Source organism: Eleutherodactylus coqui, chromosome 4 (genome assembly GCF_035609145.1).
Source record: "Eleutherodactylus coqui strain aEleCoq1 chromosome 4, aEleCoq1.hap1, whole genome shotgun sequence".
NCBI classification, from domain to species: domain Eukaryota; kingdom Metazoa; phylum Chordata; class Amphibia; order Anura; family Eleutherodactylidae; genus Eleutherodactylus; species Eleutherodactylus coqui.
Window position 1 is genome coordinate 223,615,418 of NC_089840.1, and position 144,179 is coordinate 223,759,596.

Sequence of the window (144,179 nt, forward strand, 5' to 3'; positions counted from 1 at the left end):
TTTACTGCATACTGCATATTACGCACATAAAAAATATGCCTATAATGCGCAGCAAAAATACGCCTCTGTGAGTGAGTCCTAAGATTAACAAAACTGTCTACTTGTGCGCTTGTTAAAAAAATATATGAAAAATAGCAACGCTCGGACAAGTATGCAGTTACTCGAGAAGAGCGATGCTCGCTCAAGTATCTGCCTTTACCGAGCGTGCTCACTTATCTCTAATAACAACCCCTTGTTTAATCTTTTTAAAAATAAAGCATAAACGATAACTGGTTTCATTTAATGGCTGCTATGCTAGCACAGAAAAAGACATTAATATTGCTAAAAAAATCTAAGTATAAACATCATATTTCATAAATTAAATGGGCTATAAATAGAGATGAGCGAACACCAAAATGTTCGGGTGTTCGTTATTCGGAACGAACTTCCCGTGATGCTCGAGGGTTCGTTTCGAACAACGAACCCCATTGAAGTCAATGGGCGACCAGAACATTTTTGTATTTCGCCGATGCTCGCTAAGGTTTTCATGTGTGAAAATCTGGGCAATTCAAGAAAGTGATGGGAATGACACAGTGACGGATAGGGCAGGCGAGGGGCTACATGTTGGGCTGCATCTCAAGTTCACAGGTCCCACTATTAAGCCACAATACCGGCAAGAGTGGGCCCCCCCCCCTCCCAACAACTTTTACTTCTGAAAAGCCCTCATTAGCATGGCATACCTTTGCTAAGCACCACACTACCTCCAACAAAGCACAATCACTGCCTGCATGACACTCCACTGACACTTCTCCTGGGTTACATGCTGACCAACCGCCCCCCCTCCCCCCCACAGCGCACACCAAAGTGTCCCTGGGCAGCCTTCAGCTGCCCTCATGCCACACCACGCTCATGTCTATTTAGAATTGCGTCTGCCATGACGAGGGACCGCAGGCACACACTGCAGAGGTTGGCACGGCTAGGCAGCGACCCTCTTTAAAAGTGGCGGAGCGATAGCCCACAATGCTGTACAGAAGCAATGAGAAATAGAATCCTGTGCCACCGCCATCAGGAGCTGCACACGTGGGCATAGCAATGGGGAACCTATGTGCCACACACTATTCATTCTGTCAAGGTGTCTGCATGCCCCAGTCAGACCGGGCTTTTTAATTCATAGACACAGGCAGGTACAACTCCCTATTGTGAAGTCCCTGTCGACCCACAGCATGGGTGGCTCCCTGGAACCCACCGGTGGTACACAGAAATATCCCATTGCATTGCCCAACACAGCTGAGGTAGTAATGTCGTGCTTAATGCAGGTGGGCTTCGGCCCACACTGCATGCCCCAGTCTGACTGGGGTTCTTTATAAGTGTACAGATGTAGTAAAAACTCCGTGTGCACCTACAGCATGGGTGGGTGCCAGGAAGCCACCGGCGGTACATAGAAATATCCCATTGCATTGCCCAACACAGCTGAGGTAGTAATGTTGTGCTTAACCCTTTCCAATCCAATTTGTATATGGTTTTCCTAGGGGGCTTACTCTTTTTCTGCCGTTATACAACGGCGCTATATGCTGGCTAAAGCCAGTACTGCATGAGCTGACACGTAGGATAGGCTCCGACAGCAGAGAGGCTGGCAATATACAGTAAGAGAACCCCGACGGACGTCTACCAACAACGGAGCTGTACAGCCGTAAAACCCTAATGTCTTCACAGGTCACACAGTGGACTGGAAAGGGTTAATGCAGGTGGGTTTCGGCCCACACTGCATGCCCCAGTCAGACTGGGTTTCTTTATAAGTGGAAACAGATGCATTTATAATTCCCTGTGGACCCACTGCCTGGGTGGGTGCCAGGAAGCCACCGGCGGTACATAGAAATATCCCATTGCATTGCCCAACACAGCTGAGGTAGTAATGTTGTGCGTAATACAGGTGGGCTTCGGCCCACACTGCATGCCCCAGTCAGACTGGGGTTCTTTAGAAGTGTACAGATGTATTAAAAACTCCGTGTGCACCTACAGCATGGGTGGCTCCCTGGAACCCACCGGCGGTACACAAAAATATCCCATTGCATTGCCCAACACAGCTGAGGTAGTAATGTCGTGCTTAATGCAGGTGGGCTTCGGCCCACACTGCATGCCCCAGTCAGACTGGGGTTCTTTACAAGTGGACACATGTAGGTTAAACTCCCTGTGGACCCACTGCCTGGGTGGGTGCCAGGAAGCCACCGGCGGTACATAGAAATATCCCATTGCATTGCCCAACACAGCTGAGGTAGTAATGTTGTGCGTAATACAGGTGGGCTTCGGCCCACACTGCATGCCCCAGTCAGACTGGGGTTCTTTAGAAGTGTACAGATGTATTAAAAACTCCGTGTGCACCTACAGCATGGGTGGCTCCCTGGAACCCACCGGCGGTACACAAAAATATCCCATTGCATTGCCCAACACAGCTGAGGTAGTAATGTCGTGCTTAATGCAGGTGGGCTTCGGCCCACACTGCATGCCCCAGTCAGACTGGGGTTCTTTACAAGTGGACACATGTAGGTTAAACTCCCTGTGGACCCACTGCCTGGGTGGGTGCCAGGAAGCCACCGGCGGTACATAGAAATATCCCATTGCATTGCCCAACACAGCTGAGGTAGTAATGTTGTGCGTAATACAGGTGGGCTTCGGCCCACACTGCATGCCCCAGTCAGACTGGGGTTCTTTAGAAGTGTACAGATGTATTAAAAACTCCGTGTGCACCTACAGCATGGGTGGCTCCCTGGAACCCACCGGCGGTACATAAAAATATCCCATTGCATTGCCCAACACAGCTGAGGTTACGTCAGCTGTAATGCAGGTGGGCTAAAAATTAATTTGATTACACTGTAGGCGAGGGCCCACAAAAATTGCTGTATCAACAGTACTAATGTACATCCCAAAAATTGGCCATGGCCAGCCAAGAGGGCAGGTGAAACACATTAATCGCTTTGGTTAATGTGGCTTAAGTGGTAACTAGGCCTGGAGGCAGCCCAGTGTAACGAAAAATTGGTTCAAGTTAAAGTTCCAATGCTTTTAAGCGCATTGAAACTTTTAAAAATTGTTCTGAAAAATTATTTGACTGAGCCTTGTGGCCCTAAGAAAAATTGCCCGTTCAGCGTGATTACGTGAGGTTTCAGGAGGAGGAGCAGGAGGAGGAGGAGGAGGAATATTAGACACAGATTGATGAAGCAGAAATGTCCCCGTTTTGGATGGTGAGAGAGAACGTAGCTTCCATCCGCGGGTGCAGCCTACGTATTGCTTACGTATCGCTGCTGTCCGCTGGTGGAGAACAGAAGTCTGGGGAAATCCAGCCTTTGTTCATCTTGATGAGTGTTAGCCTGTCGGCACTGTCGGTTGACAAGCAGCTACGCTTATCTGTGATGATTCCCCCAGCCGCACTAAACACCCTTTCCGACAAGACGCTAGCCGCAGGACAAGCAAGCACCTCCAGGGCATACAGCGCGAGTTCAGGCCACGTGTCCAGCTTCGACACCCAGTAGTTGTAGGGGGCAGAGGCGTCACCAAGGATGGTCGTGCGATCCGCTACGTACTCCCTCACCATCCTTTTACAGTGCTCCCGCCGACTCAGCCGTGACTGGGGAGCGGTGACACAGTCTTGGTGGGGAGCCATAAAGCTGGCCAGGCCCTTAAAGACTGTTGCACTGCCTGCGATGTACATGCTGCTCGATCTACGCACATCCCCTGCTACCTTGCCCTCGGTACTGCGCCTTCTGCCACTAGCGCTGTCGGCTGGGAATTTTACCATCAGCTTGTCCGCAAGGGTCCTGTGGTATAGCAACACTCTCGAACCCCTTTCCTCTTCGGGAATCAGAGTGGGCAGGTTCTCCTTATACCGTGGATCGAGCAGTGTGTACACCCAGTAATCCGTCGTGGCCAGAATGCGTGCAACGCGAGGGTCACGAGAAAGGCATCCTAACATGAAGTCAGCCATGTGTGCCAGGGTACCAGTACGCAACACATGGCTGTCCTCACTAGGAAGATCACTTTCAGGATCCTCCTCCTCCTCCTCCTCCTCCTCCTCCTCAGGCCATACACGCTGAAAGGATGACAGGCAATCAGCCGGTGTACCGTCAGCAGCGGCCCAAGCTGTCTCTTCCCCCTCCTCCTCATCCTCCTCATGCTCCTCCTCCTCCTCCTGTACGCGCTGAGAAATAGACAGGAGGGTGCCCTGACTATCCAGCGGCATACTGTCTTCCCCCGCCCCCGTTTCCGAGCGCAAAGCAGCTGCCTTTATGGTTTGCAGGGAATTTCTCAAGATGCATAGCAGAGGAATGGTGACGCTAATGATTGTAGCATCGCCGCTCACCACCTGGGTAGACTCCTCAAAATTACCAAGGACATGGCAGATGTCTGCCAACCAGGCTCACTCTTCTGAAAGGAATTGAGGAGGCTGACTCCCACTGCGCCGCCCATGTTGGAGTTGGTATTCGACGATAGCTCTACGTTGTTCATAGAGCCTGGCCAACATGTGGAGCGTAGAGTTCCACCGTGTGGGCACGTCGCACAGCAGTCGGTGCACTGGCAGCTTAAAGTGATGTTGCAGGGTGCGCAGGGTGGCAGCGTCCGTGTGGGACTTGCGGAAATGTGCGCAGAGCCGGCGCGCCTTTACGAGCAGGTCTGACAAGAGTGGGTAGCTTTTCAGAAAGCGCTGAACCACCAAATTAAAGACGTGGGCCAGGCATGGCACGTGCGTGAGGCTGCCGAGCTGCAGAGCCGCCACCAGGTTACGGCCGTTGTCACACACGACCATGCCCGGTTGGAGGCTCAGCGGCGCAAGCCAGCGGTCGGTCTGCTGTGTCAGACCCTGCAGCAGTTCGTGGGCCGTGTGCCTCTTATCGCCTAAGCTGAGTAGTTTCAGCACGGCCTGCTGACGCTTGCCCACCGCTGTGCTGCCACACCGCGCGACACCGACTGCTGGCGACATGCTGCTGCTAACACATCTTGATTGCGAGACAGAGGAGGAGGAGGAGGAGGGTGCTTTAGTGGAGGAAGCATACACCTCCGCAGATACCAGCACCGAGCTGGGGCCCGCAATTCTGGGGGTGGGTAGGACGTGAGCGGTCCCAGGCTCTGACTCGGTCCCAGCCTCCACTAAATTCACCCAATGTGCCGTCAGGGAGATGTAGTGGCCCTGCCCGCCTGTGCTTGTCCACGTGTCCGTAGTTAAGTGGACCGTGGCAGTAACCGCGTTGGTGAGGGCGCGTACAATGTTGCGGGAGACGTGGTCGTGCAGGGCTGGGACGGCACATCGGGAAAAGTAGTGGCGACTGGGAACTGAGTAGCGCGGGGCCGCCGCCTCCATGATACTTTTGAAGGACTCCGTTTCCACAACCCTATACGGCAGCATCTCAAGGCTGATGAATTTTGCGATGCGGACGGTTAACGTTTGAGCGTGCGGGTGCGTGGCGGCGTACTTGCGCTTGCGCTCGAACACTTGCGCAAGCGACGGCTGGACGGTGCGCTGAACTACACTGCTGGATGGGGCCGAGGACAGCGGAGATGAGGGTGTGGGTGCAGGCCATGAGGCGGTAGTGCCTGTGTCCTGAGAGGGGGGTTGCATCTCAGTGGCAGGTTGGGGCACAGGGGGAGAGGCAGGGGTGCAAACCGGAGGCGCTGAACGGCCTTCGTCCCACCTTGTGGGGTGCTTGGCCATCATATGCCTGCGCATGGTGGTGGTGGTGAGGCTGTTGGTGTTGGCTCCCCGGCTGAGCTTTGCGCAACAAAGGTTGCACACCACTGTTCGTCGGTCGTCAGGCGTCTCGTTGAAAAACTGCCAGACCTTAGAGCACCTCGGCCTCTGCAGGGTGGCATGGCGCGAGGGGGCGCTTTGGGAAACACTTGGTGGATTATTCGGTCTGGCCCTGCCTCTACCCCTGGCCCTGGCCACCGCACTGCCTCTTGCAACCTGCCCTGCTGATGCCCTTGACTCCCCCTCTGAAGACCTGTCCTCCTGAGTAAGCGTTGCACACCAGGTGGGGTCAGTCACCTCATCGTCCTGCTGCTCTTCCTCCGAATCCTCTGTGCGCTGCTCCCTCGGACTTACTGCCCTTACTACTACCTCACTGCAAGACAACTGTGTCTGATCGTCATCGTCCTCCTCACCCACAGAAAGTTGTTGAGACAGTTGGCGGAAGTCCCCAGCCTCATCCCCCGGACCCCGGGAACTTTCGAATGGTTGGGCATCAGTGACTATAAACTCCTCTGGTGGGAGAGGAACCGCTGCTGCCCAATCTGAGCAGGGGCCCGAGAACAGTTCCTGGGAGTGTTCCCGCTCCTGAGCAGGTGTCATTGTAGTGGAGTGAGGAGGCTGGGAGGAAGGAGGAGCAGCAGACAGAGGATTCGGATTTGCAGCAGTGGACGGCGCAGAACTGCGTGTTGACGATAGGTTGCTCGAAGCACTTTCTGCCATCCAGGACAGGACCTGCTCACACTGCTCATTTTCTAATAACCGTCTCCCGCGTGGACCCATTAATTGGGCGATGAATGTGGGGACGCCAGAAACGTGCCTCTCTCCTAATCGCGCAGCAGTCGGCTGCGACACACCGGGATCAGGAGCTCGGCCTGTGCCCACACCCTGACTTGTCCCTCCGCGTCCTCGGCCGCGTCCACGTCCTCTAGGCCTACCCCTACCCCTCAGCATGCTGTATTACCAGTGATTTGATTTCACAGGCAGGAAATAAATTGGCGCAAGACTGCAGGCCAAATATAATTTTTGCCCTTTTTGGAAAACGAAAGGCCCCACTGCCTCTAGTGAATGAATAATCTCAGTTTAATAACTGTGCTGTGTCCCTGCTAATGTGTCACAGAACGTGAGGGTAGCAGAGTTATTATAACTCTGGCAGAGCAGGTATTTTTTTTCCCAATTAAGGAAAGCAAATGGCGAAGCCAGCAGTAAAGCGTAGCTGGGTGCGTATGATTTAGCAATGTATTTCACGCAGCTCACACGTGTCCACAGGCGTTAGGACGGACAGAGGCTGGACAAATAGATTTGTTTTCAGTTTTTTCCCACCAAAAGGCAGCACTGCGTATATTCAATGAACATGAGAAGTTTAATAACTGTGCTGTGTCCCTGCTTATGTGTCACAGAACGTGAGGGTAGCAGAGTTATTATAACTCTGGCAGAGCAGGTATTTTTTTTCCCAATTAAGGAAAGCAAATGGCGAAGCCAGCAGTAAAGCGTAGCTGGGTGCGTATGATTTAGCAATGTATTTCACGCAGCTCACACGTGTCCACAGGCGTTAGGACGGACAGAGGCTGGACAAATAGATTTGTTTTCAGTTTTTTCCCACCAAAAGGCAGCACTGCGTATATTCAATGAACATGAGAAGTTTAATAACTGTGCTGTGTCCCTGCTTATGTGTCACAGAACGTGAGGGTAGCAGAGTTATTATAACTCTGGCAGAGCAGGTATTTTTTTTCCCAATTAAGGAAAGCAAATGGCGAAGCCAGCAGTAAAGCGTAGCTGGGTGCGTATGATTTAGCAATGTATTTCACGCAGCTCACACGTGTCCACAGGCGTTAGGACGGACAGAGGCTGGACAAATAGATTTGTTTTCAGTTTTTTCCCACCAAAAGGCAGCACTGCGTATATTCAATGAACATGAGAAGTTTAATAACTGTGCTGTGTCCCTGCTTATGTGTCACAGAACGTGAGGGTAGCAGAGTTATTATAACTCTGGCAGAGCAGGTATTTTTTTTCCCAATTAAGGAAAGCAAATGGCGAAGCCAGCAGTAAAGCGTAGCTGGGTGCGTATGATTTAGCAATGTTGTTCACGCAGCTCACACGTGTCCACAGGCGTTAGGACGGACAGAGGCTGGACAAATAGATTTGTTTTCAGTTTTTTCCCACCAAAAGGCAGCACTGCGTATATTCAATGAACATGAGAAGTTTAATAACTGTGCTGTGTCCCTGCTTATGTGTCACAGAACGTGAGGGTAGCAGAGTTATTATAACTCTGGCAGAGCAGGTATTTTTTTTCCCAATTAAGGAAAGCAAATGGCGAAGCCAGCAGTAAAGCGTAGCTGGGTGCGTATGATTTAGCAATGTTGTTCACGCAGCTCACACGTGTCCACAGGCGTTAGGACGGACAGAGGCTGGACAAATAGATTTGTTTTCAGTTTTTTCCCACCAAAAGGCAGCACTGCGTATATTCAATGAACATGAGAAGTTTAATAACTGTGCTGTGTCCCTGCTTATGTGTCACAGAACGTGAGGGTAGCAGAGTTATTATAACTCTGGCAGAGCAGGTATTTTTTTTCCCAATTAAGGAAAGCAAATGGCGAAGCCAGCAGTAAAGCGTAGCTGGGTGCGTATGATTTAGCAATGTATTTCACGCAGCTCACACGTGTCCACAGGCGTTAGGACGGACAGAGGCTGGACAAATAGATTTGTTTTCAGTTTTTTCCCACCAAAAGGCAGCACTGCGTATATTCAATGAACATGAGAAGTTTAATAACTGTGCTGTGTCCCTGCTTATGTGTCACAGAACGTGAGGGTAGCAGAGTTATTATAACTCTGGCAGAGCAGGTATTTTTTTTCCCAATTAAGGAAAGCAAATGGCGAAGCCAGCAGTAAAGCGTAGCTGGGTGCGTATGATTTAGCAATGTTTTTCACGCAGCTCACACGTGTCCACAGGCGTTAGGACGGACAGAGGCTGGACAAATAGAATTATTTTCACTTGTTTTACAAGCAAAAGGCCGCACTGCGTATATTCTATGAATAATAACTGTGTTGTGGCCCTGCCTATACAATTCTTTCCCTGCAGTATCAATGGAGGGTGGAATGCTCTGCAGAGGCGATTTTGAGAAGCCCAAAAAAAATGCAGCACAGCTAACAGCAGCCTGAACAGAACTGCACACGGATAAATATGGCCCTAGAAAGGACCGTTGAGGTTCTTGAAGGCTACACTCACTCCTAACACTCTCCCTGCCTATGCAGCACTTCTGTCCCTAATGCCAGGTGCAACGCTCTGCAGAGCCGATTTTGAGGGAAAAAAAAATGCCACTGCTAACAGCAGCCAACACACAGCTATCAGTGGCCCTAATAAGGACCTTTGGGGGGTCTTGAAGCCTACACTAACTACCAATTCTTTCCCTACAGCAGCTCCGGTACAAACAGCACTGTCCCTCATCTAACTCACCAGGCATCTGAAGCGAGCCGCGGGAGGGGCCGACTTTTATATTAGGCGAACACCTGATCTTCCCAGCCACTCACAGCAGGGGGGTGGTATAGGGCTTGAACGTCACAGGGGGAAGTTGTAATGCCTTCCCTGTCTTTCAATTGGCCAGAAAAGCGCGCAAACGTCTCAGGGAAGTAAGTGAAAGTAACCAGAACACCGCATGGTGTTCGTTACGAATAACGAACATCCCGAACACCCTAATATTCGCACGAATATCAAGCTTGGACGAACGCGTTCGCTCATCTCTAGCTATAAACCATTGATGACTTATCCTAGGCCAGCAATAGTTGATCAGTGGGGATCCCCACTTATCAGCTGTTCATTGGAACTGCACAACGCTGCTGTCTGCTGTAAAGACACAACTCCCGGAATTATACTGCTGGCACAATTCCCGCACAATGTCATTTTGGGCTGCTGTACAGTTTCCAGCACACAGCAGCTTCCTACAGATCCAGCAAACAGCTGAACATTGGGGGTAGCAGATTTCCGCTGATCCATTGTTGATAACATATCCTGAGGACAGATAATTAGAGATGAGCGAGCATATTCGCTGAGGGCAATTGCTCGATTGAGCATTGCCCATAGCTAGTACCTGCCCGCTCGGGAGCAAAGATTCGGCTGCCGGTGGCGGGGAGAGGGGGGAATGGAGGGGAGATCTCTCTCTCCCCCCTGCTCCCTCCTGCTCATGGCCGCAACTCACCTGTCACCCGCGCCGGCAGCCGAACCTTTTCTTCCAAGCGGGGAGATACTCGCTAAGGACAATGCTCGATTGAGCATTTGTCCTTAGCGAGTATGCTCGCTCATCTCTACAGATAATCTATACTCGAGAGCTAGACAGTCACATACTCATCATATAAGTTTAGTACAGCTCCTTTGGGGTTACTCCAGTGGTCTACCACTAGTCTTTGTCTGTTATAGATAGGCATACATATAACATGATGTAGCAAACATGGATGTGATGACATTATTAGTGATTAGCGATTATTGGAACAATTGGGTCAGGAGTGATGGTTCTGATTTTCCAAAAATAATCGGGATGACCTTATCATGATTGCCATTCAAAGGGGGCGAAAATCATTATCACTACTTTGGCCTACAGAAGGTCCCTAATGCAGCCAAATTGCGTGGTGTTGGTGTTTGTTCCATGAATACGGCTCATTTGTTAGCACTGTTGCCTTGCAGTGCTGGGGTCTTAGGTTCAAATCTCATCAAGGATAACATCTGCATGCACTTTGAAAAACTCTATACAGATCTTGCCCTTGATCAGATTTGAACCTAGGATGGCAGAACAAAAATAGCCACAATGGTAACACCACTCTACCCGAGGTCATTGGGATTACAGATCAGCCAAGCTGGGCTGCACTGTTTTAGTCACTCCCATAGAGGTCAGCAAGAGTTGTGCAAACTGTGTAGCACAGTGAGCTACATTACTTTTGTAAATTGGGAGTCACGGAAACTGCATGGCTTGCTGTTATGCTATTTGTGTAACTGCCATTGATTTCTATGGAGTTACTGAAACAGTAAGCAAAGCTCGCTCGGCTCTTTCTATAATCTCAGACATCCCTAGCCACTTGTTACAGCTGGGTCAGGGATGGCGAGGGCTTGATCAGAAAATAGGTATGGTGGGACCTACATCTACCTGACTTTTTAAAGACAATATTTTTCTTAAAGGTTTTTCCAAACAGTAACAGCCAATTTTCACATTTCAAATTTCCAGACCTGGTTATACAGAAATATAAGAAAGCTATTATAACATTACTGGTACACATTGCGCCAGGCTAGACCTATAATAAATTACATAAACCAAAAAGGTTAAAAACATAAACCAAAAAACATTAAACCTATCTGACTTTTATGACAAATACACTGGATATGCCATAAAAAGTCTTAGATGGGAATACTCCTTTAATCCTTTCATGACCAAAGGTCATTGATGGTCCTGTGTCAGGTCACATTCTGCAGTTCTGGTATTCCCACTTTCCAAAAAGTCATAACTTTTTTCTTTTTTTCTGGTGACATAACTACACAAGGCCTTGTATTTTGCTGAATGAGTTGTATTTTTTAATAGTACATTTAATACATCATATAATGTATTAAAATTTTTAAGAATGCCTAAGCGGGGTAAAAGGGGAAAAAAATGAAATTACCCCATTTTTTGTGGAGTGGTTTGATTTTACAGTGACCATGGTGCAATAAAAATGATGTTACCTTTATTTTATGGGTTAGTAAGGTTACAGCAATATCAAATTCATTTAGCCTTTTTTTTTTTTTTTTGTCACTATTTTTTCAACCCACATAACTCTTTTATTTTTCTGTTGATGGGCTGTGTGAAAGCTCGCATTTTTTATTGGTACCATTTGGGGTACATATGACTTTTTTGTATTGCTTTTTATTCAAAAGCAAAATTCTGGCATTACACTTTTTCCTGATGATGTTCACCATGTGAGATTAATAATGTGACATTTTAATTAAATGGACCTTTATGGATGCTTTAACCCCTTAGTGACCAAGCCTGTTTGCGCCTTAATGACCAGGCCAAATTTTACAAATCTGACACGTGTCACTTTAGCATGGAAAAACACCACAAAGGTTTTGCATATCCAAGCGATTCTAAAATTGTTTTTTCGCCACATGTTGTACTTCATCTAGGCGGAAAAAAAAGACCGATAGAATTTGTGTTTATTTATTAAAAGCGCCAAAATTGGGAGAATTTTGAAAAAATCGTCATTTTTTCACATTTCCAATTGCAATATCTAAAATATGTGCAAACATAATATAAAAATTTTTGTTGAGATATATATTTCCATCCGTTTACTTTATTTTTGGCGCACATTGGAAAAACTTTCATTTTTTAACCATTTAGGAGACGTACAAATTTAACATTACTTTTCAGCATTTTGAGGAACACTTTGTTTTCCTACACCAAACCAAGATTGGAAAGGCTCATAGGAGTCAAAATGATAGATACCCCCACAAGTGACCCCATTTTAAAAACTACACCCTTTAAGGTATTCACTGAGGGGTGTCATGAGTATTTTAACCCCACAGTTTTTTTTAGGAGTCAATGCAATTTAGAAGAGAAAAACTAAAATTTCATATTTTTGCGAATATGTCATTTTAAAGACAGGACTTTTTTCTACAGTACACATGAAAATTAGGATTTGCACCCGAGAATGGATACCCCTGTTTGTCCCGTGCTCAGAAACATACCCATTGTGGCCCTAATCTTACGTCTGGATGCACAATGGGGCCCAAAATGAAAGTAGCAACCGGTGGCTTTCGGAACAGAAATTTTGCTTGAAGGAGATTTAGGCCCTATTGCACACTTGTAGAGCCATTGAGTAAGCAAAACGACAGAGAATGCCCACAAGTGACCCCATTTTGAAAAGTAGAACCCTTAACGAATTTATCTAGGGGTACGATGACTTTTTTGACTTCATTGTTTTTGAATGAATCTAAGCCAAGCCGAAGGAAAAAAATTAGGATTTTCATTTTTTGGGTAATTCTGTCATTTCAAAAGCAGTTTTTTTTGTACCGCACACATATTAATGAAGACGTTCACCCCAAAATGGATACCCCCGTTTGTCCCGTGCTCAGAAACATACCCATTGTGGCCCTAGTATTACGTCTGTATGCACAATGGGGCCCGAAATGAAAGGAGCAACCGGTGGCTTTCGGAACAGAAATTTTGCTTGAAGGAGATTTAGTCCCCATTGCACACTTGTAGAGCCATTGAGTGACCAAAACGATGGAGAACCCCCACAAGTGACCCCATTTTGAAAAGTAGACCCCTTAACGAATTTATCCAAGGGTACGATGACTTTTTTGACTTCACAGTTTTTGAATGAATCTAAGCCAAGCAGAAGGAAAAAAATTATGCTTTTCATTTTTTTGGCAATTGTGTGAATTTAAAAACAGTGTTTTTTTTGTACAGCGTACATAGGAATGAAGACGTTCACCCCAAAATGGATACCCCCGTTTGTCCCGTGTTCAGAAACATACCCATTGTGGCCCTAATCTACTTAAAGGAAACATAGCTAGGCCTATAATGGAAGGAGCACCCGTTGGATTTCAGGGTACAACGGAATAAATTCCAGTCCCCATTCCCCACTTGTAGAGCCATTGAGCGGCCAAAATGATAGAGAACCCCCACAAATGACCCCATTTTGAAAACTAGACCCCTTAACAAATTCATCTAGGGGTGTACTGTGTATTTTGACCCCACAATATTTGAATGAATCTAAGCAAAGCAAAAGGAAAAAATTACGATTTTCATTTGTTTGTCAATTTTGTCAACTTAAAAACTGTTTTTTTTGTACAGTGTACATAGGAATGAAGACTTTCACCCCAAAATGGATCCCCCCGTTTGTCCCGTGTTCAGAAACATACCCCTTGTGGCCCTAATCTACTTACAGGAAACATGGCTAGGCCCATAATGGAGGGAATGCCCGCTGGATTTCAGGGCAGAACTGAATAAATCCCAGGCCCCATTGCCCACTTATACGGAAAAAAAATTTGACTTCCTAAAAATAATCCCCAACCCACCCCCCCACCATCCCCATTTTTTGGCATTCCCTAAATATTAGATAAAGGTAATATTATAAACTGCGTTTTCTGTCCGAAGACAGGGGTAATTACGGAGGCTGGTTGGGTTGGGCACATGGGGCAAGAAAACCGGGTATCCCCCCTCCTCTCATGTATTTTGGGGGCTATTTCGTGACCTCAGCGGTGGGGATGGGGTGTAAAAAGTGGCGCTCTGCGAGGCTTTGTAATCTTGCTGCGGTGCGGCGGTCTCACAGAGAAGGCGCTCATCAAGCTGCTCCTGGAACTGCATGAAGGCGAGCGTTCCCGGGGCTTCTTGTAAAATACGTATTACAGGTAGCGGTCTGAATAACGCCGGGCTCACATGGCCGTAGGTGGAATCCGCTTGTGGAGGCACGCTGCGGATTCCAGCTGTGAGCCCGGCAGTGACCCTGCGTATGGCCGCGTAATGTACTGCGCATAACTGCATACTCACACAGGCGGTCATGCGCAGTACTTTTTTTTTTGTTTGCATTTCCCGTGCCGTCGCTTAGCGATGACCCGGGTACCCGCAGCTCATGCACAATGTATTTGCACATGGGCTGCAAGTATATCCACCGTCTTAGAGCACAATGGGCTCTAGGTCGCGGATATCCGCGGTAAAATATAACATGCCATGTTTTGTTTCTGCGAGTGGATTCCGTAATTCCGACCCGCTAATTGGGGGGAATTGTGTGATCAATGCTGATCAAGCGCATGCAGAACCCATAATTCCTCTCCGGTCATGCGTGACCGGCCTAATGTTAGATCGCTACTTTATCACGTGACCGGGGACCGCTCAGCGAGGCCTCCGGTCACTGCTCCAAGCACTCAGCGACCGTTGGTTGCTGGGAGCAAGGAGATTTAAAATTTCCTGGGCTCCCCGTCTCCTGCGAATGTGTCCGCATGCGCAGCAGCCGGAAGGGTCCATGGAGGATAATCGCATCTGGATTCAAATGCGGAAGCCTCCGAGAAGATGTTTCATCTCCCCCCACCGATCGCATCGGTGAGGGGAGATGAAACTGCCACTTTTTAAAGAACTTTTACGTGATCACCATTATGCATTGGATAACGGCAATCACGTGACCAGTAACCGCATACCGCGGCTCCCCGTGACATCTGCAGGCTCTTAGCTACCTTTGGTAGCCAGCAGCAGGGAGATTTTACATTTCTTGGGCAATCTTTCACTTTTGCGCATGCGTCCGCCATCATGCTGACGGGCGCATGCGCAGAAGCTGGGGTAAGGGCCGTGAATGAACATCCCATCAGGGAACAAATCCGGGACCTTGGGTACGTAATTTCATCTCCCCTTACGGATATGATCCGTAAGAGGAGATGAAACTTTAACTTTTTAAACTTTTTTTTAACTTTTAACTTTTTTTTTTTTTGACTTTTTAACTTTATATGATCACCGTTATCTGATGGATAACGGTGATCATATGACTGGAAACCGCATACAGCGGTCCCCAGTCATATCTCCCTGCACTCGGCTAACTGTGACAGCCGGGTGCAGGGAGATTTTGAATTTGCCGGGCTCGCCGGCCTTCTGCGCATGCGCGCCACATCAGCACATCGCAGAAGCCAGCGGGGGGGTCCTGACACCGGCCGGAGGACATCGGCGGACCTGAGGTGAGTATTTGCACCTCCCCTCATGGATCCGATCCGCGGTCCCCGCTGACATCTCCTGCCTCCCGGCTACCTACAGGAGCCGGGAGCCAGGAGATTTTAAGTCTCCCGCGCCGCCGGGCCTTCTGCGCATGCGGCTGACGTAATGCCGCCTGGCGCGCATGCGCAGAAGGACGGCTACGGCGCCCGGAGCATCGGGACAGCGGGGAGTCGTGCGGCGGACCTCGGTGAGTAATTTCAGCTGCTCCGATGGATCCGATCCATCAGAGCAGCTGAATATGTCACTTTTTTTGCAGTTTTATTTACTTTTTTGCGATCAGCGCTATCCATTGCATAGCGCCGATCGCAATGCCGGGGGGGGGGAGGGGGGGGTCCGAACAGCCCGGGATGACAGCTCCATGCTGTCGGCTACCTGCGGATACCGACAGCATGGAGCTGTCATGTCCACAGCCCGAGGGGCTTTATTCTCTGCAGGAGACATGTTTTTACGTCCTCAGAGAATAAAGCCCACTTCGGGAGGACGTAAAAACACTATGGGCTGGTCGTTAAGGGGTTAATAGGCTTCCAAGTAAAGGCATGTCGCAGGCATATTTTAATATGCAAACAATTATGGCAGCCCTGGGGGCCTTCAGATGGCCCCAGTTTGCCATAACACCTGGATGGCACCCCCATCATCTTATCGGGGTGTTCTGGACATTTTAGTGCTGCTCTCAAATTTAAAAGTGGCATTTAAAGATTTAACAACTGCAATCTGAATTCTCTCTGATTGTGGCTGTTGCTGCCAAGCCCGCTGCATACATAGTATATACTGTGCGTCACGTCCACCCAGGACGTGCTGGATCCGTAACCTGCAGATCTCACATAAATGTGAGCAAGCTGTATAACAACAAAAACAAACTCTTTCCCTATCTAAATAACCTCAGCGACGGGGACCTGCCTAAATGCAGGCAATTCACCCTGACAAGGGTGTACCTGACCTCGTACCTCGGCCCTTAGTTAACCCTATGTGGGAAACAAACAACACAAATAGAAAATAAACACAAACTTAGGTTAGATTCAGCAGGCAAATAAACGATCCAGAAGAGAGCTCTGACTGAGACCACAGTCAGAGCTAGACTGAAGATTCAAAGGCAAATCTGTACAGCTTCAGCCAGACTAAATAGCCTGACAATTAGCCTCAGGTGTGGCTAAGCATGCCTTAGCTAATACCACACCCACCAGGGCCAGAAGATGGAGCACCGCCTGCAAAGTCTGCACCAGACTATCAGCATGGCAGCAACCCCAGAACCGCCACAACACTGTGTAGGTATATATAGATCCTAACTGCACGGGGCTTATGCAGTTAGTACGTATATGCATAACGTCTTTCAAGAAGAGTTTAAGGTGCCAGATTGTTAGCTCTAAATCCAACCAAGAGCAACATCGGTATGGATTGTGTACTGTATGTTCTTACAATGTTAGCATGGGTTTCCTCCCACACTCCAAAAAACTTATTGATAGGTTAAAAAGTTTTCAAAGAAATTCTCCCTGGTGTTTGCATATGTATAAGGAAAATTAGATTGTGAACCACAATAGATTCATATAAATGAATACAATTTCTGTACCGTACTGCAGAATGTGTTGGCGTTCTAAGCAAACGGGAATTAAAAAACAATTTCTTTGAAGTGATGCTATTAATATCACTAATAAGATGCATGGTTAAATCTGAAACAAGAGAACCTTTTAGTAGATATTTCAGGCAAACGGTGAACGTATCTATTTCTTTGAACAACACTTATCTTCAGAGCATCAGGATGCAATCTTTTACTGAATATGATTTTTATGACTGTACATTTCTGCTCTGAGCAAGCAGAATCCCACAATGGAATGTTAGAGAAATGCCCTTGCAGATAAGAAGTCTGTGATTTATTGATGTGTGGTAACTGAACAGTTTTCACAAACAAAGGAAATGAGGGAAATATCATAGAACAGCAGATTCAACCTCAGCAATTCCTCAAGGAACAATAGTAGCAAATTGTCAAAAGCAGATTAAGACGCGGTATATCACAAAAGCCTTGCTCCTTCAAGATGCACTTTAGAAGCATGAAAATGCTGTGTAACAAAGTACCATAATGAGCTCTTTCAGTAAGTTTAACTTTTTAATATACAATGTCTGTGCAGATGTCACAAACAATCAGAACATCAGCCTTCTGGACATTGTTATTGTAACACCATTCTGGCACTACTTACTAATAAACATTTGGAATGAATTAGAGATGATTGGTAATCTTTTAGAACAAAAAGTCAGCACACTTCGTAAACCAGGCTCCATGTGATCACATAAGCTCACCAAGTCAAACTCTATTATATGGCAATTTGAATGTCGCCATCTACAGTCAGGGACTTTGTTGCAAGAAAATTACACAAATGACTATACACTAATTAGAGCAACGTAAGGAAGATTTAAGAAATTAAAAAAATAAAGACTGCAATATAATACCATAATCTGAAGAGAGGTAGACCTCTCTACCTATATAGAGTACTTTCAGTAAAATATTTGCTAGTTGGTATGTATTCAGGTAGCCAAATTTAAAGAGTTAATACTCAAGCTCGAGGAGGCTTACAAATCACACACAGCATTGAATGTGGTTTGAAGTAGTCTGAGTTTATTACCCATAAGCACTCATATTTATAACATACCCACAAAGACATTCCATCCAAAGTGAAAGTAAATAGTTATTGGTCTTAAGAGTTGATAATGCATGATGACCTGTCTCTGGGCAGAATTAATCTGTATGACGACCTTGAGAAGATGGCTCTTCCTGGTCCAATTAATTGGATTTTCGCTGTTATACCTAAAACTCAATTAGTTTAGACACTGACTAATTAAAATAGAGGTTAATTATTAATTTATGAGTATACATGTGCTCTATTAATAAAAGGTATATATATATATATATATATACACTACCGTTCAAAAGTTTGGGGTCACCCAAACAATTTTGGTGTTTTCCATGAAAAGTAACACTTATTCACCACCATGTGTTGTGAAATGAATAGAAAATAGAGTCAAGACATTGACAAGGTTAGAAATAATGATTTGTATTTGAAATAACATTGTTTTTACATCAAACTTTGCTTTCGTCAAAGAATCCTCCTTTTGCAGCAATTACAGCATTGCACACCTTTGACATTCTAGCTGTTAATTTGTTGAGGTAAGCTTGAGAAATTGCACCCCACGCTTCTAGAAGCATCTCCCACAAGTTGGATTGGTTGGATGGGCACTTCTGGCGTACCATACGGTCAAGCTGCTCCCACAACAGCTCAATGGGGTTCAGATCTGGTGACTGCGCTGGCCACTCCATTACCGATAGAATACCAGCTGCCTGCTTCTGCTGTAAATAGTTCTTGCACAATTTGGAGGTGTGTTTAGGGTCATTGTCCTGTTGTAGGATGAAATTGGTTCCAATCAAGCGCTGTCCACTGGGTATGGCATGGCGTTGCAAAATGGAGTGATAGCCTTTAGAGATGAGCGAACACCAAAATGTTCGGGTGTTCGTTATTCGGAACGAACTTCCCGCGATGTTCGAGGGTTCGTTTCAAACAACGAACCCCATTGAAGTCAATGGGCGACCAGAACATTTTTGTATTTCGCCGATGCTCGCTAAGGTTTTCATGTGTGAAAATCTGGGCAATTCAAGAAAGTGATGGGAACGACACAGCAACGGATAGGGCTACATGTTGGGCTGCATCTCAAGTTCACCGGTCCCACTATTAAGCCACAATAGCGGCAAAAGTGGCCCCCCCCCCCTCCTAACAACTTTTACTTCTGAAAAGCCCTCATTAGCAATGCATACCTTAGCTAAGTACCACACTACCTCCAACAAAGCACAATCACTGCCTGCATGACACTCCACTGCCACTTCTCCTGGGTTACATGCTGCCCAACCACCCCACCACCACCACAGCGCACACCAAAGTGTCCCTGCGCAGCCTTCAGCTGCCCTCATGCCACACCACCCTCATGTCTATTTATAAGTGCGTCTGCCATGAGGAGGAACCGCAGGCACACACTGCAGAGGGTTGGCACGGCTAGGCAGTGACCCTCTTTAAAAGGGGCGGGGCGATAGCCCACAATGCTGTACAGAAGCAATGAAAAATAGAATCCTGTGCCACCGCCATCAGGAGCTGCACACGTGGGCATAGCAATGGGGAACCTATGTGCCACACACTATTCATTCTGTCAAGGTGTCTGCATGCCCCAGTTACACCGGGCTTTTTAATTCATAGACACAGGCAGGTACAACTCCCTATTGTGAAGTCCCTGTCGACCCACAGCATGGGTGGCTCCCTGGAACCCACCGGTGGTACACAAAAATATCCCATTGCATTGCCCAACACAGCTGAGGTAGTAATGTCGTGCGTAATAGAGGTGGGCTTCGGCCCACACTGCATGCCCCAGTCTGACTGGGGTTCTTTACAAGTGGACACATGTAGGTTACACTCCCTGTGGACCCACTGCCTGGGTGGGTGCCAGGAAGCCACCGGCGGTACATAGAAATATCCCATTGCATTGCCCAACACAGCTGAGGTAGTAATGTCGTGCGTAATACAGGTGGGCTTCGGCCCACACTGCATGCCCCAGTCTGACTGGGGTTCTTTAGAAGTGGACACATGTAGGTTACACTCCCTGTGGACCCACTGCCTGGGTGGGTGCCAGGAAGCCACCGGCGGTACATAGAAATATCCCATTGCATTGCCCAACACAGCTGAGGTAGTAATGTCGTGCGTAATACAGGTGGGCTTCGGCCCACACTGCATGCCCCAGTCAGACTGGGGTTCTTTAGAAGTGGACACATGTAGGTTACACTCCGTGTGCACCTACAGCATGGGTAGCTCCCTGGAACCCACCGGCGGTACACAAAAATATCCCATTGCATTGCCCAACACAGCTGAGGTAGTAATGTCGTGCGTAATACAGGTGGGCTTCGGCCCACACTGCATGCCCCAGTCTGACTGGGGTTCTTTAGAAGTGGACACATGTAGGTTACACTCCCTGTGGACCCACTGCCTGGGTGGGTGCCAGGAAGCCACCGGCGGTACATAGAAATATCCCATTGCATTGCCCAACACAGCTGAGGTAGTAATGTCGTGCGTAATACAGGTGGGCTTCGGCCCACACTGCATGCCCCAGTCAGACTGGGGTTCTTTAGAAGTGGACACATGTAGGTTACACTCCGTGTGCACCTACAGCATGGGTGGCTCCCTGGAACCCACTGGTGGTACATAGAAATATCCCATTGCATTGCCCAACACAGCTGAGGTAGTAATGTCGTGCTTAATGCAGGTGGGCTAAAAATTTATTTGATTACACTGTAGGCGAGGGCCCACAAAAATTGCTGTATCAACAGTACTAATGTACATCCCAAAAATTGGCCATGGCCAGCCAAGAGGGCAGGTGAAACCCATTAATTGCTTTGGTTAATGTGGCTTAAGTGGTAACTAGGCCTGGAGGCAGCCCAGTGTAAGGAAAAATTGGTTCAAGTTATAGTTCCAACGCTTTTAAGAGCATTGAAACTTTTAAAAATTGTTTAGAAAAATTATTTGAGTGACCCTTGTGGCCCTAAGAAAAATTGCCCGTTCAGCGTGATTACGTGAGGTTTCAGGAGGAGTAGCAGGAGGAGGAGGAGGAGGAGGAATATTAGACACAGATTGATGAAGCAGAAATGTCCCCGTTTTGGATGGTGAGAGAGAACGTAGCTTCCATCCGCGGGTGCAGCCTACGTATTGCTTACGTATAGCTGCTGTCCGCTGGTGGAGAACAGAAGTCTGGGGAAATCCAGCCTTTGTTCATCTTGATGAGTGTTAGCCTGTCGGCACTGTCGGTTGACAAGCGGCTACGCTTATCTGTGATGATTCCCCCAGCCGCACTAAACACCCTCTCCGACAAGACGCTAGCCGCAGGACAAGCAAGCACCTCCAGGGCATACAGCGCTAGTTCAGGTCACGTGTCCAGCTTCGACACCCAGTAGTTGTAGGGGGCAGAGGCGTCACCGAGGATGGTCGTGCGATCGGCTACGTACTCCCTCACCATCCTTTTACAGTGCTCCCGCCGACTCAGCCTTGACTGGGGAGCGGTGACACAGTCTTGCTGGGGAGCTATAAAGCTGGCCAGGCCCTTAAAGACTGTTGCACTGCCTGGGATGTACATGCTGCTCGATCTCCGCACCTCCCCTGCTACCTTGCCCTCGGTACTGCGCCCTCTGCCACTAGCGCTGTCGGCTGGGAATTTTACCATCAGCTTGTCCGCAAGGGTCCTGTGGTATAGCAACACTCTCGAACCCCTTTCCTCTTCGGGAATGAGAGTGGGCAGGTTCTCCTTATAGCGTGGGTCGAGCAGTGTGTACACCCAGTAATCCGTTGTGGCCAGAATGCGTGCAACACGAGGGTCACGAGAAAGGCATCCTAACATGAAGTCAGCCATGTGTGCCAGGGTACCAGTACGCAACACATGGCTGTCTTCACTAGGAAGATCACTTTCCGGATCCTCCTCCTCCTCCTCCTCCTCAGGCCATACACGCTGAAAGGATGACAGGCAATCAGCCGGTGTACCGTCAGCAGCGGGCCAAGCTGTCTCTTCCCCCTCCTCCTCATCCTCCTCATGCTCCTCCTCCTCCTCCTGTACGCGCTGAGAAATAGACAGGAGGGTGCCCTGACTATCCAGCGGCATACTGTCTTCCCCCACCCCCGTTTCCGAGCGCAAAGCAGCTGCCTTTATGGTTTGCAGGGAATTTCTCAAGATGCATAGCAGAGGAATGGTGACGCTAATGATTGTAGCATCGCCGCTCACCACCTGGGTAGACTCCTCAAAATTACCAAGGACATGGCAGATGTCTGCCAACCAGGCCCACTCTTCTGAAAGGAATTGAGGAGGCTGACTCCCACTGCGCCGCCCATGTTGGAGTTGGTATTCGACTATAGCTCTACGTTGTTCATAGAGCCTGGCCAACATGTGGAGCGTAGAGTTCCACCGTGTGGGCACGTCGCACAGCAGTCGGTGCACTGGCAGCTTAAAGTGATGTTGCAGGGTGCGCAGGGTGGCAGCGTCCGTGTGGGACTTGCGGAAATGTGCGCAGAGCCGGCGCGCTTTTCCGAGCAGGTCTGACAAGCGTGGGTAGCTTTTCAGAAAGCGCTGAACCACCAAATTAAAGACGTGGGCCAGGCATGGCACGTGCGTGAGGCTGCAGAGCCGCCACCAGGTTACGGCCGTTGTCACACACGACCATGCCCGGTTGGAGGCTCAGCGGCGCAAGCCAGCGGTCGGTCTGCTGTGTCAGACCCTGCAGCAGTTCGTGGGCCGTGTGCCTCTTATCGCTTAAGCTGAGTAGTTTCAGCACGGCCTGCTGACGCTTGCCCACCGCTGTGCTGCCACACCGCGCGACACCGACTGCTGGCGACATGCTGCTGCTAACACATCTTGATTGCGAGACGGAGGAGGAGGAGGAGGGTGCTTTAGTGGAGGAAGCATACACCTCCGCAGATACCAGCACCGAGCTGGGGCCCGCAATTCTGGGGGTGGGTAGGACGTGAGCGGTCCCAGGCTCTGACTCTGTCCCAGCCTCCACTAAATTCACCCAATGTGCCGTCAGGGAGATGTAGTGGCCCTGCCCGCCTGTGCTTGTCCACGTGTCCGTAGTTAAGTGGACCGTGGCAGTAACCGCGTTGGTGAGGGCGCGTACAATGTTGCGGGAGACGTGGTCGTGCAGGGCTGGGACGGCACATCGGGAAAAGTAGTGGCGACTGGGAACTGAGTAGCGCGGGGCCGCCGCCTCCATGATGCTTTTGAAGGACTCAGTTTCCACAACCCTATACGGCAGCATCTCAAGGCTGATGAATTTTGCTATGCGGACGGTTAACGTTTGAGCGTGCGGGTGCGTGGCGGCGTACTTGCGCTTGCGCTCGAACACTTGCGCAAGCGACGGCTGGACGGTGCGCTGAACTACACTGCTGGATGGGGCCGAGGACAGCGGAGATGAGGGTGTGGGTGCAGGCCATGAGGCGGTAGTGCCTGTGTCCTGAGAGGGGGGTTGCATCTCAGTGGCAGGTTGGGGCACAGGGGGAGAGGCAGGGGTGCAAACCGGAGGCGCTGAACGGCCTTCGTCCCACCTTGTGGGGTGCTTGGCCATCATATGTCTGCGCATGGTGGTGGTGGTGAGGCTGTTGGTGGTGGCTCCCCGGCTGAGCTTTGCGCAACAAAGGTTGCACACCACTGTTCGTCGGTCGTCAGGCGTCTCTGTGAAAAACTGCCAGACCTTAGAGCACCTCGGCCTCTGCAGGGTGGCATGGCGCGAGGGGGCGCTTTGGGAAACACTTGGTGGATTATTCGGTCTGGCCCTGCCTCTACCCCTGGCCACCGCACTGCCTCTTGCAACCTGCCCTGCTGATGCCCTTGACTCCCCCTCTGAAGACCTGTCCTCCTGAGTAAGCGTTGCACACCAGGTGGGGTCAGTCACCTCATCGTCCTGCTGCTCTTCCTCCGAATCCTCTGTGCGCTGCTCCCTCGGACTTACTGCCCTTACTACTACCTCACTGCAAGACAACTGTGTCTGATCGTCATCGTCCTCCTCACCCACAGAAAGTTGTTGAGACAGTTGGCGGAAGTCCCCAGCCTCTTCCCCCGGACCCCGGGAACTTTCGAATGGTTGGGCATCAGTGACGATAAACTCCTCTGGTGGGAGAGGAACCACTGCTGCCCAATCTAAGCAGGGGCCCGAGAACAGTTCCTGGGAGTGTTCCTGCTCCTGAGCAGGTGTCATTGTAGTGGAGTGAGGAGGCTGGGAGGAAGGAGGAGCAGCAGACAGAGGATTCGGATTTGAAGCAGTGGACGGCGCAGAACTGCGTGTTGACGATAGGTTGCTCGAAGCACTTTCTGCCATCCAGGACAGGACCTGCTCACACTGCTCATTTTCTAATAACCGTCTCCCGCGTGGACCCATTAATTGGGCGATGAATGTGGGGACGCCAGAAACGTGCCTCTCTCCTAATCGCGCAGCAGTCGGCTGCGACACACCGGGATCAGGAGCTCGGCCTGTGCCCACACCCTGACTTGGCCCTCCGCGTCCTCGGCCGCGTCCACGTCCTCTAGGCCTACCCCTACCCCTCAGCATGCTGTATTACCAGTGATTTGATTTCACAGGCAGGAAATAAATTGGCGCAAGACTGCAGGCCAAATATAATTTTTTCCCTTTTTGGAAAACGAAAGGCCCCACTGCCTCTAGTGAATGAATAATCTAAGTTTAATAACTGTGCTGTGTCCCTGCTAATGTGTCACAGAACGTGAGGGTAGCAGAGTTATTATAACTCTGGCAGAGCAGGTATTTTTTTCCCAATTAAGGAAAGCAAATGGCGAAGCCAGCAGTAAAGCGTAGCTGGGTGCGTCTGATTTTTTAACGTTGTACACGCAGCTCACACGTGTCCACAGCCCTTAGGACGGACAGAGGCTGGACAAATAGATTTGTTTTCAGTTTTTTTCCACCAAAAGGCAGCACTGCGTATATTCAATGAACATGAGAAGTTTAATAACTGTGCTGTGTCCCTGCTAATGTGTCACAGAACGTGAGGGTAGCAGAGTTATTATAACTCTGGCAGAGCAGGTATTTTTTTCCCAATTAAGGAAAGCAAATGGCGAAGCCAGCAGTAAAGCGTAGCTGGGTGCGTCTGATTTTTCAACGTTGTTCACGCAGCTCACACGTGTCCACAGCCCTTAGGACGGACAGAGGCTGGACAAATACAATTTTTTTCACTTGTTTTACAAGCAAAAGGCAGCACTGCGTATATTCAATGAATAATAACTGTGTTGTGGCCCTGCCTATACAATTCTTTCCCTGCAGTATCAATGGAGGGTGCAATGCTCTGCAGAGGCGATTTTGAGAAGAAAAAAAATATGCAGCACAGCTAACAGCAGCCAGCACAGTACTGCACACGGTTAAATATGGCCCTAGAAAGGACCGTTGAGGTTCTTGAAGGCTACACTCACTCCTAACACTCTCCCTGCCTATGCAACACTTCTGTCCCTAATGCCGGGTGCAACGCTCTGCAGAGGCGATTTTGAGAAAAAAAAATAATTGCCACTGCTAACAGCAGCCAACACACAGCTATCAGTGGCCCTAATAAGGACCTTTGGGGGTCTTGAAGCCTACACTAACTACCTATTCTTTCCCTACAGCAGCTCCGGTACAAACAGCACTGTCCCTCATCTAACTCACCAGGCATCTGAGGCGAGCCGCGGGAGGGGCCGACTTTTATATTAGGCGGACACCTGATCTCCCCAGCCACTCACAGCAGGGGGGTGGTATAGGGCTTGAACGACGCAGGGGGAAGTTGTAATGCCTTCGCTGTCTTTCAATTGGCCAGAAAAGCGCGCAAACGTCTCAGGGAAGGAAGTGAAAGTAACCAGAACACCGCATGGTGTTCGTTACGAATAACGAACATCCCGAACACCCTAATATTCGCACGAATATCAAGCTCGGACGAACACGTTCGCTCATCTCTAATAGCCTTCCTTATTCAGAGTCCCTTTTACCCTGTACAAATCTCCCACCTTACCAGCACCAAAGCAACCCCAGACCATCACATTACCTCCACCATGCTTAACAGATGGCATCAGGCATTCTTCCAGCATCTTTTCATTTGTTTTGCGTCTCACAAACGTTCTTCTTTGTGATCCAAACACCTCAAACTTGGATTCATCCGTCCACAACACTTTTTTCCAGTCTTCCTCTGTCCAATGTCTGTGTTCTTTTGCCCATCTTAATCTTTTTCTTTTATTGGCCAGTCTCAGATATGGCTTTTTCTTTGCCACTCTGCCCTGAAGCCCAAAATCCCGCAGCCGCCTCTTCACTGTAGATGTTGACACTGGTGTTTTGCGGGTACTATTTAATGAAGATGCCAGTTGGGTACCTGTGAGGCGTCTGTTTCTCAAACTAGAGATTCTAATGTGCTTATCTTCTTGCTTAGTTGTGCAACGCGGCCTCCCACTTCTTTTTCTACTCTGGTTAGAGCCTGTTTGTGCTGTCCTCTGAAGGGAGTAGTACACACCGTTGTAGGAAATCTTCAATTTCTTAGCAATTTCTCGCATGGAATAGCCTTCATTTCTAAGAACAAGAATAGACTGTCGAGTTTCAGATGAAAGTTCTCTTTTTCTGGCCATTTTGAGCGTTTAATTGACCCCACAAATGTGATGCTCCAGAAACTCAATCTGCTCACAGGAAGGTCAGTTTTGTAGCTTCTGTAACGAGCTAGACTGTTTTCAGATGTGTGAACATGATTGCACAAGGGTTTTCTAATCATCAATTAGCCTTCTGAGCCAATGAGCAAACACATTGTACCATTAGAACACTGGAGTGATAGTTGCTGGAAATGGGCCTCTATTCACCTTTGTAGATTTTGCACAAAAAAACAGGCATTTGCAGCTAGAATAGTCATTTACCACATTAGCAATGTATAGAGTGCATTTGTTTAAAGTTAGGACTAGTTTAAAGTTATCTTCATTGAAAAGTACAGTGCTTTTCCTTCAAAAATAAGGACATTTCAATGTGACCCCAAACTTTTGAACGGTAGTGTATATATATATATGTATATATATATATATATATATATATATATATATATACACACACACGCACAAGCATACATGAAAATTACACGTATACAGCTGAAATTGTGTTAGGTATAGCAGACATGCCTGCTGCTCTGCCCTGTCTGTTATCTGAGTCTGTGTTTATTTTACTCCAGCATCTCTGGAGTTAAGAACTCCTGACTCCACCACCCAACTGGAGGCTGTTTGCCAATCACTCCTCTATATAGCTCACTCAGATAACGTCTCCAGTGCTGCAGTATTGTTGTACTCCTATGACAGCTTGTGGCTGCTGCTCCTGCAGTAATCTCTGTGGCAATAGTTCTCCAGTCTGCTGTAGCTGTGAGCTACTTGTGCTTCACACAGATCCTCTGTTCCCTTCTCACATCCCTGATTCTTGTTCCTGCTTAGTACAACCTGATTCGATTGTAGGGTCTTGACAGGGTTATTCAGCGACCAGGATCCAGCTTGGGACGTCCATGTCTGGACAATTTCTCCACTTTCTGTTAGGAGGGGCTTTTTTATTCCTCACCAGCCCAGGGCTACACGCTGATAAGTGAGCATCTGGTTCTCCTGGTCAGCTGTCAGTCCTGCTTGGTGGATTCCTCTACTCAGAGGGATGACATAGTGGTTCCACACCCGAATATGTAACAAATTGTATAAAATACACATAAGAAAATGGAGAAAATCTTATTTACTCTCACAGCACTGATCCTGAAGAGGACGACCTTGATCACCAAGATGCGCCTAGTACACCTACGCTCACCCTAGTAATCACCAGGGAAAACAATACAAGTGGAGAATAAACCAACATGCTAGAGGGAGGGATATATAAGGAGGTGAATAGAAAAAATACAAAAACTTATTTCACTGATAAAATACCCTAACTGGGTGCAATACCTAAGTGGCAGATCAGCAATGAATACTGTCAATAAATAATTGGCCTATTGAACAAGAAGCAAAAAACATAACAGATATATCAAACACTGCCAAATGTTCCTTAAAGATCCTTTTACGTGAGATGGCTGTCTCACTAAAGTTGTCCCAGCAATTATCACGCCTGTGCTTTCACACACGAGCAATGATCACTCAATGAATGAAGGTGAAATGGGCTAGGGATCGCTCCGACTGCCTGCCTTCATTCACAGTAAACATGCCAACCGGTTTACATAGGCCTATTAGTGTTTGATTTTTATGCTTGCTGAAACTGAATGATGCATGATAAGCAAACAAATTATCATTCATTGTTCAGTCACTGGCAGCTTTTACACTTAATGATTATTGTCGGTGTAAAAGGGTGCTTAAGGCTGACTGTCCACGGGACATACTGTCCACGGGACATACTTTCGATAGGAGAACTATGGAAAGTGCAGCCTGACGTCCATGAGTGGAGAATCATAGCGATTCTCTGCTCGCGTGATTCAAATTGTGGCATACTGCGATTCTCCACAGTGAGCCTATCATTTACATATGCTCATCGTGGAGACCTTGTAGTGCTTCCCCCGCGGCAGACTATCGCTAGCAATATTTTGTCCCGGCCATGGACAGGTAGCCTTAGAGGACCTCTCATGCCCCACTAAATCAATTACAGCCTTCCTTTTGTTTATACTTTTGTTTATACTCAACACCATTCTCCCATACCAGCTCTCCTTAGAATCAGCTCCTGGCATCGGAATTTGTCAAGTGGATGCTCCCCAGGGGCGTAACTATAGGGGGTGCAGGGGATGCGGTTGCACCCGGGTCCAGGAGCCTTAGGGGGCCCATAAGGCCTCTCGTCTCCATATTGGGAGCCCAGTACTATGAAAAAAGCATTACAGTAGGGGGCCCTGTTACAGATTTTACACCGGAGCCCAGAAGCTTTAAGTTACACCTCTGATGGTCCCCAATGCTCACTGTCAAAGGAGGCCTTCACTAAGACCAAATCTTGTCAACAGGGAAGAAGAGTTGTATGAAGGGGCAGTACAGCATGCAAGTAAATCTTTAGTATAAAATCCAGCACACAATTTAAAAGTATTTTAATTATAAAAACAGTTTTGATGGCAAACAACTAAAGGCACCAACACATTTCTAGAGTTACCCCTCTTAGCTATGCCATCATTATACTATGAATCAACTGGGGAAACTATAGGAGATGCAGTTGCACCCGGGCTCAGGAGCCTTAGGGGGCTATAAGGCCTCTCTTCTCCATATAGGGAGTCCTGTACTATGATTAATCAGTCAGAGGCAGCTGTTTCTGGAGGCGGGGATTTTTCAATCCCCAACCACCAGAAGATAGATGAAGACTGCCGGAGATGGGGAGAAGAGCCACACAGCGCTTCTAGGTGAGTTAATTTTTTTTACTACACCTAGGAAGGGCTTATATTATGCTTGAAAGTGCTGCGGAATAAGTTGGCGCTATACAAATAAAGATTATTATTTAAAGCCCTTCCTTGAAAATTACTGCAGGGGTTGCCTACATCCCATTGCTTTCAATGGGACCGGAGGCAGCAGCACTGGCCCCATTGAAAGCAATAGAAGATCGCATTCCTGTGACAGAGGAACGCGGTTTTCTCTGTATGTTTTCAATGGGGCCGGCGGGGCTGCCGCTAGCCCAGTTGCAAGCAATGGGATGTAGGCAACCCCTGCAGGGATTTTTGGGTAAGGGACGCAAGTCCCATTGACAACAAGGTGAAACCCCTGGATGTGACAACATCCAGGGGTTTCACATCCAAGGAATCTCCTGCTGCAGCTGTCACAGCCGCAGCAGGAGATAGCGATCCACTCCCATTGCTTTCAATCAAGCGGCAGTAGCACCGGCCCCATTGAAAGCAATGGACACAGAACTCTTGACACACGCATTTTAAACATGCATGGAGTGGGGGGGGGGGTGCGCACATAGGTGCACAAAAAAATGTTTGTCTGACTGAGCCCTTATGGAGTTTTGTCATTGAAACAAAACCCTGTCTCCCCAGCTGAGCCCTGCCTAAAATAACAAATGAGAGTATACCCACCTCTCCTGCAGCCTCTGGACGCAGCTGACAGCCAGCACTTGCATTAGCCGTGATTTCCAGGTAGATGGGCCAGGCAGAAGCATGTTACTGCTGCGGCCAATGAAAGGCCACATTGTCATCATCGGTGGTCCTGGTATCAATGCTCATATTCTGGCCTCCACAATCTCAGAAGTTAGGAGACTTGATGCTGTGGCCTCTGATTGAAAATAGATGCTAGCGCCAGCTTTCAGCTGCACCCAGGACCCCAGAAGAGATGATAATGCCCTTGTTTGTTATATTAGACAGGGCCCAGCTGGGCAATGGGGTTTTGTTTTAATGATGAAACCCTTTTAAAAAGTAAGGTGTCAATTAAGTTTTCCTGTTGTGGACTGGATATTTTCTTTGACCTGTTATGTTTTCACCCCCCACGTCTTTGTCGTTTTTTTTATTATTATCTGACTGATTGTCTTTTTTATAATTTTCATGATTTCCAGAAACCAGGAGTTCCTCCAACCACTGAACAGTCTGACACACCTGCTTGCTCAGATATATCCGATATGTCATATTCAGAGGAACAAAAACTTACACGATGTTGCATTTTCTCACGATTACTTGTTTTCAATATTGGTTTATATTTATTAATACTCCTTTTCCCCAGATATTACCAGAGACATAATCATCACAATCTTTTTGGAATTTAGATTATACAATCCTTCAATCCTTCAATTTTTAAAAATGTATTTGCAGTTTTTCTTCCATCTTATGAAACCCCTGTGTGTCCTTATAGGAACACAATTTTTCTTTTATCTCTTTGATCCCGTCTTTAATGGGTTTCAATTTTTCAGTCTCATATTGAATTATTAGCCCCATAAGATGTAAAGAGCAATTTCATAAAATATTCTCCCATTCTTCTTGGAATTGCTCTGAAAAAAATACAATTGGTATTTTTTTTTAATTCTGAGGCCCCTTGGGATGATGGATTTACATATTGTTAAAGTTTATCAATCCCAGAAAGTACATAACTCTTGGATAGAAAGTTTAATTTGTGAAATAAATCTTGACACATTATCCACTTCACAACATGAAGTCTCCATACAAAGTATTTCACAAAGTCTTCGCAATCTAAAATTTGCTTTTTTTGTTTCAATAATCTTTATTTATATTTTTCATTTTCAAAACAAAACATGGGCAAGTAGGTGAATAAGTAAATAGTTACCAGGTAAAAGAAAGATGCTCCATTCATAGCTCCTACTATTCACTGACTAAATAATAATATCGTAAGAGCCTGCAGAGAACATTTTTTTTACAATCATCCTGTTATACAGTGGCTACAAAACATCCAGGCTTTCCAGATATAGTGAGATTTCGAGAGTGTAAAGGTATTATCTGTGAGCATTTTTTCATACACATATGTCTGATTGATAATAAAGATGAGTGAGCACACTCGTACAAGCTTGATGCTCATTCGAGTATTAGGGTACTCGAGATGTTCCTTACTCGAGGCGAGCACCACGCGGTACTCGAGTCAATACCATTTCCTTCCCTGCATGTTTAGCGCCATTTTCTGGCCATTAAACATGCGGGGAAGGCATTACCACTTCCTGCCAGCCCCCCCACAGTAGTAAGTGACTGGCGAGATCAGGTAACCGCCGAGTACCTAAACTGGTCCCGCCCGCGGCTCGCCACAGACGCATGCTTGCAGTGGTTAGGGAAAGTGCTGAGGCTTATACAGGGAAAGTGTTAGAGTAGGATCCTGTCTTCAAGAACCCCAACGATCATTCTTAGGGATACTCTTTATCGTGTGCATTACTGTTTTGGCTAGCTGGGAGCAGTAGTGCAGCAATTTTTTATTTAAGCATCTAGGCATTTACAGGCCATTACAAGTATAGTGTTCCCCTTGTGCAGTGCCGTAGGCAGAGTTGAGGGAAAGAGCTGCTTATATAGGGGAAGTGTTAGAGTAGGATCCTGTCTTCAAGAACCCCAACGGTCCTTCTTAGGGTTACTCCTCATCCTGTGCATTACAGTGTGGCTGGCTGGGAGCAGTAGTGCACCAATTGTGTTTTTTTAAAAAAAAACATCTATCCCTCTGCAGAGCATTACAGCTATAGCAGCTCACTCTCATCGCTAAATAGTACGCAAATATTTCCTGGCCCACTCCAGAACAGCATTTCACAGATACCATTCTATGTGTTGGGTAAAGTTATCAGCACAATGCACTGGCTGTATAGCTTTGTGCCCCTGTGCAGACCATCGCGCAATACCCTTTCCTTGGGTGCGGTGAAGTTGCCGCAGTTATTAGCACTGTTCACTGGCTGTATTGCTTTCTGCCCCTGGGCAGACAGTCGCACAATTGCCTTCCCTTGGGTGCGGTGAAGTTGTTTTTTTTTTTTCTTTTTAAAAATATATATATATCTCTGCAGAGCATTACAGCACAGCTCTCAGTCTGCAGTGCATTAGGCAGAGTTGAGGGAAAGTGTTTGAGCAGGTTCCTGTCTTCAAGAACCCCAACAGTCCTTCTTAGGGTTACTCCTCATCCTGTGCATTACTGTTGTGGCTGGCTGGGAGCAGTAGTGCACCAGTTTTTTTTTTAACATCTATCCCTCTGCAGAGCATTACAGCTGTAGCAGCTCACTCTCATTGCTAAATAGTACGCAAATATTTCCTGGGTCACTCCAGATCATTGCAGCTATACCGTTCTATGTGTGCAGTGCCTTAGGCAGAGGGCTCACTGTCATCGCTAAATAGTACGCAAATATTTTCTGGGCCACTGCAGAACAACATCATTTCACAGATACCATTCTATGTGTTGGGTGAAGTAGACGCAGTTATCAGCACTATCCACTGCCTGTATAGCTTTCAGCCCCTGGGCAGAAAGACTCGCACAATAGCCTTTCCTTGGGTGTTGTGAAGTTGTCCCTGTTATTGGCACTGTTCACTAGCTATATATCTTTCTGCCCCTGGGCAGAGCGTCGTACAATAGCCTTTCCTTGGGTGCGGTGGCATTGCCGCAGTTATAAGCACTGTCCACTGGCTGTATATTTTACTGCCCCTGTTCAAACTGTTGCACAATAGCATTTCCTTGGGTGCGGTGAAGTTGCCACAGTTATTAGCACTGTTCACTGGCTGTATAGCTTTCTGCCCCTGGGCAGATCGTCATACAATGCCCTTTCCTTGGGTACGGTGAAGTTGCGGCAGTTACCAGAACTATTCACTGCTTTTCTATTTTTCTTCCACTGCATACAGCCTCTCTATTATATACAAGTTTCTGTGAGCAGTAAATGACCCCTCCGTATCAGCGCTAGACAGCGGTTTAATTTTTTCCAGGCACAGCATAGAGCCTCCGGTATCTACACGTCTCTGTGTGCGGTAAATTAGCCACAGTTCTCAGTGCTATACGGTGGGGTAATTTATTTTGGCCCTGCTCTATCCGTAGACTTGGACGCGGGCGTCCAAGTGGGGTTTTGGGCGCAGGCCGAGGTCCTGGGCGGGGTGCATCACAGCCGGCTGCTGAGGGATTAGGAGAGTGCCAAGTCCCTATGCTCCCCAGCTTCCTATCACAATTTGCTGGTCTGCGTGGTAGACCTTTATTACAAGAAGAGCAGTGCAAGCAGGTCCTGCTGTGGATGGCAGATAATGCGTCCAGCAATGTATCAAACCCCCAGTCTTCTACACCATCCACTACTCCCAGCCTAGGGACTGCATCACTGAATCATTTGGCTGCTCCTCCTTCCTCCCAGCCTTGTCACTCCATTAAAAAGATAGATTCTGAGCAGGCAGACCCCCAGGAACTGTTCTCGGGTCCTTGCCCAGAGTGGGAAGAAACAGTTCCTCTCTCACCTGAGGAGTTTGTCATGACCAATGCCCAACCTTCGGAAAGTTCCCGGAGTCCAGGTGATGAGGCTGGGGACTTCCGGCAACTGTCTCAAGAGCTTTTTGTGGATGAGGATGATGAGACACAGTTGTCTGTCAGTGAGGTAGTAGTAAGGGCAGTAAGTCCGAGGGAGGAGCGCACAGAGGATTCGGAGGAAGAGCTGCTGGACGATGAGATGACTGACCCTACCTGGTGTGATAAGCCTACTGAAGACAGGGCTTCAGAGAGGGAGGCAAGTGCAGCAGCATGACAGGTTGGAAGAGGCAGTGGGGTGGCCAGGGGGAGAGGTAAAGACCAGAGCAAAGAATCCCCCAACTGTTTCCCACAGCACCCCCTCACGGCAAGCCTCCATGCAGAACGCTAGATGTTCAAAGGTGTGGATGTTTTTCAGTGAGAGCGCGGACGCCGACGAACAGTGGTGGCAACCTGTGCCACACCAAGATCAGCCGGGGAGCCACCACTACCAGCCCCACCACCACCAGCATGCGCAGGCATATGATGGCCAAGCACCCCACAAGGTGGGATGAAGGACATTCACTGCTTCTTCCCCTCTGCCACAACCTGTGCCACAGATCCAATACCCCTCCCAGGACGCAGGCACGAGCGTCTCCCGACCTGCACCCACACCCTCACCTACACGGTCTTCCATGACCTCTAGCAATGTCTCCCAGTGCAGTGTTTTGGCTGTCGCTAACACAAGTGTTGGAGCAAAAGCGCAAATACGCCGCCACTCACCGCATGCACAAGCATTAAACGTGCACATTGCCAAATTAATCAGCCTGGAGATGCTGCCGTACAGGCTTGTGGAAACGGAGGCTTTCAAAAACATGATGGCGGTGGCGGTCCCACGCTGCTCGGTCCCCAGTCACCACTATTTTTCCTGGTGTGCCGTCCCCGCCCTACACCAGCACGTCTCCTGCAATATTACCCGTGCCCTCAACAACGCAGTTACTGGGAAGGTCTACTTAACGATGGACACATGGACAAGTACTGGCGGGCAGGGCCACTATATCTCCCTGACGGCACACTGGGTGAACTTGGTGGAGGCGGGGACCAAGTCAGAGCCTGGGACCGCTCACGTGCTACCTACACCAAGAATAGTGGGTCCTACCTCGGTGCTGGTATCTGCGGCGTATAATGCAACCTCCTCCCAAACCCCCCCTCCTTCTCCTCCGCCACCTCCACCTCCTAATTAAGAAGTGTAAGCACGTCGGCAGCAGTTGGTAGCACGCGGAGCAGCAGCACAGTGGTGGGCAAGTGTCAGCAATCTGTGTTGAAACTAATCAGCTTAGGTGACAAGAGGCACACGGCCCCCAAGCTGTTATAGGGTCTGACGGAGCAGACCAGCCTCTGGTTTCGCTGCTGAGCCTCCAACCGGGCATGGTCGTGTGTGACAACAGCCGTAACCTGGTGGCGGCTCTGCAGCTTGGCAGCCTCACACACGTGCCATGCCTGGTGCACGTCTTTAATCTGGTGGTTCAGCGGTTTCTGAAAAACTACCCCCCTTGTCTCACCTGCTCGGCAAGGTGCACCGCAAATCCACCACAGATGCTGCCACCCTCAGGACACTGCAACATTGATTTCAGCTTCCCGAGCACCGACTGCTGTGCGATGTGCCCACGCACTGGAATTCTACGCTGCACCTGCTGGCCAGGCTATATGAGCAGCGTAGAGCAATAGTGGAATACTATCTGCAACATGGGCAGCGGAGTGGTAGTCAGCCTCTGCAGTTCTTTACAGAGGAGTGGGAATGGATGGCTGACATCTGCCAGGTCCTCGGGCACTTTGAGGAGTCTACCCAAATGGTGAGCGGCGATGCGGCCATCATTAGCGTTACCATCCTGCTGCTTTGACTGCTGAGAAGTTCGCTGCTTAGCATAAAGGCCAATGCTGTGCAGTTAGAAGAGGAGATGGGGGATGACAGTATGTCGCTTGATAGCCAGACCACCCTCACACCTATATCTCAGCGAGTTTTGGGCGAGGACAAGGAGGAGCAGGGGGAGGGCGAGAAGGAGGAGGAGGGGGAAGAAACTGCTGGCCACACTGCAGAGCGTACCCATGCTGCTTGCCTCTCATCTGTTCAGCGTGTATCGGCTGAAGAGGAGGAGGAGGACAGCGATGTGTTGCGTACTGGGACTCTGGCACACATGGCTGACTTCATGTTAGGCTGCCTTTCCTGTGACCCACGCGTTAGACACATTCTTGCCAACACAGATTACTGGGTGTACACCCTTCTCGACCCACGGTATAAGGAGAACCTTTCCCCTCTCATTCCTGAAGAAGAAAGGGGTACGAGAGTGATGCAATACCACAGGGCCCTGGTGAAAAAAGTGATGCTAAAGTTCCCATCTAACACTAACGGTAGAAGAAGCAGTTCAGGGAGCCAACTAGTAGGGGAGGCGCAGGGATCAGGCAGCATGTCCAGCGCAGGCAGGGGGAACACTCTCCAAGGCCTTTGCCAGTTTTATGGCTCCCCAGCAAGACTGTGTCACCACTTCTCAGTCAAGACTGAGTCGGAGGGAGCCCTGTAAAAAGATGGGGAGGGAGTACATAGCCGACCGTACCACAGTCCTCCATGATGCCTCTGCTCCATACAACTATTGGGTGTTAAAGCTGGACACGTGGCAGAACATGCGCTGTACGCCCTGGAGGTGTTGGCCTGCCCTGCCGCTAGCGTCTTGTCAGAGAGGGTGTTTAGTGCTGCTGGGATCATCACGGATAAGCGTACCTGCCTGTCAACTGACAGCGCCAACATGCTTACCCTCATAAAGATGAACAAAGGCTGGATTTCCCCAGACTTCTCTTCTCCACCTGTGAAAAGCAGCGTATCCTAATGAATCTTTTCGTTGCAACAGGAGAAAAATGCATCCTCTATCACCCCAAAAAAGGGGAGAATTAGCTTTGTGTATCCCTCTAGGATATTATTACTTATCCTCCTCCTCCTTCTACAACAGCATGTCATCACGCTGAACTGCCAATTTCTATGCAGCCCAAAATGCTCTGTTTAAAAGTTTTATCAGTTTTTAAAGTTTTAAAAGTTAAACTTAAGCCAATTTTTGCGGAGGGCTGCCTGCAGGCTTTGTTACAAACTAACCAATAATGATCTGTATCTTCAAAAAATGTTAGTGGGTTTCACCTGCCCTAGGCATTCAGCCATTTTTCACGGGTACTCTTGGTACACAAAATTTTCAGGCCATTGCCAATACTGTTAGCAAACTAATTTTTCCAGGCTTCGCCTATACTCTTGGTAAACAGATTTTTACAGGTGTTCGCCTTACTACTGGTACACCAATGTTTCAGGGGTTCACCTATACTCTTGTTACTGAGATGTTACAGGGGTCCGCCTATACTCTTGCTACAGAAATGTTACTGGGGTTCGCCTATACAATTGCTACTGAAAGGTTTCAGGGGTTCACCTATACTTTTGCTTCAGGAATGTTACTGGGGTCCGCCTATACTCTTGCTACAGAAATGTTACACGGGTTCACCTATACTTTTGCTACAGAAATGTTACTGGGGTCCGCCTATACTCTTGCTACAGAAATGTTACTGGGGTCGGCCTATACTCTTGCTACAGAAATGTTATAGGGGTTTGCCTATACTCTTGCTACAGAAATGTCGCCTATGCTGTGGGTGCACAAAAACTTCCCATTGCGGTGTTTTACCTGTCTGGCACAAATACACTGACTGACTAGGGCAGAAACGTGGGCTGAGGCCGAGGTCCTTGGCGGGGTGAATCTCTGCCATGCTTGGGCACTCTGATTTCTTCCTGTGTAATACCATCTTTGTGCACCTACAGCATAGGCGAGCCAAAGGAACCCAAAGACTTCCCATTGCAGTGTTGAGCTATCTGACAACTACACAGAATGAATTGTGTTGGGACACATGGATTTCCCATTGCTATGTAACTCACGGCACCTTGGGTCACACAAGGTGGAGGCTGGGACCGAGCCTGACCCTGGGCCCTTTATGCCCACATTTGCGGCTCCTGATAATTTTGTGGCGGAGGCGGCATGGGATTGGAATGATGATCGTACATTAATTTATCATCAATTCTCAACAGCATTGTGGGCTATCACCCACACTTTCAAAGAGGGTCTCTGCCTGGCCCTGCCAACCCTCTGCAGTGTGTGTCTCCGCTTCCTCCTCATCGCAGACGCACTTATTAATCGACATGAGGGTGGTGCGGCTATGAAGCAAGTGATTGGCATGAGGGCAGCTGAACGCTGCGCAGTGAAAATTTTGTGTGCTCTGTGGACGCAGGGTCGTGCGGAGGCTTGGACAGCAATGCCAGCATGTAACGCAGGAAAAGAGGCCGCAGTGTCACCCGCAGGCAGTGATTGTCCTTGGTTGCAGGTAGTGTGGTGCTTAGCTAAGATGTGCCAGTGCGTTTGCCTTGCTAATGAGGGTTTTTATTCACAGAGACGGAAAAGTCTATAATAATTTAGAAAAGCCCTTTCACAGTTACAGACTAAAAACTTGAGGATTCTTTTTAAAGATGCTCTAAAAAACATATATGGGCTGACTTACATACAAAACGTAAAAGACAAAGGATAAACAGATACCCTTCCTTGACAGTAGCCTCCACTTTTTAATAGGTATATGAAGGAGACTTGATCATAACTAAGTGCTATTGAGAACAGTACTAGGACTTATGAATTCATTCACCATGCAGTAACGATGTTTAAATGCAGGGGTGAATTCATATAGATTTCCTAGTAAAATTGACCCTGGTGGTAATATGGCAGTAGTGCTGACCAATTACCCTTTCAGAGTGCAACAGGTGGCTCGTCGCAGATCTATCAGGGTTACTGCTAAACAACAAGAAATAATCTCCCAGATTGTTTGAGACACGTAAACAAACGGGATTTCTCCCACAAGTACAGATGGCTTTTAGATGTCAAAAAGCTCACAATCGAGAATTCTTATATATGAAAAGCTCGACGCATTTCCCCACAGTTAGAACTGTGGTTCATCAGGAGCGTAGATAAAGCAGTGAGTCTGTAATACAGCATTTTTTGATCATAATAGATCCGACATGTATAGAGGATTCAGATACTGTTGTATGGTGGCTCAGATTTGATAATAGATTTGATAATAGATTAAATCTTATATACACAAGGTGCTTTTGTTCAATAATGTAGTTCCAATAGTACGTGACGATTGAGTAAGATGTATAAAGGTAATAAGCCTTCGTAATCAACTACTGCATTAGACTATCTTTCAGCAGGGTTTTCTTTGATAATGTGCAAGGACTGCTTTCTGAAATCAGAGTGTTACAGAGGATATAGATGGCAGCGGAATCAAATAGTTTGATGGTCATAAAACCAAAATAACCGCCGTTATCCTCTGATTAATTTTGCAGTCCTAATCCCCAGCTGAATATAAGTAAAGCTGCTTCAGGAATAGCCCAGGTGCTAGCAAAGTTTGCCACCCTCGTCCCTATCTGAATGCAAGCTGAACTGTTTTAGTCTAAATGCTAGCTTCTGTCCTCATTTGCTAGATGTCTACGCACTGATACTGCACTAAAAGTAGACTAGAGGAACAGGAGCGCATCTAATCTAACAGCTATCTGTAATAGCTATTAGGACATAGCACCAAGGAGACACCAAAACAATAGGAAAATAATAAATGAACAGAAAGGTCTAAAGCCTGTGGCTCTGATGGTGAACCACAGGTATAATGCCAGGTTAGATGTCAGCAACTTAAGTAGTCATTACTGGACCGCCCCCATAGGCGGGGGATGATGGATTGTCCAATGGGTGACACCCGGAAGTGGCTGAGGCGGACCCACAGTAATTATGCATCAGAAAAGGTACTTAGAAGAACATTTGAATAGAAGTAAAGATTCTGATGCTTCAGCAAGTGTCAGTGAATCACAAGTATAGTTTCAGATCACTTACTGCTGTCTCCGATTGCTTGGGATCCCCTATAGTAGGTAGTTCAGGAGTCCCGAGTGTCAGTATGAGCACGTGACGTCATCACGTTCGGTCATGTGACCGCTGAATCGGTCACATGACCAGGAAGTAGTGTTCCATTCATAAAACCCACAGTGAAGAGCCCTATTGTACCAGACTGACAAGTATATGCAGATGTAACTTGCTGGAATAATATGATATGTAAGATGTATATTAGTTTAGATGTTTTATAAATAAAGCATGTCGTTAATAAAAAAAAGGAACTCTTTTGTGCAGATATATATCAGTTTAGATGTTTTATATAAATAAATCTTGTAATTCAAAAAAAAAGGGGGCTCTTTTGTGCATTGGTTGGAACACTAACTATATCAGTGTCAAGTCCAGTATTAGCATAATAGAGCGTCACATCAGCAATATTGTGGTACTTAATAGACCACAATATGTAGATATGTGCCGCCGTCTACTAGATGATTCTTCAACCTACAGCATTCTCTCTGGTGATCCTACAAATCTGTTCTTGACTCAACTACGTACTCTTCTACAACGTGAATTAGCCTTAGGTAACATTGATGCAAATGAATATCGCTACATGTGTCCGTCTAGCCCAACCATCGCCACCTTCTATGCACTACCGAAGGTGCACAAGGGCACCAACCCCATCAAAGGTCGCCCAATTGTTTCTGGGGTAAACAATTTGACCCAAAATGTAAGCACATATGTCGACAAGATACTACGTCCATATGTCTTGTCCTTAAGATCTTATGTTAGAGACACTATGGACGTCCTCCGGTTACTTGAAGGTATCACCATAGAACCCGATGTCCTGCTAGCATCTCTTGACATCGAGTCTTTATTTAATTACCACATAAAAAGTTTTAATGGCAAACGATTAATGGGTCCTATGCGTATCTAGCATTACCACTCTAAGGGCTTATTCAGACGACCGTATATCGGCCACATATTCATGCAGGCCAATATACAGTGTCCCTCTCTGCAGAGGTAGGAGGCTGGAAGAGTCGGAAGCAGTGCTCTGAGCTCCCGCCCCTTCTCTGCCAACTCTCCACCCCCTCTCCGCCCCTCTGCACTATTTGCAATGAGGGGAGGCGGGGCGCTGGCAGGACTAACTCCCAGAATTTAACCCCGCCCCTGCCCCCACTCCTCTCATTGCAAATAGTGCAGAGTGGAAAGGGGGTGGGGAGGAGGCAGAGAGGCTGCTGGAGCTAAGAGCACTGCTCCCAGCTCTTCCAGCCTCCTCCCCCTGCAGAGAGAGAGACGCCGTATATTGGCCAGCGTGAATACCCGGCCGATATATGGTCGTCTGAATAAGCCCTTAGTTATGGCATCAATACACTGCGAACCAAATCCACTAAAAACAAATGCAGCCAATCACAAACGGTCAATATAATCATGTGATGTTCAAAAACTGATCTGTACCAAAGGTAAATTTTACATAAAAGATTAACTTGCATATATTTGTGATTTATTACGATTCATTATCTACTCTTTTTCACTCTAAACAAGGCTGTTGAATTGAATTGTAAATTATTCCAAAGCAAAACATAATTTTGGCTGCACATAATAAAATGCATAGACCTTTCAGATTAGGCACACTAAATAGCTTTGCAGGTGTTTAATCAACATGACCAATTTAGGACAATTATAGCAATGTTTATAAACAACCCCTACGAGTACTCATTACTATAGAGTGGCCAGAAAATAGCATTTTAAAAAGTAGATGTCTGCCTGATGTTCAAAATATTCATGGATTCCAAAACATAGGTTATCACGAAATGACAAGCTGTTTGATATAAATGGAACATTGTAATGGACACATAGAAATATTTCATTTTATGGATTACTGCCTGTAATGTATCTAACTCATCGATGTACCTGCAAAGATCCTTGGTGTTAGAAGTCACCGTGGGGACCTTGATGATGCTAGGAACTAGGAAATTGGCTAGATATTGCATAGGAAAAACGCATAATCGGTATAATAAATATGTATGCGTCTTTAACCCCTTAGTGACTGCATATTCCATTTTTACAGCAGCTGTTCAATGTGCTTCTTCTGAGTTGTTGTCTTTTTATGGAGGGGCACGTCAGAAGAAGCTGTGTGTGCCCAACCTCCTCCAATTCTGAACACCAGGCTGCAGCTAACAGCCCTGAGCTTCAGAGCAGCAATCACATAAAGGGCTATATTTACCACAAGGCACTGTAGGTCCAGTGCCTAGGGTGGCTCCTGGGGAAAATTTAGCACCAACGGCAACAGAAACTTTTTTTGTATATTTTTTAAACATCTCCCACTGAACTTTATAACAAGTCTTACCATGCAATGAGGGTAGGAAGCGACAAGTGAGAAGGAAAACACCACATACCTGTAGAAGGAAAGTAAAACACAACCAATGCTCCTCTTTCTACTCAGCTCTGTGGGTGCTCATCGGTAGAGCATCAAGCTTCTTTCTGTCACTCAGAGCCTGTCCACTGCCATACTCTGTCATGTTATCAATCCTGTCTTCATAGGGATAAAAGGAGAGCATGGGCAATGAGCTTCAATCCTCAATCTTTGATAGAAAAAAAGGACATTCTGTCAGCTTTAACTTTCAAGAGAAGGGGGATTTGCAAATCAGGAAGCTCAAGTTGAGCAGCGCATAGTCTGTGAGCATTACTCTAAAAGCGGGCATACTGGAACACAATCTGTGAGCTCTACTGCACAATCCTGGGAGGGGGAGGAACACAGGCTGCATAGGAAGAGTCTCATTCACAAATGCCATCATATAGGTGTCAACCACGGGTGCCACTATGTTAGAGTGTCATTCGCAGACTCCTGTATGTAGGCGTAGCAGCTACAGATGCCCACATATCAGTGTGCTAATAGTCTTTCAAGTAAGTCTTCATTTGAGGTAATTATAGAAGCAAAAGGGAAGCAGACAATATTATTTTCTACAGTACCATAAATTCCGGAATATAAGGCGACTGGGCGTATAAGACAATCCCACAACTGTCGCCTTATATGCCGGGAATACGGTGTGAGGAAAAAAAAAACAGTACTCACCTCCCGCGGCGTTCCGCGGCGCTGCTGCAGGCTGTCGCTCCCTCCTCTTTGCCGACAGAGCATTGCTTTCTGGATGCGGGGCTTGAAATCCCCGCCTCAAGAAGGCTAATGCTGTGATTAGCTAACTCAGGCAGTGTCAGCCAATGAAAGCTGGCGCTGCGTTAACCAATCACAGCCATTCAATGACACCATTGAATGGCTGTGATTGGCTAACTCAGGAGGCGTCAGCATTAGCTTTCTGTCGGTGACGAGGAGGGAGCGACAGCCTGCAGCAGCGCCGCAGAACGCCCTGGGAGGTGAGTACTGCTTTTTTTTTTGGACACCCTTTTTTTTTTTGTATACCTGGCGTATAAGACGACCCCCGACTGCAGAGCAGATTTTTCAAGGTTAAAAGGTCGTCTTATACGCTGGAATATACGGTACTCTATTTTAAGGCACTAATCAACGCATTCAACACTATTGGGTGCAGCAACAGTATTGGGGGCAGGAAGAGTATTAGGAATAGCAACAAGATGTGATTATTAAAGTTGGATGCAGGATAGTGAGCTTGTGTTGCTCGAATGGGTAGGGATATGCTAGAAAAGCAAGGAATCAGCAAATAGCAAAGGTGACATATGGTTGGAAGAAATTGTCATGGCGGTCAGGGTCAGCTGAAGAGAAATGGAAAGCGAACTATTCCAATCAGAGGTGACATCAATGGATTTAAATGGCATTTATTCTGCCAGTGACTGCATCTGATCTTTACTATATTCTATACAAATAAAGTTTATTATTATTCATTTGCTCAGTGTGAAACATGATGTTACTTTGCAGATTGACTGGATCAACTGTGCAGTAATGTCCTTCCTATTGCATAATGATTCACTTTTTAATCATTTCTTTTTCTTGGAGACCATGTTCTCTATGCAAGAAAAATAATGCATTATTTTGATAGATTGGACTTTTATTGATGCGGCGACACCAAATATGTTTGTTTTTATTATTATTATTATTTCAATTCTGAATATAGGAAAAGGGTTTTTTTTTTTAAAAAAAAACAAACTTTTAATATCCTTTATTGTTTGCAATAATTTTAAAAAATCAGTATTCCAGTGTATAGTATTCCTGACAGCACTATATTAAAATGTGCTGCAGACACATCTTAATAGGCCAAAATACATGCCAGCCCTGGGTAACTTCAGAAGGCCCCTGGCTGCTATCACACCCAGATGACACCTCATAATCTCATTATAGGGTGGCCATTCAGGACCTCAGATTGTTAATCAAGGGCTTTTAAATGCCACTATCAAAACTGACAGTGACATTTACAGGGTTAACAACTGCGATTGGCATGAACTTTGATCGTAGCTGTTCTGGCTGGATGTCAACTTTTAGAGACGGCTTACATCATCTGCCTATCGAGCAGACTCAGTTCCCAAACCTGCTCCATACAAAGCATGTGCTCCCAGGATGTACATATATGTTCTGCAGTAATGAAGGGGTTAAGGTTCAAAATACATGTGGTATTAACCCCTTAACGACCAGCCCATAGTGTTTTTACGTCCTCCCGAAGTGGGCTTTATTCTCTGAGGACGTAAAAACATGTCTCCTGCAGAGAATAAAGCCCCTCGGGCTGTGGACGTGACAGCTCCATGCTGTCGGTGTCCGCAGGTAGCTGACAGCATGGAGCTGTCATCCCGGGCTGTTTGGACCCCCCCCCCCCCCCCTGGCATTGCGATCGGCGCTATGCAATGGATAGCGCGGATCGCAAAAAAGTAAATAAAAGTGCCCAAAAAGTTAAAGATTCAGCTGCTCCGATGGATCGGATCCATCGGAGCAGCTGAAATTACTCACCGAGGTCCGTGGCACGGCTCCCCGCTGTCCCGATGCTTCGGGCCCCGTTGCCGTCCTTCTGAGCATGCGCACCAGGCGGCATTACGTCAGCCGCATGCGCAGAAGGCCCGGCGGCGCGGGAAATTTAAAATCTCCTGGCTCCCGGCTCCTGTAGGTAGCCGGGAGGCAGGGGATGTCAGCGGGGACCGCGATCGCCGTTATACAATGGATAACGGCGATCGCGGAAAAATGAAAAAAAGTGTAAAAAAAGAAAAGTTTCACCTCCCCTCATGGATTGGATCCATGAGGGGAGGGGAAAATACTCACCTTAGGTCTGCCGATGTCCTCCGGCCGGTGTCGGGACCCCCCGCTGGCTTCCGCGATGTGCAGATGTGGTGCGCATGCGTAGAAGCCGGCGAGCCCGGCAAATTCAAAATCTCCCTGCACCCGGCTGTCACAGATAGCCAAGTGCAGGGAGATATGACTGGGGACCGCTGTATGCGGTTTCCAGTCATATGATCACCGTTATCAATCGTATAACGGTGATCATATAACGTTAAAAAGTAAAAAAAAAAAGTTAAAAGTTTAAAAAAAGTTTAAAAAGTTAAAGTTTCATCTCCCCTTACGGATCGTATCCGTAAGGGGGAATGAAATTACGCACCCAAGGTCCCGGATTTGTTCCCTGATGGGATGTTGATCGTGGACCTTATCCCAGCTTTGGCGCATGCGCCCGTCAGCATGATGGCGGACGCATGCGCAAAAGTGAAAGATTGCCCAAGAAATGTAAAATCTCCCTGCTGCTGGCTACCAAAGGTAGCCAAGAGCCTGGAGATGTCACGGGGGGCCGTGGTATGCGGTTACTGGTCACGTAATCGCCGTTATCCAATGTATAATGGCGATCACGTAAAAGTTCTTTAAAAAGTGTCAGTTTCATCTCTCCTCACCGATGCGATCAGTGAGAGGAGATGAAACATCTTCTCGGAGGCTTCCGCATTTGAATCCAGATGCGATTATCCTCCATGGATCCTGCCAGCTACTGGGTATGTGCCCGCTGGCAAAACGCCGGACACATTCGCAGGAGCCGGGGAGCCCAGGAAATTTTAAATCTCCTTGCTCCCAGCGACCAACGATCGCTGAGTGCTTGGAGCAGTGACCGGAGGCCTCGCTGAGCGGTCCCCGGTCACGTGATAAAGTAGCGATCTAACATTAGGCCGGTCACACATGACCGGAGAGGAATTATGGGTTCTGCATGCGCTTGATCAGCGGTAATCCATGGATCAATCACATGCATTGGATTACACAATTCCCCCCAATTAGTGGGTCGGAATTACGGAATCCACTCGCAGAAACAGAACACGGCATGCTATATTTTACCGCAGATATCCGTGACCTAGAGCCCATTGTGCTCTATGATCGCGGATATACCCGCAGCCCATATACAAACACATTGTGTACGGGCTGCGGGTACCCGGGTCATCTCTAAGCGACGGAACGGGAAATATAAACAAAAACCCGCCTGTGTGAGTAGGCAGTTATGCGCATTACATTACGCGGCCGTACGCAGGGTCACAGCCAGGCTCACAGCTGGAATCCGCTGCGCGCCTCCGCAAGCAGATTCCACCTACGGCTACGTGAGCGTTATTCAGACCGCTACCTGTAATACGTAATTTACAAGAAGCCCCGGGAACATTCGCCTTCCTGCAGTTCCAGGAGCAGCTTGGTGAGCGCCTTCTCTGTGAGACCGCCGCACCGCAGCAAAATTACAAAGCCTCACAGAGCGCCATTTTTTACACCCCATCCCTGCCGCTGAGGTTACGAAATACATGAGAGGAGGGGGGGGGGGGGTTCCCGGTTTTCTTGCCCCATGTGCCCATCTCAAGCAGCCTCCGTAATTACCCCTGTCTTCGGGCATAAAACGCAGTTTATATTATTACCTTTATCTAATATTTAGGGAATGCCAAAAAAATGGGGATGGCGGGGGGGGGGGGAGGGGTGAGGGATTATTTTTAGGAAGTCAATTTTTTTTCTGTATAAGTGGGCAATGGGGCCTGGAATTTATTCAGTTCTGCCCAGAAATCCAGCGGGCATTACCTCCATTATGGGCCTAGCCATGTGTCCTGTAAGTAGATTAGGGCCACAATGGGTATGTTTCTGAACATGGGACAAACGGGGGTATCCATTTTGGGGTGAAAGTCTTCATTCCTATGTGTGCTGTGAAAAAAACCCAGTTTTTAAATTGACAAAATTGCCAAACAAATGAAAATCGTAATTTTTTTCCTTTTGCTTTGCTTAGATTCATTCAAATACTTTGGGGTCAAAATATGCAGTACACCACTAGATGAATTTGCTAAGGGGTATAGTTTTCAAAATGGGGTCATTTGTGGGGGTTCTCTATCATTTTGGCCGCTCAATGGCTCTACAAGTGGGCAATGGGGACTGGAATTTATTCCGTTGTACCCTGAAATTCAATGGGTGCTCCTTCCATTATAGGCCTAGCTATGCTTCCTGTAAGTAGATTAGGGCCACAATGGGTATGTTTCTGAACACGGGACAAACAGGGGTATCCATTTTGGGGTGAACGTCTTCATGTACACTGTACAAAAAAACTATTTTCTAAATTGACACAATTGCCAAAAAAATGAAAATCATAATTTTTTCCTTCTGCTTGGCTTAGATTCATTCAAAAACTGTGAAGCCAAAAAAGTCATCATACCCTAGATAAATTCGTTAGGGGATCTACTTTTCAAAATGGGGTCACTTGTGGGCGTTCTCCATCGTTTTGGTCACTCAAGGGCTCTACAAGTGGGCAATGGGGACTAAATCTCCTTCAAGCAAAATTTCTGTTCCGAAAGCCACCGGTTGCTCCTTTCATTTTGGGCCCCATTGTGCATCCAGACATAAGATTAGGGCCACAATGGGTATATTTCTGAGCACGGGACAAACAGGGGTATCCATTTTGGGGTGCAAGTCTTCATTCATATATGTGTGGTACAAAAAAAACTGCTTTTGAAATGACAGAATTACCAAAAAAATGAAAATCGTATTTTTTTTCCTTCGGCTTGGCTTAGATTCATTCAAAGACTGTGAAGTCAGAAAAGTCATCGTACCCCAAGATAAATTCGTTAGGGGTCTACTTTTCAAAATGGGGTCACTTGTGGGCATTCTCCATCGCTTTGGTCACTCAAGGGCTCTACAAGTGGGCAATAGGGACTAAATCTCCTTCAAGCAAAATTTCTGTTCCGAAAGCCACCGGTTGCTCCTTTCATTTTGGGCCCCATTGTGCATCCAGACATAAGATTAGGGCCACAATGGGTATATTTCTGAGCACGGGACAAACAGGGGTATCCATTTTGGGGTGCAAGTCTTCATTCATATATGTGTGGTACAAAAAAAACTGCTTTTGAAATGACAGAATTACCAAAAAAATGAAAATCGTATTTTTTTTCCTTCGGCTTGCATCAGAAAAGGTACTTAGAAGAACATTTGAATAGAAGTAAAGATTCTGATGCTTCAGCAAGTGTCAGTGAATCACAAGTATAGTTTCAGATCACTTACTGCTGTCTCCGATTGCTTGGGATCCCCTATAGTAGGTAGTTCAGGAGTCCCGAGTGTCAGTATGAGCACGTGACGTCATCACGTTCGGTCATGTGACCGCTGAATCGGTCACATGACCAGGAAGTAGTGTTCCATTCATAAAACCCACAGTGAAGAGCCCTATTGTACCAGACTGACAAGTATATGCAGATGTAACTTGCTGGAATAATATGATATGTAAGATGTATATTAGTTTAGATGTTTTATAAATAAAGCATGTCGTTAATAAAAAAAAGGAACTCTTTTGTGCAGATATATATCAGTTTAGATGTTTTATATAAATAAATCTTGTAATTCAAAAAAAAAGGGGGCTCTTTTGTGCATTGGTTGGAACACTAACTATATCAGTGTCAAGTCCAGTATTAGCATAATAGAGCGTCACATCAGCAATATTGTGGTACTTAATAGACCACAATATGTAGATATGTGCCGCCGTCTACTAGATGATTCTTCAACCTACAGCATTCTCTCTGGTGATCCTACAAATCTGTTCTTGACTCAACTACGTACTCTTCTACAACGTGAATTAGCCTTAGGTAACATTGATGCAAATGAATATCGCTACATGTGTCCGTCTAGCCCAACCATCGCCACCTTCTATGCACTACCGAAGGTGCACAAGGGCACCAACCCCATCAAAGGTCGCCCAATTGTTTCTGGGGTAAACAATTTGACCCAAAATGTAAGCACATATGTCGACAAGATACTACGTCCATATGTCTTGTCCTTAAGATCTTATGTTAGAGACACTATGGACGTCCTCCGGTTACTTGAAGGTATCACCATAGAACCCGATGTCCTGCTAGCATCTCTTGACATCGAGTCTTTATTTAATTACCACATAAAAAGTTTTAATGGCAAACGATTAATGGGTCCTATGCGTATCTAGCATTACCACTCTAAGGGCTTATTCAGACGACCGTATATCGGCCACATATTCATGCAGGCCAATATACAGTGTCCCTCTCTGCAGAGGTAGGAGGCTGGAAGAGTCGGAAGCAGTGCTCTGAGCTCCCGCCCCTTCTCTGCCAACTCTCCACCCCCTCTCCGCCCCTCTGCACTATTTGCAATGAGGGGAGGCGGGGCGCTGGCAGGACTAACTCCCAGAATTTAACCCCGCCCCTGCCCCCACTCCTCTCATTGCAAATAGTGCAGAGTGGAAAGGGGGTGGGGAGGAGGCAGAGAGGCTGCTGGAGCTAAGAGCACTGCTCCCAGCTCTTCCAGCCTCCTCCCCCTGCAGAGAGAGAGACGCCGTATATTGGCCAGCGTGAATACCCGGCCGATATATGGTCGTCTGAATAAGCCCTTAGTTATGGCATCAATACACTGCGAACCAAATCCACTAAAAACAAATGCAGCCAATCACAAACGGTCAATATAATCATGTGATGTTCAAAAACTGATCTGTACCAAAGGTAAATTTTACATAAAAGATTAACTTGCATATATTTGTGATTTATTACGATTCATTATCTACTCTTTTTCACTCTAAACAAGGCTGTTGAATTGAATTGTAAATTATTCCAAAGCAAAACATAATTTTGGCTGCACATAATAAAATGCATAGACCTTTCAGATTAGGCACACTAAATAGCTTTGCAGGTGTTTAATCAACATGACCAATTTAGGACAATTATAGCAATGTTTATAAACAACCCCTACGAGTACTCATTACTATAGAGTGGCCAGAAAATAGCATTTTAAAAAGTAGATGTCTGCCTGATGTTCAAAATATTCATGGATTCCAAAACATAGGTTATCACGAAATGACAAGCTGTTTGATATAAATGGAACATTGTAATGGACACATAGAAATATTTCATTTTATGGATTACTGCCTGTAATGTATCTAACTCATCGATGTACCTGCAAAGATCCTTGGTGTTAGAAGTCACCGTGGGGACCTTGATGATGCTAGGAACTAGGAAATTGGCTAGATATTGCATAGGAAAAACGCATAATCGGTATAATAAATATGTATGCGTCTTTAACCCCTTAGTGACTGCATATTCCATTTTTACAGCAGCTGTTCAATGTGCTTCTTCTGAGTTGTTGTCTTTTTATGGAGGGGCACGTCAGAAGAAGCTGTGTGTGCCCAACCTCCTCCAATTCTGAACACCAGGCTGCAGCTAACAGCCCTGAGCTTCAGAGCAGCAATCACATAAAGGGCTATATTTACCACAAGGCACTGTAGGTCCAGTGCCTAGGGTGGCTCCTGGGGAAAATTTAGCACCAACGGCAACAGAAACTTTTTTTGTATATTTTTTAAACATCTCCCACTGAACTTTATAACAAGTCTTACCATGCAATGAGGGTAGGAAGCGACAAGTGAGAAGGAAAACACCACATACCTGTAGAAGGAAAGTAAAACACAACCAATGCTCCTCTTTCTACTCAGCTCTGTGGGTGCTCATCGGTAGAGCATCAAGCTTCTTTCTGTCACTCAGAGCCTGTCCACTGCCATACTCTGTCATGTTATCAATCCTGTCTTCATAGGGATAAAAGGAGAGCATGGGCAATGAGCTTCAATCCTCAATCTTTGATAGAAAAAAAGGACATTCTGTCAGCTTTAACTTTCAAGAGAAGGGGGATTTGCAAATCAGGAAGCTCAAGTTGAGCAGCGCATAGTCTGTGAGCATTACTCTAAAAGCGGGCATACTGGAACACAATCTGTGAGCTCTACTGCACAATCCTGGGAGGGGGAGGAACACAGGCTGCATAGGAAGAGTCTCATTCACAAATGCCATCATATAGGTGTCAACCACGGGTGCCACTATGTTAGAGTGTCATTCGCAGACTCCTGTATGTAGGCGTAGCAGCTACAGATGCCCACATATCAGTGTGCTAATAGTCTTTCAAGTAAGTCTTCATTTGAGGTAATTATAGAAGCAAAAGGGAAGCAGACAATATTATTTTCTACAGTACCATAAATTCCGGAATATAAGGCGACTGGGCGTATAAGACAATCCCACAACTGTCGCCTTATATGCCGGGAATACGGTGTGAGGAAAAAAAAAACAGTACTCACCTCCCGCGGCGTTCCGCGGCGCTGCTGCAGGCTGTCGCTCCCTCCTCTTTGCCGACAGAGCATTGCTTTCTGGATGCGGGGCTTGAAATCCCCGCCTCAAGAAGGCTAATGCTGTGATTAGCTAACTCAGGCAGTGTCAGCCAATGAAAGCTGGCGCTGCGTTAACCAATCACAGCCATTCAATGACACCATTGAATGGCTGTGATTGGCTAACTCAGGAGGCGTCAGCATTAGCTTTCTGTCGGTGACGAGGAGGGAGCGACAGCCTGCAGCAGCGCCGCAGAACGCCCTGGGAGGTGAGTACTGCTTTTTTTTTTGGACACCCTTTTTTTTTTTGTATACCTGGCGTATAAGACGACCCCCGACTGCAGAGCAGATTTTTCAAGGTTAAAAGGTCGTCTTATACGCTGGAATATACGGTACTCTATTTTAAGGCACTAATCAACGCATTCAACACTATTGGGTGCAGCAACAGTATTGGGGGCAGGAAGAGTATTAGGAATAGCAACAAGATGTGATTATTAAAGTTGGATGCAGGATAGTGAGCTTGTGTTGCTCGAATGGGTAGGGATATGCTAGAAAAGCAAGGAATCAGCAAATAGCAAAGGTGACATATGGTTGGAAGAAATTGTCATGGCGGTCAGGGTCAGCTGAAGAGAAATGGAAAGCGAACTATTCCAATCAGAGGTGACATCAATGGATTTAAATGGCATTTATTCTGCCAGTGACTGCATCTGATCTTTACTATATTCTATACAAATAAAGTTTATTATTATTCATTTGCTCAGTGTGAAACATGATGTTACTTTGCAGATTGACTGGATCAACTGTGCAGTAATGTCCTTCCTATTGCATAATGATTCACTTTTTAATCATTTCTTTTTCTTGGAGACCATGTTCTCTATGCAAGAAAAATAATGCATTATTTTGATAGATTGGACTTTTATTGATGCGGCGACACCAAATATGTTTGTTTTTATTATTATTATTATTTCAATTCTGAATATAGGAAAAGGGTTTTTTTTTTTAAAAAAAAACAAACTTTTAATATCCTTTATTGTTTGCAATAATTTTAAAAAATCAGTATTCCAGTGTATAGTATTCCTGACAGCACTATATTAAAATGTGCTGCAGACACATCTTAATAGGCCAAAATACATGCCAGCCCTGGGTAACTTCAGAAGGCCCCTGGCTGCTATCACACCCAGATGACACCTCATAATCTCATTATAGGGTGGCCATTCAGGACCTCAGATTGTTAATCAAGGGCTTTTAAATGCCACTATCAAAACTGACAGTGACATTTACAGGGTTAACAACTGCGATTGGCATGAACTTTGATCGTAGCTGTTCTGGCTGGATGTCAACTTTTAGAGACGGCTTACATCATCTGCCTATCGAGCAGACTCAGTTCCCAAACCTGCTCCATACAAAGCATGTGCTCCCAGGATGTACATATATGTTCTGCAGTAATGAAGGGGTTAAGGTTCAAAATACATGTGGTATTAACCCCTTAACGACCAGCCCATAGTGTTTTTACGTCCTCCCGAAGTGGGCTTTATTCTCTGAGGACGTAAAAACATGTCTCCTGCAGAGAATAAAGCCCCTCGGGCTGTGGACGTGACAGCTCCATGCTGTCGGTGTCCGCAGGTAGCTGACAGCATGGAGCTGTCATCCCGGGCTGTTTGGACCCCCCCCCCCCCCCCTGGCATTGCGATCGGCGCTATGCAATGGATAGCGCGGATCGCAAAAAAGTAAATAAAAGTGCCCAAAAAGTTAAAGATTCAGCTGCTCCGATGGATCGGATCCATCGGAGCAGCTGAAATTACTCACCGAGGTCCGTGGCACGGCTCCCCGCTGTCCCGATGCTTCGGGCCCCGTTGCCGTCCTTCTGAGCATGCGCACCAGGCGGCATTACGTCAGCCGCATGCGCAGAAGGCCCGGCGGCGCGGGAAATTTAAAATCTCCTGGCTCCCGGCTCCTGTAGGTAGCCGGGAGGCAGGGGATGTCAGCGGGGACCGCGATCGCCGTTATACAATGGATAACGGCGATCGCGGAAAAATGAAAAAAAGTGTAAAAAAAGAAAAGTTTCACCTCCCCTCATGGATTGGATCCATGAGGGGAGGGGAAAATACTCACCTTAGGTCTGCCGATGTCCTCCGGCCGGTGTCGGGACCCCCCGCTGGCTTCCGCGATGTGCAGATGTGGTGCGCATGCGTAGAAGCCGGCGAGCCCGGCAAATTCAAAATCTCCCTGCACCCGGCTGTCACAGATAGCCAAGTGCAGGGAGATATGACTGGGGACCGCTGTATGCGGTTTCCAGTCATATGATCACCGTTATCAATCGTATAACGGTGATCATATAACGTTAAAAAGTAAAAAAAAAAAGTTAAAAGTTTAAAAAAAGTTTAAAAAGTTAAAGTTTCATCTCCCCTTACGGATCGTATCCGTAAGGGGGAATGAAATTACGCACCCAAGGTCCCGGATTTGTTCCCTGATGGGATGTTGATCGTGGACCTTATCCCAGCTTTGGCGCATGCGCCCGTCAGCATGATGGCGGACGCATGCGCAAAAGTGAAAGATTGCCCAAGAAATGTAAAATCTCCCTGCTGCTGGCTACCAAAGGTAGCCAAGAGCCTGGAGATGTCACGGGGGGCCGTGGTATGCGGTTACTGGTCACGTAATCGCCGTTATCCAATGTATAATGGCGATCACGTAAAAGTTCTTTAAAAAGTGTCAGTTTCATCTCTCCTCACCGATGCGATCAGTGAGAGGAGATGAAACATCTTCTCGGAGGCTTCCGCATTTGAATCCAGATGCGATTATCCTCCATGGATCCTGCCAGCTACTGGGTATGTGCCCGCTGGCAAAACGCCGGACACATTCGCAGGAGCCGGGGAGCCCAGGAAATTTTAAATCTCCTTGCTCCCAGCGACCAACGATCGCTGAGTGCTTGGAGCAGTGACCGGAGGCCTCGCTGAGCGGTCCCCGGTCACGTGATAAAGTAGCGATCTAACATTAGGCCGGTCACACATGACCGGAGAGGAATTATGGGTTCTGCATGCGCTTGATCAGCGGTAATCCATGGATCAATCACATGCATTGGATTACACAATTCCCCCCAATTAGTGGGTCGGAATTACGGAATCCACTCGCAGAAACAGAACACGGCATGCTATATTTTACCGCAGATATCCGTGACCTAGAGCCCATTGTGCTCTATGATCGCGGATATACCCGCAGCCCATATACAAACACATTGTGTACGGGCTGCGGGTACCCGGGTCATCTCTAAGCGACGGAACGGGAAATATAAACAAAAACCCGCCTGTGTGAGTAGGCAGTTATGCGCATTACATTACGCGGCCGTACGCAGGGTCACAGCCAGGCTCACAGCTGGAATCCGCTGCGCGCCTCCGCAAGCAGATTCCACCTACGGCTACGTGAGCGTTATTCAGACCGCTACCTGTAATACGTAATTTACAAGAAGCCCCGGGAACATTCGCCTTCCTGCAGTTCCAGGAGCAGCTTGGTGAGCGCCTTCTCTGTGAGACCGCCGCACCGCAGCAAAATTACAAAGCCTCACAGAGCGCCATTTTTTACACCCCATCCCTGCCGCTGAGGTTACGAAATACATGAGAGGAGGGGGGGGGGGGGTTCCCGGTTTTCTTGCCCCATGTGCCCATCTCAAGCAGCCTCCGTAATTACCCCTGTCTTCGGGCATAAAACGCAGTTTATATTATTACCTTTATCTAATATTTAGGGAATGCCAAAAAAATGGGGATGGCGGGGGGGGGGGGAGGGGTGAGGGATTATTTTTAGGAAGTCAATTTTTTTTCTGTATAAGTGGGCAATGGGGCCTGGAATTTATTCAGTTCTGCCCAGAAATCCAGCGGGCATTACCTCCATTATGGGCCTAGCCATGTGTCCTGTAAGTAGATTAGGGCCACAATGGGTATGTTTCTGAACATGGGACAAACGGGGGTATCCATTTTGGGGTGAAAGTCTTCATTCCTATGTGTGCTGTGAAAAAAACCCAGTTTTTAAATTGACAAAATTGCCAAACAAATGAAAATCGTAATTTTTTTCCTTTTGCTTTGCTTAGATTCATTCAAATACTTTGGGGTCAAAATATGCAGTACACCACTAGATGAATTTGCTAAGGGGTATAGTTTTCAAAATGGGGTCATTTGTGGGGGTTCTCTATCATTTTGGCCGCTCAATGGCTCTACAAGTGGGCAATGGGGACTGGAATTTATTCCGTTGTACCCTGAAATTCAATGGGTGCTCCTTCCATTATAGGCCTAGCTATGCTTCCTGTAAGTAGATTAGGGCCACAATGGGTATGTTTCTGAACACGGGACAAACAGGGGTATCCATTTTGGGGTGAACGTCTTCATTCCTATGTACACTGTACAAAAAAACTATTTTCTAAATTGACACAATTGCCAAAAAAATGAAAATCATAATTTTTTCCTTCTGCTTGGCTTAGATTCATTCAAAAACTGTGAAGCCAAAAAAGTCATCATACCCTAGATAAATTCGTTAGGGGATCTACTTTTCAAAATGGGGTCACTTGTGGGCGTTCTCCATCGTTTTGGTCACTCAAGGGCTCTACAAGTGGGCAATGGGGACTAAATCTCCTTCAAGCAAAATTTCTGTTCCGAAAGCCACCGGTTGCTCCTTTCATTTTGGGCCCCATTGTGCATCCAGACATAAGATTAGGGCCACAATGGGTATATTTCTGAGCACGGGACAAACAGGGGTATCCATTTTGGGGTGCAAGTCTTCATTCATATATGTGTGGTACAAAAAAAACTGCTTTTGAAATGACAGAATTACCAAAAAAATGAAAATCGTATTTTTTTTCCTTCGGCTTGGCTTAGATTCATTCAAAGACTGTGAAGTCAGAAAAGTCATCGTACCCCAAGATAAATTCGTTAGGGGTCTACTTTTCAAAATGGGGTCACTTGTGGGCATTCTCCATCGCTTTGGTCACTCAAGGGCTCTACAAGTGGGCAATAGGGACTAAATCTCCTTCAAGCAAAATTTCTGTTCCGAAAGCCACCGGTTGCTCCTTTCATTTTGGGCCCCATTGTGCATCCAGACATAAGATTAGGGCCACAATGGGTATATTTCTGAGCACGGGACAAACAGGGGTATCCATTTTGGGGTGCAAGTCTTCATTCATATATGTGTGGTACAAAAAAAACTGCTTTTGAAATGACAGAATTACCAAAAAAATGAAAATCGTATTTTTTTTCCTTCGGCTTGGCTTAGATTCATTCAAAGACTGTGAAGTCAGAAAAGTCATCGTACCCCAAGATAAATTCGTTAGGGGTCTACTTTTCAAAATGGGGTCACTTGTGGGCATTCTCCATCGCTTTGGTCACTCAAGGGCTCTACAAGTGGGCAATGGGGACTAAATCTCCTTCAAGCAAAATTTCTGTTCCGAAAGCCACCGGTTGCTCCTTTCATTTTGGGCCCCATTGTGCATCCAGACATATGATTAGGGCCACAATGGGTATGTTTCTGAGCACGGGAGAAACAGGGGTATCCTTTTTGGGGTGCAAGTCTTCATTCATATATGTGCTGTACAAAAAAACTGCTTTTAAAATGACAGAATTACCAAAAAAATGAAAATCGTAATTTTTTTTCCTTCGGCTTGGCTTAGATTTATTCAAAAACTGTGAAGTCAAAAAAGTCATTGTACCCCTTGATAAATTCGTTAAGGGGTCTACTTTTCAAAATGGGGTCACTTGTGGGGGTTCTCCATCGTTTTAGTCACTCAATGGCTCTACAAGTGTGCAATAGGGCCTAAATCTCCTTCAAGCAAAATTTCTGTTCCGAAAGCCACCGGTTGCTCCTTTCATTTTGGGCCCCATTGTGCATACAGTCGTAAGATTATGGACACAATGGGTATGTTTCTGAGCACGGGACAAACAGGGGTATCCATTCTGGGGTGCAAATCCTAATTTTCATGTGTACTATAGAAAAAAGTCCTGTCTTTAAAATGACATATTTGCCAAAATTTGAAATTTTAGTTTTTCTCTTCTAAATTGCATTGACTCCAGAAAAAAAACTGTGCGGTTAAAATACTCATGACACCCCTCAGTGAATACCTTAAAGGGTGTAGTTTTTAAAATGGGGTCACTTATGGGGGTATCTATCATTTTGACTCCTATGAGCCTTTCCAATCTTGGATTGGTGTAGGAAAACAAAGTGTTCCTCAAAATGCTGAAAAGTAATGTTACATTTGTACGTCTCCTAAATGGTTAAAAAAAACGAAAGTTTTTCCAATGTGAGCCCAAAATAAAGTAAACGGATGGAAATATAAATCTTAGCAAAAATTTCTATATTATGTTTGCACATATTTGAGATATTGCAGTTGGAAATGTGAAAAAATTACGATTTTTTCAAAATTTTCCCAATTTTGGCGCTTTTAATAAATAAACACAAATTCTATCGGTCTTTTTTTTCCACCTAAATGAAGTACAACATGTGGCGAAAAAACTGTCAGAATCGCTTGGATATGCAAAACCTTTCGGGTGTTTTTCCATGCTAAAGTGACACGTGTCAGATTTGCAAAATTTGGCCTGGTCATTAAGGCGCAAACAGGCTTGGTCACCAAGGGGTTAAGGGGTTAAATGTTTCTCGGATGTTTCCTATTCTTCTATTCCTCTGGTGAAACTGAGAAATTCTGGGCTAACTGTTGGGTCAATTCTGAAGACCAGTAATGGAGAAGTTGAAGCAAGAGCGAAAGACACCTGAAGTGTAAGGCCTACTGTATCTATATAAAAAATGAAAAATTAGGAGCAATCCAGCTATTCTGATGACAAAATGTGTATCTTTTTTCATCTTATGCTATGTTTCAATTCGCTCTATACAATTCTTATCAAGCCCCTGGATGAAGATGGAATTGAGAGAGTTGAATGTAGATCTCTCTGTTTGTATGCCCCTCCCTGTCCTGGTGGATTCTGGCCATGTACAGTGCCTCTTTGCATATATAATATTAGTGGCAAACAAATTGTATGGTATAATAGTAAACACATTGTAAGAATTGGAAAATATACAACCCCTCTCAAATACAGTCATTGATAAATAAACCCAAGATAAGAGCATATTAAATGATTTGTCAATGCCTGGATAGACACCTGCCTGTGACACCAAGCCCACACTATGCTTTGTGCCAGCAGTCCCCCTCCACTAACCGCTACTGATTACCTAGCTGTGAGCTGTGGTGTGCTCATTTTTCCGAGAAAAACAATAAGGCTCTTGGCTCAGGGTCCGTCAGCCTCTATTACCTAAGCACATGTTGATAATCATTTGAAATGATGCTTGAATGTGCCTTGCCTACAGTCATTGAATACATTTACCCTTCTACAATTCTTGTTTTGCATTGGATAATACATTGTAAATGCAAACATATGCCAGCTCCACATCATCAATCCTGGTGGATAATGTCTACTTCACTTTTCCATGCGGAGTAGATCCTTTTAAGCATTAGTTCATGGTAATCTTATAGGTGACTACATATTTCAACAATCTTAATACACCAGCAAGTGTTGCTGTAATATTATTGTATTACTCCACATTTAATAGTCTTACATGGGTTGTCTCAAAGACATTCCTCGTCCATATCCCCAATTGTCAGCGCTCCAGCAATTGTGATGAATAAATCAGTAACATTATTCAATCCATGTTATGTTTCAACCCAGTTAGGCCATATGGGCATGACAGATGTATTTTTTTATTGAAGCAGAATGGTGGCCTGCTGTGCTAGAATGATTCTTGTTCTGGCAGACTTGAGCCATTCCTGTATTACATGGATGACCATTCATCTGAGCAGCCATCATGTATTACTACATTGCCCCTGGGAGTATTAGGAGCCAGGCCTGCTACAATCAACTTATCGCTGCAGTAGATCCCATTTGAAAGAGGTTGACATTAGTGAGACAACTTCAATGATGTCATTAAAAATTGTAATTTTTTTTTGCATGTAATAGATACAGTATATATTTAGCACTTTTTTTCATATTCCTTTTGTATTTGATTATGGAAATGTCACGAATGTTAGTATCAAGAAGCAGATTCGGGATACAATGCAAAAATAAAAGTTGTTACAAATAAACAATATTTATTTATAAACAAAGGAATAAAAATGAGGGATATTGTAATATCAACTAAATAATGAAACAGTTACTGCAGAATCAACTGTCTCAGCGATGCCTGAGAACATTAGTAACAAAAATGATAAAGTATCACACAGGTCCTTTGTGGGTAAATTATCCACACATGTCTACTTCTTCATCCTTTCAAATCCACTGTCTGATGTCTAAAGACATTCTGATTGAAGGCTGTACAGCTTCCAATGTCGGAAGACGTCCGGCAGGGTATTCTTACTGTATATTACTGGCCGCTCTGTTTTCGGGGGCCTCCCCAGCATGTCCAATACCGCAGTACTGGTTCTAGCCAGCAAGTGGCACCATTGTATAATGGCAGAAACTCTGAATCCAAAATTAGATTGCAAAGGGTTAATATCCAAATGCAATAAGCATGTTACTTTGTACTCAATGTCAATAACAGTCAATAATGTTGCCGTCTAGGGGAATAAAGTGTGATGGAGGGCAACACACAATTGCTTTTGTTACGATCAGTGTCTCAACTGGTCAGGCCAGTTACTGAATACATAGGCAAAGTTCCTTTAAATGATACAGTCCATACAGTCCTTCAAATGCATCCAAGTGCCTGTAAAACACAAGTTCAGTGTCTATAATGTTAACAGTCTCTCCACTAGCAGGCCTGCTACAACAGTGCCTTTCAGTATGCCAACTAAGCGGTTTTTACTGAGGCTGGCCTCACTTACAATTCAGTGACACCAAACTGCTAGATGTCCACACTGGCCTGTCCTTTGCTGTGCAGCACCACCTCGTGCTAACTTTGCTCTTCACCCGATTTTTCTTCCTGGATCTAATCAGACCCAGCGCCTTCTCCAGCGGCAGTAGCCCCTCTGTAGATCAACGCATGCTTTGCGGCGACTATGCAGCAGCACCTCTGTTCGCTTCGAAATTTCTCCCTGTATCTCACTGTGCAAGCTATTAGATCTATTTCTCCAGGCACTCCAACATAACTTCCTGAACACTCTCGGACTCCCTGCACTCTCTCCTGTGTCACAGTATGTCCTTTTATAGGGTGCCTGAGCTGCTGAGAATCTTTGGCCTCATTCTCCAAGAAGGAGAGGCTTCACACATATCAGTAGTCACAAGCGCTGTAACTTCTGGTGTTTTCTGATTTGCTCCTCTGCCTCTATGATAGGATGGGGCAGAACTTTGACTGGCCGAAGCAGATGCTTGTCCAAGCTGCATCGTTGTCCCCCTTTTACATAATGATGATTAGTAGCTCTAGTATACATTAGAATCAAAGACAACAAGGCAAAGGGGATGGTTGATGCCTCCTCCTGACGACCAGCGCTGGAGGCACCTGCTTTGACAAAACCCTCCTCTAATTACCCCATACCCTCACTTTTTTCCATGAGCTACATGCACAGGACATCCTTCTAAACAATATTAGCAAACAAGAAGAAGGGAAAGAGACAAAAGTTCATACAACCCGTCACCACTACTAGTGATGGGGAAAAGGAGGAATGGCAGAAAAACTGGGTTATGCTATTCAGACAGCATCATCAGGATGTTTTTTGCTTTTTTTTTTTTGCTGTGGGGCATCAATTAAGAAATATCCACCCAGTTATGGTGTCTAATTCAAAATCTTACACAGGATCGCTTATAAATATATTGAGGCATATGTAATAAGAGGTGTATATCAATTTGCTGGCTTACAAATGTCACAAATTATGGCCATGCCATATTTTGCGAATTTCTGACTTTTTATGCCAGCCCCCACCATTTTTCCAACAGTGGGCAGTCCATGCTTTGCAATGTGGTAAAAAGGAAGCTCCAAAGGGAAACATGAGACATAAAAAATCACACATTGTGGAAAGATAGGGCATGCGCGCTTTTTTTTCTCACAACATCGTATGAGTGAAAACATCGTAAATGTGAAGGAAACAATCATTGGTTTCATAATTCAGCATTTTCACTCACTCTCGCATCGCGTGAAAATCACGCTATTTTATTGTCCGCGTGAAACTAGTCTAAAGCTCAGCTCCAGCTATGCCATTAGATATACTTGGAGGAAGCATGGAGTAGCAGTAACCTGAGCCATAAACAGTGCATTACAGTATGCAGGGCACCGTAATTCTTATGTGTCATCATCATGACACTTGCTTACAATTTTCTCCCTCATTGCTGTCACCTTGAGCATTTACTATATTTATTTCCTTTATAATGCAATGGAAATTTATTTTCATAAACTGTTATTTCACTTTAGGTTAGCAGTCTTGACAGTAGAAGATTGCATTTATAGCAATTTCCTAATACACTTCAATTAGCTGTTCAGATGCTAAAGCGGGCTGCACAAGAGCGAGGGGGTAATATTCCATGCACCTTCTTCTCATTTTCAAAAGCATTTGCCACCACTTTTGAGGCACAGTCAATGTCCACTTATTTGATGTCTTCTTAGGACAATGAAACTTTGAGTCCTACAGAGCCATTTATCAGTCTGTGGAATATGTTGGTGTCATACAAAATGTGTTGTTACTTTTACATTAGAGATGAGTGAGTATACTCGCTAAGGCACATTACTCGAGCGAGTAGTGCCTTAGCTGAGTATCTCCCCGCTCGTCTCTAAAGATTCGGGGGCCGGCGGTGACCGGGGAGCGGCGGGGGAGAGCGGGGAGGAACGTAGGGGAGATCTCTCTCTCCCTCTCTCCCCCTGCTCCCACCCACTCCCCACTGCAAGTCACCTGTCACCCGTGCCGGCCCCCGAATCTTTAGAGACGAGCGTGTAGATACTCGGCTAAGGCACTACTCGCAGGAGTAATGTGCCTTAGCGAGTATACTCGCTCATCTCTAGTAGGTACCTTTTAAAATGTTGACACTAGTTCTTTGTTTTTGACTTTTCATACCTTATCTTAGAGAGACTGTTTCACAATCAATACTTATCCCCTATCCAAAGCATAAGGAATAAGCATCAGATTGGTGGAGGTCTGACTACTGGGACCCCAACCAATCATGAGAACAAGGGACGCAAGTGAGCCTCAATGAATGTAACAGGAGTCACATGTGCACACAACCATTCAATTTATTTCTTTGAGGCTGTCCAAAATAGCATAGTATAAGCGCTCAGCTATCTCTGGTAGTTACCACCACTTAATTCATTAAAAGAGACTGGTTCTACAGTTTCGGGGATCGCACTGATCAGATACTGATTCCCTATCCTGTGGATAGGAGTCGAAGTACTTTTTTGTGTAACAACCACTCCATTTTGCCTGGTACAGATATACAGTTATCCATTTTGCACGTTTTTGCAATATTTTACATCGAATAGCCTCCCTATAACCCCTATCAATTAGTAGAACATAAGGACAGTAAAAGTCCTTTCGCTGTAATATCTGATACAGTAGCATCTACACAAGTGGGACTATGTTCGATACTGCAGCTCAACCAATTCCAATGACAAATACTAAACTAGGAACCCAGAAAACGAAATGGTGATGAAAGTTACACTTAAAAAAGCAATAAACATTTTCAATCATTTCCCCCTAACTTTAAAAAAAGGTCAAGAAATTGTTAGCACACTAATCTCTTATCCTCTATTTTTCATTTTACCACCAAAACTACAAATTCAATTACTCGCATATTTTGATTTATCAGTAGGATCGCTCTTTCATTTTTAATAGATTTTATTATTAAATACTTTCTTTTTCCCATAATATTGTGGCTGTGTTACATGCTGTGCAGTGTTATGGGCACACTGTGGTTATCATCCATAAGTGGTTTTCAGATGCTTTAATATAGATTGAATTATCTACATGTAGGTGAAGTCTAGAAAACTCATTAGAGATTTCTACCATAAAGGTTTGACTACCTGTGGAACACATAAGATAACCAGCTATCTCCCAGATGAGTATTAATGATGTAGCTCACAGGGGTTCTTGTTTGCTAAATCTTCTCAGTTTGACTCCCCATTTCACTTATCGAATTCTTGTTATCCCTATAGCAGGAGTCAGTGACTGATTTAACATCTGGTCTATGCTGATAAGCAGTTAGAAAAGGCTTATTAAAATTTCTAACTAAAGTTTCTAGCAAACCTTCTTAGAGATTATATACATCAGCAACCTGTACTTTGACAGAAGTACACAAACTACCTTAAAATTGGGGTTGAATCCTCTAGAGTTTGAAAATGTAATAAGAAAAGTGTTAGCATAGATGCCACAGTAGGATTAATGTGAAATGCATTTGTAACTCTTTATGAAGTCAATGTAGGAGTTCTAGTCTGATCAATTCCAATAAGTTACATAAATGACATCTAATGACTTAAAGAGATTGTTTAAAAAAAAACTAAAGGACCCAGAATGTGCATACATTGCAAAGGCAGGCCATTATTTTCTATGAGCACTGTAAAATGCTTAACTTCTCTTATGGTTGCAATATAGAAGAACTGAACATTTGCTGGGGTGTTCTCCCACAGAACACAGCTGACTGATGCTGATTTAAGCAGCAGGACAACCTCTAACCAGCTTATTGTTGAGAGTTCCCTTGAACAAAAAGGGATTGACCAAAGTTGACAACCCCATTAATAAGGAATGTACATCCACTGCCCACTCTTTCTTGCCTGGTATCATTGATTTGACAATCATTTAGTTGCTCAAACCAAGAAGAATGCTATCGATATCATCATCATCCCAAAGTCAGAGCTAGTTGTTTCTTAAACTAGGGATTCAATTTGCTGTCCAAGCCATGTATCTTAATAGAGACAGAGAGAATTGTAGGTGCCTCTTCTGGCACTCATGCCCTGTCAGTATTTCTCTTGCTGTGTTACTGTATCATTGATTTATTTATAGGCAATCTAACCAGACTGTCATGACATGTTGCCACCGCTCCCTTGGCACACCTGCTATTGAGGCTGCGGTCAGGCATCACCATCTTCCATGCGCTGCACGCCATGCATTTTCCACTGCTAGGTTACACCTGTCCGACAGTTGGATGTACACATTTCAACCCCTTCCCTTGAAAGGTCAATGCATGCCCTATACATGTCCCCACCAACCCCTATCCAGGTTTTGCTACATTAGGCATCCTTACCATGCGGAGGATGCCAAAGTAAGTAATTCAATCAACCATTGCAATAAAGCCCCAGTTTGTGCATTCCGGTTCTGACCTTTGCCTGTGTTCCTGATGATTCTGATTTATGTGCTCTGTGAGAGGGTGAGACAGCCTCCAATATGTGTACATTGTTCTTGTTACTGTAAATAGTCCACTACTGTGTGTTTATTATTTGTCCACAAGAGGTCACTGTTCTGCAGAAAAGATTTAGGTCAAGCTGTGAGGTGACAGGACCATGGTAGCCTGTGATTGGAGAACCCGTTGCCTGGTTACAGCATGCGCATGGGAGGAGAGAAAATTAAAAAGCATGCGTACACTGTGAGGTGTCAGTTGGTTGAGGAAGCCATCTGAGTGGAGCTGCGGAAGAGGGAAGGAGGTCGTATCCTGAAGGGACCGGAGCTGCAGCGGATTCAGATTTTCACCAGATGCCCGCTGGATGGGAGAAGACTTGCTGCCGGGGATGTTGCTGAACAACCGGAGCGAGACTGGCTATTGTGTGGTAAATACTGGATGCCGCTGAGGAAGTGAGTAACGGCTCTCTGCGGTACCGCACGCTTTTCTGGAGGAGCCCCTCATCCGTCTAGACTCTTTGGCTGATCATACAGCAGACCGGTCTATGTGCACGCAAGACACCAAATTTTGGCGCCAAGTTACTTGGGACTGCGTTTTGGCCTGTAGTTAGACTAGGTAGGGTTATGGACCGTGTCAGGCCACACTTCAGCGGGATCGGCATAGTGGCTGGCAGGCCACATCCAGCTGTTCAGTAAGAACCTTCTGGAGAACATTCACCTGGCTATATAGCTGCTGTTATTTATACATACCCCTTATTGTATTGGTCTGGGGGGATAGAGTCAGTGTTGTTAAGTCTGTAAGCTGTTGTGCTGCACCGCCGGTACTCAGATCACTCTCCCTTTCCTTTGTTCCTTAGTAGCGGTATTAATAGGTAACAAGGGGCAGGATTATTTAGGCCTGCCCATTAGGTAAAAGCATAGTCTATTATAGTAGCGCCCTTTGGGGAGTACAGCACTGTACAGCACAAGGGCCTCAGTGTATGTGAGTTTTGTTGGGTTACCCATTGTTTGTGGTCACGTGGGCCACAGGGCTTTAGTAAAATTCGGTTTGCACCTGAACTGGTGTCAGAGTCGTTTTTCTTGTTTGTGACTTCGCTGTATCCTGGGGAGCCCACCCCGGTACACGGCTTACAACTTGGCGTAGTCGGCAGGATACAGCGACCGTTATGGACGGAAAAGCGGCGGGAATTAATCCAGTGGCGCCGGCCCAGGGTTCAGCTCAGGGTGCCCCAGCACTGCCATTACAGCCCCCCGCCTGTCACTTTAGCCCAGGTAGGATACTTGTCAGTTGGGGCATTAATGCAGCAACTCCCCAAATTCAATGGAAAAAACATGACGTTGCAGGACTGGGCCGAAAGGGTGCGGAGCATGGTTAAAATGTGCAACCTGACCCCTGAGCTGCGTGCGGAAATAGCATTGGGGGCCTTAGAGGGTGACATAAGACGGACTGTAATGGTGCGGCCTGAGTCAGAAAGGGACACCGTAGACAAAATATTGTCCCTGCTGGAAGGAACTCAAGGGGGACGCACCAAGGTAGCACAATTGCGAAGCCAGTTCTTCAATCGGTCACAGCGGGAGGACGAGACTTTGATGCAATATTCTAACGCCCTACAGGAGACATTGAATGAAGTGCAGCGGCGGGACCCAGAGGCTATGGGAGCCTTCCGGGGGGTGGACCGGCTATTACGCGACCAGTTCATAATAGGGTTATCCAATAAGTTCTTGCAGGACAAGATGCAAGAGATAGCCTGGGCAACGCCTGAACTGACGTTCTACCAGGTTTACCTGGCTGCAGTAGAGAGGGAAGAGGAGCCCACGCCTGTGGCTGTGAAAGCAGTAAGTAGCACCGGAGTGACCAGAGGTCGATCGAGTCTGGAAAACTCGGAGTCCCTGAAGGATATAGTCCAGGCCCTGTGGGCAGAGTTGAGAGAACTCCGAGTAGAAGTGTCCCATATGAAAGCGGGGTCACCTCAGGCTCCAGAAATGGTCCCACCACCCCACCTAGCTCCATCAAGGATAAGCCAGGTGCGTGGGTTCACCAACAGAAGTCCTTCTAGTGTTCAAAGATCGCGGGGACCCCTCTGCTGGTACTGCCGACAGTATGGCCATATCGCCAGAGAGTGCACGATGCAGGTGGAGCCCGAGCCGCCGTTAAAACTCCCGACCGCTGCAGTAACAGGGCGTCCTGTGGCGGTTCATCAAGGTCTAAGTCCTGTACGCGATGATCGCGATCTGTATGCTAACAGCCCTGTTATGGAAGCTGAGATGGAAGGCAAGAAAGTACGCTGCCTAGTTGATACTGGGTCAGAGTGCACCCTGATGCCTCTGGAGTTGTTTGAGAGACACTTCGGCCACATGATAGAGCCGGAAGATGGGAGTGTCATCAGATTGACGGCTGCAAATAACAGGGTGATGGATGTACGAGGCATAGTCTGGATGCGGGTCCGCCTGTTTGGGCAGGATATTGGCAGGAAGGGGGTCGTACTGGTGGATCACCCCTCGAGGAAAGAGTTAGATGTAACGCTGGGAATGAACGTGCTGAGAGACCTAGACCAACATCTTTATGCCAAGGAAGGGCCTAAATACTGGCAGCGGGCCACCTCACATCGTCCGACTCAGAAGATTTTGCAGCATATGGTGAGGAGCTGCAGTCTGCAAAAGAGCACCATGTCCGATAAGGCTATTGGGCGAGTGAAGGTACCACTGAGAGCCCCATTGAAGATCCCTCCACGACAGGAACAAATCTTGATGCTGCAGGTAGGAGCTGGGAGGAAGCTGAATGGGCTGGAGGTTTTAATCGAGCCCGCCCCCCAAGGAGAAAGGTCAGCCCGTCCCCTGGTAGCTCGGGCTCTTGCCACTGTTAAAGATGGATGTGTGCCAGTACGCTGCATCAATGTTTCAGACAGTGAGTTGACTGTTCCTGGAAATACCCTGTTGGCCGAAGTTTATGTGTCTGAGGGGGACATCCTTCGGCGGAGAGGCTTCACGCTACAGCCAGATAGAAGGTCAGCCTGGACCTTTGCAGTAGAGGTCAAGCAAAGAGAGGCCCCGACGTCGGAGTGGAACGGTCGAGTGATTATGGCCCTGATGGGGGTGGATCTCCGGGCACTGACTCCGGGGCAACAGACGCTTCTGGAGGAGACTCTGTGGGAATTCCAGGAGGCATTCTCGAGGCATGATGAGGACTTCGGGTGTGCTTCTGGTATCAAACACGAAATCCCTACTGGCGATGCCGTGCCAATCAGGGAGCGGTACAGACAGATCCCACCCAAGATTTACCAGGAAGTGAAAGAGATGGTGGCCAGCATGTTGGAAACCCGGGTGATACAGGAGAGTCAGAGCCCTTGGGCTGCCCCAGTGGTCCTGGTGCGGAAGAAAGACGGGGGTCTTCGGTTCTGTGTAGACTACCGGAAGCTAAATGCACAGACCATTCGGGATGCCTACCCTCTTCCGCGGATTGAAGAGTCGCTGTCCTCCCTAGGTCATGCCAAGTTCTTTTCAACTCTTGACTTGGCCAGCGGGTATTGGCAAGTGCCCGTGGCCGAAAAGGACAAGGCAAAAACAGCCTTCATCCTACCTATGGGACTCTATGAGTTTAACAGGATGCCGTTCGGCCTGACTAATGCCCCGGGGACATTTCAGCGGTTGATGGAGCATTGTCTGGGCGACCTCAACTTTGAGTCGGTACTGATCTACTTGGATGATGTGGTAGTGTTTGGGACCTCCTTTGAAGACCATCTTCAGAAGCTGCGACAGGTCCTAGGACGGCTGCGAGACCATGGGCTTAAAGTCAAGCCCAAAAAGTGCCAACTGTTCAAGCAGCAGATAGAGTACCTTGGGCATGTGGTTACCCCAGAGGGGGTGCAGCCGACTACCAGTAAGGTGGAGGCCATCCAACAGTGGCCCCGACCAAAGACCCTACGGGAGGTGCAGGCTTTTCTGGGGTTGGCCGGGTATTACCGAAGGTTCATACCCAAGTTTGCTCACCTGGCTAGTCCGCTAAATGAGCTGCTGAGAGGCACGGCCGGAGGACCCAAGAATCGCCCCATTGAGTGGGGGTCACGGCAACAAGAGGCTTTCGAGGCGATAAAGAAGGTTCTAACCAGTGCCCCGATCCTGGCTTATGCACGGTTTGACACCCCGTTCTTGTTGTACACTGACGGAAGCCTCCATGGTCTGGGGGCCGTGCTGTCTCAAATTCAAGACGGACGTGAAAGAGTGATTGCTTATGGCAGCCGGTCTTTAAGGGAGTCAGAGCGCAATCCCGACAATTATAGCTCTTTTAAGTTGGAACTTTTGGCACTGGTGTGGGCCATGACCGAAAAGTTTGCGGAGTACCTGACGGGTGCCGAAGTGACTGTGATGACGGACAATAACCCGTTAGCGCACTTGGAGAACGCCAAGCTAGGGGCTCTTGAACAGAGATGGATGGCTCGCCTCTCCAAGTACCAATATCGTATCCGGTTCCGGTCGGGGGAGAGAAAATGGCAACGCGGATGCGCTTTCCCGAGTTCCCGTAGGATTGCCGACCCAGAGTGGCGATGAGGAGCTAGAGGACATCGAAATCCCGGATCTTGGCAGGGCGCCCACTTTCCAGAACATAACACATTCAAGTGGGGTGGCTTCGGGAATGCCGATGGTGTTGGGAAAGACGTTAGCAGATTGGGAGAGAGTCCAAAACAGCTGCCCGGACCTAAAGAAAGTGAAGCAGTGGGTCCAGAGCAAAATATGGCCTCGGCCTGAAGAGTGGGCCAGCTTAACTCCAGAGGGTCAAAGACTGCTAAGACAGTGGGATAAATTGAGCGTTGTCCAGGGAGTCCTGTGCAGAACCATATACCTACAGTCAGAGTTGCAGTACCGACAACAGATTGTCATTCCCATGTTGCTGGGGCCGGCAGCAGCCCGGGAGGCCCATGACAGGGGTGCCCATTTTGGGAGCGATAAGACATACAAATGGCTCCGGCGATTGGTGTATTGCCCTGACTTGGGAGACATGGTGACTGAGGCCTGTCTCAAGTGTCGGCCCTGTGGACTGAGTAAGGGTCCCGAGGAACGGGCTCCTATACAAATCAGTACATCTGCCCCCCTAGAGATTTTGATGATTGACTATGTGCAGATTGGGTACTCTACCTCAGGACATTCCTACTGTTTAGTCATGACAGACCATTTCACTAAATATGCAGTGGCCATACCCACCAGAGATCAAACGGCAGAATCGGCCGCAAAAGCAGTTTGTAAACATTTTATACAGGTGTTTGGGTGTCCACAGAGAATTCATTCCGATCAAGGGGCTTGTTTCCAGGGTACTCTGATGGGCGAGTTATATCAGCTCTATGGGATTGAACGTTCCCGCACGACCCCATACCACCCCCAGGGGAATGGGGCATGCGAACGGTTCAACCGCACCTTGATCCAGATGCTGCGAACTTTGGAGGATAGCCAAAAGGCTCGTTGGCCAGAGTATTTGCCCGAGCTGATGTGGGCTTATAACAACAGGGTACACAACACCACGGGTTACTCTCCCCATATGCTGATGTTCGGGAGAGCAGGCCAGGAGATTGAGGATCTCCACATGCCCGACCCGATGGGGCCACCCCCGAGGAATACTACAGCATGGGTACAAGAACACCGCCGTCGGTTGAGAGCGGTGCACAGGGTTGTGGGAGAACGCCTGAGGCAAGTGGTGCATCCAAACTCAAGACCAGTACAGAGAGATGAGTTCACTCCGGGTGACCGAGTGTTAGTCAGGGCCAAGAGGCCATCTGGAAAGTTGGATGGGCGATGGGAGGCGGTTCCGTATATGGTGAAGCGAAGGGTAGATCCTGACATACCAGTTTATGAAGTAGAGCCAGTAGGAACTGGGGGACCCTCGCGGAGTTTGCACCGTAATATGTTAAGATGTTGTAACTTTGAAGAGGCCGCAGCTGAGAAGGAGGTGTCTACCCCCGCCATGAGTACTAGGGAACCTGCCTTAGAAGAGGAAAGCTGGGTCATCTCAGTCCCTATCCCGGCGGAGGTTCCAGTTCAGACAAATCCGACACCCAGGGAAGGAGCTACACAATCAGCAGTGCATCCTTCAGTGACTGCGCCCAACTCCCTCGACTCTACGACTCTGCGTAGGACGACTAGGTCCAACGCTGGTGTACCTCCACTGCGCTATGCGCAGGACGAGTTTGTTTGGGGAAGGTTGCCAGGGGCGTCAACCTCTAGTGGGGTGGCATGTGAGAGGGTGAGACAGCCTCCAATATGTGTACATTGTTCTTGTTACTGTAAATAGTCCACTACTGTGTGTTTATTATTTGTCCACAAGAGGTCACTGTTCTGCAGAAAAGATTTAGGTCAAGCTGTGAGGTGACAGGACCATGGTAGCCTGTGATTGGAGCACCCGTTGCCTGGTTACAGCATGCGCATGGGAGGAGAGAAAATTAAAAAGCGTGCGTACACTATGAGGTGTCAGTTGGTTGAGGAAGCCATCTGAGTGGAGCTGCGGAAGAGGGAAGGAGGTCGTATCCTGAAGGGACCGGAGCTGCAGCGGATTCAGATTTTCACCAGATGCCCGCTGGATGGGAGAAGACTTGCTGCCGGGGATGTTGCTGAACAACCGGAGCGAGACTGGCTATTGTGTGGTAAATACTGGATGCCGCTGAGGAAGTGAGTAACGGCTCTCTGCGGTACCGCACGCTTTTCTGGAGGAGCCCCTCATCCGTCTAGACTCTTTGGCTGATCATACAGCAGACCGGTCTATGTGCACGCAAGACACCAAATTTTGGCGCCAAGTTACTTGGGACTGCGTTTTGGCCTGTAGTTAGACTAGGTAGGGTTATGGACCGTGTCAGGCCACACTTCAGCGGGATCGGCATAGTGGCTGGCAGGCCACATCCAGCTGTTCAGTAAGAAGCTTCTGGAGAACATTCACCTGGCTATATAGCTGCTGTTATTTATACATACCCCTTATTGTATTGGGTCTGGGGGGATAGAGTCAGTGTTGTTAAGGTTGTAAGCTGTTGTGCTGCACCGCCGGTACTCACATCACTCTCCCTTTCCTTTGTTCCTTAGTAGCGGTATTAATAGGTAACAAGGCGCAGGATTATTTAGGCCTGCCCATTAGGTAAAAGCATAGTCTATTATAGTAGCGCCCTTTGGGGAGTACAGCACTGTACAGCACAAGGGCCTCAGCCATCCGGCTGAGTGTATGTGAGTTTTGTTGGGTTACCCATTGTTTGTGGTCACATGGGCCACAGGGCTTTAGTAAAATTCGGTTTGCACCTGAACTGGTGTCAGAGTCGTTTTTCTTGTTTGTGACTTCGCTGTATCCTGGGGAGCCCACCCCGGTACACGGCTTACATGCTCCCTGACCTCGACTCTGTATTCTGGACTGCATGCGTGCGATTTACTGTACCCATGAGACCTTGCCTCTTAGTGGAGGCATCGGTGACTGCACATGCGCCGGCCGGCGCCGATGACACCGAGCAGTGCATCAGCTTTACACAGCTGTATGCACACAGAGAGCCATGTAATAACACAGCAGGGCAGCTATTATTGATACCCGCAATTATCATGTATTTATCCATTAATTAATATATATATATATCCCCAGTATATATACCATAATCGCCGACTTAGATTCTTAAAAAGGGGGGATGCCTATCAAATTGGTCTTGTGGCATCCATTTATTAATAATGTGAATAGTGAAAATGTGAATAGCGAGTCTCCAGTATGAGAGCAAGGTCTCACGGGTTCAGTAAATCGCGCATATGCGTGGTAATCCCGCAGGGACGCCACAGTGATACTGCTATTGTGGTGAAGACTCCATTGATTATTGGTTGCCTGGGTGAAACAGTTGAATAGCTGGCTCTGCATTTGCACTATATGTTTAATGTGTTGTGTCTGTTTATAATGAGCATTGATTATGGGTTGCCTGCTAATGAGGGGGCGTATCCAAAACTCATATGGAATGCTATTTAAACACTGTCTGTGATTACTAGTGTTATGATTGACAAAGGTCTAATTGTTGACCGAAACGTCGCTGTCTTTTTTATTATGGGAGAATAAAAGGCTGTTTTACTGTTTTGCACCTTTGGATGCTGCCTTATTTGCTATAAACTGTCGACATAAGTTTGCATCATGTCAGTGTGGTACTAAATGTATCAGGACGTAAACTTATATGATGCGGATGGTGCAGGATCAGAAGGTGAGCCCCGCTATCCCGCAGGTTGAGCCAGTTGTTACTGATAGCCTCTACAACACTCCTTTCATGCTGCAGATTGCAGCATGTAAAGGGTTCACAGCGGGAGTGTGCTCCCTCTGTGAGATCATCAGACCCCCTTGATGATTTACCATAGCAACAGAATGCCAGATACTGATGTCCTGGCTTGCTATTGCCTATGATCCTTATTGTGAGCGATAAGGCATAGCAGTACAAAAGTCCTGCAATGCATTATCATGGCAATAAAGGCTGTTATGGTTGAAGTCCCCTACAGGGACATTAAAATGCTCAAAAAAAAATTTTAGAATGTAAAACGTATTTACAAACAAAAACTTTTTTTGCACATTTTCCCTTATTTCTATTTAAAAAATTGTAAAATCCCACATATTTGATATCATTGTACTCATAATGACTGGTACAATAAATTGAACACAGTATTTCTCCTGCAAGGCAAAACCGTATAGAAAAAAAGTAAAAACGGAGGATAAATGCTTATTTTGTTCATTTGCCTTCCAAAAACTCAATAAAAATGATCAAAAAGTCGTTTGGACCCCAAAATGATACCAATAAAAACTACAGCTTGTCATGCAAAAAAAAAACCCTCACAGAGCTCCATTCATGGAAAAATAAAAAAGGTTATGGTACTTGGAATGCAGCGATGTAGAAAAAACGAATTTCCCAAAAAGTTTTTTTTTATTGTGCAAAAGTGGAAAAACCTAAAAAATATAATATTTTTGTTATTGCCATAATTGTACCAGCTCGCAGGAAAAAAATGTATCCTGTTATTTATGCTACATAATTAACGATGAAAAAAATAAACAAAAAAAACCAATGGCAGAATCGATGTGTTTTTTCTCCCTGCTCTCAAAATAAATTAATAAAGGTTTTGCACAATCACAGAAAACGGCCATATACTTACTAACTAAGGAATGCACATAGATGCATCCTCTCACTATGCAGGTAGCACACCACCAAATGAGGGAGCTAATTGCACTTGTGTGGGACACGGATGAGACAGCCACTCACACTGCCTTTTGATATAGGCTGCCAGCGCGGCACTCACCTGCTCCCGCGGCTCCGGTTCTGTGATGTAATGGCTGCCGTCCATCCGGCGGATGTGCAGAGCAGAGCCGGCGGCCAGGGAGTGGCATTTAGAGCATGCCACAATTTATTTTCCAGATGAGATTTCGCACGGACAAATCGCGGCCGTCTGCATAGGATTGTGTTTTCTAATTCAATCCTATGGTAGCTTCCACGGGCGGAGATTCTGCAGGAAATCCCACTGCGGAATTTACGCCTGTGTGCAGGGGGCCATAGAGGGGGGTAGCTGCTTGATGTATACTCCCACATAGAGTGGATACAAAGTGGCAGACCATTCTGATACATGTAGTTCACCATGCAGACCAGCAACCTATTAATGAGGCCATAATAATTCGGCGGGTTGCCCTGCACTTCAAACAGTGAGCCACATTGGTACTGCCACCCTGGACTCCCCCTGGAGTCTTAACCCCTTGAGTGGCACGCCCGGAAAATTTCCGGGACGAGCTCCACTGCCCATAGTGATATACCCCGGAAGATTTCCGGGCTATGTATCACTATGGGAGCTGCAGAGCACAATGCCACAAGCTGTGACAGTGTGCTCTGCCTGCACAGACCCACACAGAGCAGTGCAAGGGCTTTGAAAAACCAGCAGAAGATATTGCCGGCATATCGGCAATGTCCTGCTTTGTTTACAGGTTGCCATAGAGACCATCGGCTTGTCAGAAGCAAGCCGATGGTCTCTGTGGCAGGGAGAGCTGGTTGTTAGCTGTCAGAGGACAGCTGGGTACCTGCTCTTACAGCAGAGATCAGAGAAAACTTCCGATCTCTGCTGTGTTAACCCTTTACATGCTGCAGTCTATGTGACTGCAGCATGTAAAGGGCTGTCACTGCAGCATGTAAAGGGCTGTCACCATCGGACCCCCGGAATGTGATCAGGGGTCCTGATGGGTCCCTGTGGAAGTCCCCTAAAGGGACAAAAAAAAAAAAAAAAGTTAAAAAATTAAAAAAATAATAAAAACACTTGTCTCCCTTTACCTTGTAAAAAAATCAAAAATACAATCACACATGTGGTATCCATGCGTCGTAATGACCCAGAGAAGGAAGTTAATACATTATTTAACCCCTTAATGACATGGCCCCTTTTTTCTTTTTTCCCCATTTCTTTTTTTCCTCCCCCCTGTTTAAAAAATCACAACTTGTCCCGCAAAAAACAAGCCCTCATATGGCCATGTCAATGGAAAAATGAAAAAGTTATGGCTCTTGAGACGCAACTGCAAAATTAGTTGAAATTCAATGATTAGACCATTTTAAAAAACCTGCCCTGGTGGGCATGACAGGGTGGTAGGAAACCCGCCACTCAAGGGGTTAAAGCAGTGTGGCTTTAAGACTCCAGGGCGAGCCCAGGGTGGCAGTACCAATGTTTCTTACTATTTATATAATTGAAGAACAGTTTAAGGTTAGTTTTACTCTCTTTGGCAATTAGTCTTTCTGCCTCCATCTTAGCTGCTTTTATCTGCTTTTTACATAATTTATTTTTTTCCTTATGTTTCCAATTCTTTTTCACTGCCTTCTTGTTTTATTAGTTTAGACACATTCTTTTTTCTGTTTATGGCACCCTTTTCATCTTTGTTGTACCACATTGGTTTTCTCCTATTCCTAACCCTTTTATTCCTGTAAGACATGAACCTCTCACAGAAAGTATTTAAGATGTTTTTAAACGTCTCCCATTTATTGTTTGTACTCTTATTTTTGACATTATCCTAGTCAATAAGGGCATCTCTGAACTGATCAAACTTTACCTTTGAAAGCTTAGTATTTTCGAAGCTCCCCGATAAAGTTCCCTTTTGAAAAACAAGTGGAAATTTATTATATGATGGTCACTATTTCCCAGGGCCGATAAACTTGCACCCCTGTTATTTTGTCAGAACTGTTGGTTAATATTAAGTCCAAAATTGGTCGTCCCTATAGTTGGGTCCATTTATGTTTTTGATATCTCATCTTACTAGAAAATCACAAATGCACTTGCAAAACTACTTTGATAACACGTAATAAAAAAGGGAATGCATTTGGTTTCTTATATGGCACTTTGCAAATTGCTCCATTATTGCATATTGCCGCTCAAAAAAATACTGTCATCTTCAAAAATGAATACAGATCACTTACTGGTACATGATGACCTTATGGATGACCTCTAAATTAGAAAAAGGGTACAGCATAATATTTCTATTACCTTTAGTCATTACGTTGTCTGTACAGTCCTGTAATACAGGCGGAATGACATTCCTGGAATTTTGAGGGGAAAAAATCTGTACTATAGTAAGTGTCTTTGCATGCTAACGGAAAGAGTAACTTAATTCATCCTATGAATTTTAAGCAACCTTATTATATCTCCTTCACAAACTTGTATTTAAAATAGAGTGAAATTTTCATAAGACATTCTATCCATATGCTGTTATATAAGATTGCACTAGGTAAAATAATATAATTATGCATTAATATGCATTATATCACAATTATTTCTGCTAGAGATGAGCCAGCATACTCGCTAAGGCAAACTACTCGAGTGAATAGTGCCTTATACGAGTGCCTGCCTGCTCCTCTCTAAAGATTCAGGTGCCGGCGGGGGGCGGGGGGCGGGGAGTGGTGGGGGAGAGCAGGGAGGAATGGAGGGGAGATCTCTCTCACTCTCTCCCCCAGTTTCCCCCAGCTTACTCCCGCAACTCACCGCTCTCCCCCGCCGACACCCGAATCTTTAGAGACGAGCGGGCAGGTACTCACATAAGGCACTATTCGCTGGAGTAGTTTGCCTTAGCGAGTATGCTCACTCATCTCTAATTTCTGCGGATATATTACTACTACAGCATATTCTACTGCATCAACATAAAATTGAAAGCTTCATTTCATCAGAACAACCCCTGTTTATGTATCCTACTAGTAATTATTATGAAATTATAGCACCAGTGTTTCTGGTGGTGCAATGCGCCACACAGCTCTGCTACATGCACGTCACACACACAGCTCTGCTACGTTGCTTTCGCATACGAGCTGCGTGTGATTTATGAACTTCAGCTGGTGGCTGAAGTGACATCATGGCTTGTCGCTGTGTCATGAAGGCTTCATTAGCTTCATGGCGGTGTTGAACCCTCTGTGGGGACATGTTTGCACCACAGCGACAGTTAGTTTCAACACTGAACAACGGTTGATGGTTAGATGAAGGCTGGACAGGTGTTGGAGGCATTAGCACTTGATATGACAAAATATCACCTTCAGGAGTGAAGATAGTGGGGAAGGACTATGCTTCAATGTTGTTGGTCATTATGCACTGCCAGCTATGTATGAGTATATTTGTGAGGTGTCATTTATTGGAGTCTCCACACAGGTGTGCAGCTACAAACTGCCAGACTGAGTACTGCTGTATCCATAGCAACTGATGCCACGGGGGTTTGTGGGGGATGTAATTAACCCATAATTCCTCATCAGATCATATGATGGTGACATCATCACAGGTCCTGTCAGCACACGAACTATGTATGTGTAAATTTGTGAGGAGTCATTTATTGGAGTCTCCACACAGGTGTCCAGGTGTCTCACAGCAAACTACAAACTACCAGACTGAGTACTGTTGTAGTCATAGGAACTGAGGCCTCAGGGTTTGTGGGGGATGTAGTCTGTCAATATCCCTCATTTAGTGCACAAGGATAAAGGACCTGTGATGACGTCACTGTCATGTGATCAGGGGGTGGGGCTAAGAGACAGTAACTGACATTGACGGGTGCTTTCAGGCTCTGCATTTAACTCCCACATCATGCACGGAAAAACAAACAAGTGTTCGTTAGCACTTTGATTAGGGCATATGGTCATAACAGAGGGAGGATGTCTATAAGTGCAACTTCCCCTCTGATGAACTTACTCTAGACCTGGATATCTTTTCAACACATAGACAGCCATTCCTTTGCATGGCCAGCATTCAGTATTACATTTCGCCTGCTGCATGTGAAAAATGTACATTGCAACAGCACCCTTAAGGCTGGTCTCACATGAGTGGATATCTATTATGGAATCCGCAGTCGGAGTCAACACAGAGAATCCGCTGTAAATGTCATGCATTCAATAGTGTATAAAATAGCTTTTTCCTTCGCTCTTGTGAAAATGAATTGCGGAGGAAAAATCACAGCATGCTGTATTTTGCTGTGGACTCCATCTAGAAGGTCTCCATTTAAGTCAATGAAAGCTGTCTGACCCACAGCCCATCTGCAATTTACATTACGGATGGGCTATGGGTACCCGAGTCATCACCTAGCGATTGCATGGGAAAAAAAAAATCTGTACTGTGCATACCAACGGTGAGCATTCACAGTCATTCGCAGTATAGAAAAAGCAGGTTCGCATGGTCGCCAGCCGGGGTCACAGCCAGATTCCGCTGCGAGAACCAGAATGTGGAATCTGGATCTTTTGTGTGAACCTGGCCTAACAATAATAGTTGATCATCAGGAATGAGAGGAGCCAGCTTCTTTTTGAAAAGTTTTATCTTCATGAGACAAATCATTTACGGTCTTTGATGTCAAAATAAAAATAAAACAAAAACTTTTCAATATGCCTATCATGGGGTTTATTTTCATTTCCAGCGCAGGTTTCTTGATCCCTGACATTAGATCCTTAGTTTAGTAATGGAGTATGTTCTCCATGCTGATGGCACAATGTTGTGTATACTCATGACTAGAGATGAGCAAATGTACTCGTCCGAGCTTGATGCTCGCTCGAGTATTATGGTACTCAAGAGGCTCGTTACTCGAGACGAGCACCACGCGGTACTCGAGTCAATTCCATTTCCTTCCCTGCATGTTTTGCACCATTTTCTGCCCAATAGACATGTAGGGAAGGCATTACAACTTCCTCCTGTGACGTTCCAGCCCTATCCCACCCCCCTGCAGTGAGTGGCTGGCGAGATCAAGTGACCACTGAGTACCTAAAGCGGTCCCGCCCGTGGCTAACCTCAGGCACACGCTGGCAGAGATTAGGGAGAGTGCTACAGGTGCTATAGGGAGAGTGTTAGCGTCTTCAAGAACCCCAACGGTCCTTCTTAGGGCCACATCTGACCGTGTGCATTACTGTTGTGGCTGGCTGGGAGCAGTTTTGCACAATTTTTTTTTTTCATCTCGGGCTGTGCAGGCTATTACAACTATAGCGTTCTCAGTCTGCAGTCTATTATACAGAGTATAGGGAAAGTGCTGCTGAGATACGGAAAGTGGTAGTGTAGGATCCTGTCTACAAGAACCCCAATGGTCCTTCTTAGGGCTACCTCTGACCGTGTGCAACTGGGAGCAGTTTTGCTGTTTTTTGTTTTTTTTCCATCTTGGGCTCTGCAGACTATTTCGTTGTCAGTCTGCAGCCAATTATACAAAGTATAGGGTCAGTACTGGTCAGGCAGGGACAGTGGTAGTGTAGAATCCTTTCAACAAGTACCCCCAAAAAGCTCCTCCTTAGGGCTACCTGTGAGCGTGTCCATTACTGTTGTAGTGGCTCACTATTAGGGTGACTACCCACTAGCGGTTTTTTTTCTGCTGCAAATTTGCTCCTATTTTTTCTTCCAATTGTCAATGTTAAAACCGCGATGCAATGCAACACAACATTGCGTTTTTAACATTAGAAAGTCCAATTGACAATTGGAAGAAAAAATAGAAGCAAATTTGCAGCAGAAAAAAAAAACGCTAGTGGGTAGTCACCCTTAGCCAGCTAGGCCTTTCTGCAGCCCAGCGTATAATTTTTTTGGCCTACAGTGTGCGTTACATAACCGCTGTGACCCTCCAAGTGCAGGCCAATAATTGCCTAATTTTTTACACCGCTCTGTGCGTCCCGTCAACTTCACGCACAGCGTACGCCCACAGCCGCTGATAGAGGGAAAGACACATACACGCTATCTAGGCGGCTGTTTTAAAAAAAAATAATTAAAAAACACTCCTCCTTAGGGCTACCTGTGAGCATGTGCATTACTGTTGTAGTGGCTCACTATTAGCCAGCTAGGCCTTTTTGCAGCCTAGCGTATAATTTTTTGCGAACTGCAGTGCACGTAACATAACTGCTGTCAGCCTCCAACTGCACGCCACTAATTGCATAATTATTCAGACCGCTCTGTGTCTGCTCTATTGGTAATACACCATGCTGAGGGGTAGGGGTAGGCCTAGAGGACGTGGCCGTGGACGGGGGCGAGGACGCGGAGGTCCCAGTGAGGGTGTGGCCACAGGCCGAGTTCCTGGTCCAGGTGAATCGCAGCCGGCTGCTGCATGATTAGGAGAGAGGAAAGTTTCTGGGGTCCCTAGCTTCATATCACAATTTATGGGTCCACGTGGTAGACCTTTATTACAAAATGAGCAGTGTGAGCAGGTCCTGTCGTGGATAGCAGAAAATGCATCCAGCAATGTATCGACCACGCAGTTTCTAGGCCGTCCACTGCTGCAACTCTGAATCCTCTCGCTGCTGCTCCTCCTTCCTCCCAGCCTCCTCACTTCATGAAAATGACACATTCTGAGGAGCAGGCAGACTCCCAGGAACTGTTCTCGGGCCCCTGCCCTGATTGGGAAAAAATGGTTCGGAGGAAGAGCCGCTGGACGATGAGGTGACAGACCCCACCAGGTTCGCTAAGCCAACTGAGGACCGGTCTTCAGAGAGGGAGGCAAGTGCAGCCGCAGGACAGGTTGGAAGAGGCAGGAGGTGGCCAGGGGTAGAGGCAGGGCCAGAGCGAAGACTCCCCCAACTGTTGCCCAAAGCACCCCCTCGCGCCAAGCCACCCTGCAGAGGCCTAGGTCTTCAATGGTGTGGATGTTTTTCAATGGGAGCACGGACGACCGACGAACAGTGCTGTGCAACCTGTGTCGCGCCAAGATCAGCCGGGGAGCCACCACTACCAGCCTCACCACCACCAGCATGCGCAGGCATATGATGGCCAAGCACCCCACAAGGTGGGAGGAAGGCCGTTCACCGCCTCCGGGTTGCACCACTGCCTCTCCCCCTGTGCCCCAACCTGCCACTGAGATCCAACCCCCCTCTCAGGGCACAGGCACGAGCACCTCCCGGCCTGCACCCACACCCTCACCTCCGCTGTCCTCGGCCCCATCCAGCAATGTCTCTCAGCGCAGCGTCCAGCTTTCGCTAGCACAAGCGTTGGAGTGGAAGCGCAAATACGCCGCCATGCACCCGCACGCTCTAGCATTAAACGTGCACATTGCCAAATTGATCAGCCTGGAGATGCTGCCGTACAGGCTTGTGGAAATGGAGGCTTTCAAAATCATGATGGCGGCGGTCCCGCGCTAGTTGGTCCCCAGTCGCCACTATTTTTCCCGGTGTGCCGTCCCAGCCCTACACCAGCACGTCTCCCGCAACATCAATCGTGCCCTCACCAATGCGGTTACTGGGAAGGTCCACTTAACCACAGACACATGGACAAGTGCTGGCGGGCACGGCCACTATATCTCCCTCACGGCACATTGGGTGAATTTGGTGGAGGTTGGGACCGAGTCAGTGCCTGGGACCGCACACGTCCTACCCACCCCCAGAATTGTGGGTCCTTCATCAGTTCTGGTATCTGCAGCGGTCTATGCCACCTCCTCTAAACTCTCCCCCTCCTCCAACAATGAAAGCATTCTTGGCAAATGCTTTCGCTTTGGTCCGTCTTGCGCTGGTCCAAGAATTTCACCTCTAGCGGCACAATACAAATGCCCCCGGCCGTCCCTCCTAATCATGGCCCCAGTTCCGAAAACCAACAAAATAGAACCAGGGTCCTATTCCATTATTTCTAGCTGAAGCATTCAGCCGACCCCCGGTATAAGGAGAACCTTTCCACTCTCATTCCCGAAGAGGAAAGGGGTTCGAGAGTGATGCAATACCACAGGGCCCTGGTAGACAAACCGATGGTAAACTTCCCATCTGACAGCGCTAGCGGCAGAAGGCGCAGTTTCGAGGGCCAATGTTACTGGGGTCTGCGTATACTTCTGCTACAAAAATGGTACTGGGTTCTGCCTATGCTTCTGCTACATAAATGTTACAGGGGTCTGCTTATACTTCTGCTAATAAAATGTTGCTGGGGTCTGTCTATACTGTTACTACAGAAATGTTACTGGGGTCTCCCTAGACTTCTGCCACATAACTGTTACTGGGTTCAGCTTGTACCTTTGCTACAGGAATATTACAGGGGTCTGTGTATACTATGGGTGCACTGAGTCTTCCCATCGCGGTGTTCTACCTATCTGGCCCGAAAAACAACCCAGACTGACTAGGCCATGGAATTCCATGCAGAAAAAGGGTAATCTTCCTTTATTTAGACATATTTAAAATTGCCAGGTTTACACATCTCTAAACCATACGCGTATCGGCTGACTAGGGCATGGCGTGTGGGCCGCAGCCAACATGTATTTCCTCTCTCGCAACCGCAGCTACCCGGGGAACTGCAATGGGATTTCTTTCTGTACCGTCTGTGTGTTCCTGCTAGCCACCCATGTTGCGGGTGCACACAGACTTGCCATAGCAGAGTTGTACCTGCCTGGCACTTTTAAAGAAACTATGAATGTCTAGGGCATGTCGTTTGGGCCAAAGCCAACATGTATTTTCTATCACGTAATCTCAGCTATCCGGGGCACTGCAATGGGATTTCTTTATGTACTGTCTGTGTGTTCCTGGGGGCCACCCATGCTGTGGGTGCACACAGACTTCCCATTGAGGTGTTTTACCTGTCTGTCGCCAAAACACTGACAGACTTGGGTAGAGTGCAGAGTGCAGATGGTTTACCCCTATGCGTTCTCGATGAGGTATCTGACACCCAAACAGAATGAGTAGTGTGTGGACACATGGAGTCCCCATTTCTACGTCACTCGCAGCACCTTGGGCCACACAAGGTGTTTGCTGGGACAGAGTCTGACCCAGGGCCCGCTCACATACTTCTCACACCGAGTATTGCTGCATTGTGGAGATGTGTAGAAGTGCTGGGCTGGCAGCTGAGTCCCCTTTAAGCCCATGTTTGCAGCTCCTGACGGAGGTGGCAAAGGATTGGAATGCAGATGGAACGTCAATCTATTATCAATTCTCAACAGCATTGTGGGCTATCACCCCACCCCTTTCAAAGAGGGTCGCTGCCTGGCCCTGCCAACCCTCTGCAGTGTGTGCCTCCGGTTCCTCCTCATGGCAGACGCACTTATAAATAGACATGAGGGTGGTGTGGCTATGAGGCCATCGTGTGGCATGAGGGCAGCTAAGGGCTGCGCAGGGGCACTTTTGTGTGCGCTGCAGACGCAGGGTCGTGTGTGTGTGGGGGGGGGGGGGGGGGGGTTGGGCAGCATGTAACCCAGGAGAAGAGGCAGCAGTGTGTCCGGCAGGCAGTGATTGTGCTTGGTTGGAGGTAGTGTGGTGCTAAGCTAAGGTGTGCCTTGCTAATGAGGGTTTGTCCGAAGTAAAAATTGTTAGGGGGGAGGCACTCTTGCCGCTATTGTGGCTTAACAGTGAGACCTAGGAACCTGAGATGCAGCCGTGCATGTTGCTCCTCGCCTGCCCTATCCATTTCTGTGTCGTTTCCATCACTTTCGTAGGTTTTGCAGATTTGCACAAATGAAAACCTTAGCGAGCATTGGTCATATACAAAAATGCTCGAGTCGCCCATTGACTTCAATGGGGTTCGTTACTCGAAACAATCTCTCGAGCATCGTGGAAAGCTCGACTCGAGCAACGAGCACCCAAGCATTTTGGTGCTCGCTCATCTCTAGTCATGATCAGAGTCACAATTGGACTTGCAGTGATAATGTTAGTATGGGTAGTAACACTTCACTAGTGTTTGATCTGGTCTTCATAGGAAAGTGACATGGGTAAGGATGACATTTCATTATGTTAATGACAGTTGAGATCAAAGATCAATGGAAAATATTGAGCAGTGGGGAACAGTGGGGAGCTCTCTCTCTCCCACCTCCCACCCCCCACTCCCCTCTGCAACCCCCCGCTCACCCCCGGTGCCCCCCGAATCTTTTCACTCAAGTAGTCAGTTACTCGAAAAAAGCGATGCTCGATTGTGAAATCGCCCTAAACGAGTACTTTTGCTCAATCTCTACTATCTATCTATCTATCTATCTATCTATCTATCTATCTATCTATCTATCTATATATCTATATATCATATATCTATGTCACGGGTCGAGATGTTGCAAAGCAAAATTCAAGATACAGATGGAGTAAGCAAAGTGTACAATATTTATTTCAAAACATGGAAATAAAAGTGAATAATGGAATGCTAAGGAAAAAGCAATCAAACTTTCTTTTTAGTTCTTTAGACACAATGTGCTATCATCAACTATAATGCATACCTTCTCAGCAATATCATGCACACTTGATTACTATACTACAGTCTCATATAAATACAGGTTACAGAACACAAAACCCATTTCCCCTTGAGGACTAACAAATTGGAACAAGTCGGTTCCAATTTCCCCTTTAAAGTATCTCAGTCCCGAAATTAAAACTCTTCAATGCTCTAAAAGACCTGCTGAATACCCAGTCCCTATTGGTGTGCACACCTATGACACCTTTAGAACTCAGCCTTGCTTACAATTTTATATGCGGGAGTTGTATCTTCCACTGACTCAGTGATCCAACAGCATTGTCTAGGTGTCAGAAGCGCTACTCTATCTTTGTTCTCTAGCTCCTCCTTTCTTGCAACAAGCACCTTCCCTGTTTTTTCAGTCTGGCACCAACTCAGCTCCCTACACAGATAAAACTACCCCTTTTTATATTTAGGTACCTTCCAATCAGACACAGTCCAGTGGGCATGCTCAGTTCTGTTGCCCCAAAATTTGGTGCAAATTTGGTGCTCGCAAGGATTCTGGCAAAATTTTTGATGCAGCTCTTCAGTTAATTGCCATGGCAATGTTAACCCCGGGGGTGAGTTCTTTACAAAGATACCAAAAGGCTGCATGTTTTAGTTTGTCTCTTTTAACTCTCACATAGGCCGCCCGCAGACGGGCGGGTCGGGCGGGATTCTCGCCGCGGGACCCAACCCGAGCGCCTGCAGAGAGCGGCACATACTTACCCGCGCCCGCGGCTCCAGCTGTTTGATGTGCCGGCTTGCCAGGCAGCCGGCGCATGCGCAATGGCCGGAGCCGGCGGCGGGTGAGTGACGTTTCTGTGCAGGGGTCTGCGAGCCCCGCACAGAAATAGAGCATGCTGCGATTTGTTTGCGGCGCGAGATTTCATGCGGCCAAACCGCGGCCGTCTGCATAGGATTGCGTTTGTTAACGCAATCCTATGCAGACTTCCAGCGGCGGAAATCCCGCAGGAAATCCGGCCGTGGAATTTCCGCTCGTGTGCAGGCGCCCATAAATTTGAAAAATCCTCCCATACAAGCAATTCCTTGTAATGTCATGTATTTTCTTGTACATATTGTTTTGTTTTAGAAAGTGCTGCCCAGAATGTATCTTATCCAAAAACTTACAACATACTGCATATGCTATGTATGTACGTATATGTGTTGTATAAGTAAATTTGACAAAGGTATTAGATTATTTAGATTTTACACTCATAGACAACAAGTTTGATTGTCAATCTCTTGAAATATTCAATGTTCTGTGACTTGAGGCTTGAGGTGATAACATATATAGAAAATGAAACTTTCGGATAAAGGCTGATGCAACTTCTTATGTTAGATGAGTCACTACTTTTGTTACATTCTTATTCTCTGCTGATCACTGCATAACTAATCTCTAGAGACTACAGAGGTGTGCAGGTCACCTGGCTACAAACAGTAGGGCAAATCAATAGAGTCTTAGACCCATTTCTCAAGGTCTATTGGGTGGTCTTGTGTGTTTGTACTGAATTAATTTATAACTTTTTGTACTATCTAGTTGAAGTAAAAACCTAAAGTAAACTTTGTTCTAACAAAATCTCACAGATCTTTAGTATTAACCTAAGGGCTCAGTCACATGAGCAGCAATTCACGCGTATTTCCGCACGGAAAAACGCCCGCACAGAAGGTGCAGACGAAAATCCGCACCTGCCAAAGAAAGAAAATATGGCTGGCAATGGAGCTGGTCATGCAGATTTTCTTCCACACACGGTGCGGGCATCTTTCCGAGCGAAAAGACGCCCGTGTGACTGAGCCCTAATGAAGTAGAACTTTGAATCATTAGGACTTTGAGGTCTTCTAATTGATGTTCCTTAACCAGTCGGCTCATTTACGACAGGAGGCATGCAGCCAATAAATGAAAGCTGTATAGAGCTGAATGATAGTGTTAGCGATTGGTCTCCCCATAAAGCAGATAGTTTGCCCTTGTACACGGAGGTAACGAGCACTGACAAGCATGCTCATTGTTGGTCAGTGATTGTTAGCATGGTTAGATTATCTGACTGTGTAAAAAGACCATTTCACTGATTAGTTTGCATTCGCCTAAAAGTGATTTGCCGTACACTGGCACAATGCTAACAAAAATATAGAGGTACCTTAAAGGTACTTTTACATGGAACGACTGTCAGGCATTTAAGCACCTGACAGCCATCGATAGCTGTTCAATGTATGAAGTTGGAGAGCCCCGGAGATCTCTTCCAGCCAACCGGCTCCATTCACTGCAAACATACCGTCATTCATAGATGAAAAACTGACTATTTACATGGGCTGAGAGTCACTTGGTTTTTAGGTGAACTAAAATCCAAGTAACTCCAACTAGTGAATGATTTCTCGCTCAGTGCCCTGTCAGTGGCCGTGTGTACACAAGACAGCTATCGCACCCAGAATCGCTGTTTCCAGCAATTATTCGAGTGGTAATCACCCTATGAAAAGATACCATCCGACTGTTATCCCTCTTCACTTTGTGTTTATCATAAATGATAGAAGAATAGAACCTAGTACAGAAAACTGCAAAAATCTTGGGATAGTTCTACCAACACCTGGTAGGTAAGCAGTTAAAGGGGTTGTCCCGCGCCGAAACATAATTTTTTTTTTTTTGCACAGACACCCACATAGTACACAGTAAAAGCGCATCTATTTGTTTTTTTTTTGTTTTTTTTTTTAAAGTCTCTTACCTGGATCAGCGTTCTGCAGCTTTGAAGAATCTTCTTTCCAAGATGGCGCCGCTGGTCTTCTCCCATGGTGCATCGTGGATGTTCTTCTCCAGTCTGTGCTCCACTGCTGATTCCAGCCACCTCATTGGCTGATCAGCACCACGTGACGGAGGCAGAGCTACACGATGATGCGGAGATGAGGGAGGAGCCAGGACGCAGCTCGTGAGCCCGGACCATCAAGAAGAGGAATCTTCAGTGCGCAAGTGCGACTGTTCCTGCGACCAGAGGAGAAGTTTGGTTGGCGCCATGGAAACGGGGACGCCAACACCGGAGGGGGTAAGTATATAACTTCTGTATGGCCAATATTTAATGCACGATGTATATTACAAGGTGCATTAATATGGCCATACAGAAGTGTGTAACCCCACTTGCTTTCGCGGGACAACCCATTTAACTTCGAGTTTAGACCTACACATTTTAGGCTGTGTCTAAAGGGTTTAGTCTGACCCCAAATAAACTACTTACCAACCAAATGTTGATTGATGGATTTCACCCACTGATCTAAACATTTTTATAATAATTTCTTTTATTCACAGTTGGGAGCATAAAAAAGCAATATATTTCAAAAATATTTTTAATTTTTATATGGATAAAAAAACTTTAATCAAAAATGAAAAGCTTTAAATTGAAACAGCAGTAAAAAAAATCAATAAAAGTGTGCATTTTATATAGCCTTACGAACCGTGAAAGAAGCAAACTCTTTACTTCTTATAGTATCTTACTTGTTATAGTAGATTATGCAAATGCATGTATTTCACTGGGAACAATATTTGCCCAAGAGATAGTTTGTCACTCCGAGTGGTATAGCAGTACAGAAAAAAACAATGAAAAAGCAACCCAATAATATATAACGCATTAGATGACCTGGTAGTGCGAATGCAGATGGAATACATTATGGATAAACACCATGTTGCCGTCACACATAAACAATTCTAAAAATATCAAGTGAGAACTTGTTCCCCTGTCAGTTTGGATTACATCTGATGTAAAGTGCTGTCAGCCAAAGTAAAACAGCATTGGAAAGGACTGTATACTTAACAGTCACAATGTCCTATGATTCGCGGCAAAGCACTGTCCTTGATTTATTATTCACTTCAGGCTTTAAATACCACAAAACCGCAATACAATGAGCGTAATGTTTCTGGCCAGCCCGAAAATATGCCTTGCCTCCTCTGAATGTATAATGGGCATTGCCAATGCTAAGAACCCTGCGTGTTGATAATAGAAGGGCTACATAATTTAGAGGCTTTTGTTGCATTGAATTCTAATCCATTTTGAACAGCTCTGAAACTGTGAATCCCTTTACGGTATAATTTAATAGCAGTATAAACTATGGGTACATCTAAGTATTCTTTTTATTAATATGTAGAAACCTCTAAAGAAGCACAATAGTTTTGCAGATGCACCCATTGCTTCATAAATGATATGTCTGTGGATGAATATCAAGTAGAATGTAACTTTTACTTAATTTTACTCTATGCATTCAGTCCAAAGACCTATAATACTCAAAAGCAGTATGCCCCAACGTGCACGACGGACATAGTGCTATCAACAGAAAAGAGGAACTTTCATCTTCAGCTATACTGTGCAATTACGTGTTCTTTTAACTTACTTGAGGGAAAAGAAAAAACATGACCCTCCATAGTGGATAATTCAAAGGCACACAGTGTTCTGCTCACCTGATTATTGTCACATTTATGCTCCTGGGACCTGTAGCTCTATGGGTTTCTAGGGGCACACTGCTGCAGTTGTGGTTGATTTGACTGTTGGTATGGAGTTCTCCAGCCAGCCAATCAATATTGGTCTTGTGCACATGAATACCAAGGTCTCTTACTAGAGAGTGCTGGTTATTTATCCATTATCCCTTACCCTCCCAGTACTTGCTGTTTGGTGTTATGCATGCTGCTAGTCTGGACACCTGATCTCCTCATCTACATATATCGCGGGCTCCTGTTCCCTTTTCTCTTATCAGGTGTGGCCTCCAGATATCTGATATCCTGTATATTGTCATATGGGTGATATCTGACATATTTTACATCAGATTTGTGTCTGACACTCTTTCTCCTTTTTTCGTGCGTGGACGCATGAATTAGCTACTGTTTTATCTATACATGCAAAGAGGTTTTGAGTGGGGTTTTCCTTCTGCCTGTGATGTGAGCAGACTTTAGGTGTGAACTATGACTTGTTCAATGTATGTCTGAAGGTGTGGACTGCACTTGGTATGAACAATGTCTTGTTCTATGTGCTGTTCCTTTTATGTTGCAGTCACTGTGTATGTCTAAAGGTGTTGATTACACTTGGTGTGAAGTGTCCTGTTGCAGTGTGTATGTTACATTTCCCTTGTCTGATGTTACCGTATAGGCCAGGCCTCTTGGTTCCAGCGTGGGGGTATTCCTATTAGGATGACCACCCCACTTGTAGGCAGGGTTCCCTTTTTATGGTTTTAGTTGTCTTGTTAGAGAAGGTACTCACAAGACAATGAGGACCCTTGATGCAGGCTTGTGAGCTTATGTATTATGGCCAAAATACAAAGCAATCCCTCATGTTTCTTATTAGCAATTCCATCTGCCTATGTTTATTTGTTCATTGATAAGTATTTTGGTGTCTGTTGTCTGTGTGGTTGTTTGTATGCTTGTCACAACTCCCCTTTCTTCTCTCTAGTCCTTATTTGGGTTATGCTCATGTGAGTCGTTGTTCCCATGGACAGACGTAACAGACGTAACAAATGCATTGTGCAGCGTGAGCACAATACCACTGTACGCTTAATCCAGAGCCTTGGTTTTAGGTCCTCTGATGCGCAGCCAACAGTCTGGATGCGTAGCAGGTAATGTCCGTATACCAGGTAATAAAGAAATCAAAATGAATGGCTCATCTCTGACACTGATTGACGTAAATGCAAAGACCACATTGGTGAATTTGAATATTTTATTGATAACCATGTCTTGCAGAACGAGAGTGAAGCACTCGCAGCTAAAACCATTAAAAGGGTTGTGCCAGGATTATGTGTTATCCACAGGATAGGGGGCAACTTTCAGCTACTGTATGTCTAGCAGAACGTATGCTTGACCACTACTTAATTTATGTGGGGACTTTCAAGACCGCCTTCTCACCATTGGTGTAGCTCCCAGTGTTTGGGAATCTACTGATCCCAAAATTGGGATTCCAAAGGTCCCCACGTGAATGGAAACTGCAGTCAAGCATGTGTACGGCTGCTCCATTCTTTTTAATGAGACTGCTCATTTCTAATGCAAAAAACTGATAATGTTTTATAGAGATCTGTTGTTTTATAATACATTTATTGCCCATAGACGAATCTATGCATGGCAAACTGTAGTTTTTATTGGTACCATTTTTGGGTAATATATAATGTAAACTTTTATTAAAAAAATTTTGAGAGCAGGAAGAGAAAACATACCAATTCTTCCACTTGTTTTTTCTTACAGTGTTAATTATGCAGCATAAATGACATGATACATTTTTCTGCAGGTCAGTATGATTACAACAATACCAACATTTTTGTAATTTTTTAGGTTTCTCCATTTTTGCACAATGTAACCCTTTTTTGGAAATTATTTTTCTTACATCGTTGTATTCAAAGACCCATCATTTTTTTTATTTTTTTATGGATAGAGAAGAGCTTGTTTTTTGCATGACAAGCTGTAGTTTTTATTGGTACCATTTTGGGGTATATGCAGATTTTCAGATTTTATTGCATTTTTTGTGTGGCAAAATGAACAAAATAAGCATTTTGCCTCCTTCTTTTGGGCAGGGAAGGTTGGGGGGGAGGGTAGGTTACAGTTTTTGCCATGCAGGATAAATACTGTATTCAAGTTATTATACAGGTCATTACAGATACGATTATACGAAACATTTTGCATTTTTTAAATGTTTAAATTTTTTTATACAAATAGGGGAAACTGCACAAGAAAAAGATTTTTTCGTAGTTTCTTCTACATGTGTTTTTTTTTCACATTATTTTTGTTTTACACTTTTTATGTCTCTTTTATGAACCATAACAGCTATGAGCGCTATGATAATGCATTGCAGGACTTCTGTACTGCAATGCCTTATCGCTTACATAGCGATCATGGGCAATGGCAAGCCAAGACGCCAGTATCTAGCATCCTGTTGCAACTTATTGGCCCAAGAGCTTGCTCCCTCTGTGATCTCTTTGCATGCCGCGATCTACATAGATCATGGCATGTAGAGGGGATAGCTGTAGTGACAGCCATCTCCTGCTGCAGGATGGTGTGGGCTCTGCTTTGTCATTAGTTTACATCCTGTTGCATTAAGTACCCTGCAGCCAGGACATAAACTTACATCCTATAGTGTTAAGAGGTTATGGCTAAGCAACAACTCATCTACCCCTCAGGATAAGTCATCAAAATCAGATTGGTGAGAAGCCATCATTCAGGAACCCAAACAATCATCTGATTTACGAGGCTGTGACACTCATGAGCACTGAGGCCTTTTCTCAGACCTGTGACATCGCGTTCATCATCAGTCACATGGTCTGAGAACAGCTTGGTCCTATTCAAGTGAATGGGACTAAGCTGCAATACTAGGCACAGTCGCTATGAAATATACGGGCTTGTGCCTGGTATACAATAAAGTGACAGCTGTATTCACCTTAGCTCAGCCTCTTCAGATAGCTGATTTGTGGGGATCCCGAGGTGGACCTATCCTGACAATAGGTCATCAATGTGCAAGTCCTGGAAAGCATTAAACATTTCTACCTAGCAGAGTACAAGGTCTTGGCGATTATAACTGCACATTGTGTTCCGCAAAGTGTTCAAACTTCACTATAAGTCATGAATCATTGAATATGAATATAAAGAATGACATGTTCTAAAGTATTCTATTTAAATACATTTTTCCTCTAAAAATTACAGTTAATTTGCTGAAATATGAAATCTTTAACCCTTTGGCTGTCAAATTTCTGGACATTTTATATATTCTATTTGGAGTCTGTGTCATTGAATTCCATTAAAATCCTGCAGAAAAAAGGAAATTTAAAAAGCTACATCGCACTCGTATGAAACACACAGTCGTGCCCTGAGTTTCCTGATTGTGCGGTTATCGGATGCGTGCTTGCGGACCCCCCCACAGTCACCTATGGCACCTTAGGTGCACAAATGCACACTAAGGCCTCGTTCACAGGAGTGTTGTTTTGCATGCACACATGTGTGTAAAACAGCACTGCATGGATGTCCAAAAAAAGCGAATTAACGTAGGTCCATGCCCATTGCTTTCCAATGGGGCCGCTATCACTGCCGGTGGCTGGAAACCCTTGCAGTGATTTTCGGGGAAGGGCTTTAAATATAAGCTCTTCCCTGAAAATTATCCCTAGCTAGTGTAAAAAAATTAAAAACATATATACTCACCTCCCCACCGCTGTCGGGGCTCAGCACGTCTAGCCACTTGGCTCGCTGGCAGTGTACTGAAGCTCTATCAGGAGGCAGGGATTTAAAATCCCCACCTCCTGAAAGGGCTGCATCTGATTGGCTGAACGCTTAGCCAATCACAGGCAGCGCTCTACCATTCATTGAATGACAGCTGAGCGCTGCCTGTGATTGGTCACAGTGCTCAGCCAAACACAGGCAGTGCTCAGCCATTCATTGAATTCAAATGAAATCCCTGCCTGCTGAAAGAGCTTCAGTACAGTGCTGGCGAACCAATCAGCAGCGGCAGACTCATTGAAAGCAATAGGAAAACATTGCGATAATCTGTCACAGCTGTGACAGCTATGACAGCTGTGGTAGGTAATTCTTTACTTCCCGCGGGGAGTCCCCTCGTAACTGAACACTGTGACAGTGCTGTCACAGTGTTCAGTGATGAAGGGACTCCCCTCGGGGAATATTTACGTGCATCACGGACCTTCTCTGCACGTGGATGTCCTATCTTTTGCAGATGTGTGAATTTGCACACCTGCAAAAGATGGACATGTGAACACACCATTGGGAACCAATGGCTCTAATAGATGCACTGTTTTGCACACACATACATGCGTGCAAAACAACGCTCACGTGAATGAGGCCTAAGAGTTTCTTCAGATGCCCATGATTTTGGAACATTTTGCGGATGTGAAAATCCCGCTCGTAAAACATGACGAAACCATTGATTTCAATGGATTTGTTTTCACATCCATGTTTCTCACGGGATATTACTATGCATGAGGAAAAATAGACCTTGACCTATCTTTCACGCACATAGTTTTTATATGTCTGAGAAAAGATAGGGCAGGACCTATTTTTCTGCTTTTTCTTTTACCCGCACAATGGCGCAAATATTAAACGGTTGTATTTGTGCACGCACCTGTCTGAAGAAGCCCTAAAATAGAGCATGCAGCTTTTTTTCGCGTGCTCAAAAATGACGTTGCGAATGAATCCATTGAGATCCTCGGGTTCTATTCTCTGTATATTGCGTGCACTAATTTTGCATGCGGAAATACGCACACAAATATGTCTGTGGGAAGCCGTCTTTCGTCTTGTTTTACTGTTAACATTTTTTAGAATACTGTATTTCTTATAACATTACGTATTTCTCATGAGTTCTGTCTTCTATGCATGAACTAAAGCATGCACACAGTGTTCTATACAGTGTTCTTCTTTCCATTTACACCTACTAGCATTATTCAGCCACGATCAGTTACTCCCTAAGGTTTATCATTCAGCATGCAACCTATATGACTTTTATCTTTCCATCAGTAAGGCTGTACTATTTTCTAAGAAGGAAAAAGTCAATTAAAATGATTTCTTTTTGCTGCATAACAAGACACCCTGTCTTAACACTAAGTTACCTCTGTAAGATTTCCTATTCATTCCATTGAGGATCATTTTGGCAGAACACTGAAGGTCTCCTAATTGGGAGCTCTTTCTATTTGCTTCTTATTTTTGCTGTCACAATGCAAAACTCCAGCAGAAATGCAAAATTTCAGAAAGTCCACAATGAGAATGCAGGATAGACAGAAGAATTAAAAATGTCTGCAGCTTAAAATGTATTTGGGCTAAGAAACCTGCTTATCTCTCGCGAACAAATCTCTGTCTCCCAAAGTCTCAGGGTGGGGTGGGTCAAAGAGTCTTGGATTGGTATAGACATGACTCAGTGTGTTGCTATCACACACACCTTCACCCTGATTTTCCTGCACCCTAATGCACATTTTTTGGAAATGTCTATTAATATGCAACCCCTGAAGGATGGTACATGGTACCATCGGGAGGATACTACACATCCCAGGAACTCTGATGTTATACTTATTCCATCTCTACGACCTACCCATATGCATGTACCACAAATCCGTACTCAGACACCTTATTAATGCAGCATAAGCCTGTGTCCCTGCACTCTGAAAGTCTTCTTCACCTGCTTTACTGACTCAATGGGTACATAGGGTGGAGGAGAACAAATGGGGTCTGTTCAACACCATTCGATTCTGTCAGAGGACAGATCCGTTCAGATAGAGATTTTGCTTCCCTGCTCCCATAATGGAGGAAGGAAACAGAAGCTACGAATGGAAACCAAGCACTGGTGTGAATAAAACCCTAACTGTAATGTTGTCGCAGTGTACCGATTGCAACACTGTTGCAGCATAACAACCGCTGATATCACAAGGACAGCTTGACCCATGTGACATCAGCGTAAGTGCCCTCTCACTTGACGCTCAGCGCCGATGTGTAAACAGTTAGGCTATGGGAACAGATTGGTCATTTCCCAGCCGGGCAATCAGGCAGCCTGAATTGTAGTATATAAATTCAAAACCCAGCTTTCGGTTATTCTACTTCTGTTGGAGTTCTAGTCTGGTCCATGTTCTTTGAGTGCAGTACCTGTATCCCATAAGTCCCTGGTGTTTACTACTTATTTTAATCTGGTTTGGTACATCTGCTACTTGCAATTGACATTAATATTGATTTTTACATTTGTCAATATTTATCTAGGTACAGTAAGGCAATCCCATATTATGGATGTGGGGCTGCCCTCGTCAGCGCAATATCCCCGCTTTCTAGTAGAGTCTTCTCTATTGGTGTGATAGGGAAAAATTTATTTTATCCCCAAGCTATCTCTTGTGCGTACATCCATCCACTTGGACGAGTTATCTTTTGTGCATATATCCGTCCAGTTGGACAACTATTTCATCTGATCCAGATGAGGTTCTGTTTCAGCCAAAGCTAATCAAATTATTACAACGCACTAGTCATGATAGAGCCTAAGGTGGTTCCTTAGTTATGGTAGTCTAAAGTTCTTTCTGTCCAGTCCCTGATCTCAGGTTGAATTGATATGCCAAGATGTATGGATTTACCTACTAGAAATCTAATTATATAACTTGGATGCTTGTACTTAAGAAGGCATCTGTCTTCAGGACATGTCATCAATAGATGACTGGCGAGGGTCTGCTGCTCAGGATCCCCACTGATCAGCTGAATCCCAACACCACTAGCACTAAAGACAATATAGGAGACAGATTGTGCTGACCATAATGCAGTGGCCCAGGTTAATTTCAATGAGCTATTTTACATGAGCAATTTTCCACATGCAAGATCAAAAAATAGTGGCATGTTTTATTCTTTTAATTATCAATAGAGATGAGCGAACGTACTCGGCCACGCCCCTTTTTCGCCCGAGCGCCGCAATTTTCGAGTACTTCCGTACTCGGGCGCCGTGGGTGAATGGGCGGTTGCAGCGGGGAGTGGGGGGGAGAGGAAGAGAGAGAGAGGGCTCCCCCCTGTTCCCCGCTGCTACTCCCCGCTCCGCCACGCCTCCCCCTGCCCCCCGGCGCCCCCCGAATCTTTTCACCCAAGTACGGAAGTACTCGAAAATCGCGGTGCTCGATCGAGTAATTACTCAAAACGAGTACGTTCGCTCATCTCTAATTATCAATTATTTCCGATGGGAGCCAATAAAAAATGCATTGCACTTGTATTTGAATGCAATTTTCATAAGAGTGTGATGCAGTTTTCTATTTTTTACTATTGGAACAACATGCAATTTTCACGAGTGTGAAAAATGCGTATGAAAATCGCATGCGCAGTAATCCAATGTGTTTTTCTCACAAAACACATTGCAATCACAGAAAAAAATGCTGGTTTATAAGTGCAATATCGGTCTGAGTTTCTTGAACTGATATTGTACTCGCCCATGCGAATACATCCTGATAGAGCAGGTCCACCCTGATAGTCAGATTCAAGTTTTTTAATGCCAGCCATCATCTAGTACAATTGGGGGAGCCTTTGTGGTGCATGATTCCCATTGTCTTATGATAAACTACCTAAATCACTCATTTTTAATGAATAAAAATAGTATAATTGTCATGTGCCTACTGGTTTGGGCTGACGCGACACTTCTTGCCCCTAGTGGTAGCACCAAAAAACAATTCTGGGCGGCTTGTGCACAGAATCATCTGGACTATTCAGTAAAAGTATTATTCCACTGTGAATCTTATTTTAAGGCTAGGTGCTCACTAATAATTATTAGGAAATTATAGTACCAGTGTCTCTGGTGGCGCAATGCACCACACGGCTCTGCTACACGCACGTCACACACAGCTCTGCTACATGTATGTCACACACACACAGCTCTGCTACATTGCTTTTGCATATGAGCTGCACATGATCTATGAACTTCAGCTGCTCGCTGAGGAGACATGTTCACTCGTAGCTTTCGCATATCTGTTGCATGATATTTACAAACTTCAGCTGATCATTGAGGTGAAATCGTGGCTTGTCGCTGTGTCGTGTAAGCTGGATTAGCTTCATGGCAGTGTTGAACCCTCTGTGGTGACATGTTTCCATGACAGTGATGGTTTCTTTCAACACTGGACAGAGTTTCACAATTAGATAAAGGCTGGACTGGTGTTGGAGGCATTAGCACTTGAGATGACATAATATCACATTCAGGAGATGTGAAGATAGTGGGGAAGGACTATACTTCAATGTTGTTGGTCAGTATGCACTGCCAGCTATGCATGTGTACATTTGTGAGGTGTCATTTATTGGAGTCTCTACACAGGTGTGCAGCTACAAACTGCCAGACTGAGGACTGCTGTATCCATAGTAACTGAGGGCACAGGGGTTTGTGGGGGATGTATTCGCCCATAATTCCTCATTCAGTGCACAAGGATGATAAAGGACCTGTGCTGACGTCACATCATGTCATCAGGGGTGGAGCTAAGAGCCGGTAACTGACATCACAGGTGCTCTCAGGCTCTGCATGTAACTCATACATCACACACGGAATGACGGATAAGTGGGCATTAGCACTTTGAATAGCAATGAATCCGAGTTGCACCCCAGAGGCTCTTTACATTGTTTATTTACATGTACTCTGAACATTGACATGTATTCCATGATACATCCAGGAATAGAACAAATTATATATTATTTTTTTTCCTGTCAGGGCTCAGTCACACGGGCGCATCGGAACCCGCACACCGGCGTCGATGCGCCCGTGTGACTGACAGTTAGAAGACGGTCGTCTCTCTCCAGCGCTGATAAAAGAACACATGACCGGGAATGAAGCCGGTCACATGTTCTTTCCTCCGGCGCTGCAGAGAGACGGCCGTCTTCAGGTACGTCCGTCTCCTTCTTGCAGTAACACGGGCAACGATGCGCCCATGTGACTGAGGCCTCAATACGCATGTCCTCATGGGTGTGCTGTTTGTGGAATAACACAGAAAGTACACAGCTCCAAATATACTAGTGTTTGCGGGGTCTAATTGTGAGCTGTATGTTTTCTGGTTCTTCTCACCTGTCCTTTAGTTTGTACCAGTATCTCTTTAGCAGCCCAGAAGTGTGCTCAGCACTCTATTTGGACGTACTCTGCTTTGTTCCTGACTCCGATGTACAATCTACATTCCCAGCACCGATTTCTGGCTTGTTTGGCTCTGTTGCTTATTCGTTCTATCAACCAGCAGCTATTCTGCAGAAGCAATCTGAGGATCCTAACAGCAAATACCCCATCCCTTACAACAGGTGAAGACTTGCCGTTTCTGATAACTACTAGCCAGAGCAACTGGACAGGCCGTGCCTGACAGACACCTCACGATAATAGCGTCCAGTCATCAAACGTGGCAGAAATTTGAGAAGAAATATTAGATCTGCAATAAAACTGTTTTAATATTTGAATGAACCAGAAATGTGCAGTCAACACTTAACCGAAAAAATCAGATTTGATACCATCTAAATGTCTGTGCTTATTCATTATGTCTGTTGTAAAATGCTATCATTTGCAGCATTCCTAAGAGTTAATAAACACAATTCATTCACATTAAAAACAAAAATCATTTTTACAGTGTCGAAAATAAACATTTTCTAGAAAAATGACCGGGACAGTAAGCAATATTAGAACTATAAATAAGGAACATTTCTTTGCATTTTCAGGTTTCATATAAACTCCTCTCTTTAATTAGAATACTAAATTCCAAAATGATATCAAGTCATTTTGTGTTTGGTGAGTGGATCAAAGAACTTTAGAACTGAAAAAAAGATGTGAACTACTTTTTACAATCAAACTATTCTTCAATAAAACAACTCAAGGGGACAGTAGAGAACGACCTGTCTCTATCCTCCAGGCAATAAACCAATGTAGAAAAGAACAGAAAACTTTTGTGATGAATTAGCAAAAACATATTTTTAGAACCTTCTCTTTTTTAAAAAAAAAAGAACTTCAAAGAAAGTCAGGAAAATACCCTCAAATGTGGAGCTTCAAAAAGGATATACTCTGTGATTTGCAAAATGAATACTAAGACTAAAGTCTATCTTTTCTGCACCTGCTGGGGAGGTGAATACAATCAGTTGTCTCCAGTAAGCAGCTATTTAAATGGAACCACACTAACAGCTAGCATTTCCTATACTCACTGCATGTACTGAGAATACCGTGTTACAATGTTTTTGTTCAGATGCAGAATTATCAATTTTAGGTTGATGGGGGCCAAAAAAAAGTGGTAGAGGTGTTACCCCAGTAGTAGTATCATATTATACATGCTAATTTAAAGGAACTATATCACCAAAATATTTTTGTATTAATTAGAATCAGATATCGAAAGATTTTCAACTTTAGTCATTTTTTTTTTTATTGTAAAAAATGTTTTATTCTGTTGTTTGTACATTATTATGGGGGCTGCCATCTTTCATGAGCTATACTTAACAGCATTAGGATGGATTCAAACAAAAGTTCTCTCCCCCTATGCGGTCGTGATAATCACGGTCACATAACGGGACAAAACAAAACCACTGATCTCAATAGGATTTCAGTGGTTTGTTTTCATTATTGGGATTCCCACCTGTTAATTGTATGGGCGAGAAAGGACAGGTCCTGCCCTATCTTTCTCGAACATAGTCAATATCGGGCGGCACTTATCTTCCAGCAGTTATTTTCAAATGCTTGCACTCTGGCCGGTGAAGGGGAAGGGAATCCCCTTGTTCAGGCGCAACTACACTCTGTGCCGCTCGTGGGAATAAGTCATTAAAAGCATTTAGAAGATATGGTTTACGGTTCCTTCATGGGCCATTTAGACAATGAACAGGAGAAAACCCATTGACTTTGTATAGGAGAGATGTTTTGTGAGCCGTGCAGATGCTATTGCGCAGGAAGGGTGAGTAGATAGTGACAGCTTATCTCCTATTGTGAATGGTGGATCCTGTGTTATCTACATACAGGTGTTACCTTTTTGTGTAATCCGGCCTGTGATCTTAGAGAGATGACTGCTGCAAAGCTTTATCTACAGAATAAGAAGTGACAACCTAGTATAAGGCTCTGTGGTTAGAGTGTAAAATGTAGGATTTTACAATTTAAAAAAAAAATATGTAAATTTGTGACAAAAAATTTTAAAAAATCATCCAAATTATCAAAAAATACATTTAACACAAATATGTGATTTATATAACATTTTCTGATGATACCTTGCCTTTAAGCTGGTCATACATATTAGATAATTGTTAGCAGATCCCACGAATGTCTACAAGACTCAACTATAATCTTATCAGCATCAATGTCCTCTAACTTCTACTCTTGAATCTTAACGTGCAATATTTTTTAAGCAAAAAAGCACAATCCGCTCACTTGCCGTAGTGCCCTGTGTAACAGAGAACAGATACAGAATCCAACACTATTGGTAAAAACAAATAGTTCCATTTATTCCACGATACATTACAAAAGTCTTCCAACCATCATGAAAGTCTGTAAGTAAAGATTTTTTTGTCATCACTATATTCAAAGACCCATAACTTTTTAGTTTACTATGGACAGAGCTGTGTCAGGGCTTATCTTTGTGAGAGAAGTTGTAGTTTTTATTGGTACCATTTTAGAGTACATAAAACTTTTTTGATCCCTTTTATTACATTTTTGAGAGAAGAAATGAACAAGAAAAAGCATTTCCGTCCATTTTCTTTGCTTTTCTTTATAATGTTTGCTGTGCAGGCTAAAAAATATGTTCAGCTTAATGTACAGGACATTAAAGATGCAGCAATACCATGTTTTTAGAAAAAAAAAATGAACAAAAGGGTTTTTTTTTTATTACATGAATTGTTTAACCTTTTTATGTCCCTGTAGGGGACTTGAACTTGCTATCCTATGATCGTTTATGATTTCCTTGCCTGTATTTGATACGGCCTTCGGTTGCCATGGTAACCCATATACCCTTCGCAATAAGATGGTGAAGGACGATGATGTCATAGAAGGAGCTCCCTCCTTCTGCTAACACATTCTGTTAATGCCGGGGAACATGTCAAGGATCAGTGGTCAAACCAATTCCCGCCATTGTAGCAGGATACCAGATGTCAGTTACAGCTGTTCCCGCTGTGGATTGCGTGGAATCAGACAGCACCTTTTACAATCCTTAAGCCCCATTTACACATGACGAATGTCAGGCAAACGATGCTTGACACTCGTCCCCGCACATACTCGGTCCCATGCTGTTACATAGGAGCAAGTATCGTTGGCTCGCAGTGGGGAGGCTGGAGTAGATTTCACTCCTCGCTCTCTCTCGCCCCTCTCCATTGACTTAACATTGCAGCCGTTCAATACTGAACAGCTGCTATTTACACTGAGCGATGAACGATTAGCGATCAGCTCATCGTCCATTGTTTATGCAGCCTAAACGATGGACGATGAGCTGAACAATGATCGTTCAGTTAGGTGAATAGAGAGGGGCGGGGGAGAGCGAGGAGTGAAATCTCCTCCAGCCACCCCGACCCCCTGCTGGCCGCTCAGTCAGAAAGCCAGCGATACTCGCTCCTGTGCAGCAGCACGGGAGCAAGTAAGTGCAGAGACGAGTGTCAGGCATCGTTTGTAAATGGGCCTTTAAACGTTCAGCATTTTCCAGGAAACCCTTTCCAACTGTGACAGCTGTGTATATCATGGAGTCCCAAGGGGATAATGGGACTATTGACAGGAAGTTCCAAATAATCTTTGTCACCTTAATTACTAATTGAAAAAGCATGCCCAATTCTTTCCTGAATCATTTATATACTGTATCCGAAAAAGGGAAAGAAGATGCAACACACGAATATCTGGAATGAGATGTGCACTCACGCTTCGTTCATTTGGATGTATACTGTATACATGATGCTTCACTAAAAACTTTAACAGCTTTGTGGATAAGATTTGTCTTCTAAAAGTGGGGCCTCTTTTACATAATGTATTTAACATCATCACATGCTATTCTTGGATTTGCCTACTAGTGGTCTTTCGTTCAACACAGTTAAATGATTAAAAATCCAATCAGCACTTAAACAAAAAATGATTTACAATGTTTCCATAGTTACAAATGTTGCCAAGAACTATTTGATTAATGCGCTGTTTGCAGTAGGCGACATGTTTGTATGTACCAACAGAAGACATTTTCCTTTAATAAAGAGACTCTGTCAGCACCTAGAAGCCTATAAATTTAACATTAAGGGCGCCCACCCACTGGCGATTTTTTTTCCCTGCGAAATTCGCAGCATTTTTTTCTCTGCAGGGGTCTATGGGACTTGTAATGTTAAAATCGCGATCGCGCAAAATCGCGATTTCGCGGTAAATTGCGATTTTGCGCGATCGCGATTTTAACATTACAAGTCCCATAGACCCCTGCAGAGAAAAAAATGCTGCGAATTTCGCAGGGAAAAAAATCGCCAGTGGGTGGGCGCCCTAAGGCCTCAAAGGAGCTGAAACAATGAATCGGCGGATGTAACTATTAAGACTTACCCTCCTTGCTATTCTGCCGCTCCCCACTCGAAAAGCCGCTGCTGCATTGCATCTAGCAGACTACTTATGTGTGCTCTTCATAATGACAGGACTAGTCCTCTGATTCTCAGCATGCACCCATGTAGTCCACGGGATGCATGCAGCAGCAGCTTTGTGAGCGAACGGTGGGGGAATGGCGTGGAAGGTAAGTACGAGAGTCACATCCCTGATTTTTAGCACATCAACGATGAGCTCATAACTTTAACTCTATAGGACTTATAGGAGCTAATAGAGTCACTCTAAAGTTTTATAATTTGTGTTGAGTGTGTAAAACACGTGGTGCATGTCAAATTTCCCCAGTGTTCAGTGACAAGGGGACTCCCCGCAGGGAGTAAAGAATCCCCTGCCACAGCTGTGACAACTGTGACAGCTATGGCAGAGGATTGCGATGTTCTCCCATTGCTTTCAATGAAAGCCATAGGCTGCCAGCAAGGCTTGCAGGGATTTTCGAGGAAGGGCTTTAAATATGAGCCATTCACTGAAAATCATCCCTAGAATGTGTTAAAAATATATATATATATACTCACCTCAGCTGCCGGGGCTCAGGCACGTCCAGCCTGTCTTCTCCCTGCACTGCCCTGAATCTGTTTCAGCAGGTAGGGATTTAAAATCCCTGCCTGCTGAAAGGGCTGTATCTGATTGGCTGAGAGCTCGGACAATCACAGCAGCGCTCAGCCATTCATCAAATGAGCCCTAGGAGCTGAGGAGAGGTGAGTATATATATTTTTTATTTTTAACACATTCTAGGGATGATTTTCAGGGAAGGGCTTATATTTAAAGCCCTTCCTCGAAAATCCCTACAGGCTTTGCTGGCAGCCAATTGCTTTCAATTGGACTGCAGAAGTGCCGGTCCCATTGAAAGCAATAGGAGAACATTGTGATCCTCTTCTTTAGCCTTGCAGGGAGTCCCCTTGTCACTGAACACTGTGACAGTACTGTCACAGTGTTCATTGACAAGGGGACTCCCTAGAGAGATGAAGAAATTCTCTGCTACAGCTGTCACAGCTGTGGCAGGGGATTCTTTACTCCCCGCGGGGAATATTTGCACAGCAGCAGGGGAGAAGTGAGTGTATATATATATATATATATATATATTTTTTTTTTTATTTTTTTTTTTAACACAAACCATGGCTGATTTTTAGGGAAGAGCTTATATTTCAAGCCCTTCCCTGAAAATCACTGCAGGGGTGACGGCATCATATCGCTTTTTAATGCGGCTGCCGGCAGCAGCCGCGGCCCTATTGCAAGAGATGCTGCATGGACTTGCAATCACGCGTGTTTGTATACGTATGTGGGTGCGCGGTTTCATGCGCACCAACGTACGCATACGCTTGTGTGAATGCACACTTAAACAGACAAACGTATGCAAATACACTCACCACAGTGGAGCATAATCGCACATGAACAAGGTATTCAGATGGCAATAATTAGGCTTAATTGTGCAATATTAAGTAAAGTAATTTTAGCGCTCGCATTGCCAGTTGACATGCATGTAATGCTCCCCTTCTGTGGAGTAGAATGGCTATTTAACCCTTTGCAATCCAATTTTGGATTCAGGGTTTCCTAGGGGGTTCTTTCTTTCTGCCATTATACAATGGTGCCACCTGCTGGCTAGAGCCAGCATTGCAGTATGGGACATGCTGGAAAGGCCCTCGACAGCAGAGCGGCCAGTAATATACAGTAAGAATACCCTGCCGGACGTCTTCCCACATTGGAAGCTGTACAGCCTTCAATCAGAATGTCTTTAGACGTCAGACAGTGGATTGGAAAGGGTTAAAGCCTAATAAGGGCCAGCTGTCTTCTTTTTCCTGTGTTTTACGCTGGATCACACCCTTCCACCTTACTTTTTTTTAATCTGTCATATACTTCTATGGCAGCTTTCTGCCTAAAACACAGAAAGATAGGGTAGGACCAATCTTTTCTTGTGCGCAGGAATTGTGTATGAGAAGCACACTCATGAGAATGAACCCATTGAAATCAATGCACAGGAAAAGGTAGTAGGTCCAGCATAGGATAAAAACTCTTTGTCTTTATTGGAAAATCCAGACAGACATAGAGGAACAAGAAGCATGTGCCATTTTACATGTTTCCGGCAAGCATGTTGCCCTTAGGGCTGTTTCACACGAGCTACAAAAACACATCTTTTTGAAGTCCGTGGTTTCCAATAAGTTCTTTTAGGTTACAAAATATTGCTCATGTAAAAGAACCTATTGGAAACAATGGGCCTCACCTACATGCGTTTTGTAGTAATGATTATGTAGCGAGATTTGCAGCCCGTGTGAAACAGGCCCTAATCATAGTCTATGATTAAGGGCAATATACAAAAAAGCAAGCCCTCCTACAGCCTGGCTTGGTATCATAAAAATACCCAGTACATAAATCAAGTATCTCTATATTTGATTATTTGGATATTTGGAAGTTGCCTACCTTTAAGATGTGTTATTGAGTTGAAATTCCCTGGGTTTTCATATAAGGCAAAATAAAAATTCAGAGACAGAAAAGTAGTGACCAGGGTTTTCTCCAGTGTATGTGGATCTTTCAGCACCGGAGCCACAGTGGGTCCCTCGTCCATTCTAAGCTTGACAAGCATAGAGCAACTTTACCCAGAACACCATTGAGCCCTAAACTGACATAATCCCTTGTTACAGCTAATATCTCGCTATTCAACTCAATTAAGCAAACACTAAAGAAGAGAAAATAGTAAACAATATAACGAAGATAAATGAAAAGAGTTCTAGATTGAATTCGAACCTACTCTTCAATACTAGGGATTTATTTGAATTCTTAGGGAATTATTTTATATCTTGAACACAATAGAAGCTGCTCAAATGCAGTGCAGAATGAAAAGTGGAAGAAAAAATTGAAACATAGTTAGCAAAGGCAGTGCATATGGTCGTTGTGGTTTTCCAGAAGTGCAATAAATCAATGTATTATTACATTTATTTTTTATATGCTTACTAAGAAGATGCTGATTAAAAAATAAGCTTGCTTTTCCCTGTACATCTGAATTGGATGCCTGAGTCAGCTAAAAATAAGCTTTGCAAGCAATTTAGAAATTGGAATGCATAACGGTCAAAAGTAGAGGTATGTTGTTTACAGTCTTAGTTCAATATATATTTTTTTTTCTTTCTTTGCTAATGGAATGGTAAGATTACAGTGAAAATATATGTACTTGACAATACTATTATTATTTTTGTTGTTACTTTTAAAGTACAATGAAAGGGTTTATGTGCATACTACAGGACAAGAAAAACAGGTGCAATAAACATGAGCTTAAACTGCTACAGGTGGAGAGAAGACCATGCCCGCGAGGGTTTATAATCTACAAGGGAGGGAGAGTGGAGATAGGTGAGGGTAGAAACTGATGGTATTGTAGTGGGGTGACATAAAGGTTGCTGTAGGCTTTCATATACAATTGCTTTTCAAGGTGTTGATGGTAAGAGTGAGTCTGATGTGTTGGAGTAGTAAGTTCCAGGGTAAGGGGGCCACACAAGAGAAATCTAGGGGACAATGATGTAAGCAGCAGACAAAAGGTTTGCAAAGGAAGTGGCCTTGTGAGGACCAGAGATTACATGTGGGGGAGGTATTAGGATATTAGGTCAGAGATGCATGAAAGGGACAAGTTGTGGACTGCCTTGTAGGTCATTTATAATTAGTGTATTCAGTGTAGTCAGTGAGGGGATTAGCAATGGGAAGAGGTAGAGGCAAAATGAGGGGATAGGTAGATTAACTGGGCAGCAGACTAGAAGGGGGTTGGAGGAGTGGAAGGATAGGAAGCCACAACAGAGGATGTTGCAGTAGTCTAGGTGCACCCATCTTGATTGATTTGTTTCGTTTTTATGGTGTACAGCATGCAGCATAAATAATGTAAAAACATTCTCTGGATTACAGAGTTAAATATACATAGTTACATAGTATGCAAGACTGAAAAAAATAATAATTTCCAACTCCATAATGGCAGTCAGAATAATCCCTGGATCAACATTCCACCTGACTGCAAGACCCAAATAAACAACCCCTCTGGTTATTTAATGTCTATATCCTGCAATGTTGTAGCGCTCCAAAAAGACGTCTAGTTCCCTCTGAAACTTATCCATTGATTTTGCCATCACCACGTCCTCAGGCAGATAGTTCCACATTCTCATTGCTCTTACAGTAAAGAACCCCCTTCTGTATTGGTGGTAAAACCTTCTTTCCTCTAACCATAGAGGGCGCCCCCTTGTTACCGTCACAGTCCTGGGTATAAACAGATCATGGGAAAGATCCTTGTATTGTCCCCTAATGTATGTATACATAGTTATTTGGTCTTTCCTTCACTGTCTTTTTTCCAGGATGAATAATCCCAATTTCAGTCCTCTCATTATGTTTAATAATTTAGTTGCCCTTCTTTGGACCCCTCAAGCACTGCAAAATCTTTCCTGAGCACCGTTGTCCAGAACTATACACAATATTCCATGTGAGGCCTGACAAGTGCCTTATATAGTGGAAGAATAATGTTCTCGTCCCTCGCCCCTATACCTCTTTTAGGCCTCATGTCCACGGGCAAATTCGGATTTAAAATCCACAGCGTTTTTCCTGCACGTGGATCCGCGTCCCATAGGGATGCATTAGACACCCGCAGGTAGTTAAATATCTGCGGATGTCATTTTTCCCTGCAGACGCGGGTCCCGCGTGCAGGAAAAAATCCGGACATGCTCCATTCAGGCGCGGGTCTCCCGCGGGGACGGCTCCCGCAGGCTTCTATTGAAGCCTATGGAAGCCGTCCGGATCCACGGGAGACCCGTGCCTGAATTAAACTCCCCTGCTCCGGACGGTACGGGTCTTCCCTTCTTCGCGGCTTGATCTTCTTTCCGTCGCACCGGATCTTCTTTCTTCGGGCCGGTGGATGTGCCCGGCGCATGCGCGCAGCACGCACCCGGCGTGCCGAGCACATCGGTCGGGCCGAAGAAAGAAGATCTGGAGTGACGGAGAGAAGATCAAGACGCGAAGAAGGGAAGATCCGGAGCGTGCGGAGAGGTAAGTAAATTGTTATTTTCAGCTCTCATGTCCGCGGGGCAGGAGGGACCCGCTACGGATTCTCCATGGAGAGTCTGTAGTGGGCCTTATTTTCCCCGTGGACATGAGGCCTTAATGCACCCTAAAATGTTATTTGCCTTTGCAGCAACTGACTGGCATTGATTGCTCCAGTTAAGTCGGGTTAGCATGATTCTGACGTATACCAAGTTTAAGCAAGTTTTTTATCCTTTGCTTTTTTGTGCACTAAATACATTTTATTTTTAAAAAGATTTGCTTTTTTTGTCACTACATTTTAAGGGCCATCACATTTCTGTAAGCTCTAGTCTTCTTCTATCTCATTTTTGAGAACATATAACATTTCAATCACTTTTTTATTCCGTTTTTTTCTAGGGGGAAGAGTGACAAAATTTGCAATTGTGGCATGTTTTTGTTTGTTTTTTTTACAACCATCATTGTGAGGTATAAATAATATGTTAAATTAATTCCACGGATACCAAATTTAGAGAATTTTTAAAATATATTTTGCACATTTTTCCAACTGATGTATTTTTTTTCGTTGCATTCAAGCACTCCTAGCATTTTTTTCCCCTATTAAAAGTGTTATGTGAGGGGGAACAGGTTTTACATTTTAATGGTACCATTTGGTCATCTATATGAGTTTTTGATCGCTTTCTACTCTGTTTTTTTGTGAAGAGAGATATGCAATATCAGCTATGTTTTTTTCGCTTATGGTATGCACCACGAGTAGAGATGATCGAACGTGTCCGTTACGGACACTTACGCACCCGGACACCGGCTTTCCCGAACACTTCAGTGTTCGGGCGTAAATGTTCGGGGGCCGCCGGGGGGCGGGGGTCGCCGTGGCAGCGCGGGCGGCAGCAGCGGGGAACAGGGGGGAGCCCTCTCTCTCTCCCTCTCCCCCCCACTCCCCGCCGCACCCCCCCCGCGCTGCCACGGCGACCGCCGAACATTTTTCGCCCGAACACGGAAGTACTCGCAAAGTTCGGTGTTCGGGCGAAAAGGGGCGGGGCCGAACATGTTCGATCATCTCTAACCACGAGGCTTAAATAATTATACTACACTAGGCAATGTATACTTAATGTAATACATTTTTCCATGCAGCATTACGAATGCTGTGATACCAAATTTGTGATTTTTTAAATCTTTTGTTTTACATAGTAAGGGGTGGATGGGGTAGGGGTTACTTTTTTATTTTTACTTCTTTTTATATTTATTACAATTTTTTTACAGCTTTTTAATTGTATCATTTTTTTTCCCACTGAAGGACTTGAATGTCACTGTATTTGATCATTTTTATAATACACTGCAATAATTCAGTATTACATCATATTATATGGCCCAATGAGGCTCAGCCAGAGGTATCATAGATGGTAGACCCAGGGGCCACCTTTAAAGGGGTTGTCCCGCGAAAGCAAGTGGGGTTAAGCACTTCTGTATGGCCATATTAATGCACTTTGTAATATACATTGTGCATTAATTATGAGCCATACAGAAGTTATTCACTTACCTGCTCCGTTGCTAGCGTCCCCGTTGCCATGGTGCTGTCTAATTTCAGCGTCTAATCGCCCGATTAGACACGCTTGCGCAGTCCGGTCGTCTGGCTGGTGAATGGGGCTGCTCGTGCCGGAGAGCTGGTCACCGCGTCGTCATCATAGCTCCGCCCCGTCACGTGTGCCGATTCCAGCCAATCAGGAGGCTGGAATCGGCAATGGAATGCAAGGAAGGAGAAGAAAATCCATGGTGCACCATGGGAGAAGACCTGTGTTCCACCGTGGGAGAAGACCAGCGGCGCCATCTTCACAAGAAGAAAAGAAGAAGCTGCAGAACGCTGATGCAGGTAAGCGCAATGTGCTTTTTAAAAACTAACCCATGCTTTCTTTTTAACAGGGCAGAATGCGGGGGTAAGTGAAAAAAAAAAATTTCACTTTCGCCGCGGGACAACCCCTTTAAGCTTCCAGGGGCCATAGTAACCCACTGGAACCCCGAGATCACATCATGGCGATCCGATGGGTGACAGAGGGAGCCTCCTTCCTTTGTCAGCTTTTTACATATTGTGGCATGTAAAGGGTTAAACAGCCGGAATTAGCTGTTTCTTTGGTATCACTTAAATAATAAAGTTTTTGTCCCACCTTTTGTCGGTTTACTGCTCCCGGTTCCATTCACCAAGCGTGCTCACAAGACTCTGATTAGCCATCCGTTCTCTTTGGCTTCCTTATACAAGTAAAGTTCACAGTTGGGAAACTGCTTGTGTGCCAAACTTCCTGCTTTATTAATAAAAATTGTGCATTTCACAGAAACAATGGAGAACGCGATTCAGTTTTCACTCGGACCTTGTTCACCTCACCTTGTTTCTCTGGTATCATCTTTATAGCTGCAGCCTAGCTATCTGATGACAACCAGGTCCCTGCTCCTATTGGCACAGGAGACTTGTGTCAGTATTCTGATGCAGTGCCTTAAAAAGTTGTTGCATTAGAATAAGATCCATTAGTAACCTCTGTGGGCAATCCCTAATTGGTTAAGACAAACAGCTAAAGAGTTTAGCATCCATAAAAATCAAGTTTTTTTTAGGCAATCAGATAAAACACAAATCCAAACGGAAGACAGAGTAACAGTCTTACATTTGTAGGCTACTTGAACCCTTAGTCATAGCAAATGCTATAACTAAGGGCTCAAGCAGCTTCACCTTTCCAATCCAATTTGTATCCTGGATTTCCTAGAGGGCTTACTCTTTTTCTGTCATTATACAACGGCACTATCTGCTGGCTAAAGCCAGTACTGCATGAGGTGACACGTTGGATAGGCTCCAACAGCAGAGAGGCTGGCAATATACAGTAAGAGAACCCCGACGGACATCTTCCAAGATCGTAGCTTTACAGCCTTAAATCATAATGTCTTCAGACGTCAGACGGTGGATTGGAAAAGGGTTAAAGCATGTAAGAATGTGACTGTGTCTTCCATTTTGATTAGTGTTTTATCTTGATTCCTAATCAGCCTTAACTTTTTTGGATGCTGGACCCTCCTGTTGCTTACCTCATCAACGGGGTTCCTGGCACATCCATGCATTCTTGCTGCTAGGTGAGGTGTTTCAATTTTGTATATAATCATTTTAAGGGTTGCATGTAGGGAGAAAACAGAATATGAATAGCTGAGAATCTGAAATATCTGGCGATTATTGTGCAGCCTAAGCCTCCTAACCCAAACTAGCAGGGTGAAAATTTGGATTTAGCACAGATTGCATTCCTAATTTCACTTAGAAAAAAACACAAATGTGTCTGTAACCTAAAAAATGATTTATTCACGGCATTAAAAATATATTAACAGATATTTAATGCAACAAGATTTGTAGCGAGCTTGTAACTAAAAATCATTCATTTGTTCAGATTCTTGTTTTCAGTATATTTCTAAAATAAAATAAACATTTTTTGCGAATCAAATTTACTTTAATGCCTTTAATTTTGCACTTTGCATTTCTTTCATGTTTAGGGCTCTCCAAGAGAAGGAACACACGGCCTACAACCACAGCTCCATATAGTAATAGATTGTTCCCCTTATACCTATTCTGGCTAGAAGGTGATGTCAAGACGCTTAATGTCTTTCATGAAAAATCAACACTAAATATAAGCCAATAATATTAACCGAAAATTACAACTTAACCAATATTGATTTGTTTTAAGGTTACACTGAAGAAATCAATAAGAACGTTGACAACATAAGTCTCGTAAAGAACACGGATGAAACAACCAACATGTAATTGAAAAGTTTTCAAGCAACAAGCACAGCATGTGCCTCGTTATTGGACATATTGGATGACATGAGTACTGAATATCAAGATTCCATTTGCAAAAAGCCATTAAACATCAAAGAGATATATAGCGGTTTTACGCGACTGTACTGCATGCTGAGAAAAGGGAAGCACAAGACAGGACCAATAAGTGCATTTAAAGGGAACCCGTTACCTGCCTAAAGCTGTTAGAGAAGATGTCAGGAAGCCTGGTGATGTATTTTTTATATACACCCACTCCCTGGATCCTGCAGTACCTTCCATTGAAGTCCCTGCTGTGCATGAAAATCTGATACTTTTCGGAGTCCCGTGCGTACCCTCTCCCATAAAGAGTCAGATTTTGTGTGCAACACAGACTTCAGCAGCAGGCACTGGGGCATTCAAGTAGGAAGGGAATATAAAAAAGACATCACCCGACTCCCTGTCACCTGCCCTAACATCACCATAAGATAGTTTATGGTGCTTTAGGCAGGTAACTAGTTGCCATTAATGTATAAGTATGGCTTTCCAAAACTAATGCCTTCTATTCTATTATGTTGGCTCATGAATTGTCAGAGATATAGCAATAGAGTTTGAACCTTCCTGCCCGGCGACTCATAGACCACTGTTTCCAACGCATTGAAGCCAATATTCAGCTCCTTACACAGTTTTCCGGTCATAGTCCACCAATTCACATGGATGAGCTGATCAAGAAGCTCTTCATCTTATGATGTGACAGCTGTGTATGACCGTTCGGAATGTGGCTTGTCTTTCACATCACTGTTGCCACTGTTGAAATGTACTCTAATGCCACACCACCATTTGCTTCTGATGTCATGTGCCAACAAAATAAAATACGATGCAGTAGTTTTGGAGCAATCCTCATATATCTCATAATATGTTATTTTGTAACAATCTTAGTTCTTCTTGATTAGTTCACATAAATGTAATTTATTGGATAAAGAAGTTTAATTCTATCTTTCTGCAGCTTATATGTAACTGAATATCCGCTGAACAGAATATATTAGAGAATGAAAATGACCTTTGCAATGTGTTCTAAAAAGTATGCATATCCTAATAGGAGTTTAACTTTTTATTATTAGAATTTTTGTATTAGACATATAGAAAGCCATGCATAATGTAAATATAATGAAGTTTTGCACAATTTTATGTTGGATTTTACAAATGTACAGGTACTTAAAGTCTATTGTCTACTTTTAACAACTTGTATCCATATGTCCTATCTATTCTGTTATGGATGTAATGGAGTGAAGTCCCTCGCTCATGACTCTTACCTACTAATAATAATAATCGTTATTTATTTAGCGCCAACATATTCCATAGCGCTTACAGTATAGGGGAAATAAAACAAGACTGCGGTTACATGAAGAAATCAATTGATGGAGACAGTAGGGGTGAGGGTCCTGCTCCAACGAGCTCACATACTACAAATAGTGGGGTGATACAGAAGGTAAAGGGGCTGGAGATGTGCACAGTGGGGCGAGGTGGAGAGTGAGGGATGCTATATTCTTAGACAATGGTCAGGCCGTACAGTGGCAGAGTCAGTATTACTGCAGATGCCGGTTGATTATGGCTAGCAGGAGCTGCAGTCAGTAGGACAGGGAGCATGTTATAAAGAGGAGTTCAGAGGGGTTTGGTTTAGGGGATATGGTACGCCTTCCTGAAGAGGTACGTTTTTAGAGCACGCCTGAAGTTTAGTGTGTCAGTGATTGCCTGGATATTTTTTGGTAGCGCGTTCCAGAGGACAGGTGCTGCTCTGGAGAAGTCTAATTAAGTATATGCACTTGTGATATATTGCAGATCCCATGTGGACAGGTTGGATTCTATATCCGGGAGCCCTCAGTAGAATCCAGTCCTGTTCCTGGCCGATATCCATGCATACCTCATATATCCTGCATTGCGAATGTCTGCGGTGAGCCACCTTTGCACACGCACAGTACAGATGTTTTTTTAAAATCAGTTTTTTTTCCCACACGGTCGCTAGGCGACGATGTAGGTGTCCGCGATCTATCCGCAATATCAATAGCAGATATGCCACCGGGCAGACAGCTTTCATTGACTTCAATAGAAGCCGTCTGTGTGGAATCCGCACTAAAATAGAATAGCAAGTGGAAATAGTAATCGCTGTTTGCTCATGTGAGCGGACATGCGAATGTTCTATTGTTCGAATATGTGCGGAATACCGCGGATCGCTTATGCAAGATACGATTGCAGATTCCGCAATTCAAACCCGGTTGTGTGAGTGAGGCCTAAGTCTGTGTACTTATGTAGTAGAACACTTATGGACAGTGAATCTATAGTGTGGTGCCCCTGCAAGGCGCACCACGCTATACTTGTAGAGTGCTGCATTTGTGAGCCAATGAGGCTTTGGAGTGCTGTATACAGTATGGGCCATTGAAGCTATGAAGTGGTGGAACGGTGCAGTCAAGTTTTATCACAATGTGTTATCTTGCAGTGTACGCTAATTTTGAATAAATCCTAGATTAATAGCAATGATAATATATATAATTGGAATCATGCTATGTCAAAACATTGTGTTTTGGTAACGTGCAACAATGTATTAATCTATATGAAATATCTTCAATTCACTATTTGACAGGATTAAATGCTATAAACTTTTAATGCAAGAAAATTTATACAGTATTTTATAAAAGTTATGTCTGCAAAAACAAGATAAGACTGCTAAGGCGATTAAAATAGGGTTTGTTTCTACTGATATTCTTTTCATATAAAAATGATTAGATGAGTGATCATCTAGCTCAAAATATAGATTTATTTGTGTAGTACAATAAGTAATTCATAGCGCCGTGACACAGGATAAATTAGTTCAAATACACAAAGGGTAGTTTATCTTAAGCTATCTAAATACATTTAATCCTTAGGTAGTAGCGCTTACTAATATAGGTGTGCACCGTAGAGCGAGATGTAAAAATAGTAATTATACAATTCATCATCCATTGTATCTCTTTTGACGGTTTAGTGAAGATGAAACTTCAAATAGAGCAAGTCGGCTAAATTAATTTACTGTCTTAGAGATATGTAGTTGTTTTTATGACTATGAATGGCATTGCCTTATTGTATCACTACCACATAAATAGTCTACACTGTTGAAAGGCCTGTTTCTTGCACTTTGTAGTTCTCAGTCTGTTTCCTCCTAATTACCACTATTTCTCTTCTGAATTGTGACAATGCACATGAGCTCTGATCCATAGTAAACAGCTAAGTAATAATAACTCGGCAATAACCACAGGCTGATACTCGAAACTCACTAGAATGTGGAGCACATCTCAATTAAACTTACCTGACTTCTAAATATTGACTTTTTTGTGTTTGAAGATTTTAAAGCATCTTTAGTTGAAAAACTTTTCCAACTTTTTCATACACTGTATTTTGATTTTTAATTTAGAATGCAAGTTTTAAAAGAGCTAAGATCTTTTAGTTTTAAGAACTTTTAATGATTTATTTTTGAAAATCAATTTTTATTAAGATTTTACATCGTATCATATCACAACAGTATCATCACATAGATCAGAATAATAGAATCATTATTTAAGGGACGAGAAATCTAACATCAGACTCGGTAAATAGAATGAATAAATCTAGTATATCCCCTATAAGTGGGTGATCGCTGATGAGAAAAACAAAATCAAACAAATTAACCTCACCTTGCAGTAACTGAACAGGGGAGAAAAGGAGAACACAGACAAAGAAGACATAGGAAAGGAGGTGAAAGGGAAGGGTGTCTAAATAATGGCCTGAAGAACGGTGGTATATCGCCTGTTTGAGTACTCCAATTGAGCTCCGTCCGAGGGCTCTAGGCCTCCTTGGGGGCAGAGTCACTCTGTGTCAACCTCTCAGAGTACCCCAGAGTACCACATCAACAACGCTGGGGATCAAATTGACATCTCACTTCGTCCAACACTCAGATGGCCAGCTCCCCTAAATCTTGTATTTTAATCTGTGCCATGGACTCCAGATCAGTAGAAATTTGCCATGGGTGCCCTTTGACCAGCTGGTAAGCTCCTCTAAATTACAGGCTAGATCCACTCTCTCCTTCCATTAGGCCAAGGATAGAGGTACTTTTTGGAGCCACAAAAGGGGGATGAGTGTCTTCGTGCATTGATCAAGAAATCAATTAGCCTGTGCTTTAAGGGATGGACGACCGCAGAGGGCCTCCAAAGAAAGAGGATGTCAGGTGTAATTGAGAGGTTTGCCACCTCCACATGATGCCAAAAGGGGGCCAATATCAGGCACTCCCACCAAATGTGTAAATATGAGCCCATTTCCGTATCGTACCTCCAGCATCTGCCATAAGTAGCCAGATTGTAATCGTAGAGCCACTGCGGCATCTTGTACCACCTCACTAAGAGCTTGCGGTGGGTCTTTTGTGACAGGATGCAAGGGGACAAACCATAGGCCATTTTCAGGATAAGCTTAATATCTCCCACTGAAAGAGAGATGTGCACTTCTCTCTCCCAGGAAGTGAGAAACGCGGGCTTAGAAATTAGTGTGGGAGATATAAAGCACTTACAAAGGGACACAATTTTTCTGGACAAGGATTTTTCATCACCCAAAGTCCTCTCAAATGGGGAGAGGGGTCTAGTGGATGTGTATAGCCTAAGAAAGTTCCCAAACACCCCAACCACATTGGACAACTGTAAAAAGGAAAAGGCTTGATTGTGTAAGAGGGATTGAAGTGCGTCTTGTGGGTTCATGTGAACTAAAGCTTGTAAATCACTGACAGTCCTGTCTGTAAATTTTGTCCGAAGACTCTCTGTAGAGGGGTCCAAAAGAGAACTCATGAGTAGAGATGAGCGAGCATACTCGTCCGAGCTTGATACTCGTTCAAGTATTAGGGTGTTCGAGATGCTCGTTACTCGTAACGAGTACCACGCGGTGTTCGGGTTACTTTCATTTTCTTCCCTGACAAATTTGTGCGCTTTTCTGGCCAATAGAAAGACAGGGAAGGCATTACAACTTCCCCCTGCAACGTTCAAGCCCTATACCACCCCCCTGCAGTGAGTGGCTGGCGAGATTAGGTGTCACCCGAGTATTAAAATCTGCCCCTCCCGCGGCTCGCCACAGATGCATTCTGACATAGTTCAGTGAAAGTGTTGTTGATTCCGGAGCTGCTATAGGGAGAGCGTTAGGAGTGATTTTAGGCTTCAAGAACCCCAACGGTCCTTCTTAGGCCATAGAAATCGCAGATCGCACCTATGTGCGATCTGCGATTTCTGTTCTCTTCTCTATATGCGCTCAATGGGGCCGGCGGCAGCAGCGCCGTCCCCATTGAGAACATATAGAAGACAAATCATTCTTCTCTGCCACAGCTGTAACAGCTGTGGCAGAGAAGAACGATGTTTGCCCATTGAATTCAATGGAGCCAGCAATACAGCAGGTTCCACTGAAAGCAATGGGCTGCCGGCGATCGCGGGATGAATTGTCGGGAAGGGCTTAAATATATAAGCCCTTCCCTGCAATTCATCCAGAAATGTGTTACAAAAAAAATATATACCGGCGTATAAGGCGACGGGGCGTATAAGACGACCCCCCAACTGTCACCTTATACGCCGGGAATTCAGTGGAGCAAAGAATAAAAATCATTACTCACTTCTCCTGGTGTTCTGCACCGCTGCTGCAGGCTATCGCTCCCTCCTGGTTCCCGGCAGAGCATTGCTTTCTCTACGAAGGGCTTTAAATCCCCGCCTCCAGAAACACACGTGCCTTCAGCCAATCACAGCCAATGACAATGATGTCATTGAATGGCTGTGATTGGCTGAAGGCACGTGTTTCTGGAGGCGGGGATTTCAACCACTGCGTCCAGAAAGCAATGCTCTGCCGGGGACCAGGAGGGAGCGACAGCCTGCAGCAGCGGTGCAGAACACCAGGAGAAGTGAGTAATGATTTTTATTCTTTGCTCCACTGTATTCCCGGTGTATAAGGTGACAGTTGGGGGGTCGTCCTATACGCCCCGTCGCCTTATATGCCGGTATATATTTTTATTGTAACACATTTCTGGATGAATTGCAGGGAAGGGCTTATATATTTAAGCCCTTCCCAACAATTCATCCCGCGATCGCCGGCAGCCCATTGCTTTCAGTGGAACCTGCTGTATTGCTGGCTCCATTGAATTCAATGGGCAAACATCGTTCTTCTCTGCCACAGCTGTTACAGCTATGGCAGAGGAGAACGATCTTTATGCTGACAGTGCGGGGGGGGGGGGCCCACTCTTGCCGCTATTGTGGCTTAATAGTGGGACCTGGGAACTTGAGATGCAGCCCAACATGTAGCCCCTCGCCTGCCCTATCCGTTGCTGTGTCGTTCCCATCACTTTCTTGAATTGCCCAGATTTTCACAAATGAAAACCTTAGCGAGCATCGGCGATATACAAAAATGCTCGGGTCACCCATTGACTTCAATGGGGTTCGTTACTCGAAACGAACCCTCGAGCATCGTGAAAATTTCGTCCCGAGTAACGAGCACCCGAGTATTTTGGTGCTCGCTCATCTCTACTCATGAGGCTATGTAATGTGCGAAGAGCAGTGACGGGGGAGGATTTTGGGGCTAAAACTTCCCTCAGGCCGTCCCAGGTCTCGCAGGAACTCCGCAGGAGGGAGTAGAAGCTCAGGTATAGGTATATTTTTTTTTTCCTGGAAAAACCATAAGTCCTCAAGAAGGGTGTTGCCGTACGATTTATCAACCATATGAAATAGAAGGCGGTCCCTCATAGGTTTGGCTAGCTCCATCCAGTAGCTGAGTTGGGATGCTAAGTAAAAGTCATGGACGTAGGGTAAGTCAATTCCACCTTCTGAACCTCTCTTTATCTTTACACTATAGACCAGTCTTGGCCTCCTGTGTCTTCAGATGCATATAAGTTGCCAGCTCTTAATTTTATGCCCAGGAAGTCAAGAGCTGTTTCAGACCAGGAGAAGAGAGAGTTGGCCCTCAGTGCTCTGCAACGTGTTAGTGGTATAGAGATATTTAAAACCACCTATTTAGAAAAATTAATTTTAAAATTGGGTAGACTTCCAAACTGTTTCAGGAGGAAAAGTCTAGGTAGGCCCATCTCGGGGGCTGTTACCCTGAATACAATATTGTCCATGAAAGCAGATGTAGTGAGCTCCTGTTTACCTAAAATCAATCCCTAGATGTCGGGATCCAACCTAACACTCCGGAGCAGGGGTTCCAGTGCAAGGATAAAAAGGGTAGGAGAGAGTGAGCAGCCTTTGTGTGGGCCATTTCTGATATCAAATGGCAGGGACAAAATATAATTAATTTAAAGTCTAGCATAAGGTTTGGTGTATAATAAGAAGATGGCAGAAACAAACTTGGTGGGGTGGGGGGAAATTGAGATGTTGTAGGACTGTTTTCATATAAAGCTAGTCTACCCAATCAAAAGCCTTTTCGACGTCGGTGCTTACTTAGGCCAGGGGGTACCCTATGTGATTGAGCATAGTGAATCGCATGCAAAATCCAAAGACAGTTGTCCCTTCCCTCCCTCTCCCCCAAGAAGCCCGCCTGTTCACAGTTTATCAAGTTGGGGATGTGATCTTCTAGCCTTTTTAGCAAGGAGTTTGACCCACAACCTAACACCAAATCTAATTAGAGAAGTGGGCCTATAGCTGCCCACATCTCCGGATCTTTGTTTTCTTTATGGATCAGCGTAATGTGAGCTTCCTGAGTCTGTTTCAGGAGGGTGTTGCCCTGGAGAAGGGAGTTAAAGAATTCGGTTAAACAGGGCACTAAGAAAGAACGGAAAGACTTGTACTAAATCAGAGGAAGGCCATCAGGGCCCGGGCTTTTTCCCGAAGAGGAACAGTTCAAAAGTCTCCCCACCTCTGGTTCCGAGACCGGAGCCGTGAGAGAAGCTGCCTCACCCTCATCTAATTTGGGGAGATTCAAACCTTTAGGAAGAGAGTCAATCTGATTCCCGCCTCCCAACAAACCATCTGGAGACAGTTGTTCCTGGAGATTGTAAAGACAGGAGTAAAATTTTGGGAATTCGTTAGCAATATCTGGGGTTGATGTTGACAAGGTTCTTGAGTTGGTTTTAATTGAGTTATTCACATTTTTAGTTTGGGCTTTCTTTATTAGTGCAGATATGAATTTACTCCCTCGGCTGCCTTGAGCGTAAACTACCTCTTTGAAATAAAGGTGTTTTTTTTTATTAAATTTGGATTCCAGGTAGAGCCTTAGTTCTTTTCTCAGCGTAGTAAGTTTTTCTAGGTTCTCTTTACTCTGGGAGAATTTTGTGACATATTCAAGTTTAGCTACCTGGGATAGTCTCTCATCAATGTTTTTTTGTTGCATTTTTTTTAGCTCTGGAGCCCAGAACAATCAGTAAGCCTCTTACAAAAGCCTTGTGGGCCTCACACACCACAGACACTGCTTGCCCTTTAGACAAATTTCATTGAAAAAATTATTCTATGTGTTCGTTAAGGTGAGCTCTGTCCTCTACAGAGTCTAAAAGAGAGGCGTATAGTCGCCTCTCCACTACTGAGAAGTGTTCTGAAGGGGATGTAAGCCTACATGCAAAGGGGCATGATCAGATATCGCAGTGGAGTCTATACTGGATTTGACTAGAAACATCAGGAGACTAGGGAAGATAAACACATAATCCAGCCTCTGAAAAGAGGAGTGGACATGAGAGAAATAAGTATAGTTCTTAACACAGGGGGAAAGATGGAGCCAGGCATCCACAACATTTAGCTTTCGCAAACAATGACTACGTTTCCTCAGCTTCACCTGTGCGACCTGGGAGAGTCCCATTGATGAGTCGATCAGGGGATTAAGAGTAACGTTGAGGTCACCTACCAGCATGGAGAATGTAGGAAACTACGGGAGTGGGAGCCAGCAAGGAAGTTCTACTGGCTCTAGATCTAGAAGCTGCCAGCAGGACTCTAAGTCCTCTGCAGAGTGGATGTCTATTCTCTGGCCTCTGTGTGTAATTCCCATGCCAAAGGGAAACAGCCAGGCATATTTAATGTCCTTTGCCCTCAGCGCGCCCAAAAGGGGGCGCAGAAGCCGGTGTCTAGACAGGCTAGAAGGAGCTAAATCCTGGAAAATATGGAGCGGTGTGTTGTTCGCATATTTGAAATCTCTGTGGCTTCTAACAGCCCTTAGAATAACAAAGGCATCTTGAAAGGAGAGAAGTCTACAGATAACGTCTCTCGGAGGTCTGAGCGCTGTATGAATGCATTTAATTGAAATGTTAGCTACTCCTAAAGGGCTAGTAAAGATTTAATTTGTCACTTTGGCAAGGCAGTCCACAGCCTAGGATTCTGGCAATCCCTTAAAGCGCACATTGCATCGCCTGTTCCTATTTTCTAAATCCTCTTGCAAAATTAGGGCTCTGTTCAAGTGGGTATGTTTGACCTTCACTACCTGCATCATTTCCAGAGAATGAGATGTGATGGAGGCTGAAGAGGACTCCAGCTCCTCTACCCAGTGCTCCATATGTTTAATGTCCTCTTTAATTTCTGCTAGGTCAGACATTATAGGGTGAAGTGCTTTCCTACTGAGCTCTTTCATGAACTCCATAGAGATAAACTCCCTGTCCTCCCCATTGAAAAAGCCTCCTCCTCCCTCTACTTACTGTGAGCAGCAGCAGATTCCTAGCTCTGCGTCATCTTGGATGTAGCATGCGGTGACCAGGCGCTCTGCTAGATACCGCTACATGTCGGCTTGTCCTTTGTAAGCTCGAGGGGTTCCCAGGTGTTCAGATCCTCTCTCCCTGCCACTTTTTCTCATTTTAGGCTGCTTCATGTGGCTGATTGGTCTTCTGAGGGTGCTGCGCTGATGGAGCTCTTTTCTCAGGCGTCCATCATGCTCAGCAGTCAGGATCTGACCCCTTTTAATGATTTCTAAAAAAGAAAAAAAAAAGAGCATTGTATATTGATATTATCCCTTGCAGTGGCAAATAAAATATGTACAATCAAATTGATGTAAAATTAAATCATAATATAAATAGCATAAAGGCTACAAAACCTTAATCTATGACCTCAATTGAGGGCTAACAGATCATTATTCTGTTCTGACACCATACAAACACTTCAGATGTATGGACATTAACTATCTAAGTAAATTTCCAAGGTGGACCATATGTAAGCCTCCAGGAGGTGTCTGATTACTGTACTTACCTGGTGGTTTCCAGTACATGGGCTGACTCCCTGACAAGCAACATACAATGGACTGAAGCCTAATAGATCAGCTGTGAATTGTTTTTTATATTTGTTCTTTACTGTCCACTGTATTTACTAAGTGACAGGTTATGTAAACGACTCCTGATAACGTGTCACTACATCAATACAGAAACGCGTTGAGACTTTTCAGAATATTTGAGTTCAAGAAAACAAAATATTTTCTATTGTCGTTGTTTCTAGAGTTGGAAGAGGAGTATCTGTCATAAAAGCTGGCCCACACTGTGAGATACCGCATGGCTGTGTAGCCTCACATTCCAGCTATCTATTGACTATTGTGTTTCAAATGCCTTAATTTTAATAATACGCATAAAAGTTACATTTTAGGGAATTTATTTTTTTCCTTTTGTTTTGGTCCAACTCTGTGATTTGGTCTAATAATTAATATTGGACTGTCAAGCCTTCTATGATAGATAACATGAAAAGCACATTAAAAAGGTTGAAGATATGTTGTAAACAACAGAAAATCACCAGGAAAGGAGGTAAAAGAACTAAAGGTCATCAGGGATTCATATAGGATTCCAGAGTTCTGCTCAATGAGATCTCTAGAAATAGAAATAGGGTAAAAGGAACTTTACGCAGTATGACTATTAGATGCAGTAGTGCCCAACAGCAATACCAGTGACTATCACTTCTGTGCTTTACATGGAACAAAAGTCATTCAAGTGAATAAAGGTAAAGCTGTGCAAGGATAGTTCAACATTCATTTGGTTTTTAGTTCTGCTAATAGCCAAGTGACTCTGACAAGTGAGCGATTTCTCAATCAGTGCCCTGTCAATGGCTGCTTGGACGATTATCACCCAAATTTACTGTTTCTAGTGATAATTTGGGGGATAATTGCCCAGTGTAAATCAGACTGTTTAGGAAACTGTAAACCTGAAACCACAACCTCTTAATCTCTGGGCATGACCACCACGTGTGAAGTGGGGAGCCAAATTCTTAGCATCCACAAAAAATTTATTGCGCGGTAAAACAAATATAGAGATGCCAGAAACCACTTTCACAGAAAACTAAATACAAAATCAAACTTTGTAGATAGGTCTACTACAATTATACTGGATTACATCTATGGAGTCTGTAGACATAGCTTTCTGACCATTTAGACTCAGCTTATCAAGTATGGTGCATTATGTATGGCTGTTACAATGTAAAGCAGAACATTCTGGTCACTTATGTAATGTATCCAAGCCGAACAGTAACATGGTTGTACATCTCAGAAGCTCACCAAGCTCTAGAAAGTCTGTTCTGATGCAAAACTCCCTGAGCGCACCCATTAAGGATTATGTCGAGTGTTTCTTAATCACTCTACATGATCGCATAGAGAACTGTGTGGCTGTTCAGTTTTAGCTTCACAGTCCTTTACTCCCTCAGTGTGGGATGATGACAGGGAGCTGAATAATTAGTGGCCAGATTCATATTAGACTGGTATTTTAAAAAAAATAAAAATATATACATTTTTTATATTCTATAGTATTAATACAAATATGTTGAACATTCTATAATCCTAGAAATTGAGGTCACTCAGTATTACAGATGTAAGAATATAAGATGATTATCCAAATTGCAAACTACAACTTTTTAATTCCCTATGAAAACTAGTTTTTCATATGTGTGATATTAGCAAACTTATGAATAAATGAAATCTTTCTTTTCTGGCCTATGAGTTTGACCAGGTAAATATTGTACTCATATGGAGCTCTACTTGACATGTATTGACTTTGCTGCCGAATGAAATCAGGCAGCATGTCAATCTGTAAACTTTTGCCCACTGCAGTATTATATAACACCAGTAATTTGAGAGAAAACTTACTAACAAGTTTTAGTTGCAGTGTATCTCCTAAGGGTCTATACTGATATCCCCTTTCAAAATCAAATACTTTTTTTTTTATAACCAGACAAGTGGAACCGGTGTCAGAATCATTTCATTTCATTCATGTGGAAAAGTACAGAGCAGAAAGCAGGACCCATAACGACATATAGTCCAAAACATTGTTCGCATTACTACAAAAACTACAGAGTGTTACTTTTTATAAAAAATTTTTTTACAGGACTAATAAATATATTATTATTAAATTCAAGCCCAAGTAAGACATAAACTAGCTAATAATTTTGTTAGGATTGAAGAACAATGGAAAGCGTTTGTTTGTTTGTTTTTAAACTCCTTATTAATTAAATTGACTAAAATAATTAATTTCAGTTTTATGCTATAAACATTTATTTAAGCAGAACCTGTCAGCTCTCCTGCATTATGCAGATCTGTTAACCCTCCTGAAATGCATGAATAAATTTAACACTGGGCATTACCATTCCACTAGTTAATGGGGTAAGAGCGATGCTGTTCGGCCTTGCCTGTGCCAAACTTTCTCCTCTCCAATCCTTCCTGAACGTGGAGCCAGCTCATCTTCCTGCCCAGCCGCTATTCGGACCCCTCTAACCTTGTGCCAATCATTGCACTGGCTGCCCATCAAATACAGAATTCAATTAAAACTCACCACCCTGGTCAACAAAGCCCTCCACAGCACCGCACCGCCCTACATTGCTTCCCTTTTTTAAACCACTACCCAGGCCTCACCCTTCGCTCTGCTAAGGATATCAGATTAAGTGCCTCTTTAATTCAAACCTCTCATTCCCACCTCAAAGACTTCTCCAGAGCACCACCGGTCCTCTGGAACGCACTACGCAAATCTAACTGGGCAATCACTGACACACAAAATTTCAGACATGTACTAAAAACACACCTCTTCAGGGAGGCATACCACATCCCCTAAGCCAAACCCCTCTTTACCCCACCTGATAACATGCTCCCTGTCCTACTGACTCCCTGCTAGCCATAACCAACCACCCCCTGCAGTCAAACTGATTCAGCCACTATACCGCTCAACCTGACCATTGTCTACGTGTATAGCCTCCCTCACTCTCCACTTTGCCATACCGTACACATCTCCAGCCCCATTACCTTCTGTATCACTCCATTATTTGTAGTATGTAAGATCGTTGAAGCAGGACCCTCACCTCTACTGTCTCCATCAACTAATTACTTCATGTAATCATGGTTTTATTTTTATTCCACCTGCTTTGTAAGCGCTGTGGAATATGTTGGCACTGTATAAATAAAGATTATTATTACTGTCCAATCAGTGCTGTTAGTGTCAGATTCAGTAGTGATGCACTCTATTCACAAGGGGAAAAATAGTGCCTAATTGTCAATTTACTCATAGATTTCCAAGATTAATAACATAAATGGCACAATACAGAATTCTAAGAAAATATGTTAAATAATTGTAATTATTAAAATAGGAGTAAAACAGAGTGCTTACAAGCAGTCCTCAGAAGTGATATAGATGGTCAGGAATGGTTGGTAATTCACTAATAAGCAGCAAGTAAACTTACTGAAAAACCCCTTTCTTAAGAGTGCATATATATTAAAAATGCACAGTAAAAAATATTGAATAGCTTACCTCCCTATATTTATGAATTCTTGATATAGGGTGAGATGCTGTGGGAGGGAATTTGTATTGTTTCCCTGAAACATGTTGATGACTAATACATTTCTGACACTTGTATTTTGAAGTTTTCATCCTCTTCTACTGATTCAAAGCTATCCTGGATGTGCTGGAGAGCAGGAGTGAGAAAGGTTATTAGAGTAAATGCAAGTTTACTAGTGCATCACCAAGCATTCCTGATCATTTATATAGCTTCTGAAGTCTGCTCCTTAGTCCCCTGTCTGTTTTTCTCCTCTTTTGCCTATGTTTTTCATATGACCCTTGTGTTGAAGCCATGGATAGAAGATGCTGACCTTCAGTGGGAGGAGGTGCACTCTTGTGGTGGAACAACTTTTGTGGTTCGATTCATTGTTTGGTTAGATGTGGTGTGGTACCAATGGGTGCCACACACCCGGTGGGTGCTTATCCCACTACCTTAGTGTACTTCTAATCCTTGGTGCCTTAAAGGTGTTTTTTTTTCTAATCTTATTTACTAAAACAAAATAATAATATTTTTTTCTACTTTGAACAGTGATTGAACTTGACTACCTAGTCGTGTAGCCTGTGCTTCTGCAGTGTTTTTATCCCGCATTTCTGACCTGAAGTTCCCATTTCAGTTTCCTAAAATGTGGTCTGTATTCCTTGTTCGTGTTTTTTGGTTCAAAGTCATCTGGCTTCAGTTAACTCATTTGAGATTACAATCCAACGCTTGCCAAGCTCTTCCAGCTATACCCATTTGACTCCTCTAAGTTCTGTCAAGTTCTAATAGTCCACTTCTTGCCAAATTGCTTGCTTTGCTTTGTTACGTTAATAGTGTTGAAAAATGTTTAATCCTCATTCTTCCATTAGTAAAGTCAACTGCTTCCATAAGGTCATGAAGTAAGACTTTGTTCACACTGCCATAATTCTCCATTCCATCACATTTATATTTCTTTTTTTGAACATTACATTTTTATTAGCATTTCCAAAGTATACAATGCATTTTAACACAAGTATATATTAATTTACATCAACAATCTACATGATATGCACATTACAACTTTACGGGGAAGTGGAAGTTGCGGGAGGGAGAGGAAGAGGGAAGGGTTGAGGAGGCAAGGTTGACAACCTTGGGTGGTACCTCACAAACATAGACATTCTGCTTTATAAAGGGAGCAGTTAGTAGAATATGTAGAAATTGATTCTCTCCAGGATAAGTTTTTAGAATATTGGAATGTTATGTCCGAGTTAGAGAGAAATACGCTTTGGTTTCATAAAGTATTTAAGCCGAAGCTTGTCCCAAAGTGGAAGAAGTGGTGGAGGGGGGGGGAGGTGGGCGTGAAAGGGGGTGGGTAAGGTAGCATCCTGAAGGCTAGTCAAATCCAGATGGCATTCTTACCATTTGGGTCCATGTCCCTAGTTTTTCCTGTACTGACCCAAGTTATTCTTTTGGTATGCAATCAATTTCTCATGAATGCAGTTTATAGAAACAGCATCCTGCATCTCTTCCATAGAAAGGGTATAGTTATATTTCCAGTTCCATGCTATTAGAATTTAAGAAGTTTGGAATATGTGTGATATAATCACTCTATGGCCCTGCAGAATATTTTCAGAATATTTTCCATGTCTATAAGAAGCAGGGATAGTACTGGTTCTATTTTTACAATAGAAGGTTGCAAGATAGTTATAAGCTGTGAGATTTGATCCCAGTAGTGAGACAGCAGGGGACATGTCCAAAATATGTGGAGCAAAGATCCCCCACCACCACCACCACCACCACCCACAGGCCTTCCAGCAAAGGGGGGAGACATCCCTCTTCATTTGCGACCGTCTCAGTGGAGAGCAGTACCATCTGGTCAGGAGTTTCTGATACTGCTCCCAGTGGGAAGCACAGGAGGTGGATTTGTGCGCCCATTGTAGAGCCTAAAACCACACGGTTGGCGTAAATGTCATATTCAGGTCCCTTTCCTAATTCATGAAGTTGACTTATTTTTTAAAAGAGTGAATGACAGATAAGTAATCGTAGATAGGTTTTGTGAGTTTATTTTGTGTTGTTATATTTGCATTTAGTAGATCATCTAGGGGATTTGGTCATTGAGAAAATGAGCGGGGACAATGGACAACCCTGGTGTGTAGCATTGGTAATACAAAACAGTTTAGAAAGTATGCCATTCATCAGAACAGAAGCTGATGGGGAGGTATAGAGAGCAGTTATGGCAGAGAGGATCAGCCCAGAGAGGCAAAATCTGTTGCTTGAGCCCAGAGAGGCCAGTGTCTGTCGCATGAATCCCCAATGCACCCTGTCGAACACCTTCTCTGCATCCAAAGCTAGGAACAGAGAAGGCATTCGACCAGAACCCACCCAGGTCACAAGATCAATCAGTTGCCTTGTTCTATCTGGAGCTTGTCACCCTCTAGTGAAGCCCACCTGGTTATTCTTAATAAATTGAGGCAAAATTAGGAAGAGTCGGTTGACGATAACTTTGGCATATAATTTGATGTCCGAGTTAAAGAGTGAGATTGGTCGAAAGTTGCCTGGGTTCTCAGGGGGTTTACCTTCTTTGGGATTGGTTATTATGGTTGTTTTTAAGTTTTTCAGCGGGGCAATCCCGGTCAGCATTATATGATATTTACATTTCTTATCAAAAAGGTTATCTAAGGACAGTTTTTGCAAGAGCTGCTTAGGACACATGGCCAACATAAGAGAAAATATACTCACCTTCCCTGCATTCACGCGATTCACATTCTGCTACTGTTTGTTGCCTGCTGGTCTTTACTTCTGGATGAATGGAGCTAGCAATGATGTCACTCACTTTAGGGCCATGTGACTGGTCCAGCAGCCACATGACCTTATATTGGGATGTCATCGTCACCCAGAAGTGACAACCAGCAGGGAGTAAGCACCAGCAGAACATGAACAGCATGGGTGCAGAAGCCATGAGACCACTACAGACAGAGCCTTAATTAACAGCATTATCCTCTCATATCACAACTAAGGGTGGAAGCTAGGTAAATCAATCTACCGTATAATATGTGGATCAAGATTGTTTTCCATTCCTAATTACCATATATATTAATAGTCAGCAACTAGACAGTGGCTTTAATTTCGCCAAGCATTTTCCATAGTTGTATAAGGGTTATCTGCTATCTACTTCTATGAAACACTATGACATGTGACGGTTAAGAATAGTAGTCAGCAAGACCAGCAAAATAACACTGCTAAAAATATATTTCCATCACTTTTTCCTAATTTAAAAATGGTTGGGGCAAAATCAAAAGATCTGTGCAGTAAATTATGCTGTATTGTACTTTCCATTATGGAACCCCTCTAAGGTAAATCATACCTTTTTAATGACGTTCTCATTTTATTAACTTGTTTGTTTCTTGTGCATACAGAGAAATACTGCATCAGCATTTGACTCATGACTTTTACCTTAAGCAATATTCCTAAACTATACTGTAAATGGGAAACATGATTAGGAATAGTGTTTACCACAGCCAGCATTTTTCTATGAGAACTAAATATAATTTTATCACTCTTAAAAGGCCCTGTACATATTTCCTTTAAAGCAGCGTTCAGCTTAAAGCTTTTCCCCAGTTATCTCCACATTTTAAGATTTGCTTAGCAAAGCTATAATATCATGTAAATGTGATTTAATGTAGAGATCAGCAACTCAACCTCAACATATTCAAATGATGCAGTTTATTGAAGAAAATGTAACATTCAAAACTTTTCCTGAGTTACTATCCTATGGAGAATGAGAGTTAACTAATAAACAACCAAGCCATGTTTGGCTATGACAGATTAGTAAGAAAAGACAGGACAAGTAATATTTTACATCATTTGTAAGAGATTAGAAAAACATAGCTGCATAACATAGAAACACAGAAAATTGACGGCAGAAAAAGGCTGTTATATTATTTCCTTTTTATTTCTCTCTTGGATAGATCTATGCTTATCCCAGGCAGCTTGCATTCATTTATTGTTGATTTTTCAACCACGTCTGCTGGAAGTTTGTTCCAAGCATCAACTACTCTTTCAGTAAAAAAAAAAATATCTCCTGACGTTCTCTCTGCTTTTTTTCCCCCAACTAATCTCAGATTGTGCCCCCTTGTTCTAGTGTTTAGCTTAACTTATTAAAAGTTTTGATTATGTTCCCCCTCTCCTTTCTTTCCATTAGGCTATACAAATTAAGTTATTTAAGTCTTTTGGTCTTGAGACCTTCCGCCATTTTCTACCCGTCTTTGGACTTATTTTACGTTATCAATGTCTTTCTGTAGATGAGGTCTCCAGAACTGAATACAATATTCCGGATGTGGTCTCACCAGAGCTCTACACAGCAGAATCACAATCTCCCTCTTTCTACTGGTTATACCTCTAGCTATGCAGCCAAGCAGCCTACTTGCTTTCTTTGCTGCTTGACCATACTGTGAACTCATTATGAGGTTGCTAGAAATGAGAAACCCTAAATTCTTTTGAAGTTCTGGATAACACAGAAGACCCCATATGATATTCAGTCTAAGGATTTCTTCTCCTCAAGTGCATTGTTTTATATTTGAAAACTTTCAACTGCAGTTGCCATTGTTTTGACCATATATCCAATAAGGTTAAATATTTCTACATGTTCAAGACACGATGAGGAGTATCAACCATATTACATATTTTTGTGACATCAGCAAAAAGAAAGATTTTACCTATTAAACCTTCCATGTCACTTATGAACATAATTAAAAGAATAGGACCCCGAACAGATCCTTATGGTCCACCGCCTGTAACTCATCCTTGTTCGGAATATACTCTGTTAACAATAACACTCTATTGACCTTTAAACAATTGTGAATCCACCAGACTATCAACTCTTGAGCCCACTTCATACACCCTTTATGACCGCATGACCATAAATTTACATTATGTCGTCATGAAGTGGTTAATATCACCAACTATTAACCATATCTATAGTTTGCAATTTTACTTATACTGTATATTGCCAAATTTCATGCATTATATACAAAAATGTTTACAGTTAAGTAGCATAAGTCTATGAAAAAGCTATACTGGAAGAAAACTTAAAGGGGTTGTCCAGTTGTAAACTATTAATGGCTTATCCTCACGATAGGTAATCAATAGTAGATATGTAGGAGTCTGTCTCTAGGATCTCTGCCTAGCACTTGTGCACTGAGCTATCTTCTGCAGGAAGCTGACAGCTCCATCCCACTACAGTGGTCCAGCTTAGTATTGCAGGCCAAGTTCCCGCTGAAATGAAAGAAAATCAGGACTTATAAAGCAACGTGATAGAATGACATCCAGGAGATTGATGTCACTATAGGTTAAATGTTATTATGTCATCTTGTAAAGAAAGAGAAATGGCGACTGGTGAAGTAGGACTGGAGCAGAAGTCATAATTAAGTTTAAATATTTAAGGAGGATTTTAAAGTTTACATTTTTGAATATTGGTTTCTTTAATGTTCCTATCTCCAAAGCAACACTTTTAAAAACCTGCAACAGCACAAAAATGTACAAAATTCATTAAAACACAAAATCTAAGTCAATATATGCTATGATTAAGTGTATGCCAAAGCGTTACAGGTACTTATACGCCAATTAAGCTATTACATGCTTAGTTTCCTGTATCTCATTTGAAATGGCAAGGAAAATAAACCTGTTACAGTCAGAACATTCAGAAGCAAGTTACAGATGTACATATAACACTTCAGTATACTTTATGAGATCATAACATCAGATATTTTTCATTAAGCCTATTGGAAATATGTAGAGCGCTTGCAACTGTTTGATTTCACTCTGCGGTCTCTCTTCATTACTTTAATGGTGTGCCTTCTCCAAGTCAATCTGTGTTCATTTCTGCTGCTCCATTTCTTCTGCTAATTGTATTATTTTTCTCTTAGACTGATGGCGGGATGCTGTCCTATAGCAGTGATTGATCCTGTCAGAACACAGTAAAGGGATAAGAATTGATTGTAATCCGCGGTGATTTATCATGTCACACTGAGCATTAGGAAAAACAGATTTACAAATCTATTATTATATTGTGAACATCATTGGCTAAATACAAAGATGACATTTTGCCCAATTGATTTTACAAAGGTAAGCTTGTTAGTCTTGAGACATGCTGAGCTTTCTACATACCTTTTCTATATAACTATAATGTGCCTGAGTCCTAATTATACTGGCAGAAAAACACAATTGACCTGCCATAATATGTAGCAACCTTTCTAAAATCTAAAAACGATCTTTGCTTTACTATATTATAATGAAATGGAACAATGCACAGATGTAAAATATGATTCATTGCTTTGTATTGACTAAAATGCCACACTTTGCAGTTCATTCCATTAAAGGGGTTATACACTTCTGTATGGCCATATTAATGCACTTTGTAATGTACATCGTGCATTAAATATGAGCCATACAGAAGTTATTCACTTACCTGCTCCGTTGCTAGCGTCCCCGTCTCCATGGATCCGTCTAATTCTGATGTCTTCTTGCTTTTTTAGACGCGCTTGTGCTGTGCGGTCTTCTTCCTGGTGAATGGGGCCGCTCGTGCCGGAGAGCTGGTCATCGTAGCTCCGCCCCATCACGTGTGCCGATTCCAGCCAATCAGGAGGCTGGAATCGGCAATGGACCGCACAGAGCCCACGGTGCACCATGGGAAAGGACCCGCGGTGCATCGTGGGTGAAGATCCCGGCGGCCATCTTGGTGAAGGAAGAAGAAGGAAGAAGGAAGACGTCGCAGAGCGGGGATTCGGGTAAGTAATATGTTTTGTTTTTTTTAACACATCCCTTGGGGTTGTCCTGCGCCAAACGGGGGGCCTATGGAAAAAAAAAATGTTTCGGCGCGAGACAACCCCTTTAAGGAGAGAACACAGATCTCTCTGTTGCTAAGACTGAAGGAGGTAAATCAGAGATGTGTGAAAATGGCTGGTTTATTGATGGCACGTTGCATTTCAGATCTAAATTAGAGCCTTCTAAGCACCCAATGAAGGCTTTATTTTAGAGCTAAAATATGTTTTGCCATCAATAAACCAGCTGGTATGCTTCCTTTAACCTTGCCATCAGTTGGATCTATGAGCAGTGCCGTTCAGATGATCTCGCTCGAATGGATTGACTTGAACCTGGTAGAGGGTTACTCTGTCAACCATATAGCCTGCATCTCCTTGACTCCTGCTGCACCAGAGTTACCCTTTGCTTTACAAAGAGTTGTACCTATTATGCACAACCCGCTAAGGTGAAAGCATATCTATTTTTATGTCAAGCATTGACATTGATCATTTGGTTATCAAACATGTTTGGCTCCACTAAATGTACATGGTTGTCCCTAGGTAAGGATAAAGGAAGGGTTAGAAGACACCTTTATACTTTACCTTTTCCTGAAGGAAGAAACTGTAATGTGAAAACAAGATAATTTGAGTAAGTACATAATATTGTTTTAAATTATCATTTTTTTTAAAGAAAAAATCCAACTTTTATGTAATCCATATTCACATCACTACTGAATAATTTTTGTCCAAAATTGTTTTAAAGTGTCTTAAATTCGCCTAAATTAGAAGAAACTTTTAGATGAATTGTTTCTTTAAGGTCTTGTCACAGCATCACAATTTGAACTTCAAGTCACAGACTGATGACTCTGCAGACTCCTTCAGGATTTTGTGGTTTAAAATTCATATTTCTGTCAATTATAACAGGTCAATCAGACAGCTCACAGTGGATTTGAAATAAAGCCATCAATGTGTGAATGAAATGTAGACTTTCAGCATTAATTCAAGTGGTTTAATGAAGTATTGCATTACTTATTCAGAAACTATAGACATTCCTACATAGTCCCTCCATTTTTAGAAGCTCAAAAGTAATGGTACAAATGACTAATAAGAAGCTTCATCATGGCCCATTGTGGTCTGCTATCTCACTTTATATGATATGTTGAGATAAAAGGTCCGGAGTTGATTTTAAATGTTAAATTAGCATATGATAGCTGTTCATGGAAACTCTCAATATGCGATTGAAAAAAAGTACTGATGCAAGTGAAAGAAACCATTTATTTTGTTGTTCAAAAGAACAATAAGCAAATCTGAAAGAGACACAGCATAAACTCTCAGAGTGGTCAAGTCAACAATTTGGTATATTCTTAAAAGAAAGAAAAGTACTGGTGAACTTCACAATACCAAAAGACTTGGATTAACAAAAAAACCCTGAAAGTTAAGTCAATAATACTTTCTAGAGGTTAGGCATATAATTGTCAGTTTTTAATCAAGGGATTCATGGATGTAAATACAAGGGATTTATAATAAGATGCAAACCGCCAGTAACACTCAAGGACAGAAAGACCAGATAAATCTTTGCTAGAAAACATCTAAAAAAGCTGCCCAGTTCTGGCATAAGATTCTTTTGACAGATTAAACCAAGATGAATTAGTACCAGAATGATGGGGAGAGAACAGTATAAAGAAGGAAAATATGGGCTCATGATCTGTAGCATACTACATCATCTATCAAACATGGGAGTGGCAGCGTTATGGCATGTGTATATATGGTGTCAATGGAACTGGGTCACTGATGTTTATTGATGATGTGACTAAGGATCGATGTGGCAAGATGAATTCTGAAGTATATAGCATGAGACTTACTACTCAAATTCAGTCACATACTGCAAAAATGATAGGATGTTGCTTTACTGTGTAGATAGGTAATGATCTAAAACGTATGACAGAAGCAACCCAAGGGCTTCTTAGGGCAAAGAAATTGAATAGTCCTCGATGGCTGTGTTAGGGCTCAGTCACACGGGCGCATCAGCACCCGTACACCGGCGCAGATGAGCCCGTGTGACTGACAGTTAGAAGACGGCCGTACCTGAAGACGGCCGTCTCTCTCCAGCGCTGATGAAAGAACACATGACTGGCAATGAAGCCGGTCACATGTTCTTCCTCCCGGCGCTGCAGAGGTACGGCTGGCTGCAGCAACATGGGCGCCGATGCGCCCATGTGACTGAGCCCTCAATCATCTGATCAGCATCTGATTAAGCATTTCACTTGGTGAAAGCAAAACTGAAAGCACAAAACGCCACGAGCAAGCAGCAGATGAAGATGACTGCAGTAAAGCCTGGCAAAGCATTGCAAGGGAGGAGACTCAGTATTGGCAATGTTCATAAGTTCTAGATTTTACACAGTCATTGACTGGAAAGTATTTACATGTAAGTAATAAAAAATAATCCTTATATTAATACGTATGTAAACTTGTGTAATAGCTTCTAAGCCTGTGAAAATTAAGAAACTATGTAAATATTTCATAAACAGTTAATATAATATTTTTGCTGAACCCTTTGAATTAACACTTTCCAATCCAATTTTGGATTCACGGTTTCCTAAAAGGCTTTCTCTTTTTGCTGTTATACAATGGTGCCATCTGCTTGCTAAGGCCAGTGTGTTTGCACCAGAGAGGCACCGACAGCGCAGTGGCTGGCAATAGATGGTAAGAGTACCCTGTAGGATATCTTCTGATATCAGAGCTGTACAAGCTTCAGTTAGAATGTAGGAAGATGTCAGGCAGTGGACTGGAAAGGGTTAAAGCTGAAATTCTAAACTTCATTTACATGTTGATGAAGTTGTTTCAAATTGATGGCCATTGGACCAATTTCTAATATGTTTAAAAAACTTTCTTTCTCATCTTTAGGAATTTCTCTTGACTGTGGCAGATTGTACAACTTATAACACCTTTCAGCCTACATCAAATAGCTGGAAAGATTCTATTTGTTTGATGGTATTTAGAATCAAGAGGACTGGCAGTAAACTGCCTTTGTCTTTGATTGAACCCAATACTTCATTAAATATGGTGAATCAGTTTATTGAGTAGCAGTGGGTACATTTCCCTTCAATTAATGAAATTATTATACACTGCGTCCAAATATATTATGCAAATTAAATATACACATTTCAGTAAAATGAGGCTTTTATTTTTCAAAAGAAAGTGTTTGCTTTATTTCTCATCTCCTTTTGGAATGCATGGTATCAATTTCAGACAGGCTTGTTAATTAGATTGCTAGGTGATCTTGGTTAAAGGGAAAGTTATTTAAAGAGAATGTTCCAGTTTATTAGGCAAGTCACAGTTCTCATACAATATGGGGAGAAAGAAAGACTTTTCTGAAGATAAAAAGCGTGAAATAGTCTAATGTCTTGCAAAAGGCATGAAAACAATTGATATTTCACAGAAACTGAAGAGAGATCATCTAAGTGTGAAAAGATGTGTGAGCAATTCACAGCACTGGCAACTACGATCTGATAAAAGCTTAATGAGGAAAGTTTCTGCTGACAAATTAATCTTATTTAAATTGCTGCTGTAAAAATGCCACTGATGAGTAGCTAACCGGTATTTGAAGGTGCTGGTGTTTCTGGAGTGTCACGAACCTCTCGATGCAGGATCCTCCACAGGCTGGTAGTTGTGAATAAAGCTGTAGTTCGGTCACCCCCAACCAAAGCTCACAAAGACATGGGCTCAGAAAGACATGATGACTAATTTTTATACAGTTTTATTCACAGATCAATGCTGTCCTATACTGGATGGAGTTCTGGATGGCTGGTGAATGGCCAACCTGTTCCTACAAGACTGAGACATCGGCAAGGAGGTGGTGGAGTGGTATTTTGGCCAGAAATATTGGAAAGGGAAATGATGTCAAAATAAACTCTAACTGAGCACTTTCTGCCTTGGTATAAAAATAAGAATCATGTCTTTCAAAATAAATGTATTTTCGGGCAAAACAATGCTGCAAAAAATTGACTTCTTGGCTGCTATGAACATGAAAAGAGATAAAATTATGGTTTGGCCACCATCATCTCCTGACCTCAATCCTATTGGGCACCTGTGGAGCATCCTTAAAAGGAAGCTATATAAGAGTGGGGATCAGTATATTTCAAAATAACAGCTCGGAAAAGCAATATTGGCACCCACTAATGACTAATGAAGTCCAGGCATAAACTATATATGGACTTACAACTTCAATTGATAAGAGATTTGTTAAAGCCATATCAAAGAAGGGTTCATATATCGATATGTAACTTTGATCTGGAAATATAGACTTTAGGTTTTAATGTGTGTTTATTTTTTGCTGAATTATATGTGTTCCAGCAATAACAGATTCATGTTGGAAATGATATGAATGCCATTATGTGTTCAAAAACTGAATTCACCATAATAATTGGAAACAACATATTTTGTGTTCATTTCAAAATATAAATAAAGCCATCGCCATTATCGGTACTTCCGCTTGTAATAACATGTGTAACATTGTAATAGAACTGTTGAGGATAAAACAAACAAAAATAGCATATCCATAATAATTTGGAACACAGTGTAATGTATATTGTTTTATTCACTCCACTTGTCTTTGTCGTAGATGAAATCCGAAATTTTGAACTTTAACTGACTGGATTTCTTCACGCACTAAATCCGTAGGCCATATATCTAGATTTCCACAAATTTATTATTAATCATTTTCACAGTGGACAGTTTATTACATATAAACAACTTTTTTTTCTAGGAGATCTGGTAATAAATTCTTGATTCATGCTGGTCTAGTGATTTTCAGGCCTTTGGCCCCTAAGGACACAAAATTAGTGAAGACGCCAAAGAGGCTTTTTTCAAGATATATGAAACACTCTTAAGCCATCAAGTGTCCTATAAAATGCTATAAATCAGTCACTGAACTAAAAGCTTTCCACAGTGCCACACATATAACGGATGACTTGCTCCTGGATTCATCTCTGAAATAAAATGTGTTTTCAGCCTGTATGGCTTCATGTATTTATACCTTGATCAATGTTTTACATGTGGGTTTTGGGAAATGTATATTTGCTAAAATATTTAAATTTATTGAGCAGTATATATGGCATTTTATGTCACCTTTGTATATTATATATCATAGTTTTTTTCAAAAGGGTGGTCCTGGACTATGAAAACAAGATAGCTATCTTTGCTTTCTTACAAAAACAGCTCCACAACTATCGACAGGTTGTGTTTGGTATTGCAGCACAACTTCATTGCAGTGTATTGAGCTTCAATACCGCTCACAACCTATGGACAGGTATGGTGCTATTTTGGGAAGAAAGTAGCCAAAGTTTTCATACCCATGATAACAATTTCAACAACAAACACCACGATGCATTATCACCATTATGTGTATGCTGCTATATTAACATAAGATATTCTGATAACTTTTTGCATTTGATAGCCTAATTTCTAGAGATGAGCGAGCACCAAAATGCTCGGGTGCTCGTTACTCGGAACGAAATTATCGCGATGCTCGAGGGTTCGTTTCGAGTAACGAACCCCATTGAAGTCAATGGGCGACCCGAGCATTTTTGTATTTCGCCGATGCTCGCTAAGGTTTTCATGTGTGAAAATCTGGGCAATTCAAGAAAGTGATGGGAACGACACAGCAACGGATAGGGCAGGCGAGGGGCTACGTGTTGGGCTGCATCTCAAGTTCACAGGTCCCACTATTAAGCCACAATAGCGGCAAGAGTGGGCCCCCCCCCCTCCCAAAAACTTTTACTTCTGAAAAGCCCTCATTAGCAATGCATACCTTAGCTAAGCACCACACTACCTCCAACAAAGCACAATCACTGCCTGCATGACACTCCACTGCCACTTCTCCTGGCTTACATGCTGCCCAACCGCCCCCCCTCCCCCCCACAGCGCACACCAAAGTGTCCCCGCGCAGCCTTCAGCTGCCCTCATGCCACGCCACACTCATGTCTATTTAGAAGTGCGTCTGCCATGAGGAGGAACCGCAGGCACACACTGCAGAGGGTTGGCACGGCTAGGCAGCGACCCTCTTTAAAAGGGGCGGGGCGATAGCCCACAATGCTGTACAGAAGCAATGAGAAATATAATCCTGTGCCACCGCCATCAGGAGCTGCACACGTGGGCATAGCAATGGGGAACCTATGTGCCACACACTATTCATTCTGTCAAGGTGTCTGCATGCCCCAGTCAGACCGCGGTTTTTAATTCATAGACACAGGCAGGTACAACTCCCTATTGTGAAGTCCCTGTGGACCGACAGCATGGGTGGCTCCCTGGAACCCACCGGCGGTACATAAAAATATCCCATTGCAGTGCCCATCACAGCTGAGGTAGTAATGTCATGTTTAATGCAGGTGGGCTTCGGCCCACACTGCATGCCCCAGTCAGACTGGGATTCTTTACAAGTGGAAACATATGCATTTATAATTCCCTGTGGACCCACAGCATGGGTGGGTGCCAGGAAGCCACCGGCGGTACATAAAAATATCCCATTGCATTGCCCAACACAGCTGAGGTAGTAATGTCGTGCTTAATGCAGGTGGGCTTCGGCCCACACTGCATGCCCCAGTCAGACTGGGGTTCTTTACAAGTGGACAGATGTAGGTTAAACTCCGTGTGCACCTACAGCATGGGTGGCTCCCTGGAACCCACCGGCGGTACACAAAAATATCCCATTGCATTGCCCAACACAGCTGAGGTAGTAATGTTGTGCTTAATGCAGGTGGGCTTCGGCCCACACTGCATGCCCCAGTCAGACTGGGGTTCTTTACAAGTGGACAGATGTAGTAACAACTCGCTGTGAACCCACAGCATGGGTGGGTGCCAGGAAGCCACCGGCGGTACATAAATATATCCCATTGCATTGCTCAACACAGCTGAGGTAGTAATGTCGTGCTTAATACAGGTGGGCTTCGGCCCACACTGCATGCCCCAGTCAGACTGGGGTTCTTTACAAGTAGACACATGTAGGTTAAACTCCGTGTGCACCTACAGCATGGGTGGCTCCCTGGAACCCACCGGCGATACACAAAAATATCCCATTGCATTGCCCAAGACAGCGGATGTAACGTCAGCTGTAATGCAGGTGGGCTAAAAATTCATTTGATTACACTGTAGGCGAGGGCCCATAAAAATTGCTGTATCAACAGTACTAATGTACATCAAAAAAATTGGCCATGGCCAACCAAGAGGGCAGGTGAAACCCATTAATCGCTTTGGTTAATGTGGCTTAAGTGGTAACTAGGCCTGGAGGCAGCCCAGTTTAACGAAAAATTGGTTCAAGTTAAAGTTTCAACGCTTTTAAGAGCATTGAAACATATAAAAATTGCTTAGAAAAATTATATGAGTGAGCCTTGTGGCCCTAAGAAAAATTGCCCGTTCAGCGTGATTACGTGAGGTTTCAGGAGGAGGAGCAGGAGGAGGAGGAATATTAGACACAGATTGATGAAGCAGAAATGTCCCCGTTTTGGATGGTGAGAGAGAACGTAGCTTCCATCCGCGGGTGCAGCCTACATATTGCTTACGTATCGCTGCTGTCCGCTGGTGGAGAAGAGAAGTCTGGGGAAATCCAGGCTTTGTTCATCTTGATGAGTGTAAGCCTGTCGGCACTGTCGGTTGACAGGTGGGTACGCTTATCCATGATGATTCCCCCAGCCACACTAAACACACTCTCTGACAAGACGCTAGCCGCAGGACAAGCAAGCACCTCCAGGGCATACAGCGCAAGTTCAGGCCACGTGTCCAGCTTCGACACCCAGTAGTTGTAGGGGGCAGAGGCGTCACGGAGGACGGTCGTGCGATCGGCAACGTACTCCCTCACCATCCTTTTACAGTGCTCCCGCCGACTCAGCCTTGACTGGGGAGCGGTGACACAGTCTTGCTGGGGAGCCATAAAGCTGGCAAAGGCCTTGGAGAATGTTCCCCTGCCTGCGCTGTACATGCTGCCTGATTTCTGCGCCTCCCCTGCTACCTGGCCCTCGGAACTGCGCCTTCTGCCACTAGCGCTGTCGGATGGGAAGTTTACCATCAGTTTGTCCACCAGCGCCCTGTGCTATAGCATCATTCTCGAACCCCTTTCCTCTTCGGGAATGAGAGTGCAAAGGCTCTCCTTATACCGTGGATCGAGCAGTGTGTACACCCAGTAATCCGTAGTGGCCAGAATGCGTGTAACGCGAGGGTCACGAGAAAGGCATCCTAACATGAAGTCAGCCATGTGTGCCAGGGTACCTGTACGCAACACATGGCTGTCTTCACTAGGAAGATCACTTTCAGGATCCTCCTCCTCCTCCTCTTCCTCCTCCTCAGGCCATACACGCTGAAAGGATGACAGCCCAGCAGCATGTGTACCCTCACCAGTGGGTCAAGCTGTCTCTTCCCCCTCCTCCTCATCCTCCTCATGCTCCTCCTCCTCCTCCTCCTCAACGCGCTGAGATATAGACAGGCGGGTGCTCTGACTATCCAGCGACATACTGTCTTCCCCCGGCTCTGTTTCCGAGCGCAAAGCATCTGCCTTTATGCTTTGCAGGGAACTTCTCAAGATGCATAGCAGAGGAATGGTGACGCTAATGATTGAAGCATCGCCGCTCACCACCTGGGTAGACTCCTCAAATTTTCCAAGGACCTGGCAGATGGCTGCCAACCAGGGCCACTCTTCTGTAAATAATTGAGGAGGCTGACTCCCACTGCGCCGCGCAAGTTGGAGTTGGTATTCCACTATAGCTCTACGCTGCTCATAGAGTCTGGCCAACATGTGGAGCGTAGAGTTCCACTGTGTGGGCACGTTGCACAGCAGTCGGTGCACTGGCAGATTAAACCTATGTTGCAGTGTCCGCAGGGTGGCAGCGTGCGTGTGGGATTTGCGGAAATGTGCGCAGAGCTGGCGCACCTTTCCGAGCAGGTATGACAAGTGGGGGTAGCTTTTCAGAAAGTGCTGAACCACCAAATTAAAGACATGGGCCAGGCATGGCACGTGCGTGAGGCTGCCGAGCTGCAGAGCCGCCACCAGCTTACGGCCGTTGTCACACACGACCATGCCCGGTTGGAGGCTCAGCGGCGCAAGCCAGTGGTCGGTCTGCTCTGTCAGACCCTGCAGCAGTTCGTGGGCCGTGTGCCTCTTCTTTCCTAAGCTGAGTAGTTTCAGCACGGCCTGCTGACGCTTGCCCACCGCTGTGCTGCCACGCCGCGTGACACCGACTGCTGGCGACGTGCTGGTGACACATCTTGATTGCGAGACAGAGGTTGCGTTGGAGGAGGAGGAGGAGGAAGGTGCTTTAGTGGAGGAAGCATACACCGCCGCAGATACCACCACCGAGCTGTGGCCCGCAATTCTGGGGGTGGGTAGGACGTGAGCGGTCCCAGGCTCTGACTCTGTCCCAGCCTCCACTAAATTCACCCAATCTGCCGTCAGGGAGATATAGTGGCCCTGCCCGCCTGTGCTTGTCCACGTGTCCGTTGTTAAGTGGACCTTGGCAGTAACCGCGTTGGTGAGGGCACGTACAATGTTGCGGGAGACGTGGTCGTGCAGGGCTGGGACGGCACATCGGGAAAAGTAGTGGCGACTGGGAACCGAGTAGCGCGGGGCAGCCGCCGCCATCATGCTTTTGAAAGCCTCCGTTTCCACAAGCCTATACGGCAGCATCTCTAGGCTGATCAATTTTGCAATGTGCACGTTTAACGCTTGAGCGTGCGGGTGCGTGGCGTCGTACTTGCGCTTGCGCTCAAACTGTGGCACTAGCGACGTCTGGACGCTGCGCTGAGAGACATTGCTGGATGGGGCCGAGGACAGCGGAGGTGAGGGTGTGGGTGCAGGCCAGGAGACGGTAGTGCCTGTGTCCTCAGAGGGGGGTTGGATCTCAGTGGCAGGTTGGGTGGGGCACAGGGGGAGAGGCAGTGGTGCAAACCGGAGGCGGTGAACGGGCATCGTCCCACCTTGTGGGGTGCTTGGCCATCATATGCCTGCGCATGCTGTTGGTGGTGCCTCCCCAGCTGATTTTGGCACGACAAAGGTTGCACACCACTGTTCGTCGGTCGTCAGGTGTCTCTGTGAAAAACAGCCACACCGTAGAGCACCTTGACCTGTGCAGGGTGGCATGGCGCGAGGGGGCGCTTTGGGAAACAGTTGGTGGATTATTCGGTCTGGCCCTGCCTCTACCCCTGGCCATCGCACTGGCTCGGCCTGTGCCCACACCCTCACTTGGCCCTCCGCGTCCTCGGCCGCGTCCACATCCTCTAGGCCTACCCCTACCCCTCAGCATGCTGTATTACCAGTGATTTGATTTCCCAGGCAGGAAAGAAATTGGCGCAAGGCTGCACTCAACCGTAGCTGGTTGCGTCTGATTTTTTTACGTTCTCCACGCAGCACACACGTATCCAGAGCCCTTAGGACTGACACAGGCAGGGCAAATATACTTTCTTCCATTTTGTTTAAAAGGATAGGCCCACTGCGTCTATTCACTGAATAATAAGTTTAATAACTGTGTTGCGGCCCTGCAAAACTGTCACAGAACTTTACTGTTGCAGAGTTACTAACTGTGGCAGAGCAGGTATTTCCCAGGCAGGAAAGAAATTGGCGCAAGGCTGCACTCAACCGTAGCTGGTTGCGTCTGATTTTTTTACGTTCTCCACGCAGCACACACGTACCCAGAGCCCTTAGGACTGACACAGGCAGGGCAAATATACTTTCTTCCCTTTTGTTTAAAAGGATAGGCCCACTGCGTCTATTCACTGAATAATAAGTTTAATAACTGTGTTGCGGCCCTGCAAAACTGTCACAGAACTTTACTGTTGCAGAGTTACTAACTGTGGCAGAGCAGGTATTTCCCAGGCAGGAAAGAAATTGGCGCAAGGCTGCACTCAACCGTAGCTGGTTGCGTCTGATTTTTTTACGTTCTCCACGCAGCACACACGTACCCAGAGCCCTTAGGACTGACACAGGCAGGCCAAATAGAATTTTTTCCCTGCTTTTTACAAGGAACACCCACACTGCGTCTATTCAATGAATAATGTATGTCTTCTGGCCCTGCCTACACAATTCTATCCCTGTAGTATTAATGCCGGGTGCAATGCTCTGCACAGCCGGTTTTGAGAAAAAAAAAAAATATGCAACACTGCTAACAGCAGCCTGGACAGTACTGCACACGGATAGATGTGGCCCTAGAAAGGACCGTTGGGGTTCTTGAAGCCTACACTAACTCCTAACACTCTCCCTGCCTAACCCCCACTTCTGTCCCTATTGCAGGGCGCAATGCTCTGCAGATCCAATTTTGGAAAAAAAAATAAAAATACTGTGCTAACACAGTACTGCACACTAGTAGATGTGGCCCTGAGAAGGGCCGTTGGGGTTCTTGAAGTCTACACTAACTCCTAACGCTCTCCCTACAGCAGCTCCAGCACGATAGTACTTTCCCTCAGCTAAGTCACAAGGCATGTGTGGCGAGCCGCGGGAGGGGCCGATTTTTATACTCGGGTGACATCAGATCTCCCCAGCCACTCACAGCAGGGGGGTGGTATAGGGCTTGAACGTCACAGGGGGAAGTTGTAATGCCTTCCCTGTCTTTCAATTGGCCAGAAAAGCGCGCTAACGTCTCAGAGAGGAAACTGAAAGTAACCGGAACATCGCGTGGTACTCGTTAAGAGTAACGAGCATCCCGAACACCCTAATATTCGCACGAATATCAAGCTCGGACGAGTACGTTCGCTCATCTCTACTAATTTCACATTTATCACGCTGCAAAAAAATGTTGTTGTAGCTTTAAAAAAATTGTCTCATGGGTATATTTATAGAACTGCTTCCATAAAAAATTGCAATAGGTGTTTTTTTCTTTTTTAGTATTTTGGGGAATGTTTTTCTAATATCGTGGTATTTTCTTCAATAAAAAAAACAGAGCAATGATCTACAAGGCTGCTATGACATGCTAATGTATGTATAACTGCTTAATGCCTTGAGAAATACATTTTGTGAAAAGAAGTTTTAAAATATGCATGAAAGTAATGCAGCATTTTCCTGAATAATGCAAATTAAAATGAGGCACTGAAAGAAATTACAGATCAATAGGGGCACCAAAATTGGCAAGAACAACATTTAGCACCTAATTATCTTTTGCATCTATGATGTTGTTACATCCGACCCGGACGTGAAACACCATGTTCGATACAGACAAAATTAGTCGCTCTAAGAGGATTGGTATACATGCAAAAATCTAATGTGGAGATCACAAAATGTGAAAAACAAAATCAAAAGTGGGGAAGGGGAAATCTGACCATATCAAACAAACCCAATGAGACCCTACCTAAAAGCGGAGCACTCACCCTGATGAGAGTGATCCCTTGTCAAGGGGCAAACCTGAATCTCTCTAGTTGGAAATACATACAGCACCCATTTACAATATATGCATGTCAATGTTATAATGTATGCAACACGTTTCTGAGGCAAATAAACCCTCTTTACCAAGCATGAGCTGAAGTGTAGAAAAGTTCTCTTTGAATAATTCCTAGAATAATGGGAAACTAAGGAGGAATTCTAGGATGTAAATACGAATGAGGTATCATCATAACCTGGTGATTTCTTGTGATGCTCTCCCTATGTACCAGGACACCTTTCAGGGATTGGTGGTGGACTGGATTTATAATACACTAAAGGCAATCCTGGACAGTCAGCGTAGATGCCAACTTTATATTAACTCATCACTCACCGGTAAGCCAATAGCATATAAGGTGGTTCTTGTTGAAAACTATCCAGAATTTTGCTTTAAAACCCACCTGTGTGGGGTGACAAGCAGATTTCCTGTTTTCCCTTGCAGGAATAT